The sequence below is a fragment of the Pseudophryne corroboree genome, chromosome 4 (genome assembly GCF_028390025.1).
Source record: "Pseudophryne corroboree isolate aPseCor3 chromosome 4, aPseCor3.hap2, whole genome shotgun sequence".
NCBI lineage: Eukaryota > Metazoa > Chordata > Amphibia > Anura > Myobatrachidae > Pseudophryne > Pseudophryne corroboree.
In genome coordinates, this window is record NC_086447.1 from 379,955,157 (window position 1) to 380,077,052 (window position 121,896).

The 121,896-nt window shown below is 46.2% G+C and overlaps 1 protein-coding gene across 1 annotated transcript; it reads left to right on the forward strand.

The window, feature by feature from the left end:
• Window positions 1-33,776: 33,776 nt before the first annotated feature.
• On the forward strand, window positions 33,777-118,926 carry KBTBD11 (kelch repeat and BTB domain containing 11). Its single transcript, XM_063916674.1, has 2 exons — window positions 33,777-34,400; window positions 107,876-118,926. Exon 2 carries the CDS (start codon window positions 108,645-108,647, stop codon window positions 110,613-110,615), a length of 1,971 nt encoding a protein of 656 aa, XP_063772744.1. The 5' UTR covers window positions 33,777-34,400; window positions 107,876-108,644; the 3' UTR covers window positions 110,616-118,926.
• The last annotated feature ends 2,970 nt before the right edge of the window (window positions 118,927-121,896 follow it).

Sequence of the window (121,896 nt, forward strand, 5' to 3'; positions counted from 1 at the left end):
TATTACATCTGAGCATTCCTGACACTAGGGAGACACCCAATTCCTGGGCCTTTGGGCTTCTCCGTTCACTTTGTGTTTATTAGTTATTCCATCACCTCCTGTGTATGTTATGTTATACTGTCTGTGAGTTCATTTGCTTCGCTTCCCTCTCTGTTCATACACCGGTATACTCCTGTTAGCACTGGTGTGCGTAACACTGTTATACACATTATCCACACAATAGTGCCTCATATACATTACACCAAAAAATACTGTCACTTATAACACACAGTAGTGCCCCTAATACCCAATGCCATGGTAAACGGGAGTTTACCGCATTTTCCGTTTAGTACATCCCACCCACAATAGGACACACTGTACAAACTGTTAACTGGGGAGCAAGCTTTGCAAAGACAATGCCCAAAATTGCTTATAATTCTCAAACAGCAATTTAATATATATTCTTTATAAAACAATCAAATATAAATTCAGTACTGATTTTCTTGTAGCTGTGAAGATTATTACTTTAGAGATGATTTGGGCTATGTACAGAATCAATTCATAATTAGATTTACATTGAATTTGGCAGTCTGAGCTTGTCATCAGTTAAACTAACATAATACTTCAAGCACTATTCACGTCTTGGAGTATAAAATCCTTGTGTTTACTACTTATTTAAAGTAATACAACTTATTTTTAACAATCTCTCTGTGTCCTTGGATAAGCACTGAGTTCAGAAAGTATAAAAATATATGTTTTTTGTTTTTTTTTATTAATTGTGGCCAGAAATTTTTTTAAAAGCAGAATCAAGATTGCAAAGAGAAACATAGGAATTGTTTTTCCCACAATTTTATTATGAAAATAAATGCATGTTTAAGATATCAGAAACACAACAATATGGAATTTGAGCTGCACTCCAAAATAATTCTAAAAATACTGCAAGCCCAGTGATCAATGGGCTCGATTCAGTTCAGCACACTGTTATATCTTAAACATGGTGTTTAGTCGCGAGAACCGGCATCCTCCAGCTTAAGTGCCAGATGCGATGCTGTTTCTGTTAGATTTCTGCCAGGAGGCATAATATCACGTTGAATTGAATAGCTCCTGGAGCTCCTTCCTGGCGCTATTAAATTCACGCTGAATTTATTCAAGCCCAATGACCCAAATGTCTTTTTATGTCTGTTGTTTACAGATACAGAAGAATAAACTATGTTTTATTAGAAATTGCATGCATCACAGCTATTGTTATGTAGAGAGAGTTCTGATTTGACCTATAATTCATGGCCATGCACTCATGATGTGTTGTTATGCCTCATCTAATAAACAGTTGTCATGCTTAGCCCATCAGAAGAGTATGCAAATGATTTGAAAATTGAGTGTGGAACCAAAACTTGTATTACTCCATCCATGGATAGGTTATTATGCGTTTACTGGTGTTACCTACTTATTTATTGATATATTTATTTATTTATTTACTCATTTATTTATTGAATATCTATTGCTGAAATGTTAAGGTGCCCATACACTAGAATGACTGATCAGACGATGTATCATTTGATATATTTAATGTGCAAAAACACTAACGATTTAGTCAACATTGATCGATATGACACTAATAAATATTCCCTGCAGGAGGGAAGATCAGAGGATGAGACTAACAAGCAGCGGGACCATACATCAGATCATTATAGTTCAGGAACACTGAACGATATGCACTTTTCCAAACGTTTTATCATTAAGATGCGTCTAAATCGTTCCATTTTCCCTAACATTGTTGTAGTATGTGGGCACCTTGACAGTTAAGACACTGCTGAATGCAGACAACCTCAGGAGGGGATGCGGAGAAGTATCTGCAGTGATTTGTCAATAAATACTGCATCTTGTTTATCAGCACTAAACAACTTTTATTTTATGTGCTCTGTAAAGCGCTGCAGAATATGTGTGCGCTATATAAGTAACTGGTAATAATAATAAATAATGCTCTGCACCCATAACACAGCAGCAACTACTGGTAACATGGCTCTGTATATATTATAATAATTTTTTTTATATAGCGCTAATTTTTCAATAGGACTCAAGGCACTTAACAGATAGAATTAACATAATACAGTACAAAAACAATAAGGTACAGCAAAGCTATTCTTAAAATACAGAGAGCATGGAGGTACTAAAGGAACATTATGGAAATACTTAGTCTGTTTTTGAAGGATCTTAGAGTGGGGGCCTCTCAAAATGTGGGGGAAATGAGTTCCATAGAGTCGGAGCCGCATGGCTAAAAGCTTAACTCCCTCCCTGAACCATTTTCGCATTGCGTAGTGCCCAGCTACTACTCTTACCGGGCGGTGAAGAGGCACGGCTGGTCCCTGCTGTGGCCTCAGCTCCTGCTGCGTGTAGCATGTGGATTGTTGGCCTCATCTGGGATACTGCTGGGACTGCTGCCATATAGCCATGCGTCATGCTATATGGCTACTGAAAATGGGGCGTGCCAACAAGAATATCACCTACCCCATATGTCGCCTCTCAGCACACTATCCCTACTCCTTGTGTCGTCTCTCAGCACACCTTCATTAAATGTTTGCACATTATGGCAGTAGAGTTCCCTATTTACACAGTATGCAGGCAGAGTCCCCTTTTTACACAGTACGCAGGCAGAGTCCCCTTTTTACACAGTACGCAGGCAGAGTCCCCTTTTTACACAGTACGCAGGCAGAGTCCCCTTTTTACACAGTATGCAGGAAGAGTCCCCTTTTTACACAGTACACAGTGCCAGATACACATTGCCCCACAGTGCCAGATACACATTGCCCCACAGTGCCAGATACACATTGCCCCACACAGTAACAGATACACATTGCCCCACACAGTACAATCAGATACACATTGGCCCACACAGCGACAGATACACATTGCCCCACATAGTGAAAGATACACATAGCCCCAAGATACACATTGTTACCAGACCCCCCCCCCCCCCCCTGCTCTCAGCTGTCTCTGCTATGTGAGGGGAGGAGAGCGCAGCACCTCTCCTGCCCCTCAAAGCTGCTCCATGAAGTCCTGTCTCCGGCGACAGGTATCTTGGCGTCGGTTCGTTAGCCAATTAGAGCTCGCAGACCGACAGCCAATCAGGAGCCGGTCTGCGAACTCTGATTGGCTAAAAACCAAATGGAGACCAGACACAGCACATTGAGGGGCAGGAGAGGCGCTGCGTTCTCCTCCCCTCACATAGCAGCGGGATGGGTGATGGCCCGGGGGCGTGCAGAGCAATAGCGGGCATGATGCCCTGGCCGCCGGCGGAGCCCCCCTCTGTTGGGCCTGCTCGACCATCTGATAGGCAGCCAGCAGCAGCTGCGGAAAGCAGCAGAGTAGTAGAGCGGGGACAGCCCCTTTCAAGCTCAGCACCTTCCTGCTTTGCAGGCTCTGCTGAGCGGGTAGTGCCATCATTGCTTTTAACTGTACCAGTATATAACTATATACACGATCTGGCACCCATTCATGTCTCTATTCTACTCTCCACTATGAGGTATACTCTACCATATAGTGCATTTCAGTTGTTACATCACTGTCACATGTATGTACATATAAAACCACCCTCAATCAGCAAACTCCTATGTCACGTTTGCTCATAAGGTATAAAAACAAGACCTTACTATTCCCTGCCTTGTTTTTTGTAACATTCTTGACACATTTATGCTGCTTTCACATCGCAAAACCTGCTTTTGAAACGGTTCTTTAAACGGTTCTTAAAACGGGTCTGAGCAGTTAAACCCCCTTCACATCGCATGTTGTAACCAGTATATTACCATTTCATTACCGTTTTGGTACCTTTCACACTGAACCCGTTTCACCCATACAAAACAGTAATTGTCATTTTAAATGTTTATTTCCTGCTTCTGCCTGGTGAGATCACACATGGAGACAGCCTATCACCTTCTGGGGCTTTCAAATACCGTTTCAGACCCTTTCACACTGCACAATTAAACGGGTCTGAAACGGGTAGGACCCTGCTTTTTTACTGTTTCAAAATACCGGTATTTTGTAAACGGTAAATTGAAGGTGACCCTTTCACATCGCAGCTCAAACCGTTTAGGACGCCAGTAAAAACGGCAAATTACCGGGTACAAGCTGCGGTGTGAAAGGGGTATTACTAACAATAATATAAAATTAAGTAGAAATATTTTTTTCTTCATTATTTAGCACAATCAATCCAAATTCTCCTGTTACTCAGTTACTTCTACAAGTTTCACAGAGGTTTCAAATATCTCCAAAACAATTGTGGCAAAGAGGATACTGGGGCAGATGTATTAAGCCTGGAGAAGTGATAAAGCAGTGATAAGTGGAAGGTGATAACGCACCAGCCAAACAGCTCCAATATGTAAATTGACAGTTAGGCACTGATTGGCTGGTGCATTATCACCTTCCACTTATCACTGCTTTATCACTTCTCCAGGGCTTGATACATCTGCCCCAGTGCATGTTCTGATGCTTAGAACAGGGCTCATTGCCTAGAACAAGAGGCAAGAAGGGTTGAGAATCGTGCTCCTTGCTACAGCAAAGGTAATAAACACAGCTGCACTAGTGAGTGTGACTGATTAGTGTGAAGGTAAAAAGGTTTGTGGGAACCAGTGGGTTGAGCTCCAATGCTGGTTAGTGGCCGGCGGCAGAGAAGGCCGCTTTGGGCTTAGCTAGTGGTCAAGGAAGCCATGTTTGCTGAACAAATGTGATGTGAGAAATAATGGAGGTCATTCCGAGTTGTTCGCTCGGTAAAAATCTTCGCATCGCAGCGATTTTCCGCTTAATGCGCATGCACAATGTCCGCACTGCGACTGCGCCAAGTAAATTTGCTATGCAGTTAGGATTTTTACTCACGGCTTTTTCATCGTTCTGGCGATCGTAATGTGATTGACAGGAAATGGGTGTTACTGGGCGGAAACAGGCCGTTTTATGGGCGTGTGTTATGCACACCAGTGCCAGCAGGAAAGTACTGGTGTCAGGACTGTTATGCACTCCAGTGCCTGCAGGAATGTACTGGTGTTTGAACTGTTATGCAAAACAAATGGACTTACAGACAGACTGGGGAATATGACATAACGTACACAGAAGGTGATAGGTTAACAAAATACACACAAAGTGAACAGAGAAGCCCAGAGGCTAAGGAACTGGGTATCTCCCTTGTATTAGAACTGCTCAGATGGCAAAAGCAAGATGTTGTGTTTTAATACGTAGAGAACCCGAAATGCTGTTGCTAAGGGCAACAGCAAAACCCTAAAGGGTTACCAACGGGTGTGGCAGTAAACTCCTTGGTCAGAGATGGAATGATAGACACAAGGAGAGTCTCCACAATCCTAATTCTCACTTGCAGTGCACAGGTTCAGCTTACTGCCACTAAACTGACCCCTGACACCTAGCACAGTGAGACAGGATTAGACAGGCAAGTCTTAGAATACAGCCGCAAACTTGCTAAGTTCACAGAGTAGTAACAGAACCCCAGCAAGCTAAACGACTGACTCCAGTCTTACTGCTAGGTCTGGATTGGCAGAGTGTAATACCAAATCCCCAGGCCTATTTGCAGTAAGCAACAAACAAATACAAAGCTACACAGTACTGGCTAACTTTCAGAAACTGACTAACCAACAAAGATTCAGCAGCATCTGCTTACCCTGAGAAGAGGCCTTATAAAGCAGGTGCTGTCCATGCCCCACTCAGACCTCACAGACTGTGAGCACAAAAACCAGCACCGGATCCCCTGCCATGCACAGAGCCTATAACCACTGCATAGCAAAAGACCCGAACCGGAGTATCAGCTGCGCTCAGGTCACTCCGCTAGCACTTGTCTCCCGGTTGCCATGACGACGTGGCAGCACAGGGCAGGAGACCCTAACAGTACCCCCCCTCTGACGAGGGGTCAAAGAACCCCTACCACCGGGTTTATCGGGGAACTGCGAGAAGAAAGAGCGTATCAGTCTGGGGGCATGAAGATCACAACTGCGCACCCACGACCGCTCCTCCGGGCCATACCCCTTCCAGTGCACCAAAAATGACAGCCGACCCCGAACCACCTTGGAGTCAAGAATCCTTTCAACAACAAACTCCCTCTGGCCACGTATCAGAAGAGGGGAAGGTCTTCCACTGGAAGAAGGATTACTAACCGCCCGTTTTAAAAGGGAACAATGAAAGGTTTTATTGATACCCAAAGAACGGGGCAGATCTAACTGAAATGCCACCGGATTGATAACCCTGGTGATCTTATAAGGGCCGATGAACCGGGGGCCTAACTTATGAGATGGCTGTCTCAACTTCAAATTCTTGGTAGACAACCAGACGAAGTCTCCTAATTTGAAGCTGCAGGGTCTTTTCCGCTTATCAAAAACCCTTTTGGTCACTAATGACACAGACACAAGGGCTTTCTTCACTTTCCGCCAAATACCTCTAAGGACCGAAACCACAGAGGAACCACCAGGCGTGGAGTCCAGGGGGTCAAAAGAATTGGCCTTAGGATGATGCCCATACACACAAAGGAATGGAGAGATCCCTGTAGCAGAGTGAGCCGCGTTGTTATAGGCAAACTCCGCCATGGACAGATGAGCAACCCAGTCAGTCTGACACTTGGAGACATAACACCTGAGGAACTGCTCCAAGGACTGGTTCACCCTTTCAGTCTGCCCATTAGACTGCGGATGGTAGCCCGACGACAAGCTGACAGAAATCTGGAGATCGGAACAAAATGCCCTCCAGAATTTGGCCACAAACTGGGATCCGCGGTCAGAGACCACATCAAGTGGCAACCCGTGGAGACGCACAACATGCAGCATAAATAATTCAGACAGGCGTCTGGCCGATGGCAGCCCAACCAGTGGAACGAAGTGCGCCATCTTTGAAAACCTGTCAACGACAACCCAGATGGCTGTCATCCCCGAGGATTTGGGCAAGTCCACCACAAAATCCATTGAAATGTGGGTCCATGGCTTAGATGGGATAGAGAGTGGATGTAATGGGCCAACCGGAACCCCTCTAGGAGTCTTATTTCGGGCACAGATGTCACATGCCCGAACCCACTGATCCACATCCTTAGCCACCGAGGGCCACCACACCGCCCTAGATAGCAACTCCCGAGTTCTGGCAATACCCGGGTGACCTGCAGACTTCTTGGCATGGAATTCCAGGAACACTCGCTGTCTTAACCTAGGAGGCACAAACAAAAGACCTACGGGAAGGTCTGGAGGAGCCTGCTCCTGTGCTCTAAGGACTAATGATAAGAGGTCCTGGGTAATGCCCACTTTAATACATGATGGGGAAACAATGGGCAACGGCTCCTCGGTGGTCTCCTGGATTGGAGCAAAACTCCGCGAGAGCGCATCAGCCTTGATGTTTTTTGACCCAGGGCGATATGTTATCAAAAAATTAAAGCGAGCAAAAAACAAAGCCCATCGTGCCTGCCTGGCATTGAGACGCTTCGCTGACTCTAAATATGCCAGATTCTTATGGTCAGTGAGAATTGAGGCCACAAACTTAGCCCCCTCAAGCCAGTGTCTCCACTCCTCGAGTGCATCCTTAATAGCCAACAATTCCCGGTTACCCACGTCATAATTCATCTCGGCAGGCGAAAATTTACGGGAAAAGTAAGCACAGGGATGAAGGCGATTATCAGACACTCCCATCTGAGAAAGCACTGCCCCAATACCCATCTCAGAGGCATCCACCTCCACCACAAAAGGACGCTCTGGATCTGGGTGTCGCAGCACCTTAGCCGAAACAAATGCCCTTTTGAGACGGGCAAAAGCCGCTTTAGCCTCACAAGACCAGTGAGCAACATCCGCCCCTTTCTTAGTGAGTGCCACCAAGGGCGCCACTATAGACGAAAATCCAGCGATAAATCGTCTATAAAAATTCGCAAAGCCCAGGAAACACTGAAGCGCCTTCAAACTAGTGGGCTGCACCCAATCCAGGACTGCCTGTACCTTGGAACCCTCCATTTGGAAACCTTCTGGGGAGATAATATATCCTAGAAATGCGATTTGCTGAACTTCAAATTCGCACTTCTCCAGCTTCGCCCCAAGCCGGTGGTCTCTGAGTTTCTGGAGGACTAAGCGTACATGCTTCCGATGTTCCTCCAGGGAATGGGAGAAGATTAGGATGTCATCTAAGTATACAACTAAGAATCTATCCAAATATTCCCTGAGCACATCATTCATGAAATCCTGGAAGACTGCCGGGGCATTACAGAGCCCAAAAGGCATCACCAAATATTCATAATGCCCTGAGTGGGTATTAAAGGCAGTCTTCCATTCATCCCCCTCTCTTATTCGGATTAGATTGTACGCACCGCGTAGGTCAATCTTAGAAAAAATGGTGGCAGTACGAAGCTGGTCAAACAAGACCGAAATGAGAGGCAGTGGGTATGAGTTTTTAATCGTGATACGGTTCAATTCCCTGAAGTCGATGCAGGGTCGCAACGAACCGTCCTTTTTACCCACAAAGAAGAACCCCGACCCAACTGGAGACTGTGAAGGTCTGATAAATCCCTTAGCCAAGTTCTCCTGAATGTACTCTGCCATAGCCTGAGTCTCAGGACGTGACAGGGAGTACAACCTGCTCTTGGGAAGCTTAGCATTTGGCAACAAATCAATGGCACAGTCATAGGGGCGATGGGGAGGTAGTACCTCTGCAACTTTTTTGGAGAACACGTCCGCAAAATCTGCATAACACCCTGGCAATCCTGGCAAACTTAGCTGCGAGAGCCTGACTGGAAGGCTCAAGCAACTCCTGAAACAATCAGTACCCCAACTAAGAATCTCCCCAGAGACCCAGTCAAATTGAGGATTGTGGGCCCTTAACCAGGGTAACCCCAACACCAATGGGGCAAAAGTACAGACAGTCACATAAAAGGACAATTTTTCAGAGTGTGTGGCTCCAATAAACAAAGAAATCTGGCTAGTGCAAGAGGTAATTTTACCTTGGGATAATGGTTCCCCGTTTAACCCACAAATCTCAATTTCCGATGCCAAGGGTACTAAGGGAACAGAGTGTTTCAGGGCGAATTGGCGGTCCATAAAAACCCCGTCGGCCCCACTGTCCACAAAGGCCTCAGTCTTGACAGTTTGACCGAGGATCTTCAAGGTCACCGGAATGATAAAAGTCTTCTTGGGAAATTCTGACTTCTGGCCTGACAGGATATTTCCCATCACCCTCAGGCCCTGAAGTTTTCTGGCTTTTCTGGGCATGATACTACCACATGACCTTTATTCCCACAGTACAAACACAACCCCTGCTGTCTCCTCCGCGTCTTCTCACGCGAGGAGAGGCGGGTAGCCCCAATCTGCATAGGCTCCTCTGAAAATTCCTCAGAGTCTGAGGTTCCCTTGGGAAGGAAGGAAATCTCAGTCTCCCTTTCAAGCCTACGCTCTCTCAGCCGTCTATCCACCCAGATGGATAACTGCATGAGCTGATCCAAGCTATCAGGCAAGGGATATTGTACCAGTTGGTCCTTTATCTGGTTAGAAAGACCTCTTCGGTACTGGTGTCTCAGGGCTGGGTCATTCCACTGGGTATCATGGGCCAACCTCCGAAACTCCGTACAGTAAACCTCAACTGGCCTTCGCTTAAGGATCGAAATCTGAGCCTCGGCTGAGGCCGTCTTGTCAGGGTCATCATACAACATGCCCAGTGCCGTAAAAAAAGCATCAACACTTTTAAGCGACGGACAGTCAGGCTGCAACCCATATGCCCAGACCTGTGGGTCTCCTTGTAGCAAGGAAATCACTATGCCCACCCGCTGAATCTCCGACCCAGAAGACTGAGGCCTAAGCCGGAAGTATAGCTTGCAGCTCTCCTTGAAACAAAAGAACTGCGAGCGATCTCCAGAAAAACGATCCGGGAGATTTACTTTCGGCTCCTTAACCCCTGCAGGTGCTGCTGCTGCGGGAACTCCGCCAGCAGCCTGGGAGGTGTGCATTTTAATGGACAAATCATTAAATTGTCGAGTCAGGACCTGCACCTGATCGACCACCTGTTGCAACGTATTTTGAGGGGTATGCTCCATATTCCCACAAAATTTCAACAGGAGTATTAGGCTGCTGAATATGTTATGCACACCAGTGCCTGCAGGAAAGTACTGGTGTCAGGACTGTTATGCACTCCAGTGCCTGCAGGAATGTACTGGTGTTTGAACTGTTATGCAAAACAAATGGACTTACAGACAGACTGGGGAATATGACATAACGTACACAGAAGGTGATAGGTTAACAAAATACACACAAAGTGAACAGAGAAGCCCAGAGGCTAAGGAACTGGGTATCTCCCTTATATTAGAACTGCTCAGATGGGAAAAGCAAGATGTTGTGTTTTAATACGTAGAGAACCCGAAATGCTGTTGCTAAGGGCAACAGCAAAACCCTAAAGGGTTACCAACGGGTGTGGCAGTAAACTCCTTGGTCAGAGATGGAATGATAGACACAAGGAGAGTCTCCACAATCCTAATTCTCACTTGCAGTGCACAGGTTCAGCTTACTGCCACTAAACTGACCCCTGACACCTAGCACAGTGAGACAGGATTAGACAGGCAAGTCTTAGAATACAGCCGCAAACTTGCTAAGTTCACAGAGTAGTAACAGAACCCCAGCAAGCTAAACGACTGACTCCAGTCTTACTGCTAGGTCTGGATTGGCAGAGTGTAATACCAAATCCCCAGGCCTATTTGCAGTAAGCAACAAACAAATACAAAGCTACACAGTACTGGCTAACTTTCAGAAACTGACTAACCAACAAAGATTCAGCAGCATCTGCTTACCCTGAGAAGAGGCCTTATAAAGCAGGTGCTGTCCACGCCCCACTCAGACCTCACAGACTGTGAGCACAAAAACCAGCACCGGATCCCCTGCCATGCACAGAGCCTATAACCACTGCATAGCAAAAGACCCGAACCGGAGTATCAGCTGCGCTCAGGTCACTCCGCTAGCACTTGTCTCCCGGTTGCCATGACGACGTGGCAGCACAGGGCAGGAGACCCTAACAGCGTGTGGGAAAAAATGCTACCGTTTCCGGAAAAAACGTAGGAGTGGCCGGAGAAACGGAGGAGTGTCTGGGCGAACGCTGGGTGTGTTTGTGACGTCAAACCAGGAACGACAAGCACTGAACTGATCGCAGATGCCGAGTAAGTCTGGAGCTACTCAGAAACTGCTACGAGGTGTGTAATCGCAATATTGCAAATACATCGTTCGCATTTTTAAGATGCTAAGATTCACTCCCAGTAGGCGGCGGCTTAGCATGAGCAAATCTGCTAAAATCCGCTTGCGAGCGAACAACTCGGAATGAGGGCCAAAGAAGCCGCCTGACAGAGCAAGCAACCTGATTGTAGAGTCATTCTCTGTGAAGCAAACCTTTTACACAATCTAATTATAGATGTCCAGTAGATAAATCTTAATTTACATCTATAAACATAAACTAAACATTAACAAAGTAGTTGTTTTCATTATATTTAAAATGATTTAAACATTTAATTTAACAAGATGTTCACTTTAACATGAGCTCCCGCTGAAATGTTTACAGATGAAAGGCCTGGTAAAATCAATATTAAATCTAAATGAGGAATGATTTAGCCCTGCCAATTGCTGCAGGGATGTATCAGATGCTTAAATAAGAGCATGGAACGTTATTGCAAAATGTTTCTTGTAAAATACTGTAGGATTTGTCATTGCGCTGCAGAGAAGAAAACTAATAATAAAAAAGGGATGTGGAAGATATATTTAGGTTTATTATATCTCTAAGACATGATTGCATGTGCTGCTCATAGCACAGATCACAGTAAGGAGACATCCTCATATTGTACAGTAACTGTTTTATTATCCATTGTATAGCCTTTTGAGGGGATGCGGTTATGTGATTGCCGGTCACTATACCGACGCCAGAATCCATGCCGACTGACAGGAACTATACCCACTCGCGGGTGTAAACTACAAACATACAGTGAGAATAGAACCTGTGGAGAGCTCAGCGAGACTGCATCCCCTGCCCCCATGCTGGCAATCTAACACCAGTATTCCGGCGTCGGTATGGTGGTCACCCCATAGTACCCAACCCCCTTCTGAGAAGAACTAGAGTGATCAAAGTACTAATTAGTGGAGCTCTTTTGAGATCAGGGCATAGTCTGATAGACCTGTACTTATTACATGCACATATATGTTTCAATTGAGATGACAAAACACAATTTAAAGATGACTTGTCCATAACTGTATGTATAAGTAAAGTACTGTACGTATCAGTAGTGAACTGTATGCTTGTATAAACATGTAAGTATACAGACCTAACACAAGACATTAAACATCTAGATGTGATTAAGGAAAAAGAAAGACCAACACTCAGACAAAGCCAGTTGGCACATGGTAATTTTCACATCAATGCAGAGCCGGCCATAGGCATAGGCAAACTAGGCAATTGCGTAGGGCATTTGATATGCCTCGGGGCATCATCAGCTTCTGCTGATTAAAATGATATGTGACATGCCTATATTCTGTATGTAGCATTTCATATGCATATACAGCCACAGTCTCACACAGTATATAGGCATGCTGCATATCAGTTTAATCAGCAGAAGCTGCTTGTGCTTCCTAGCCACATAGCAATGCAAATAAGATGTATTTTCATTAAAAAAAAAGGTGCCCGACGTTAGCATTGATGCAAGATTTGTGAGGACACATCTGTATCCAAGCAGAGGCAGAGGTCACAGTGTTAGTGGCAGTGTGAGTGCTGTGTGCGGGTGGGTTGGTTGTGCAGTAGTGTTCAGAATATGTGTAAGGAGCATTATGTGTGTCATGTAAAAATGCATTAATAATGTGCAACATATGTGTAAAGGGCCACTATGTGTGTCATTATGTGTATAAGGGCATTAATAATGTGCGGCATATGTGTAACAGAGTACTACTGTATGTGTGTCATTATGTGTATAGGGGCACTAATAATGTGCAGAAAATGTGTAGGGGGCACTATGTGTGTCATTATGTGTATAAGGGCATTAATAATGTGCGGCATATGTGTAAGGGACATTATGTGTAAAAGGGCATTAATAAAGGTTGTCATAATGTGTAAGGTGCATTATGTTTATAAGGACATTAATGTGTCTCATATGTGTAAGGGGCATTACTGTGTAGCATTATATGTATAAGGTGCTCTACTATGTGTCGTTGCGTATAGAAAGGGCACTACTGTGTCGTCTAATGTGAATAAAGAGCAATAGGGTGTTGTGTAATGTGAATAAGGAGCAATTCAGTGTCATGTAATGTGAATAAGGGGCTCTACTGTGAGGAGTAACATTTATAAGGTAAAGTGATACTATTGTGGTATGTAATATGAATTATGGACACTATCACAAGATAAAATGTGAATAAAGTTGCAGTACTGTATGGCGTAATTGGAATTGGGGTTACTATTGTGTGGCCATGTCCCTTCCCAGCAAGAAGATGCCCCTTTTTGGGCTGTGCGTCAAATGTGCGAACTGTTCCTATTTAAAATATAGGGGGTACAAGGACTGCTATGGGTGAGGGGTGATGGTGCTGGGAAAGAGGTGCAAGGTCAGAGGCAGAACCAGCGGTGGTGCTAGGGGGCACCAGCCAAAATCTTGCCTAGGGCATTATATTGGTTAGGGCCGGCTCTGCATCAATGCCTGGGCTATGTATGGGGTTACACCAAGCAGTAATGGGAGTTCTTTTAACCAGGTCCCAGGAAACATGATGAATGTTCAAGAACATGGAAAAAAACATAACTAAAAAAAATAAGTTAGATGGCCTCCTGCAGAGCTACAGTCCTTTGTTGTACAAGTTTGTTAGCTTCTTACAAAATCTCTTTTTTGTGTTAAAGCCTGTGAGCAAGCACATCGATCCCTGTGGAAGGTCAGTCAGTGCATGTGTGCTGTATTATTTACATATGTCAGTGCATGTGTCAGTGCATTATTTACATATTTAAGTGTTGAAGCTGCCACAACCACCACAAGTGTTCCACCTGCAAGTCGGATCCAGATATGGACTTTTAAATCTGCCATTTGGAACTCTGAGGAATTGCACATGTACAGCATCGATGGGAGAGACCCAGGTTGTTTCATTGCCACAGCTTGCTTGCTGAAATAATCTCCTTAAAACCTTTGGAAGTCTCCATCAACAAGGGTAATACCAGCTGTACTTTTTTCCTCTTACCAGAGAACTTTGCACAAGGCACTTAGTCCGGGATCCATTTGTGGACACTGCAAGCAGCCACCTATAAATATATCATAGCTCCATATATGCCTCAATTTTATATTTGCTATATATGTTCAGGATGTTTTTTAGTTTTTATTTGTGATGTATAGGGAATAAATTATATGTTATTTTTATTCAAATTGATCCACAGTCGTTCATTATTATTGGAGAAACACAGTAGCGCCAGTTCTTATTTCCTCATTATTTACATATGTCAGCCATATAAAATCTTGATTTGTATATAATTTATTTGATGTACTTTGGATTAAATGTTAAATAAATAACACCTTTGGAATTCAGGTAAGTACTTGTATACAGTGAGCATGCTTACCATTAGTCACAGGGGCTGATTTGAGGTCACATACACTACAGATGTCAGGCACAGTTCAGCACCATTTCCTTCTGCACACTGTGACTGAAGTGGTTGCCAACTCAAAAGCACAATCGGTGACACTGGAGGCCATACTGTGACAGAGTATCTGCATTAGCTTGTGGCTACTTTTATGTTTATGGTTGTGCATAAAGAGGCACCAAGTGGGGTTACAGCTTCTAAATATGCTCAAAGTGAGTGTCTCAGTCCTTGCACATTCAGAGACACAACTGTATACCAGGGAGAGCTTGCCTAACATTGCAGATGCATACCTCACAACTGTCCCGATTCCAGCGGGACAGTCCCGCTATTCGGACACTGTCCCAACATCCCATCTGCGGGTCGCAGTGTCCCGCGCACGTGGGAAGGGGGGGGGGGGATTTGGGAGATCCCCTGATCGCCAGTTCTTATGCAGAGCCGCAGTGATCACTGAATTATATGCAGTGCGCATGGCATCTAAACAGTGCAGGGAGTGAGATGGGTACTCCCCCAGCAGCTCAGGTAGCGCTGGGCAGCATGCCCCCAAGATGAAGAAAAATGGGGGTAGTGCGACAAGGCCCTGCCCCTTCTGATGAAGCCCCGCCCTTCTGATGAAGCCATGTCCCCTTTCCAAGCGCAGCCCCGCCTTTTCTAATTGAATAGTTGGGAGGTATGCAGATGTGTGACTGGTAGAACACAGATGCTGCTGCTGCCTGTGATTCAGAATGCATGCCTTGTCTCAGATGACATTTTAATATAGGTGGCAAATAACACTTTATATTATACTAATACAAGTTTCCCAATCTTATGCTAGGTACACACCTGAATGATGTGCCCAATCAGCAATATGGCGATGCAATGTTACAATATATTGCATCACCGTACACACTACATGATCCGCGTACGATGATTCAATATATCATACATGCTTAATGTAATAACACCACGTCATCCAATTGGGTGGTTTTGGGGGTAAACACCATATGATAGGCCAATATATTGCATAGTGTGTATCACCTGTACACTGATTCTGCTAGCTCCCTGTAGCAGTGCTTGTGATATTAGGCAGGATGTACTAAGGTGTGGCGGAGTATTCCTCCACACTTCGCCTACATACTAATCGCATATGTACTAACATATGTGATTAGTATAACTAAGGACAGCTATCCACGATAAGAGCTGTCCTTTGCTATGCCAGCTGCTGCTGCTGGAGGAAAGGAGGGTGCTTACCCGCGCCGTGACTCCAGGGGAAAGATGGACAGAGACGACGGTTCCACCAATCAGCGCAGCCTGGGGCCAGGAAAGGAGGTGCCTGTATGGCATAAAGAATGGCTGCCAGGCGGGGCCGGAAGAGGAGGTCGGCTGTGGCAGGACATCCCGCCAGCGGTGCCCGGAGCTGGACGGAGCTCCTCTGTCCAGAGGTACACAAAGAGGGGAGCGGGGTTGATCCAATTGGATCCGTCAGGATAGTTGCGGAAGGAAGCCCATAGGCTTCTATAGGGTAACACCAGCAAAAGCTGGCATTACTCTATGCACTGAAAACCCAGTGGCCAGGCAGTAATATATATGAAAATGCGGTAAAACCTCCGGTTTTACCGCATTTTCCCCTTAGTATATAATGCCCATTGACAGATATTGGCAGGAGACACTGTGCAGGGGCTCTTTATGAACACAGGGGCTGATTTAGAGCTGGACGCTAAAAGCACAGCTGCTGCATATTTGTACGTAGCAGCTGTGCGAATGTATGCAAAAGACGCAAGAAAGGCGACTTTAGCAAAAAAACGCCCACTGCCTGATGATGCTGCTTCTGTTTTATGAAACGCTCCCTGTCGCCGCCTCCAAATGGCAGCAGCATGTCAACCATGCTGTGGCTTGTGCAGCAAGGCAATTTATGTCACTGGACCAGATCCACATATACGCATGTGCAGATCATTAAACATCAGAGATTTACAAAAATATCAGATTTACGTTACTCTCTGAATCAGGCCCTTAGTTGGCCCGGGGGGAAATGGTTGATCTCTCTACACACTACTCATCTGAAAAAAGTAAAAAAAAAAAATTCTATGGAAATGTTTAATGAGATGTGTGATTCACAGCATCAGATCACTCTACATAAACCTCGGCCATCTGAGTAACCCTTGTTTTAGTCAGGATTACCGAGGAATTCATGCTGCTGAGGACAGTAAATCTACATTGGAAGGTGCAGACATTGGCCTCGGCACTTACACAAAACGACATGTGACATGCAACATGCCTACCTCTCCCTGCACCCAAACACCTGCAGCCAGTCAGTCAGGCTGCAGCTTGGGGGCACTGCATTCAAATGACCCATATTGTAGTTCCATGCAATATCCTCGGGTCTACACCTAGTTGATCATGGGTTCATGTTATACAGCAAGATAATGACCCAAAACACCTCCAGTCTATGTCAAAACTACCTTCCAGGAAAATGACAAAACGGTAGGCTACAAATCATGGAATAATCTCTAGACCAGGGCTGGCCAAACCAGTCCTCGAGATCTACCAACGGTTCACATTTTCCAGCCCACCTTGCAAGAGCATAGGTGTAATCATTACTAATTAAGATGTGCTGCATTCATTCCTAACTGACAATTCTACAGATCTCCAGGTGGCCTGGAAAACATGAACTGTTGGTAGATCTCGAGGACCGGTTTGGCCAGCCCTGCTCTAGACGTTAACACCATTGAGGTGGTTTGGATGAACTGGACAGTTGGGTGAAAGCAAACCAAACTACAAGTACCACACATTTGTGAAAACTTCTGCAATAGTGTTGGGGAGAACTTCCTAAATATTATTTGATTTCCACTGTAGAAAGAATCTCGCTAGTGTGTCTGCAAAAACTGGATACTTTTATTAGTCAAAAATGTGAAAATATTCACTGTAGATGACAAATGGGGCTTGTCCACTAGAAATACAGCTATACTGTGCAGAACTGAATAAAAAAAAAAAAAAAAAATATATATATATATATATATAGTTCCCTCACTTGTCCTAACGACTGGTGGGGTGTCCGGTAAAATTCTGGCTTTAGAATGTAATTGAATATTGTCTCACTCCTAGTGTTTTAGAAGTACATGTATAGAAATCCTGGATCTACTAACTATCAGATTCTGAAATCAATCTAAACTGACATAAACGAGGTCAAAATTGGACAAAATGATTGACTAGCAACTGAGACGTGGGGTTGTGTCCAAAAATTAAATCTGTTGGACTAAACATCAATATGATGCCTATAAAAGGAATATAAATATGTGGTGCACTTTGGCTGTCAGATATTCAAGGCTATTCTATGCTCACCACTTAAAAAAGATATGCAACACTCCACCCCTGACAAGGAGGATCCAAGAGGCAGAAACAGAGGATCAACAGCAGCTTCATGAGGTATTGCAGAGACTGTGCAGACAAATATTCTTCTGTGGGTGATTGAACCTTAATACTGTCTCTGATGGCAAAGTTATACACATGTTCCGGCTCAATCGCTCCAACTTAATGAGTCTGTATGACCTCACCAAGGATCAGCTTGAGCCAGACAGGGCATGGTCACAAGCCACATAAGGTCTGCACAAGCTGCTGTGTGCTCTGCATTTTTTTTGCAACTGGTCACTTGCCTTTTGGGTGGTGGGCATATCACAGCCAACTTTCCTCTGGCATCTCACCCAGGTCATAGCATCCCTGAAGACACTCTACTATAATTCAATCTGCGTCCCAAGCCAGGACTCACAGTGGTATAAACTAAGGGTAGTTCTTTATAGTATTTCAGGCACACCTAATGTCCTGAGAGCTATAGACTGCACACGCATTGGGCTGAGACCACTTAAGACAGTCATTCCGCTATGCTATTTTTGGGGGAAATAAATGCCTGAGGAATAGCTGCTGGGTAGGTTACATCTTATATGTTAAAGTAAAAAAAAAATGTGATTGCTCTAATTATTTTACTTTCTATTTAATTACATAGGTGATTCTGGCTATCCACTGTAGCTCCTGGCTTCTGACTCTATTGTCACTTTTTCAGACTCCTGCTGAGTATAATAATAATAATAATAATAATAATAATAATAATAACAACGAGGCCCCTATATACACTAGATACAATATACTTTAGTACTATTGTATTCAAATCTAGTTTCTTGATACACCTGGTAGAGCATTGTTATATAGTTTATCAAAGATCTCAGATATTGTGCTTTACTGCTGCCTATTGCATCATCTGGCATTACTTCAACTTTCTCCATCTGATTATGCAATAGACAGTGAGCTGGTAGGGGTCTTGTTACCCTCAGAGCACAGGAAGTGGGAGGTACCGTACATAGGGGGTCATTCCGAGTTGTTCGCTCGGTAAATTTTTTCGCATAGCAGCGATTTTCCGCTTAGTGCGCATGCGCAATGTCCGCAGTGCGACTGCGCCAAGTAAATTTGCTATGCAGTTAGGTTTTTTACTCACGTTTTTTTCTTCGTTCTGGTGATCATAATGTGATTGACAGGAAGTGGGTGTTTCTGGGCGGAAACTGGCCGTTTTATGGGTGTGTGCGAAAAAACGCTACCATTTCTGGGAAAAACGCGGGAGTGGCTGGAGAAACGGAGGAGTGTCTGGGCGAACGCTGGGTGTGTTTATGACATCAAACCAGGAACGACAAGCACTGAACTGATCGCAGATGCCGAGTAAGTCTCGAGCTACTCAGAAACTGCACAGAGATGTCTTTTCGCTATATTGCGAATCTTTCGTTCGCAATTTTAAGAAGCTAAGATTCACTCCCAGTAGGCGGCGGCTTAGCGTGTGTAAAGCTGCTAAAAGCAGCTTGCGAGCCAACAACTCGGAATGAGGGCCCTAGGTCAGGCAATCCTTTATTATCAACTTCTTCACACATAAGTATACATTTCTGTTGTCATTTTGTACTTTTACCAAACTAATTGCAACCATAACTTGCAATTAGTGTTGTACAGTAGTGTGCTGCACCAGAACATAACCAGAGTTTTAACAGAATATCAACTTGAAGATAATATTTTAGTAAATTATTTACTTTGCATGTTTAAATGTATTTATGTAAACAGAATAGAAAATCAAAATGAGTAATTTTGTTAGGTTCAGCATTTGTAAAGGTGCATACACACGGAGAGATTTTGACTATAAGGTGCATACACACGGAGCGATATAACTGAGCGATTTTGACTATATAGTCAAAATCGCTCAGAAAGTTAGTGCAGATCGCTCCGTGTGTACACAGCCAGCGATAGCGATGCGCGTCCCCGCTAGGTCGCTATCGCTGGGAAAAATAGTCAGTGCAGGCAAGTCAATTTTGGCTATGTCGCTGCAAAAGTTAGTCAAAATCGCTAACACTTTAAGAGGCCAGCGATTTTTCCCAGCGATAGCGATGTGCAGGCGGCGGTGGGTTGTGGCGGCGGGTTGTGGCGGCGGTGCGGGTGGCGGCGGGTTGCGGTGGCGGTGTGGGCGACGGCGGGTTGCGGCGGCGGTGGGTTGCGGTGGCGGTGCGGCGGGTTGCGGCAGCGGTGCGGGCGGGGGAAATTTACCTTTCTATTGCAGAGTTTGGCAGCGGAGCGGTACCAGTTTCAAAAATGGCGCCTCAGCGTCATTTTTGAAATTCAAGATGGCCGCCGCGAGCCAATCACGGCTCGCCGCGTCATCGCCCCGCCCCCTCCCGCTGACTTATATAAGTCAGCGCGAGGCAGCGGCTGTCAGTCCGACGGCGGAGGAGGAGCGGAGAAGAGCTCCTGAAGACGCCGTGGAAGTCCTGGATGGGCGGCGGCTATGCAAAAGAGCTTAGCAGCCGCCGCCCACCAGGTGAAGATGCTGGAAGTCCTGGGAAGGCGGCGGCCATGCAAAAGAGCTTAAAGGCCGCGCCTCCCAGGTGAAGACGTCGTGGAAGTCCTGGATGGGCGGCGGCTATGCAAAAGAGCTTAGCAGCCGCCGCCCACCAGGTGAAGACGCCGGAGCAAGACACCAGAAGCCCTGGGGAGGTGGCGCCCCCCCAGGTGAAGACGCCGGAAGCCCTGGGAAGGCGGCGGCCATGCAAAAGAGCTTAAAGGCCGCCGCCCCCAGGTGAAGACCCAGTTTAATAAAGGATTTTTAAAAGAATGTGTTGTGTTTTTTTTTTATATTTTCTTTACAGGTGGACTACAGGTGCCAGCGGGCCCTTTATGTCCGGGCATGCTGGCACTTGTGGTTCTCCAAGTGCCAACATGCTGGGGCAGGCTTGCTGGGACCTGTAGGCCTCCTGTAAAGAACAATATTACTATTGAAAGGCTATCAGCCTCCCATCCACCGGGCCACGGATGGGGGGGACAGCCTCGGGCTTCACCCCTGGCCCTTGGGTGGCTGGAGGGGGGGACTCCTTGATTTAAGGGGTCCTCACTCCTCCAGTGTACCCCGGCCAGGGGTGACTAGTTGGGGGGGTAATGGCACGGCCGCAGGGACCAATATAAAAGTGTCCCCCGGCTGTGGCATTATCTCCCTGGCTAGTGGAGCCCGGTGCTGGTTTGGAAAATACGGGGGACCCCTATGTCTTTTGTCCCCCGTATTTTTTAAACCAGGACCGGACGCAGAGCCCGGTGCTGGTTGTCTAAATATGGGGGAACCCTACTCATTTTTTCCTCTGTATTTTAACAACCAGGACTGGCTCAAAGAGCCCGAGGCTGGTTTTACATAGGAGGGGGGACCCCACGCAAACATTTTTTTTAACTTTCAGCTATTTAAATACCAGCCACCCTGTAAAATCGTCCTATATATGACACTCATCCCCTTATTTAAATGAGATAGTCAAAATCTCCCATAGCCAAAATCTCCCATAGCCAAAATCTCTTGCATAGTTAGACAAAATCTCTGGTAAAGTTAGTCAAAATCTCCTACTGCCAGTTCAAGGGAGACTAACTTTACCAGAGATTTTGACTAACTATGCAAGAGATTTTGGCTATGGGAGATTTTGACTATCTCATTTAAATAAGGGGATGTGTCATATATAGGACGATTTTACAGGGTGGCTGGTATTTAAATAGCTAAAAGTAAAAAAATTTTTTTTGCGTGGGGTCCCCCCTCCTATGTAAAACCAGCCTCGGGCTCTTTGAGCCAGTCCTGGTTGTTAAAATACAGAGGAAAAAATGAGTAGGGTTCCCCTATATTTAGACAACCAGCACCGGGCTCTGCGTCCGGTCCTGGTTTAAAAAATACGGGGGACAAAAGACATAGGGGTCCCCCGTATTTTTCAAACCAGCACCGGGCTCCACTAGCCAGGGAGATAATGCCACAGCCGGGGGACACTTTTATATTGGTCCCTGCGGCCGTGCCATTACCCCCCCAACTAGTCACCCCTGGCCGGGGTACACTGGAGGAGTGAGGACCCCTTAAATCAAGGGGTCCCCCCCTCCAGCCACCCAAGGGCCAGGGGTGAAGCCCGAGGCTGTCCCCCCCATCCGTGGGCGGTGGATGGGAGGCTGATAGCCTTTCAATAGTAATATTGTTCTTTACAGGTGGCCTACAGGTCCCAGCAAGCCTGCCCCAGCATGCTGGCACTTGGAGAACCACAAGTGCCAGCATGCCCGGACATAAAGGGCCCGCTGGCACCTGTAGTCCACCTGTAAAGAAAATATTGAAAAAAAAACACGACACATTCTTTAAAAAATCCTTTATTAAACTGGGTCTTCACCTGGGGGCGGCGGCCTTTAAGCTCTTTTGCATGGCCGCCGCCTTCCCAGGGCTTCCGACGTCTTCACCTGGGGGGGCGCCACCTCCCCAGGGCTTCTGGAGTCTTGCTTCGGCGTCTTCACCTGGTGGGCGGCGGCTGCTAAGCTCTTTTGCATAGCCGTCGCCCATCCAGGACTTCCACGGCGTCTCAGTCTTCAGGAGCTCTTCTCCGCTCCTCCTCCGCCGTCGGACTGAAAGCCGCTGCCTCGCGCTGACTTATATAAGTCAGCGGGAGGGGGCGGGGCGATGACGCGGCGAGCCGTGATTGGCTCGCGGCGGCCATCTTGAATTTCAAAAATGACGCTGAGGCGCCATTTTTGAAACTGGTACCGCTCCGCTGCCAAACTCTGCAAGATAAAGGTAAATTTCCCCCGCCCGCACCGCTGCCGCAACCCGCCGCCGCCCGCACCGCCGCCGCCCACACCGCCACCGCAACCCACCGCCGCCCATACCGCAACCCGCCGCCGCCCGCACCGCCGCCGCAACCCGCCGTCGCCCACACCGCCACCGCAACCCGCCGCCGCCCGCACCGCCGCCACAACCCGCCGCCGCCCGCACCACCGTCGCCTGCAACATCGCTATCGCTGGGAAAAATCGCTGGCCTCTTAAAGTATTAGCGATTTTGACTTAAGGGGGGTACACACGGAGAGATCCGTACTTAAAATCTAAGCAATCTTGCTAGATTGCTTAGATTTTAAGCACGGATCTGCCGTGTGTATGCCCTCCAGCGATAGCGATGCGCGGCCCCGCGCATCGCTATCGCCGATGCTAGATTGAGCTGCATGCAGGCTCAATCTAGCGGGTCGCTCACTTCACCGTTGTGTGAAGTGAGCGGCCCCCCCCGTCGGCTTTCCCCCTCGCTCAGCACATCGCGCTGTGCTGAGCGGGGTGAGAGATGTGTGCTGAGCGGTCTGTGTTAAGATCGCTCAGCACACATCTCTCCCGTGAGTACCCCCCTTTACTTTTGCAGCGACATAGCCAAAATTGACTTGCCTGCACTGACTATTTTTCCCAGCGATAGCGACCTAGCGGGGACGCGCATCGCTATCGCTGCCTGTATACACACGGAGCGATCTGCACTAACTTTCTGAGCGATTTTGACTATATAGTCAAAATCGCTCAGTTATATCGCTCCGTGTGTATGCACCTTAAGCATATGACTATATAAACATATTTAAAAAAAAACACAGTTATAAGGTAAGTGTAACGGGTGGTATTCATGTGACCGCCGGTCAGCTGACCGACAGTCACATGACCTCCTCCACCAGCCCGACGGGTCACTTTCCCGATGGTCGGCATGCCGACCAACAGGGACTATTTCCAGTCGTGGGTGTCCACGACACCCATAGAGTGGGAATAGAACCCGTGGCGACCGCAGGTCGCCACAGAGCCCGCAGTGTGGCGAGCGCAGCGAGCCCGCAAGGGGCATGCTGCACTCGCCCCTCCCCGCCGGGATCCCGGCGTCGGTATGCTGCCGGGATCCCGGCGTCGGTAAGCTGACCGCCGGTCAGCCGTACTACACCCAGTGTAACAAACATTAATGTAATGTAATAAGTAGCAAATCATTTTCCTATTAGATGATCATCAGAGGGTCTCCTTGCATAACCACTGTGCATGTAGAGACCACACCTGGGCAGAGATGATGTTGCTGAGCTTTTTGATGGTGTGCTGCTAATTATCCAGGCTCAGGCTTGCTCTGGCAAGCATGTCTCTCCTCTGGGTGATGCCATCTTTCCAGTGACATCTTCAGGAAGGATGGCACTTTCCCCTGTAGTGCACATCCGCCAATTTCCTGAAAATTATTGGGAAGATGGCATTCCTGGATAGGAGGGTACCACTTACCAGAGTCAGGTAAGATCGCCCCCCTGAAAATATGCCTCTGGCTTAGGGGCAAACGGTGACCTGCCTGTGCAGTTTTATATGTATATATGAATCATTTAAAAGAGGGTTCTCCCCTCTTTCTAAAATGGGTGCTTGTTTATTTTTGGAAACCAGGTTATATTTCTGCAATGATCACAGACACTAGCTGTTTGAAAGAGGGGACTCCTATCTCTCTAGGTGCCGGGATTGGGGGGATAGAGGGACTTTTCTGGCAATACTTTTTTATCTATTTTACTTTAAACTGACATCAATTTAAGGTATACACAGATGACGAGCTCCAAACTTACTCCTAAGTGAAGGGATTAATCCACAATTCATAGAGTTATCAGGTAGGACTGTAAACCAAGCTAGGGGTTGTTGTGGTAGCAAATTCACATTTCACCTGGTTTGTCATTCGTTTTGTGGCTCCTTGTGACACAGTTGCTCTTAAATTGTTACTATTTTTTCATGTTGATACCAAAATTTCTTTATGGCTATTTCATAGTTATGCTTTAATTGTTACATTTTTATGTATAACTAAATGTATGCACCTATTACACATGGTGAAAATATTTTTTGATTGACTACTGTACATTTCTATCACTCACCTCCACCTCTTCACTGTTCTATTTTTTTAAATTCTTCTTGTTAAGTCAGCATGCTCGGAGAATCTTTTTATTCCCAGGAATAGGGAATACCCTTGGATTTAGGTATGTACTGTAACAACTTGGTAGAAGAGAGTGTGTATAGGAGTGTTTATTTTGGAATTGGTAACAATGTTGGCAATTACTATAAGGACAGCATAACGCAGAGTTCCCGATGCCAGTTGTGGCACTAGTGCTAGATAAAGATTTAACCATGTCTGCATTATAGCGGTACAGATGCTGGTAAAGCTTCACACATAAAGCTATAATGCAGACACAATTAAAATTCTTTAATTAGCATTACACTGTCTACATAGTAATTATCGACTCTGTTATCATCTGCAAAGTACTTCCCATTTATTTTAACAAAACTGTTATCTGTGTCAGTGTTTTATTTAAAATCTTATTTCTACAAGTGCCAGGATGCTCTGACAGACGTGGATATGCTGGAACCTATAGTTCTTCATTATTGGTTCATACATCAGGCCCTTGCCTACCATTATGGTAGTGCAACCCCCCCCCTCCCCCTTGTCTAGCAGCGGCAACTGAAGTTTTTCTCAGCCCAGCACCAGGGCCGGCGACAGGGGGTTCAACGGGGACAACTGTACTGGGCCCCAAGGATCAGAGGGGCCGCAAGTATATGCTGTTAAGTACCCGACAGGGATGTGAGCCGTCTTGTCCAAATAGGGCAGCGAGCTGTAGGCATCATGGCCACAGCCTTGGAGTGACAGGAGCCTCTCACACAAAGTGACTGCGGAGCAAGTGTGTATCCGCTCTTACAGGTTCTGCTCTGTTGCAGGCAGGTACGGGACATGGCAGCAGCTCCGCTGGTCAGGATTCCTGTGCCCTGCATTGGCCTCTTCTGATAGGGTCTGCTGTTCTGGTCTGGGCTGAGCAGCACAGGCGAGTCTCTCCCCGGGGTAAGAGTGGCTTGGTGAGGCTTTGGGATGGACTGGGGGGGGGGGGGGGGGGGGGCTTGGAATGCAGCATGGAGTCATTGGGGAGAGACAGACTGTCGGGTGTGTCATGTGTGGGAGGAAGGAGAGAGGGAGAGACAGACTGTGCTGTGTGGGGGGGAGGAAGGAGAGATATACATATTTATATATTTATATAAATATATATATATATATATATATATATAGAAATAATTTTTTAACAGTTTCTTATATAGCGCAAATTCTGTTGCGCTTTAATAAATAAATACACACATATATATATATATATATCATCTTAGGGGGCCCCAGAGATATCACTGTATGGGGCCCCAAGATTTCTGTTGCCGGCTCTGCCCAGCACACACTGCTGTGTGTTGAGCTGCAGTGTGGCCATGGAGGCGCTAAAAGTACTATTTCTCTTACGTCCTAGAGGATGCTGGGGACTCCCTAAGGACCATGGGGTATAGACGGGCTCCGCAGGAGATAGGGCACCTAAAAAGAACTTTGACTATGGGTGTGCACTGGCTCCTCCCTCTATGCCCCTCCTCCAGACCTCAGTTAGATCTTGTGCCCAGAGGAGAATGGGTGCACTGCAGAGAGCTCTCCAGAGTTTTCTGTGGGAAAAGAATTTTGTTAGGTTTTTTATTTTCAGGGAGTCCTGTTGGCAACAGGCTCCCTGCATTGTGGGACCGAGGAGAGAGAAGCAGAGCTGGCTTGTAAAGTTGGGCACTGTTTCTAGGCTACTGGACACCATTAGCTCCAGAGGGAGTCGGAACACAGGTCTCACCTGGGGTTCGTCCCGGAGCCGCGCCGCCGTCCTCCTCACAGATGCCGAAGATAGAAGCCGGGTGAGTATTGAGGAAAAGACTTCAGGCGGAAGAAGACATCAGATCTTCATGAGGTAAGTGTGCAGCGGTAAGCTGCGTGCCATTGCTCCCAGTCACACACACACACAAGCAGGCACTGAAGGGTGCAGGGCGCACGGGGGGGGGTGCCCTGGGCAGCAATAAACCTCAATTTGGCCATAAATACGATGGATTAGGCTGTGGGACAGTAAATGATGATGGGACCGAAGCTCGCCGTCGGGTGGGCGGGGCTTGATCCTCAGCACTAACTAGCGCCATTTTCTCCACAGAGGCTGCATGATAAAACGCTGGCTCCCTGTTCTCTCTCCTGCTGAGCTTCACAGGTTGGAAAAAGGAGGAGGGGGGCACTTTGGCGACGCAGTGAGTGGAGATTACAATTATAAACATATAACAGCGCTATCTGGTCATATATTCCAGTGTTTTTAAGCGCTGGGTGTGTGCTGGCATACTCTATCTCTCTGTCTCTCCTAAGGGCCTGGTTGGGGTTTTGTCCCCTTATAGGTAACTCCCTGTGTGTGTGGGGTTTCGGTACGTGTGTGTCGACATGTCTGAGGCGGAAGGCTTCTCCAAGGAGGAGGTGGAGCAAATGAGTGGTGTGTCCCCGTCGGTTGTGCCGACTCCAGATTTGATGGACATGTGGCATACGTTGCATGCAAGTGTGACATCTTTACATAAAAGGCTTGATAAGGCTGGTTTAGGGGGGACATCAGGCGGTCAGTCCTCAGATTGGACCGACTCACAGGGCCCGTCGGGGTCTCAAAAGCGTCCCTTAACACAAGACACTACTACCGACACGGATTCTGATTCCAGTGTCGACTATGATGAAGTAAAATTGCACCCTAGGGTGACTAAAACTATTCAGTGTATGATTGTGACAATAAGGGATTGTTGCATATTGTGGATGAACCCTTGGTCCCCGACACAAGGGTACACATGTTTAAGGAAAAGAAACAGATTATTAATTTTCCAACATCTCATGAATTAAATGAGTTCTTTGGAAAAGCTTGGGAGACTCCGGATAAAAGGCCGCAGATCCCCAAAATAATTTTTATGGCATACCCTTTCCCTAAGCAGGACAGGGAGATTTGGGAATTACCCCCCCACTGTGGACAAGGCCCTGACGCGCTTGTCCAAGAAAGTGGCGCTACCGTCTCCTGACACAGCGGCCCTTAAGGACCCTGCAGATCGCAGGCAAGAAACTACCTTAAAGGGCATTTATTCTCATACGGGTGCTGTGCTAAGACCGACGATTGCGTCGGCATGGGTGTGTAGCGCAATTGCAGCTTGGATAGATGAGCTGACAGATCAATTTGATACTATGGATAAGGATACTATATTCCTAACTCTAGCACATATAAAAGACGCAGTCTTGTTTATGAGGGATGCTCAAAGGGACATTGGATTGCTAGCTTCTAGGGCCAATGCCATGTCTATCTCCGTGAGAAGATCCTTATGGACTCGCCAATGGACGGGTGATGCGGATTCCAAAAAACATATGGAAGTACTACCCTATAAGGGTGATGTATTGTTTGGGGATGGGCTGACGGACCTGGTTTCCACAGCTACAGCAGGTAAATCAAATTTTTGACCATATATTCCCCAACAGCAAAAGAAAGCAACACCTTTTCAGGTGCAGTCCTTTCGGTCGCACAAGTCCAAAAGAGGTCGGGGATCCTCTTTCCTCGCCAGAGGTAAGGGCAGAGGCAAGAGAGCACCTGCTTCGGCAGGTGCCCAGGAACAAAAGTCCTCCCCGGCTGCTCCAAAACCCACAGCATGACGCTGGGGCTCCCCTGAGGGAGTCCGCACCAGTGGGGGCACGTCTTCGACTTTTCAGTCAGGCCTGGGTCAGATCGGACCTGAATCCCTGGGTGTTGGAAATAGTTTCACAGGGTTACAAACTGGAATTCGAGAAGGTGCCCCCGCGCCGATTTTTCAAGTCGGCCCTACCAGCTTCCACATCGGAATGGGATGTAGTGTTAGCTGCAATTCAAACGCTGTGTATACAGCAAGTGATAATCAAGGTTCCCCTGCACCAGCAGGGAAGAGGTTACTACTCAATCCTTGTCATGATCCGGGTATCTGGACGCCATTTCTTACCCATCAGATGCCTCCTAAGGCTGGCTCAGCGCTCCAGGACCGGATCCCATCTGTTATCCTGATGTGTACATTCCTGTATCCTCTCCTGTCACTCTGGGACGCTGTCACAGTAAACGCCATATTACACCTGGCATGGCGTCTCCCGCGGCCTCCGCCGCCGTCCCTGAACTTCTGCATGCAGAGTGTCTGAGTGGCGATTACGTCAGCCGCGGCCTCCGCTGTGTCCGCGTGGTTGGATGTGCATCTGTCAGCCTGGCGCCTCCTGTCTCCGGTGGCCGGCGCCGCCATTACTGTTTTCATTACCACATGGATTACAAACCAAACTTCCCTCCAAGTGTCTGCATGGGCGCAGCCATCTTGGATTCTGTCAGCTGATCATTTCCACCAATCTGTTCTTAGTATTGATAATCTGCATAATTGCCTAGCCAATCCCTTCCTTGCTGCAGGTATAAATACACTGTGCCTGAGCAAGGAAGGCGTCAGTGCTTTGGTTGTCAAACCTAGTTCCTGTTTGTCTCTCTCCTGTGATTGTCTTCCAGGTTCCAGCTCCTGTCTCAAGACTTCCACCATAGAGACCCGCACCAGCATTCCACCTGCGGTGTAGCCTGACTCTCCAATCCATTGTGGATTCATCTGTTTCCAGCTACAACATTACCTGCTTCCAGCTCAGCTTCCAGCAGAGTACAGCTTCCCTTAAAGGGCCGGTGTCCTTTCTACACTTTACCACTCTCCACCGGTATTATTATTTCTCCGCTCTCAAGTTCTACATTTCAGTTCATATTTCATCGCTCCCAAGTTCATTTATTATTTAACTGGTTCCAGCCAGTATCCACTCCGTGCTAACAACAGTCTGGTTCCAGCCAGTATCCACAGCAGCTGTTTTATCTTCAGCAACCCAGCTTTTCCTGGAACACCAGCTGGCACAATCCTGGGTTATCTCCATTGCTACAGTCGGGCCTGGTAAGGACTTTCCATCTAGAAGATCATAAGAACTATCTCACACTACCAGTGCCCTGTGGCTCCTGCCATCCTGTAGTACCCAGGAACTGTATTTATTCTTTGCTGACTTTTACGTTTTCTTTTACTGCTGCTGTGTTGCGGAGTTGTCATAATAAACATCATTGACTTTTATCCAAGTTGTCGTGGTCACGCCTTCGGGCAGTTATTATTCATGTTACTTACATGTCCAGGGGTCTGATACAACCTCCCAGGTTCCGGTACATCTCAGCCCCTACAACTGAGGCTGCCTCCCGTCAGCTCAGGCCCTCAGTTGTGACAGTAAGCACTGACCTAATGAATCCAGCCGGAGACCAGGATCAAGCGGCCAGGCCGATGCAAGAACTGGCAGCCCGACTAGAACATCAGGAGGCTGCACAGGGCCACATCATCCGCTGTCTCCAGGATCTCTCTACTCGGCTGGATGGGATTCAGACAACTCTCCGTGGATCAGGCGCGTCTGGTGCGTCAACCAGAGTGATTCCAGCTATAACCCCACCCACCTTACCCATTTCTGCTCCACGTCTTCATCTTCCAACGCCAGCAAAATTTGACGGATCTCCAAGATTCTGAGGCTGCCTCCCGTCAGCTCAGGCCCTCAGTTGTGACAATCCTATTTGAGGTCCCGAAACCGGACGGTTCGGTCAGACCGATTTTGAATCTGAAATCCCTAAACCTGTACATAAAAAGATTCAAATTCAAAATGGAATCACTCAGAGCGATAATAGCCAACATGGAGGAGGGGGAGTTTATGGTGTCTCTGGACATAAAGGATGCGTACCTTCATGTCCCCATATATGCCCCCCATCAGGAATACCTGAGATTCGCTGTACAGGATTGTCATTACCAATTTCAGACGTTGCCGTTTGGACTTTCCACGGCCCCGAGGATTTTCACCAAGATAATGGCGGAAATGATGGTGGTCCTGCGCAAGCATGGAGTCACAATTATCCCATACTTGGACGATCTCATGATAAAAGCGAGATCAAGAGAGAAATTACTGAGCAGTGTGGCGCTCTCTCTGAGAGTGCTCCAGCAACACGGTTGGATTCTAAATCTACCGAAGTCACAGTTGATTCCGACAACTTGTCTACCGTTCCTAGGTATGATACTGGATACGGAACAAATGAAGGTTTTCCTCCCAATAGAGAAAGCCCAAGACATCCAGAACATGGTCAAAGACCTGCTAAAACCGAAAAGGGTGTCAGTTCACCAATGCACTCGAGTTCTGGGGAAAATGGTGGCGGCCTACGAGGCCATTCCCTTCGGAAGGTTCCATGCAAGGACTTTTCAATGGGACCTTCTGGACAAGTGGTCCGGGTCCCATCTGCATTTACATCGGAAAATAACTCTGTCCCCAGGAACCAGAGTGTCCCTCCTGTGGTGGTTGCAGAGTGCTCACCTGCTGGAGGGTCGCCGGTTCGGGATTCAGGACTGGATCCTGGTTACCACGGATGCGAGCCTCCGAGGATGGGGAGCGGTCACACAGGGAAAGACTTTTCAGGGTCTTTGGTCAGACCAGGAGTCCTGTCTACACATCAATGTGTTGGAACTCAGGGCTATTTACAACGGCCTTCGACAAGCGGAGAGTTTTCTTCGAAACCTTCCGGTTCTGATTCAATCAGACAATGTCACAGCAGTGGCTCATGTGAACCGCCAAGGCGGGACAAGAAGCAGAATCGCAATGGCGGAAGCCACAAGGATCCTTCGCTGGGCGGAAAATCATGTAAGCGCTCTGTCGGCTGTCTTCATTACGGGAGTGGACAACTGGGAAGCAGACTTCCTCAGCAGACACGATCTCCATCCAGGAGAGTGGGGACTTCATCAAGAAGTCTTTGCAGACGTAACACGTCTTTGGGGAACTCCTCAAATAGACATGATGGCGTCACGCCTCAACAAAAAACTTTGGAGGTATTGCGCCAGGTCTCGGGACCCTCAGGCAGTAGCAGTAGACGCACTGGTAACACCGTGGGTGGTCGAATCGGTCTACGTGTTCCCTCCTCTTCCTCTCATCACGAAAGTGTTGAGGATCATAAGACGAAGAAGAGTACAGACGATACTCGTTGTCCCAGACTGGCCTCGAAGGGCTTGGTACTCGGATCTACAAGAGATGCTCACAGGAGACCCCTGGCCTCTTCCTCTGAGGGAAGACCTGTTGCAGCAGGGGCCCTGTGTATTTCAAAACTTACCGCGGTTACGTTTGACGGCATGGCGGTTGAACGCCGAATCCTAGCAAAAAAGGGGATTCCGGAAGAGGTCATCCCTACTTTAATAAAGGCTAGGAAGGAGGTGACGATAAAACATTATCACCGTATCTGGCGAAAGTATGTGTCTTGGTGTGAGACCAAGAATGCACCTATGGAAGATTTTCATTTGGGTCGTCTTCTCCACTTCCTACAGACAGGAGTGGATATGGGCCTGAAATTAGGCTCGGTTAAGGTACAGATTTCGGCCCTCTCGATTTTCTTTCAGAAGGAATTGGCTTCTCTTCCAGAAGTCCAGACGTTTGTAAAGGGAGTGCTGCACATCCAGCCCCCTTTTGTGCCTCCAGTGGCACCATGGGACCTGAACGTGGTGTTGCAGTTCCTAAAATCACACTGGTTTGAACCGCTTAACAAGGTTGAATTGAAATTTCTTACCTGGAAGGTGGTAATGTTGTTGGCCTTAGCATCTGCAAGGCGAGTGTCAGAATTGGCGGCTCTATCACACAAGAGCCCCTACTTGATTTTTCATGTGGATCGAGCTGAATTGAGGACACGTCCGCAATTTTTGCCTAAAGTGGTTTCGTCGTTCCATATGAATCAACCTATTGTGGTGCCTGTGGCTACTGGTGACCTGGAGGATTCCAGATCCCTGGACGTAGTCAGGGCCTTAAAGATTTATGTAGCCAGGACGGCTAGAATTAGGAAAACAGAGGCTCTGTTTGTCATGTATGCGACCAATAAGATTGGCGCTCCTGCTTCAAAGCAGACTATTGCTCGCTGGATCTGTAATACGATTCAGCAGGCTCACTCTTCGGCTGGATTGCCGGTACCAAATTCGGTTAAGGCCCATTCCACTAGGAAGGTGGGCTCTTCTTGGGCGGCTGCCCGAGGCGTCTCGGCTTTACAACTTTGCCGAGCGGCGACGTGGTCGGGGTCAAACACTTTTGCTAAATTCTACAAGTTTGATACCCTGGCTGATGAGGACCTAGCGTTTGCTCAGTCGGTGCTGCAGAGTCATCTGCACTCTCCCGCCCGATTGGATGCTTTGGTATAAACCCCATGGTCCTTACGGAGTCCCCAGCATCCTCTAGGACGTAAGAGAAAATAAGATTTTAAACCTACCGGTAAATCTATTTCTCCTAGTCCGTAGAGGATGCTGGGCGCCCGTCCCAGTGCGGAAACTCTGTAAGACTTGTATATAGTTGTTGCTTACATAAGGGTTATGTTACAGTTGACATAGGTCTTGGACCGTTACTGTCGTTTGTTCATACTGTTAACTGGTTATGTTTGTTCCAGGTTACATGGTATGATTGGTGTGGGCTGGTATGAATCTTGCCCTTGGATTGCTAAATCCTGCCTTGTATTGTCCATCTCCTCTGGGCACAGTTCTCTAACTGAGGTCTGGAGGAGGGGCATAGAGGGAGGAGCCAGTGCACACCCATAGTCAAAGTTCTTTTTGGGTGCCCTATCTCCTGCGGAGCCCGTCTATACCCCATGGTCCTTACGGAGTCCCCAGCATCCTCTACGGACTAGGAGAAATAGATTTTCCGGTAGGTTTAAAATCTTATTTTTACTGTATTTTTTCCTTAGCCTGGTTGGCCATGCCTCCTGCGATTATACCAGGCACACACCCCTATTAGTACCTGGGCCCAGCCAGGCTCTCTGCTGCCCTGCATCAGACAACAATTGTACAGTAACTCTCAAACAGACTTTCCCTATACTATGATGTGTGGTTATTCCCTTTTCACATCTCCAGCATCTAATGCACTTGCACCAATCTCAGTGCTCATTAATCAGTTGGTGATGGCAATCATCATGCTGTGGTTGTAAATAGGTTGGATGTGTGCTGCATGCAGGAACAGACACTCTATTCTCTCCTCCCCACCTCCTATGACCTCACCAGTTTCCCTGCAGTTGCAGTTAGATAGGGGAGGATAGGAGCTTGCAGTGCCCAGCAGCAGCCACTGAATGGAAGAGAGAGGCTGGCACTTTCATCTCAATATCCTGCTCTCCCCTCACTCCACACGTCTACCTATTTACTTTAGCGTGTAGTGATAGTAGCAGGACAGTGTACTTATAATGCAAGACTAAGAAGAACCCCCAGGGGCACCTATATAGTGACATAATGTAGGTCAGTTTATTTGCATGCCATCATATGGCCAGCCCTGTGCACACATCAGTCAGTCTGCTTACTAGCAGCCTCCCAGACAGCGGGGCTGTTGTGGATAATCTAGCTCTGGATCTGTGCTGCTGGTGCATTATTCTGCATTGTTCCTAGCAGCCTGAAGACAAAGACAGAGGTTACGATTTGATGCTTTGGTGTAATCCCTTTGGAGGGGTGGGGAGCCTGTGTTCTGTACATCACTGCTGCTGAGGTGGCTTCGAAGACGGATCCGATCTGCTCTATCAAGGGGATTATTCGCCCAAATCACATCTGCTGGCTGGAAACGCATTGTACAAGTCCCCATGACAGCTCGGTGCCCCCGGATCCCCATCACTCTGTCCGGAGACTGCACTCTACACTGACTGACACACAGGTAATTATAACGCTCCATCCTGACCCTGCATTCATCACATGCAATGCTCACAGCGCGGTGTGTAGCTATTCATAGTTCATCCAATTACTGCACCCATTTGTTGCTTTCTCGCTGTGACCTGCGGTATCTGTATATATTACAAGTGATATGTTACCAGTCATACTGAAAGCAGCACTCTGTATACAACGTATTGGGGAATTGTTGCTGTGCTCTGCATAACTCCGGAGTGTGTACGCACCACTATGTTCTCTTCGCTGTTCGTTCTGATGGTATTAGTATATTACGTACAGTATACCCCATGCCCTAACCAAGCAGTAACATGGATATGATGAGCCCCTATGCTCCTTTTCCTGTCAGCTCCTAGTGATTCCTCTTCCTCACTGTTCCCTGCAGCATCCTTGTACAGTGCGGTATATACAGTATAGTGCGGGTGATGTCTGCCCAGCATAATCCAGTTACTCAGCTCTGGATACACGAACCTCAGGCATTCTGCGACATCAACACAAAGGAGCTTACACTAGCTTCTGACAAGCTATTGTCTATCCTTCTGTGTATACCCTTCTGTGGATAGATAGATAGATAGATAGATAGATAGATAGATAGATAGATAGATAGATAGATAGATAGATAGATAGATAGATAGATATTGATTTGGGACAGCATGGATGGTGTAGTGGTTAGTATTACTGCCTCACAGCACTGAGGTCTTAGGTTCAATTTCCACCGTGACCCTAACTGTGTGGAGTTTGGATATTCTCCCCATTCTTGGATAGGTTTAAAATGGTTTCCTCCCACAATCCAAAAATAGATAAAGTTAGGCACTCTGCATCATCCAATATACAAACCCAAGGTGCCAGAAGTCCATAACTGAGAAATAACCCCCAAAAAACCCTTGAGTAAATGGCAAGCGGTATGTCTGCTCCAAAAAAAACCCCTCTCTTTCCAGTGAAATATCTGTTCTGGGCAGAGGCGCTTTAAGAGAGGAGGGGGCTCGCGTGTAGTCTCTGATTGGGCCCCTTCCTTTCCGGTGGTGCAGTGGACTCGGGCATGGTGCGTTGCGCAGATCTCTGGGAATATGGCACCTGTTACACACTACCGAGTACATTTCTATTGCACATGTGCAAATCACCGGAAAATAGCCACGGCAGCCATTTTCTGAGTGATATCTGCAGCCAGCGCAGGGCTGATGGAGAGGTGTGTATAATGAAATGGGTGCAGGGTATGTGGTGTGTGGCCCCCCTGGACTGCACCCCTTGCACCCATTATAGATACACCAATGGTCCTGGGTGCACATGGGACCAATTGTCCTCTGTCCGCACACCCTGCAGCCTGGAGGGACTGGCCAGTATCCATTCAGCAGCCCCAAACTACTTGTCCCAGTGGCATGGCCGTTATCCAGCGATGTGTGAGGAAATATGTAAACACTGTACCAGAGTCTTTGATCTCCTTCGCGCACACCCCACATTTCCAGGTACATCACTGTAAATGTAGCTGCAAGTCCGGGAACATGTTACCACGAGTACATATATAAGGAGTGTGCAGATTTAGGGGTGAGGGCATCCCTAGGCACAACAGTAAGCCCCCCAACTAATTTTATTATTTCTCTATCGTCCTTGTGGATGCTGGGGTTCCTGAAAGGACCATGGGGAATAGCGGCTCCGCAGGAGACAGGGCACAAAAAGTAAAGCTTTCCGATCAGGTGGTGTGCACTGGCTCCTCCCCCTATGACCCTCCTCCAGACTCCAGTTAGATTTTTGTGCCCGGCCGAGAAGGGTGCAATATAGGTGGCTCTCCTAAAGAGCTGCTTAGAGAAAGTTTAGCTTAGGTTTTTTATTTTACAGTGAGTCCTGCTGGCAACAGGATCACTGCAACGAGGGACTTAGGGGAGAAGGAGTGAACTCACCTGCGTGCAGGATGGATTGGCTTCTTGGCTACTGGACATCAGCTCCAGAGGGACGATCACAGGTACAGCCTGGATGGTCACCGGAGCCGCGCCGCCGGCCCCCTTGCAGATGCTGAAGTAAGAAGAGGTCCAGAATCGGCGGCTGAAGACTCCTGCAGTCTTCTAAAGGTAGCGCACAGCACTGCAGCTGTGCGCCATTTTCCTCTCAGCACACTTCACACGGCAGTCACTGAGGGTGCAGGGCGCTGGGAGGGGGGCGCCCTGGGAGGCAAATGAAAACCTTTTTTGGCGAAAAATACCTCACATATAGCCCCCAGAGGCTATATGGAGATATTTAACCCCTGCCAAGATTCACTAAATAGCGGGAGACGAGCCCGCCGAAAAAGGGGCGGGGCCTATCTCCTCAGCACACAGCGCCATTTTCTCTCACAGAAAGCCTGGAGAGAAGGCTCCCAGGCTCTCCCCTGCACTGCACTACAGAAACAGGGTTAAAACAGAGAGGGGGGGCACTGATTTTGGCGATATTGAGATATATATATATATAAAGATGCTATAAGGGAAAACACTTATATAAGGTTGTCCCTATATAATTATAGCGTTTTGGTGTGTGCTGGCAAACTCTCCCTCTGTCTCCCCAAAGGGCTAGTGTGGGTCCTGTCCTCTGTCAGAGCATTCCCGGTGTGTGTGCTGTGTGTCGGTACGTGTGTGTCGACATGTATGAGGACGATGTTGGTGAGGAGGCGGAGAAATTGCCTGTAATGGTGATGTCACTCTCTAGGGAGTCGACACCGGAATGGATGGCTTATTTAGGGAATTACGTGAGAATGTCAACACGCTGCAAGGTCGGTTGACGACGTGAGACGGCCGACAAACTATTAGTACCGGTCCAGGCGTCTCAGAAACACCGTCAGGGGCGTTAAAAACGCCCATTTACCTCAGTCGGTCGACACAGACACAGACACGGACACTGAATCCAGTGTCGACGGTGAATAAACAAACGTATTTCTCATTAGGGCCACACGTTAAGGGCAATGAAGGAGGTGTTGCATATTTCTGATACTACACGTACCACAAAAAAGGGTATTATGTGGGAGTGAAAAAACTACCTGTAGTTTTTCCTGAATCAGATAAAATAAAATGAAGTGTGTGATGATGCGTGGGGTTACCCCGATAGCAAATATTGGCGTTATACCCTTTCCCGCCAGAAATTAGGGCGCGTTGGGAAACACCCCTTAGGGTGATAAGGCGCTCACACGCTTATCAAGTGGCGTTACCGTCTCCAGATACGGCCGCCCTCAAGGAGCCAGCTGATAGGAAGCTGGAAAGATATCCTAAAAAGTATATACACACATACGGTGGTTATACTGCGACCAGCGATCGCCATCAGCCTGGAGATGCAGTGCTGGGTTGGCTTGGTCGGATTCCCTGACTGAAAATATTTTATTCATATAGAGCATTTAATAGGATGCATTCTATATATATGTACGTGAGATGCACAGAGGGATATTTGCTCTCTGGCATCAAGATAAGTACGTTGTCCATATCACCCAGAAGATGTCATGGACACGACAGTGGTCAGGTGATACAGATCCCATACGGCACATGGAAGTATTGCCGTATAAAGGGAAGGAGTTAGTTGGGGTCGGTCCATCGGACCTGGGGACCACGGCAACAGCTGGGAAATCCAACCTTTTTACCCCAAGTTACATCTCAGCTGAAAAAGACACCGTCTTTTCAGCCTCAATCCTTCCTTTCCCATGAGGGCATGCAGGCAAAAGGCCAGTCATATCTGCCCAGACATAGAGGTAAGGGAAGTAGACTGCAGCAGGCAGCCCCTTCCCAGGAAAAGAAGCCCTCCACCGCGTCTGCCAAGTCCTCAGCATGACGCTGGGGCCGTGCAAGCGGACTCAAGGTGGGGGGGTAGTCTCAAGAGTCTCAGCGCGCAGTGGGATCACTCGCAGGTTGACCCCTAGATAGTACAAGTATTATCCCAGGGGTACAGATTGGAGAGTCGAGACATCTTCTCCTCGCAGGTTTCTGAAGTCTGCTTTACCAACGGCTCCCTCCGACAGGGAGGCAGCATTGGAAAAAATTCACAAGCTGTATATCCAGCAGGTGATAATCAAAGTACCCCTCCTACAACAAGGAAAAGGGTATTATTTTTCCACACTATATTGTGGTACTGAAGCCAGACGGCTTGGTGAGACATAGTCTAAACTGAAATCTTTGAACACTTACATAAAAGGTTCAAATCGAGATGGAGTCACTCAGAGCAGTGATAGCGAACCGGAAAAAAGGGGACTATATGGTGTCCCTGGACATCAAGGATTACCTCCATGTCCAAATTTGCCCTTCTCAACAAGGGTACCTCTGGTTCGTGGTACAGAACTGTCAATATCAGTTTCAGACGATGCCGTTTGAATTATCCACGGCACCCCGGGCCTTTTACCAAGGTAATGGCCGAAAAGATGTTTCTTCAAAGAAAAAAGGCATCTAAATTATCCCTTACTTGGACGATATCCTGAAAAGGGCAAGTTCCAGAGAACAGTTGGAGGTCGGAAGAGCACTATCTAAAGTAGTTCTACGACAGCACGACTGGATTCTAAATATTCCAAGAATCGCAGCTGTTTTCCGACGATACGTCTGCTGTTCCTAGGAATGATTCTGGGCATAGTCCAGAAAAAGGTGTTCCTCCGGGAGGAAAAAGCCAAGGAGTTATTCGACCTAGTCAGAAACCTCCTAAAACCAGGCCAAGTATCAGTGCATCAATGCACAGGAGTCCTGGAAAAATGGTGGCTTCTTACGAAGCGATTCCATTCGGCAGATCTCAGGGGATTTGCTGGACGAATGGTCCGGATCGCATTTTCAGATGCATCAGCGGATAATCCTGTCTCCAAGGACAAGGGTGTCTCTTCTGTGGGGGCTGCAGAGTGCTCATCTTTTAGAGGGCAGCACACTCAGCATTCAGGACTGTGTTCTGGGGACCACGGATACCAGCCTGAGAGGCTGGGGAGTAGTCACACAGGGAAAAAATTTCCAAGGAAGTGTGGTCAAGTCTGGAGACTTCTCTCCACATGAATATACTGGAGCTAAGGGCAATTTACAATGCTCTGAGCCTAGGAAGACTCCTGCTTCAAAGTCAACCGGTGCTGATCCAGTAGGACATCATCATGGCGGTCGCCCACGTTATCAGACGGGGCGACACAAGAAGCAGGAGGGCAATGACAGCAAGGATTCTTCGCTGGGCGGAAAATCATGTGATAACACTGTCAGCAGTGTTCATTCCGGGAGTGGGCAACTGGGAAGATTTCCTCAGCATAAATGAATTCCACCCGGAAAAGTGGAAACTTAATCTGGAAGTTTCCACATGATTGTAAACCGTTGGGAAAGACCAAAGGTGGTTATGATGGCGTCCCACCTGAAGCGCCAGGTCAAGAGACACTCAGGCAATAGCTGGGACGCTCTGGTAACACCGTCGGTGTACCAGTCGGTGTATGTGTTCCATCCTCTGCTTTTCATACCCAATGTATTGAAAATGATAGGAAGGAGAGGAGTAAGAACTATACTCGTGGCTCCGGTTTGGCCAAGAAGGACTTGGTTCCCGGAACTTCAAGAGATACTAAGAAGGGTCTTGATTCGGCAAGAACCGTGTCTGTTCCGGGACTTACCGCAGCTGCGTTGACGCCAAGGCGGGTGAACGCCGGATCCTAAGGGAAAGAGGCATTCCGGAAGAGGTCATCCCTACCCTGGTCAGAGCCAGGAAGGAGGTGACCGCACAACATTATCACCACTTAGGTGAAAATATGTGCCAGGGTGTGAGTCCAGGAAGGCTCCACGGAAGAATTTCAACTAGGTTAATTTCTACATTTCCTGCAAACAGGAGTGTCTATGGGTCTCAAATTGGGTCCATTAAGGTTCAAATTTCGGCCTGTTGATTTTCTTCCAGAAAGAAATTGGCTTCAGTTCCTGAAGTCCAGAAGTTGTTAAGGGAGTACTGCATATACAGCCCCTTTGATGTCTCCAGTGGCACTGGGCGATCTCAACGTAGTTTTGGGATTCCTAAAAAATCACATTGGTTTAAACAACTCAAATCTGTGGATTTGATATATCTCACATGGAAAATGACCATGCTGTTGGTCCTGGCCTCGGCCAGGCGAGTGTCAGAATTGGCGGCTTTATCTCACAAAGCCATATCTGATTGTCCATTCGGACAGAGCAAAGCTGCGGACTCGTCCCCAGTTTCTCCTTAAGGTGGTGTCAGCGTTTCACCTGAACCAGCTTATTGTGGTACCTGCGGCTACTAGGGACTTGGAGGACTCCAAGTTGCTGGATGTTATCAGGGCCCTGAAAATATAGTTTCCAGGTTGGCTGGAGTCAGGAAATCTGACTTGCTGTTTATCCTGTATGCACCCAACAATGCTGGGTGCTTCTGCTTCTAAGCAGTCGATTGCTCGTGGGATTGGTAGCACAATTCAACTTGCACATTCTGTGGCAGGCCTGCCACAGTCTAAATCTGTTAAGGCCCATTCCACAAGGAAGGTGGGCTCATCTTGGGCGGCTGCCCGAGGGGTCTCGGCATTACAACTTTGCCGAGCAGCTACGTGGTCGGGGGAGAACACGTTTGTAAAATTCTACAAATTTGATACCCTGGCAAAAGAGGACCTGGAGTTCTCTCATTCGGTGCTGCAGAGTCATCCGCACTCTCCCGCCCGTTTGGGAGCTTTGGTATAATCCCCATGGTCCTTTCAGGAACCCCAGCATCCACAAGGACGATAGAGAAAATAAGAATTTACTTACCGATAATTCTATTTCTCGGAGTCCGTAGTGGATGCTGGGCGCCCATCCCAAGTGCGGATTATCTGCAATACTTGTACATAGTTATTGCTAACTAAATCGGGTTATTGTTGTTGTGAGCCATCTTTTCAGAGGCTCCGCTGTTATCATACTGTTAACTGGGTTCAGATCACAGGTTGTACAGTGTGATTGGTGTGGCTGGTATGAGTCTTACCCGGGATTCAAAATTCCTCCCTTATTGTGTACGCTCGTCCGGGCACAGTACCTAACTGGAGTCTGGAGGAGGGTCATAGGGGGAGGAGCCAGTGCACACCACCTGATCGGAAAGCTTTACTTTTTGTGCCCTGTCTCCTGCGGAGCCGCTATTCCCCATGGTCCTTTCAGGAACCCCAGCATCCACTACGGACTCCGAGAAATAGAATTATCGGTAAGTAAATTCTTATTTTTCTTTGGCTATAAACCATCATTTGATGAAGACAAATTGAATATATATATTTTTTTTTTTAAAAGCCACAAACTATGAAGCTTTGTATTATTTATAATTTTACATAGATATTTACTAAGTAGGACAGCTGACATGGCCAGTATGGTGAGCAATGCACTTACTGCATTAAAAAACAACAAATACAGTCACTTACCTGAATAACACTGGATAATCTTTGGTGTTATTCTATTCTCATCTTTGTCATCAGGGAACAGGCCCAGGTATCTGGATTCATATATTTATAGTTTGCATCTCTGGTTTAAACATTATATAGTGTCAAATACTACACCTATTAGGTACTGATATAATATGCTTATTATGCCCATAGGGGGATCCAGGGGCTGGGGGGGGGGGGGGGGGGGCACTCGGGCCTGTGCCCCCCCCCCCCCCCCCCCCTGTCGTTTCTGACTTCTTTTTTTCAAAGGGAGAACAGCAGCAGCTACTGCTATTTCCGTCAGTCATATTTGATAAAAGAGGTGGCAGGCACTAGGACCCGCCGCGGCTCTAACAGTAAGTCCATGTGGTAACCAATAGGGAGGCTGGAGCTGCAGCTCCAGCCTCCCCCTGCTCACGCAGCAACCTACCTCCCCCACTGCCAGCTGGCCAGAGTCCAGCCCAGGTGCGGGGTTCAAATGCCAGCATCAAGTAAGACTATTACTTATGACGGCGCAGAAGGCTTCATTAGCCTTCACTGCACTGCACAGTTTCCCAGCACTTCCTCCTCCACTTCCTTTACCACCATGCTGGGTGCAGTCAAACTCAGCCTCGGCTTTGAGAAGGCGGCCCATGTGATTGTGACAGGACTATCCTGCAGATGTCTTATGCTGCTTGTTGGAGATCCAGCTAGCTACTTTTACTAATCAAAGATGGGCAGTTTGTGTCCTGCAGTCTGAGTCTCACTGCAGTGCCCAAAACAAGGTATGCTGCACCTGCCACCACCAACTAAAAACTTTAATAATTATATTGTGCTGGGGTGTCTTCCAGGCTCCCATACCTAATGGAACAGGTGACCAACATTTCAAGGCCCAATCAGCCTTTTCATCAGGGTGAAACATTGGCAATAAACCAGGATGCGCTCCTACAGCCAATCATTACCTGATGGCATATTATGTGAGGCCACACCCCCTGTGATACCACTCCTCTTATCTGGGAGCACACGTGCCTTAGGTGCATGTAAATATAACTATTACCGTTCCCCTATCATGGTGCCCCCCCCCCTTTCATTTTCTTCTGGATCCGCCCCTGATTATGCCAGTAATTTCCTATGAAATATAGTATGATTGGAAAACTAATGGGAAATAGGGATCCTAGTATTCATTTAGTTCTTATGTTATGAATATACATATTCAATTGTTATTTATGTTATATATGAGTTCTAGTGCCATTTTACAATCTGTCAGCCTCATTATAATCCACTATTCTCATCCCATGCCAACATGTCTTCATATGTCAACATAGCCACAATTTGTAATTTATGATTGCTTACAGTACACAGGGCCTAATTCAGACCTGATCGCTGCAGCAAACTTGTTCTCTAATGGGCAAAACCATGTGCAATGCAGGGGGGGAGGGGGGGGGGGGCAGATATAACGTGCAGAGAGAGTTAGATTTGGATGGGTGATTTTGTTTCTGTGCAAGGTAAATACTGGCTGCTTTATTTTTACACCCAAATCTAACTCTCTCTGCACATGTTATATCTGCCCCCCCTGCAGTGCACATTGGGTCTAATTCACACCTGATCGTAGCAGCAACTTTGTTAGCAGTTGGGCAAAACCATGTGCACTGCAGGGGGGCAGATATAACATTTGCAGAGAGAGTTAGATTTGGGTGTGTTATATTGTTTCTGTGCAGGGTAAATACTGGCTGCTTTATTTTTACACTGCAATGTAAATTTCAGTCTGAACACACCCCACCCAAATCTAACTCTCTCTGCATATGTTTTATCTGTCCCCCTGCAGTGCACATGGGGGGTAATTCTGAGTTGATCGCAGCAGGAACTGTGTTAGCAGTTGGGCAAAACCATGTGCACTGCAGGGGGGGGGGGGCAGATATAACATGTGCAGAGAGAGTTAGATTTGGGTGTGGCGAGTTCAATCTGCAATCAAAATTGCAGTGTAAAAATAAAGCAGCCAGTATTTACCCTGCACGGAAACAAAATAACCCACCCAAATCTAACTCTCTCTGCACATGTTATATCTGCCCCCCCCCCCCCCTGCAGTGCACATGGTTTTGCCCAACTGCTAAAAAATTTCCTGCTGTGATCAACTTGGAATTACCCCCATGGTTTTGCCCAGCTGCTAACAAATTTGCTGCTGTGATCAACTCTGTGCACTGCAGGGCATACTTACCGACATCTGAAATATCCTCTCCGGGAGATGCCCGGAGAGGAGAAGCAGGTGGGCGGCGACGAGGGCGGGGCTGAGATAATTACATCATTAAGCCCCACCTACTCACCAGGAAAAGCCCATAGTAGGTTAATATTTGCATAGGGGGTGGAGCTAAATGACGCGATTAGCATATAACCGCGTCATTAGGCCCCGCCCCCCTCCACCAGTCCGCAATTTTCCTCTGTCTTTCTCCACATTCTGCCCACTTCACTAGGAAGTGGGCACAATGCGGGAGGTGTGCCCACTCTGCCGGGGCTGCGGGGGACTACTCGAAAAACCGGGTGTCTCCCGCAGAATCCGGGAGAGTAGGTAAGTATGCTGCAGGGGGGACAGATAAAACATGTACAGAGAGAGTTAGATTTGGGTGGGGTGTGTTCAAACTGAAATCTAAATTGCAGTGTAAAAATCTAAATTGCAGTGTAAAAATAAAGCAGCCAGTATTTACCCTGCACAGAAACAATGTAACCCACCCAAATCTAACTCTCTCTGCAAATGTTATATCTGCCCCCCCTGCAGTGCACATGGTTTTGCCCATTAGAGAACAAATTTGCTGCTGCAATCAGGTCTGAATTAGGCCCATAGGCCATTTATATCTGGACAGGTGAGCACAATTTGCATCTAAACACAAATGTAAAATACACCCGGGTAAAAAAATGCATGTTGTTACCTTAATATAATATAACATGAATAACGTCTACACTAAGAAACGGGATTGTGGGCCTACTTCAGACCTGATCACTGTTGTACTAAATCACACAGCGGGTGATTATCGAATGACTGTGCAAGTGTATGCACTGCAATGCACAGACGCGAGCCCAAACATTTGACAAAATGGTGCAAAAATGTTGATCGCTAGGTATATGCAAGCTGATTGACAGGAAGAGGCCATTTGTGGGTGGTAACTGTCCGTTTTCTAGTAGTGTCAGGAAAAATGCATGTGTTCCCAAGTGTTTCTGGGAGGGTGTGTGACGTCAGCTCTGGCCCTGATCAACCCGTTCTGATTGCACTGTAGGAGTAAGTCCTGGGCTACGCACAGAATGCACAGGCTGGAAAAACAATTTGACGTTGAGTGAGTTGAGAACGGATTTGCAGAAGTCCGCTGTCTGGCAAAGTTTTTGCACGGTGTACGCATGCATTCGCACACTTTCACGGAGCAGGTTTTCACTCTCTCTGGGCGGCGACTAGCTGATCACAGACCTCTGCAAATTTGGTCTGAATTAGGCCCTGTATGAGGATCCTGGCATTTAGGATGCCAGTGGTCAGAATACAGACAGTGGCTTCCCAACGCACAGACTCCAGACACCTGATAGCTAAGTGTTGCAAAACTAATCCCCTAACCCTAGTCCTCCCTTCCCGCAGCCTGACCTTGCAGCCTAGCCATAATCCTCTCCATTTAGTGCCTAACGCTAACCCTCCCGCCCTGCAGCCTAACCCTAACCCAAACGGCATACTTATGACTGTGATGCCAGCAGAAACATGTCAGCAGCCCTCCCCTTCCCAAACACAGGAGGAAAGAGTAGTCTCTTTAGAAAATAAATTCTTTAGAAAAACATTCACTGAAGGGAACCTAAAAACCAAATACCACAATTTACTTATAAAGAAAATGTATTTATAGATATTTTTGTTTCTGTATCATACTGTATTATAGACCCAGCTTTATACAATACTGGAGATCCATCACATGTGGTAGAAAACAAGCTTCACTATTTTCCAATTACACTTTAGAGAGGGAGCATAGGTTTGTTCAATGAGGAATACACAAGTGAAGCAATGTGGGTAATTTGACATGTTAATGTGTTTATAATGAATTTACTGTATATTTACAGACTATTTATTTATTTCTTAAAAATTAAGATTAGCAAGATAATATTTGAAGGTTGTAGCAAATAAATAGCGAATAAATAAATGAATTGAAAACCAACTTCATACTGAAACAAAGGTAAAGGTCACTCCAGTGTTTATTAGGCCAGGCATTGCTGGTCACTCCAGTCAGTGGCATTTTATTAGGGTCTCACTAAAGTAAGAGCAGGAATTAGGGCTGTGGATTTTCTAAGCACTGTAGAGCATTAGCAGGGAATGTACATTTATAAGGTAGAAGCAGTCATTTCCATAGTAATGTGATGCCTCTTCAACTGACACCGACTCTTCTAGCAATAGCTGTATACCACCGAGTTGGGGGTGGGTTGCCATGGTTACCACAGACTTTTGAACAGATCCATTTAAAGTAGAGTATAAAGAATCTCAGGGGTGCTTAGTAAATACCAAATATTTACATTGAGCCACGCAACATGTTAACTTTCTTAACACATTACAAATGCTAGTGGTTTTGTGTTTATGTTGCTCTAGTTTACATTTGTTTAAGAATAGGAGTGTAGACAGATACTGTAGTATTTCTTTCTAATAATCCCTTACTCTCTAATAAAACCTTACAAGGTTAAAACACTGACAGGTTTGTTTTACACTTAGATGTCATGTATGTATATGTCATTTATTCTATGTCTGTTGAGGAAGTATCACACACAACATTTTTTTGGGTGTGAGTTGGCCAGAAAACTGCTTTATCCTTTGGAAACAAACATTACTAAGAAAAACCTCAAATTCATGTTTGTTGCAGTGAATCAGTATTTCAAAGAAACATTATCTGACTTCTAATTAAAAATCAGCATTATTTGTTTTTTATAAACAGCTGTCACAAACAGAATACACAGTATGTCTGTCTGTAAATTTCCCCAATTGTTTGTACTATGGACCTACAGTAATTCAGAGATGGATGCAGATCGTTGTATACGCAGCTAGATCTGAGTCCATCTCCTCATATGCTGGGGGCCGCCCAGCACAGTGCAAGGTCTCCCAGCATGTGTGATGGGCCGCCTCCTGATGCGTCCACAATTAGATTGCGGAAACATTGGACTAAGGTTGACTTTCAGGCGGCCCAACGCCATTTTTTTATTTGGAGCGGCTGCGTGTGACATCACGCAGCTGCCTGAAAATGCTCCCAGAATGCTCCTTTTCTGCCCGTCACACCCCTCCAACACCACGTCCCCTGCGAACGCGGGCCGCTGTCAATCACATGCGGCCAGAATATGTAAGGTCAGGCTGCACGTGCACCTCAGTCAGTGCGTGTGCGCAGACCACCCGAATGCAGCAGCTGCATACAGACGCGAAGCTGCATTCGGGTCTGAATGACCCCCAATATCAGTACATTTCTATCCATCATGTGATCTACAAATTTAAATAAATCACTGATCCTAGAACCTTGAATAATTAGTTCTATAATATTCATTGGCTTTACTTTAGGATTTCTTTGTGTGCAGTAGTGGCTCTTGCCACGGGCAAGCAGGCTTTTGGCCGTGGGTGCCACTGTCCTGAGGGCGCCGCTGCCGTGGCAAGAACAGCAACTACCGGTGCCATGCGGTGCGCCTGACTTCATCGCGCACCGCACAGCATTGTGGGAGCAGACACTAGAGATCATAATTGACCTCTAGTATCTGTGCAGTGTGCGGCGCTATGGGAGAGACGTCGAGACGTCTCTCCCATAGATCCGCGGAGCAGCGGCCGGAGATGGAGGACAGCAGCAGCGGTGGGGAAGCAGGATCGGGGCTAGTGAGTATTTTTTTTTTCAAGCGACGCTACTAGGGGCACAGCAACAGGGGGCAAAACTACAGGGCACAACTACTGAGGGCACAGCAACAGGGGGCACAACTACTGAGGGCACAGCAACAGGGGGCAAAACTACAGGGGCACAACTACTGAAGGCACAGCAACAGGGGGCAAAACTACAGGGCACAACTTCAGGGGGCAAAACTACAGGGGCACAACTACTGAGGGCACAGCAACAGGGGGCAAAACTACAGGGCACAACTACTGAGGGCACTGCAACAGGGGGCACAACTACTGAGGGCACAGCAACAGGGGGCAAAACTACAGGGGCACAACTACTGAGGGCACAGCAACAGGGGCAAAACTACAGGGGCACAACTACTGAGGGCACAGCAACAGGGGCAAAACTACAGGGGCACAACTACTGAGGGCACAGCAACAGGGGGCAAAACTACAGGGGCACAACTACTGAGGGCACAGCAACAGGGGGCAAAACTACAGGGGCACAACTACTGAGGGCACAGCAACAGGGGGCAAAACTACAGGGGCACAACTACTGAGGGCACAGCAACAGGGGGCACAACTACTGAGGGAACAGCAACAGGGGGCAAAACTACAGGGGCACAACTACTGAGGGCACAGCAACAGAGGGCAAAACTACAGGGGCACAACTACTGAGGGCACAGCAACAGGGGGCACAACTACTGAGGGAACAGCAACAGGGGGCAAAACTACAGGGGCACAACTACTGAGGGCACAGCAACAGAGGGCAAAACTACAGGGGCACAACTACTGAGGGCACAGCAACAGGGGGCAAAACTACAGGGGCACAACTACTGAGGGCACAGCAACAGAGGGCAAAACTACAGGGGCACAACTACTGAGGGCAAAACTACAGGGGCACAACTACTGAGGGCACAGCAACAGGGGGCAAAACTACAGGGGCACAACTACTGAGGGCACAGCAACAGGGGGCAAAACTACAGGGGCACAACTACTGAGGGCACAGCAACAGGGGGCAAAACTACAGGGGCACAACTACTGAGGGCACAGCAACAGGGGGGCAAAACTACAGGGGCACAACTACTGAGGGCACAGCTACAGGGGGCAAATCTACTGGGGGCACAACTACAAGGGGCATAACTGCGACCACGGCCCATTCCTATGAAGCCACACCCCTATTTTTTGCCGGGCATCTGCATCGCGCACTAGCCCATTTTTAAATTTTTTTGGGGGGGAGGTGGGGGGGTTTGGTGGGGCAAAGGAAAATTTCGCCCTGGGTGCCACAAGGTCTAGAACCGGCCCTGTTTGTGTGCAACATCTTGTTGTTCCTTATGTATATCTACATTCCATAACTGGTTACATGCCATATTCATATAGCTTTTAACAAATACACTTATACCAGGCAAGTCCAAACTGCGGCCCTCCAGCTGTTGTGAAACTACATATCCCAGCATGCCCTGACACAGTTTTGCTGTCAGAGAATACTAAAGCTGGGTCAGGGCATGCTGGGATGTGTAGTTTCACAACAGCTGGAGGGCCGCAGTTTGGACATGCCTGACTTATACTGTCAATGTGAACTCACGGTTCCATTTTGGCTCTCAGTTCCCTTGCTGATTTATCACATCTCTAAGGCTCTTCTCATTTGAATATTTCTAGTGGCTCTAACCTGTTTAGATTATTTTAGGGCATACATTAACGTTACTTCCCTTGGCGTATTGGTAGTGGTTTGTTCCCTCTCTTTTCAACCTCAATATAGGGAGATGCCAGTACATGCAAAACCAAAATAGAAAACACACAAAGATCCTCGTGTATTACTATAAAACCTTTGGGACTAAGGGGTCTATTTACTAAGCCTTGGATGGAGATAAAGTTGCTGGAAATAAAGTACCAGCCAATCGGCTCCTGTCATTTTTCAAACACAGCCTGCGGCATAGCAGTTAGGAGCCGATTGGCTGGTACTTTATCTCCAGCGACTTTATCTCCATCCAAGGCTTAGTAAATACACCCCTAAATACTGATAAAACACCCTTAAGGTGGTGATTTATTTTTTGTTCTGGGGATACCCCCCAACCAGATCACTCACAGATTAATAATGAGAGCATGGCCCATTCCAGTATAATCTTGCTTCTGTTCAGATATATCACCATCACCCAGGAATGCCCCGGCAGCACTGCACTCACAAACTGAGTGGTAGTAATAAGCACATCTAGAGGGTCTTTTGTCTCTGGGCAGCTTTCTCCCCTCTTTCTTATTCAGTCTAGTTTTGTATTCCCTAATAATAATATGGAGCACAGCAGCCAATTCTAATTGCAGATGATAGCCTATTTTCACATGAACATTTTTCCCTGTTCGTGAAAAGTGAGTATCATCAAATTTAATTGCAGGTAACATGAGATAAATCTCTTAACACAGTTTTCTTCATCACCTCATGAGCAGGTGAAAACTTTGGAAAATTCCTATTTTAAGGTAAAAAAATGTCAGGACTTTGTTCAGAACCACAGGGACAGCCCCCTAATGATTAATTAGCCATGTAGACTGTTTTAATTATTTTAATTTGACGAATAATGACATGTCCTTATTGGGGTGAAGATGTGCAAAATGCAATAAAATGGGATAATTGATGTGGGACAGGTATATGGGGGTGCTGTATGAATGGGGTAGATGTTTTTAAGGTTGTATGTGGGTGTTAGAGGTGTTTTTAAAAGTGGCTTAAAATGACACACTTATATACCATACTTACCTACTTTGCTGCCCCCTCCTCTGGGAGGAGGCAGCGTTGTAGGTGCATGGAGGCGTGTCTGGCAGCAGGATGGGTGTTCCGGGGGCATGGCCAACAGGGTAGTGGACAGTCTGGGGGGCGTGGCATCAGGATCGCGTCATTGTGGCTCCGCCCTCCGCTATGCAGTGCCGAGAAAAGAGGCGCTGTATAGCGGGGGCAGAGCTACGATGGACCCCCTCTGACCGCCCACTTGTTCTCTGCTGCGGGTGGCCGAGGAGGGTCGTGGAGGGGCAGCACAGTAAGCAGGAGGCTTGGCCACCTTTCCGGGGGGCTGGGTGGGCCACCTGATTTTCGGGAGGGTAGGCAAGTATGTTATATACTTATAGGCATTTTTGACTTCTAATTTAAGAAGAGCATTTGTTTTTTGCAGAAAATGCTTTGTATGCTTTTTCACTGTTTAAGGAAAATGCTTCTTTTTTTGGGTTGAAGGCCAGTCTTAATTTTGACAAGGATTTACAATTTAGGGTGAATTCAATTATAAGAGAATAAACATCGGGAGGGAAAAACTGCCTTTTTTTGTGATTTTTCAGATGTTTATCCTGTATTTCTCTGACGTCCTAGTGGATGCTGGGGACTCCGTAAGGACCATGGGGAATAGACGGCTCCGCAGGAGACTGGGCACATCTAAGAAAGATTTAGGACTATCTGGTGTGCACTGGCTCCTCCCCCTATGACCCTCCTCCAAGCCTCAGTTAGATTTCTGTGCCCGGCTGAGCTGGATGCACACTAGGGGCTCTCCTGAGCTCCTAGAAGAAAGTATAGTTTAGGTTTTTTATTTTCAGTGAGACCTGCTGGCAACAGGCTCACTGCAACGAGGGACTAAGGGGAGAAGAAGCGAACCTACCTAAGTGGTGGTAGCTTGGGCTTCTTAGGCTACTGGACACCATTAGCTCCAGAGGGATCGAACACAGGACCCGACCTCGTCGTTCGTTCCCGGAGCCGCGCCGCCGTCCCCCTTACAGAGCCAGAAACAAGAAGGTGGTCCGGAAAATCGGCGGCTGAAGACTTCTGTCTTCTCCAAGGTAGCGCACAGCACTGCAGCTGTGCGCCATTGCTCCTCATGCACACCACACACTGCGGTCACTGATGGGTGCAGGGCGCTGGGGGGGGGGCGCCCTGAGCAGCAATAATAACACCTTGGCTGGCAAAACTAACACCATATATAGCCCCAGAGGCTATATAGGTGTATATTAACCCCTGCCAGAAACGATAAAATAGCGGGAGAAAGCCCGCCGAAAAAGGGGCGGAGCCAACTCCCTCAGCACACTCGCGCCATTATTTCCTCACAGCTTCGCTGGAAGGAAGCTCCCTGGCTCTTCCCTGCAGTCCTGCACTACAGAAAGGGTAAAAAAGAGAGGGGGGGCACAATTTAGGCGCAGTATATATATATTATAGGCAGCTATAGGGGAAAACACTCTGTATAGTGATATCCCTGTGTTATATAGCGCCCTGGTGTGTGCTGGCATACTCTCCCTCTGTCTCCCCAAAGGGCTTTGTGGGGTCCTGTCCTCTGTAAGAGCATTCCCTGTGTGTCTGCTGTGTGTCGGTACTGCTGTGTCGACATGTATGATGAGGATAATGATGTGGAGGCGGAGCAAATGCCTGTGAATGTGATGTCACCCCCTGCGGGGTCGACACCAGTGTGGATGGACTTATGGAAGGAATTACGTGACAGTGTCAGCTCCTTACATAAAAGGTTTGACGACATAGGACAGCCGGCTACTCAGCTTGTGCCTGTCCAAGCGTCTCAAATGTCATCAGGGGCTATAAAACGCCCGCTACCTCAGATGACAAATACAGATGTCGACACGGATACCGACTCCAGTGTCGACGATGATGAGACGAGTGTACCCTCCAATAGATCCACCCGTTATATGATTGAGGCTATGAAAAATGTTTTACACATTTCTGATGATACCCCAGGTACCACAAAAAAGGGTATTATGTTTGGTGAGAAAAAACTACCAGTAGTTTTTCCTGCATCTGACGAATTAAATGAGGTGTGTGAGGAAGCGTGGACTTCCCCAAATAAGAAATTGATCATTTCTAAACGGTTAATGGCTGCGTACCCTTTCCCGCCAGAGGATAGGTCACGCTGGGAAACACCCCCTAGGGTAGATAAAGCATTGACGCGCTTATCAAAGAAGGTGGCACTACCGTCTCCGGATACGGCCGCCCTAAAAGAACCGGCTGATAGAAAGCTGGAAAGTACCCTAAAGGCTATATACAGACACACTGGCATTATATTGAGACCCGCTATTGCATCAGCTTGGATGTGCAGTGCTGCTGCTGCGTGGTCAGACTCCCTGTCGGAAAACATTGATACCATGGATAGGGACAATATTTTGCTAACGATTGACCATATAAAAGACGCGGTCTTATACATGCGTGATGCACAGAGGGATATTTGCCGGCTGGCATCAAAAATAAGCGCTATGTCCATTGCCGCCAGACGGGGGTTATGGACTAGGCAATGGTCAGGTGATGCCGACTCCAAGCGGCACATGGAAGTTTTACCCTATAAAGGGGCGGAACTTTTTGGGGAAGGTCTTTCAGACCTCGTTTCCACAGCTACTGCTGGGAAATTGACTTTTTTGCCACAGGCTACCCCACAGCAAAAGAAAGCATCGTATTATCAAGTACAGTCCTTTCGGCCCCAGAAAAATAAGCGGGCTAGAGGCTCATCCTTTCTGCCGAGGGGCAGAGGAAGGGGGAAAAAGCTGCAGCACACAGCTAGTTCCCAGGAGCAGAAGTCCTCCCCTGCGTCCGGTAAGTCCACAGCATGACGCTGGGGCTGCTCAGGCGGAATCGGGAACGGTGGGGGCACGTCTCAGGTTTTTCAGCACACAGTGGGCTCTCTCACAAGTGGATCCCTGGGTCCTTCAAGTAGTATCTCAGGGGTACAGGCTGGAATTCGAGACGTCTTCCCCCCGCCGTTTCCTAAAATCTGCCTTGCCGGCAACTCCCTCTGCCAGGGAGGCAGTGTTGGTGGCTATTCAAAAACTGTATTCACAGAAAGTGATCGTCAAGGTACCCCTCCTTCAGCAAGGAAAGGGTTACTACTCCACAATGTTTGTGGTACCGAAACCGGACGGTTCGGTGAGACCCATCTTAAATTTAAAAACCTTGAACACTTATATCAAAAGGTTCAAGTTCAAGATGGAATCGCTCAGGGCGGTTATTGCGAGCCTGGAGGAGGGGGATTACATGGTATCCCTGGACATCAAGGATGCGTACCTGCATGTCCCCATTTACCCTCCGCACCAGGAGTACCTCAGATTTGTGGTACAGGACTGTCACTATCAGTTCCAGACGCTGCCGTTCGGGTTATCCACGGCACCGAGGGTCTTTACCAAGGTAATGGCCGAAATGATGATACTCCTTCGCAAGAAGGGAGTTTTAATTATCCCGTACTTGGACGATCTCCTGATAAAGGCGAGGTCCAAAGAACAGTTGATAGTGGGGATGGCACTTTCTCAGGAAGTGCTACAACAGCACGGCTGGATTCTAAACATTCCAAAGTCACAGCTGGTCCCGACGACACGTCTTCTGTTCCTGGGAATGATTCTGGACACAGACCAGAAAAGAGTTTTTCTTCCACTGGAAAAAGCCGAGGAATTGTTATCTCTGGTCAGAGACATTCTAAAACCAGGAAAAGTGTCGGTACATCAATGCACACGAGTCCTGGGAAAAATGGTAGCTTCGTACGAAGCAATTCCATTCGGAAGGTTCCACGCAAGGACGTTCCAGTGGGACCTGTTGGACAAATGGTCCGGGTCCCATCTCAACAGCGGATAACCCTATCGGCCAGAACCAGGGTGTCGCTGCTGTGGTGGCTGCAGAGGGCTCATCTACTAGAGGGCCGCAGATTCGGAATACAGGACTGGGTCCTGGTGACCACGGATGCCAGCCTTCGGGGCTGGGGGGCAGTCACAAAGGGAAGAAATTTCCAAGGACTGTGGTCAAATCAGGAGATTTCTCTTCACATAAATATCCTGGAGCTAAGGGCCATTTACAATGCCCTAAGCCAGGCAAGACCCCTGCTTCAAAACCAGCCGGTACTGATCCAGTCAGACAACATCACGGCGGTCGCCCATATAAACAGACAGGGCGGCACGAGAAGCAGGATGGCGATGGCAGAAGCCACAAGGATTCTCAGATGGGCAGAGAATCATGTGTTAGCACTGACGGCAGTGTTCATTCCGGGAGTGGACAACTGGGAAGCAGACTTCCTCAGCAGGCACGACCTCCACCCGGGAGAATGGGGACTTCATCCAGAAGTCTTCCAAATGCTGGTCAACCGGTGGGAAAAACCACAGGTAGACATGATGGCGTCCCGCCTCAACAAGAAATTGAAAAGATATTGCGCCCGGTCAAGAGACCCTCAGGCGATAGCGGTGGACGCTCTAGTGACACCATGGGTGTACCAGTCGGTTTATGTGTTTCCTCCTCTACCTCTCATACCCAAGGTACTGAGAATAATAAGAAGGCGAGGAGTGAAAACCATACTCGTGGTTCCGGATTGGCCAAGAAGAGCTTGGTACCCGGAACTTCAAGAGATGCTTACAGAGGACCCTTGGCCTCTGCCGCTCAGACCAGACCTGCTGCAGCAGGGACCCTGTCTGTTCCAAGACTTACCGCGGCTGCGTTTGACGGCATGGCGGTTGAACACCGGATCCTGAAGGAAAAGGGTATTCCGGAGGAAGTCATCCCTACCCTGATCAAAGCCAGGAAGGATGTCACCGCAAGACATTATCACCGCATTTGGCGAAAATATGTTGCTTGGTGTGAGGCCATGAAGGCCCCAAAGGAGGAATTTCAACTGGGTCGATTCCTGCACTTCCTGCAAGCAGGGGTGACGTTGGGCCTCAAATTGGGGTCCATAAAGGTCCAGATTTCGGCTCTGTCGATTTTCTTCCAAAAAGAACTGGCTTCACTGCCCGAAGTTCAGACTTTTGTCAAAGGAGTACTGCATATTCAGCCTCCTTTTGTGCCCCCAGTGGCACCTTGGGATCTCAATGTGGTTTTGGCATTCCTGAAATCACATTGCTTCGAACCACTTAAGACTGTGGATTTAAAATATCTCACGTGGAAAGTGGTCATGCTGTTGGCCTTGGCGTCGGCCAGGCGGGTTTCAGAATTGGCGGCTTTGTCTTGTAAAAGCCCTTATCTGATTTTCCATATGGATAGGGCAGAATTGAGGACTCGTCCTCAGTTTCTCCCAAAGGTGGTCTCAGCGTTTCACTTGAACCAACCTATTGTGGTGCCTGCGGCTACTAGGGACTTGGAGGATTCCAAGTTGCTGGACGTAGTCAGGGCCCTAAAAATTTATATTTCCAGGACGGCTGGAGTCAGAAAGACTGACTCGCTGTTTATCCTGTATGCACCCACCAAGCTGGGTGCTCCTGCTTCTAAGCAGTCTATTGCGCGCTGGATTTGTAGCTATTCAGCTGGCGCATTCTGCGGGAAGGCTTACCGCAGCCTAAATCTGTAAAAGCCCATTCCACACGGAAGGTGGGCTCATCTTGGGCGGCTGCCCGAGGGGTCTCGGCTTTACAACTTTGCCGAGCAGCTACTTGGTCGGGGGCAAACACGTTTGCAAAATTCTACAAATTTGATACCCTGGCTGAGGAGGACCTGGAATTCTCTCATTCGGTGCTGCAGAGTCATCCGCACTCTCCCGCCCGTTTGGGAGCTTTGGTATAATCCCCATGGTCCTTACGGAGTCCCCAGCATCCACTAGGACGTCAGAGAAAATAAGATTTTACTCACCGGTAAATCTATTTCTCGTAGTCCGTAGTGAATGCTGGGCGCCCATCCCAAGTGCGGATTGTCTGCAATACCTGTACATAGTTATTGTTACAAAAATCGGGTTTTGTTGTGAGCCATCTCTTTAGAGGCTCCATTTTGTTATCATACTGTTAACCGGGGTTCCTATCACGTGTTATATGGTGTGATTGGTGTGGCTGGTATGAGTCTTACCCGGAATTCAAAAATCCTTCCTTATTGTGTCAGCTCTTCCGGGCACAGTTCCTAACTGAGGCTTGGAGGAGGGTCATAGGGGGAGGAGCCAGTGCACACCAGATAGTCCTAAATCTTTCTTAGATGTGCCCAGTCTCCTGCGGAGCCGTCTATTCCCCATGGTCCTTACGGAGTCCCCAGCATCCACTACGGACTACGAGAAATAGATTTACCGGTGAGTAAAATCTTATTTTTTGGGGGGGCTATCCAATTTGACCTGCCCCCCAAAAAATGCATTGTCTCCCGAAAGCAGTGACACCTGCGTGTTTTCAGGAGAAACAGACCCGTTTTCGTCTGAATATGGGGCTGTTTTCGGGGATTTGTTTTTCCTACCCGAGGCAAAAATCCATGCGGCACGGGGAAAGGCTTTTCAATTAAATAGCCTTTTTTCCCCACGCCTAAAAATTGGGATTCAGGCACAGACACCCACTGATTCTGTGTAAACTGTGGAATCAATGGATTTTGTGGATGTTACCTCGTGGCTAATTGAATACCCCCACCCCCCAACCCCCCTTTGAGGTCCATCCACTTATAGGCGATGTTCTCAGCTCTGCAAGTTAGTGCGGCAACAGCTGCACTTTACTGCAGCTCGTAAAAAATTGTGTGAATTGGGGGTGAGATTGGGCCATTATGATTAAGAAATGTGGTCCTGTTGCCAGCATTTCTACGTGTTGCAACGACAACTTGCACTCTTCACCCGCAATTGGATTGGCTCCCAAAAGTGACAGGTTATTAAACAGGAACAAACTGATGCAATGATGAGCTAAATATTTCCAACATATTACATATTGCAAACAATATTCAAGTGTCTTTAAAAAAAATAACAACAACAAATATCGGGGCTACTTCTTAGTGATAGTGAAAGTTAAAGAGTGTTTATATCTGTATACTAGCCTTGCTTGTGCTCTCAACACATTATCACTTTAGTCTGTACCTGCACCACAAATAGCAGGTGTTCTCCTTCTGCACATGTAAACTTTAACAAACAGGCTCCCATTGGCTAGTTTTCACAAGAGTCTGGGGGCAGGCTCTGAAGGAGAGTGGAGCCGAATGCAGTATCCCAGGTGCAGCGGCAGCTGTAGGACATGCAGTGATAGCGATCCCTGGGGACCTGCAGCCAGCACATATGTTACATACATCCCTGCATGTATGTTCATATGTGCTATACCGCTCCCCCCTGCACTATGTGGTGTAGCTGCAGCCGCCGCTGATAAGCACCAAGTACTGTATGGGCCCTTGTACTTGCCAGTAATTACTGCTATTGAGAAGTGTCCAAGGACAGTCTACAAGGGCATTAGTCTGTATGTAGTGCAGGAAACTACCAGTAATGAGAAATTATTATTTCTACATTTCAAAGAGGTTAATGGAATGGAAATCTGTCACTGGACTAATGAATTCAAAATAAGAAAGCAATGGAGATGTCAGTACCTTGTTATTCATAGGGGCTTATTTATGTATGATTGCATAAATGACCCATTAAGTATCTCTTATTATCACTATTCACAGTGATATATAATGAAGTAAGTGGCAATTTATCAATAATATCATGTCAGTATAGCACCTCTAAATCCCATCACCCCTTGCTTATAGCTTATTACAGAAGTGATAAAAATGTATTTCCGGGTAACCCAGTGTTTTTAGTGCACATGTGTGGCCATCAATCGAGGGATCTGAAGACTCGCTTCTGACAGTACTATCCCCATGGTATTACATTTGTAGTCCTCATTCAGAATAAAGGGTCTGTGGTTAGTAAGCATAATGCTGGAGATATCTATGGTATTGCCTACATTAGTCATTTATTGAATAGCTGTAGTACCTTAAACATGTGGAAACAGCTGTATCTGCATGATTTAAGGAGAGAACACATTTCCTAAGCAGGCCCCTTTGTCTAATCAATTTCTCACTATCATGCAGAGTTTTGCTTTGAATATAATGATCGCCCCAATCTCCCTTTACCAGCTTACTGCATCACTTTTGAATGAGTAGGAAATTGTGGAGCCCGGGGGTTAAAAAAAAAAGGCAGCCCCCCTATGATTGTGATCTGCTTAAATCTTATTTTCTACTTACTGTACCTTCTTCTGGTCATTTTGTCCTCTCCTTTACAATGCAATCTTTGCTCACTTGGAGCTCTAGGGCGTGGAATTGTGCTGTGCCATGGTGTTCCACCCCTATGTGACATCACATGCAGGAACGATTCACAGAGGGCCGAAGAGCAGAGAAGGCTAGTTTTTAAGAAGCCCTCCGTGCGTATCAGGCCGCTGCTGTTGTGTAGCCTGGTGACCCTCTTCAGGTATTGGAGGTAGGAGCCAGGGGTGGGACCTCTCTCTGTCCGAGCCTGGGACTCCAGTCCACACAGCACCCCCTGATGGTGTACCTTGTTTAATGTTTTATTGTGGGAAATCTGCCCTGAATACAACATGTATTTGCCTAAATGGATTTATTGTAGGCTTGAAGACTAGCTCCGCATAGCTTCACATAACCTCCAAGTTCATGTATCTCGTGTGCCCAGCATGCTGAAAATATTTGAAATAATCAACACTGCAATTATGTTTCGTTCTACTATGCAACAATAGGTTTCTGGCAGTAGACAGCTGTGAAAATCGTGTGCTGAACAATACTTCTTATGAAAATTATTATCATGACAGTTTATGACTTACTGAAATAAATACACCCTAGCATTTACTCAGTTGGAACAGTTTAGAGTTAAGCTATAGATTATAGGGCACAGCCTGGCAATCTGCGTGCAGAGAGTGACTGCTTCACACATGTACAAACGTGTAATGTGATATATGTACTCATAAGGCTTTAGTTATGTAAACCATAAGCAGTGCTTCATTTTCAACGTTAATCCCTAAGCTTCCACTGTACTGCGTTTGACGCCTCTCACGTCGTCTTTTTCTTACGGTTGTGTCGAGAAGTCCAATGTGGGTGTGCAGCATATTGCCTTGAAAAAAGCGCCCTGCGTGGCGCTGAAACGTTGGCCATAATATGCCATTTATTTGTTCACCATTTTGAATACAAGTTTGTTTTCACAAGACCCTTGGAGTGCCGCCTGTTCCTTTACTATTGGGAGTGGATGGATATATACCCCTCTCTATAAGGACATTTCTTTCTCTCTCTCTCTCTCTCTCTCTCTCTCTCTCTCTCTCTCTATATATATATATATATATATATATATATACATATACACACACACACACACACACACACACACACACACACATACTGTACACACACGGAAACCCCCCTGACTAAATCCTGCGTTTGCCACTGAGGTCTCAGCATATTTATAGTCCCCCTGTAAAATAAAAATTTAAAAAAACCCAGTACATTCACACCTTTAAAGTATAACTTTAATAAACACCCTTGCACACTCACAATTACACTAACACATACTCACACAATTACACTCACACATAAAGCGCCGGCTAAGTGTTTACTCCAATATTTTCTATGTTACTCACACATACTCACCTACAATCCCTGTAGTGATTCGTCCTCTTCTCCAGTAGCATCCGCGAAACATGTGAATTTTTTTTTCCATGCTCAGCTATTCCAAGTGCAGATCAGGTTCTCTTCATTCTAAATAGGCATCCAAGGCGAAACACCGATACCACACAGACATGTGGAAGTGTGTGTGTGCACACATACTCTTCTACTACGCGACCCGGGTGAATTCTATCATTTAAAGCCCCGGCAGTCAATTAGAGGGATCCACTGTACAAGTAGAAATGTGCACTTGAAATTTTTCGGGTTTTGTGTTTTGGTTTTGGGTTCGGTTCCGCGGCCGTGTTTTGGGTTCGACCGCGTTTTGGCAAAACCTCACCGAATTTTTTTTGTCGGATTCGGGTGTGTTTTGGATTCGGGTGTTTTTTTTAAAAAACACTAAAAAACAGCTTAAATCATAGAATTTGGGGGTCATTTTGATCCCAAAGTATTATTAACCTCAAAAACCATAATTTACACTCATTTTCAGTCTATTCTGAATACCTCACACCTCACAATATTATTTTTAGTCCTAAAATTTGCACCTAGGTCGCTGGATGACTAAGCTAAGCGACCCTAGTGGCCGACACAAACACCGGGCCCATCTAGGAGTGGCACTGCAGTGTCACGCAGGATGGCCCTTCCAAAAAAACCTCCCCAAACAGCACATGACGCAAAGAAAAAAAGAGGCGCAATGAGGTAGCTGTGTGAGTAAGATAAGCGACCCTAGTGGCCGACACAAACACCGGGCCCATCTAGGAGTGGCACTGCAGTGTCACGCAGGATGGCCCTTCCAAAAAACCCTCCCCAAACAGCACATGACGCAAAGAAAAAAAGAGGCGCAATGAGGTAGCTGTGTGAGTAAGATAAGCGACCCTAGTGGCCGACACAAACACCGGGCCCATCTAGGAGTGGCACTGCAGTGTCACGCAGGATGTCCCTTCCAAAAAACCCTCCCCAAACAGCACATGACGCAAAGAAAAAAAGAGGCGCAATGAGGTAGCTGTGTGAGTAAGATAAGCGACCCTAGTGGCCGACACAAACACCGGGCCCATCTAGGAGTGGCACTGCAGTGTCACGCAGGATGGCCCTTCCAAAAAACCCTCCCCAAACAGCACATGACGCAAAGAAAAAAAGAGGCGCAATGAGGTAGCTGTGTGAGTAAGATAAGCGACCCTAGTGGCCGACACAAACACCGGGCCCATCTAGGAGTGGCACTGCAGTGTCACGCAGGATGTCCCTTCCAAAAAACCCTCCCCAAACAGCACATGACGCAAAGAAAAAAAGAGGCGCAATGAGGTAGCTGTGTGAGTAAGATAAGCGACCCTAGTGGCCGACACAAACACCGGGCCCATCTAGGAGTGGCACTGCAGTGTCACGCAGGATGTCCCTTCTAAAAAACCCTCCCCAAACAGCACATGACGCAAAGAAAAAAAGAGGCGCAATGAGGTAGCTGTGTGAGTAAGATAAGCGACCCTAGTGGCCGACACAAACACCGGGCCCATCTAGGAGTGGCACTGCAGTGTCACGCAGGATGTCCCTTCCAAAAAACCCTCCCCAAACAGCACATGACGCAAAGAAAAAAAGAGGCGCAATGAGGTAGCTGTGTGAGTAAGATAAGCGACCCTAGTGGCCGACACAAACACCGGGCCCATCTAGGAGTGGCACTGCAGTGTCACGCAGGATGGCCCTTCCAAAAAACATTCCACAAACAGCACATGACGCAAAGAAAAATTAAAGAAAAAAGAGGTGCAAGATGGAATTGTCATTGGGCCCTCCCACCCACCCTTATGTTGTATAAACAGGACATGCACACTTTAACCAACCCATCATTTCAGTGACAGGGTCTGCCACACGACTGTGACTGAAATGACGGGTTGGTTTGGACCCCCACCAAAAAAGAAGCAATTAATCTCTCCTTGCACAAACTGGCTCTACAGAGGCAAGATGTCCACCTCATCATCATCCTCCGATATATCACCGTGTACATCCCCCTCCTCACAGATTATCAATTCGTCCCCACTGGAATCCACCATCTCAGCTCCCTGTGTACTTTGTGGAGGCAATTGCTGCTGGTCAATGTCTCCACGGAGGAATTGATTATAATTCATTTTAATGAACATCATCTTCTCCACATTTTCTGGATGTAACCTCGTACGCCGATTGCTGACAAGGTGAGCGGCGGCACTAAACACTCTTTCGGAGTACACACTTGTGGGAGGGCAACTTAGGTAGAATAAAGCCAGTTTGTGCAAGGGCCTCCAAATTGCCTCTTTTTCCTGCCAGTATAAGTACGGACTGTGTGACGTGCCTACTTGGATGCGGTCACTCATATAATCCTCCACCATTCTTTCAATGTTGAGAGAATCATATGCAGTGACAGTAGACGACATGTCCGTAATCGTTGTCAGGTCCTTCAGTCCGGACCAGATGTCAGCATCAGCAGTCGCTCCAGACTGCCCTGCATCACCGCCAGCGGGTGGGCTCGGAATTCTGAGCCTTTTCCTCGCACCCCCAGTTGCGGGAGAATGTGAAGGAGGAGATGTTGACAGGTCGCGTTCCGCTTGACTTGACAATTTTCTCACCAGCAGGTCTTTCAACCCCAGCAGACTTGTGTCTGCCGGAAAGAGAGATCCAAGGTAGGCTTTAAATCTAGGATCGAGCACGGTGGCCAAAATGTAGTGCTCTGATTTCAACAGATTGACCACCCGTGAATCCTTGTTAAGCGAATTAAGGGCTCCATCCACAAGTCCCACATGCCTAGCGGAATCGCTCCGTGTTAGCTCCTCCTTCAATGTCTCCAGCTTCTTCTGCAAAAGCCTGATGAGGGGAATGACCTGACTCAGGCTGGCAGTGTCTGAACTGACTTCACGTGTGGCAAGTTCAAAGGGCATCAGAACCTTGCACAACGTTGAAATCATTCTCCACTGCGCTTGAGACAGGTGCATTCCACCTCCTATATCGTGCTCAATTGTATAGGCTTGAATGGCCTTTTGCTGCTCCTCCAACCTCTGAAGCATATAGAGGGTTGAATTCCACCTCGTTACCACTTCTTGCTTCAGATGATGGCAGGGCAGGTTCAGTAGTTTTTGGTGGTGCTCCAGTCTTCTGTACGTGGTGCCTGTACGCCGAAAGTGTCCCGCAATTCTTCTGGCCACCGACAGCATCTCTTGCACGCCCCTGTCGTTTTTTAAATAATTCTGCACCACCAAATTCAAGGTATGTGCAAAACATGGGACGTGCTGGAATTTGCCCATATTTAATGCACACACAATATTGCTGGCGTTGTCCGATGCCACAAATCCACAGGAGAGTCCAATTGGGGTAAGCCATTCCGCGATGATCTTCCTCAGTTGCCGTAAGAGGTTTTCAGCTGTGTGCGTATTCTGGAAACCGGTGATACAAAGCGTAGCCTGCCTAGGAAAGAGTTGGCGTTTGCGAGATGCTGCTACTGGTGCCGCCGCTGCTGTTCTTGCGGCGGGAGTCCATACATCTACCCAGTGGGCTGTCACAGTCATATAGTCCTGACCCTGCCCTGCTCCACTTGTCCACATGTCCGTGGTTAAGTGGACATTGGGTACAGCTGCATTTTTTAGGACACTGGTGACTCTTTTTCTGAGGTCTGTGTACATTTTCGGTATCGCCTGCCTAGAGAAATGGAACCTAGATGGTATTTGGTACCGGGGACACAGTACCTCCAACAAGTCTCTAGTTGGCTCTGCAGTAATGATGGATACCGGAACCACGTTTCTCACCACCCAGGATGCCAAGGCCTCAGTTATCCGCTTTGCAGTAGGATGACTGCTGTGATATTTCATCCTCCTCGCAAAGGACTGTTGGACAGTCAATTGCTTGGTGGAAGTAGTAAAAGTGGTCTTACGACTTCCCCTCTGGGATGACCATCGACTCCCAGCAGCAACAACAGCAGCGCCAGCAGCAGTAGGCGTTACACGCAAGGATGCATCGGAGGAATCCCAGGCAGGAGAGGAATCGTCAGAATTGCCAGTGACATGGCCTGCAGGACTATTGGCATTCCTGGGGATGGAGGAAATTGACACTGAGGGAGTTGGTGGGGTGGTTTGCGTGAGCTTGGTTACAAGAGGAAGGGATTTACTGGTCAGTGGACTGCTTCCGCTGTCACCCAAAGTTTTTGAACTTGTCACTGACTTATTATGAATGCGCTGCAGGTGACGTATAAGGGAGGATGTTCCGAGGTGGTTAACGTCCTTACCCCTACTTATTACAGCTTGACAAAGGCAACACACGGCTTGACACCTGTTGTCCGCATTTCTGTTGAAATACTTCCACACCGAAGAGCTGATTTTTTTGGTATTTTCACCAGGCATGTCAGTGGCCATATTCCTCCCACGGACAACAGGTGTCTCCCCGGGTGCCTGACTTAAACAAACCACCTCACCATCAGAATCCTCCTGGTCAATTTCCTCCCCAGCGCCAGCAACACCCATATCCTCCTCAACCTGGTGTACTTCAACACTGACATCTTCAATCTGACTATCAGGAACTGGACTGCGGGTGCTCCTTCCAGCACTTGCAGGGGGCGTGCAAATGGTGGAAGGCGCATGCTCTTCACGTCCAGTGTTGGGAAGGTCAGGCATCGCAACCGACACAATTGGAGTCGGACTCTCCTTGTGGATTTGGGATTTCGAAGAACGCACAGTTCTTTGCGGTGCTACTGCTTTTGTCAGCTTGAGTCTTTTCATTTTTCTAGCGAGAGGCTGAGTGCTTCCATCCTCATGTGAAGCTGAACCACTAGCCATGAACATAGGCCAGGGCCTCAGCCGTTCCTTGCCACTCCGTGTGGTAAATGGCATATTGGCAAGTTTACGCTTCTCCGACGACAATTTTATTTTAGGTTTTGGAGTCCTTTTTTTACTGATATTTGGTGTTTTGGATTTGACATGCTCTGTACTATGACATTGGGCATCGGCCTTGGCAGACGACGTTGCTGGCATTTCATCGTCTCGGCCATGACTAGTGGCAGCAGCTTTAGCACGAGGTGGAAGTGGATCTTGATCTTTCCCTAATTTTGGAACCTCAACATTTTTGTTCTCCATATTTTAATAGGCACAACTAAAAGGCACCTCAGGTAAACAATGGAGATGGATGGATACTAGTATACTTATGGATGGACTGCCAAGTGCCGACACAGAGGTAGCTACAGCCGTGGACTACCGTACTGTGTCTGCTGCTAATATAGACTGGATGATAATGAGATGAAATCAATATATATGTATATATAATATCACTAGTACTGCAGCCGGACAGGTATATATTATATATTTATTATGTAATGACTGATGACGGACCTGCTGGACACTGTCAGCTCAGCAGCACCGCAGACTGCTACAGTAAGCTACTATAGTAGTATGTATAAAGAAGAAAGAAAAAAAAAACAACCACGGTTAGGTGGTATACAATTATGGATGGACTGCCGAGTGCCGACACAGAGGTAGCTACAGCCGTGGACTAACGTACTGTGTCTGCTGCTAATATAGACTGGATGATAATGATATGAAATCAATATATATATGTATGTATATATAATATCACTAGTACTGCAGCCGGACAGGTAGATAATATATTTATTAGGTAATGATGACTGATGACGGACCTGCTGGACACTGTCAGCTCAGCAGCACCGCAGACTGCTACAGTAAGCTACTATACTATAGTAGTATGTACAAAGAAGAAAGAAAAAAAAAAAACCACGGGTAGGTGGTATACAATTATGGATGGACTGCCGAGTGCCGACACAGAGGTAGCTACAGCCGTGGACTAACGTACTGTGTCTGCTGCTAATATAGACTGGATGATAATGATATGAAATCAATATATATATGTATGTATATATAATATCACTAGTACTGCAGCCGGACAGGTAGATAATATATTTATTAGGTAATGATGACTGATGACGGACCTGCTGGACACTGTCAGCTCAGCAGCACCGCAGACTGCTACAGTAAGCTACTATACTATAGTAGTATGTACAAAGAAGAAAAAAAAAAAAACCACGGGTAGGTGGTATACAATTATGGATGGACTGCCGAGTGCCGACACAGAGGTAGCTACAGCCGTGGACTACCGTACTGTGTCTGCTGCTAATATAGACTGGATGATAATGATATGAAATCAATATATATATGTATGTATATATAATATCACTAGTACTGCAGCTGGACAGGTAGATAATATATTTATTAGGTAATGATGACTGATGACGGACCTGCTGGACACTGTCAGCTCAGCAGCACCACAGACTGCTACAGTAAGCTACTATACTATAGTAGTATGCACAAAGAAGAAAGAAAAAAAAAAACCACGGGTAGGTGGTATACAATTATGGATGGACTGCCGAGTGCCGACACAGAGGTAGCTACAGCCGTGGACTAACGTACTGTGTCTGCTGCTAATATAGACTGGATGATAATGATATGAAATCAATATATATATATGTATGTATATATAATATCACTAGTACTGCAGCCGGACAGGTAGATAATATATTTATTAGGTAATGATGACTGATGACGGACCTGCTGGACACTGTCAGCTCAGCAGCACCGCAGACTGCTACAGTAAGCTACTATACTATAGTAGTATGTACAAAGAAGAAAAAAAAAAAAAAAACACGGGTAGGTGGTATACAATTATGGATGGACTGCCGAGTGCCGACACAGAGGTAGCTACAGCCGTGGACTACCGTACTGTGTCTGCTGCTAATATAGACTGGATGATAATGATATGAAATCAATATATATATGTATGTATATATAATATCACTAGTACTGCAGCCGGACAGGTAGATAATATATTTATTAGGTAATGATGACTGATGACGGACCTGCTGGACACTGTCAGCTCAGCAGCACCGCAGACTGCTACAGTAAGCTACTATACTATAGTAGTATGTACAAAGAAGAAAGAAAAAAAAAAAACCACGGGTAGGTGGTATACAATTATGGATGGACTGCCGAGTGCCGACACAGAGGTAGCTACAGCCGTGGACTAACGTACTGTGTCTGCTGCTAATATAGACTGGATGATAATGATATGAAATCAATATATATATGTATGTATATATAATATCACTAGTACTGCAGCCGGACAGGTAGATAATATATTTATTAGGTAATGATGACTGATGACGGACCTGCTGGACACTGTCAGCTCAGCAGCACCGCAGACTGCTACAGTAAGCTACTATACTATAGTAGTATGTACAAAGAAGAAAGAAAAAAAAAAAACCACGGGTAGGTGGTATACAATTATGGATGGACTGCCGAGTGCCGACACAGAGGTAGCTACAGCCGTGGACTAACGTACTGTGTCTGCTGCTAATATAGAGTCTAGACTGGATGATAAATTATTGATAATGAGATGAAATCAATATAATATCACTAGTACTGCAGCCGGACAGGTACTATATATATTTATTATGTAATGACTGATGACGGACCTGCTGGACACTGTCAGGTCAGCAGCACCGCAGACTGCTACAGTAAGCTACTATAGTAGTATGTATAAAGAAGAATGAAAAAAAAAAAAACCACGGGTAGGTGGTATACAATATTATATATATATATATATATATATATATATATATATACAATTATATATATATATATATATTAAACTGGTGGTGATTGATTATTAAACTGGTGGTCAGGTCACTCACGTTGCAACTTGCAACTAGTACTCCGAGTCCTAAGCAGACAATCACAAAATATATTATTATACTGGTGGTCAGTGTGGTCACAACAATGGCAGTGTGGCACTGACTCTGGCAGCAAAAGTGTGCACTGTACGTTATATGTACTCCTGAGTCCTGCTCTCAGACTCTAACTGCTCCCCACTGTCAGTGTCTCCCCCACAAGTCAGATAATACAATACACTTACAGTCACACTATCTAATCTATAATTCTATATCACTTCAGCAAGTAGTATAGTAGTATAGTAGTACTCCTCCTAATAATGCTCCCCAAAATTACTACTACTGTGTCTCTCTCGTCTCTACTGTGTCTCTCTCTTCTCTAAACGGAGAGGACGCCAGCCACGTCCTCTCCCTATGACTCTCAATGCACGTGTGAAAATGGCGGCGACGCGCGGCTCCTTATATAGAATCCGAGTCTCGCGATAGAATCCGAGCCTCGCGAGAATCCGACAGCGGGATGATGACGTTCGGGCGCGCTCGGGTTAACCGAGCAAGGCGGGTAGATCCGAGTCGCTCGGACCCGTGAAAAAAAACATGAAGTTCGGGCGGGTTCGGATTCAGAGGAACCGAACCCGCTCATCTCTATGTACAAGCTGCCCTGTGATTGGCTGTGAATGGCTGGGCTGTCAGTCACACACATCCTCACAGATTTTAATGGTGGGAAAGCTCTATTGAAGCCTATGGTGAGAACTACTACATTGTATCCTATGTAAACCACAAGTTTCACCTCTATTAACCACGTGGCTACGTCTTTTTACCCCTGTATTTTTGGAACCAGGACCGGCCCGAGAACCCAGTGCTGGTTTTTAAGATACAGGGGGACCTCACACATTTTTTCCCCTGAACCAGGACAGGCTCAAAGACCTCACGGCTTGTTATGCTTATGGAAGGGGGAAGGATGTCGTTTCATTTTTTTAACCATTTCAGCACATTGATCTGCACTGATCTGTGCAGGCTTCTCTAAATATGCTGCTGAGAGGGAAGTCTATTTGAAAAGTACATTTAGATCTGAGTTTTAACACTTCACGGGTGTGTTTGCAAAAAAAAAAAAAAAAAAAAGGAAATTCCCATGTTTTAGTGTTGTCCATGGAAATTACATCTGAGTTTAGCCAATGATGTATTTAATCGTCTGTTCATATCCACCCTTGTTTTGTACTTATATTTGAACAAACACTCCTATGTTTGTTCTTTAGTACATTTCCGTGTTTTAAAAAAATCCCCTAACACTCCTGTGTTTACCATTTTGGGCAAACATGGAGCTTAGTAAATTTACCCCTTAGTGTGCCTTGAGGACCGAATTTGTAAATGCCTGCCATAAGGGGTATATTTATAGAAGTGGAGATGTTGCCCATAGCAACCAGATTCTACTTATAATTTACATAGCGCCTTCTAGAAGATAATAGCTAGAATACTGTTAATATGGCAGGGCAACTAGGATTTTGTCACCCAGGGCAAGGCATTAATTTGACCCCCCATGTTGACATTCATAATGTTGACACCAGAATGTCAATATGATTCAACGTGTTGACTTGGTTCACCATGTCAACAGGCACCATGCCAACATTCTCAGAAAGCCAATGGTTAGACAAGACTGTGAGGGTCATGGTTAGGCTGCAGGGGTGGTTAGGATTAGGCTGTGGGGGGGGTGTTAAGTTATGTGACTGCTTGACCATTAGGGACATTAAGTTGACATTCTCTAATGTCAACATGCCATCCTGGTAGTCATGATCAAATCCATCAAATTATATTGGAATGTTCACAATGTCCAGAATTACTAAATGTGTGTAAATAAATTACATCACAGTAACTGGAAACTTGACATTCTATTATGCTTAATAAAATGTGAAATATTCAAGGAAATTTCTTTAAAACAATCTTAAAACTTTTCTTGGTAGTGAAACTATTCTGACTAATGGTTAATTCACACTTGCTGATGTCAGGCAGATGTTGACAGTACTCTAACCAAGAGCGTCTGCTAGTACAGATTGTATAGATATACCCTACTGGCAGTGACACAGAGAGGGGTAGGATCCTCACTGTTAGCCTGGGTAGTCATAACAATGACCCAAAAATAGTACAGTCATGCCCATGTGCCCCTTGGCCAACCCCCCAATATCTGGGCCTAACCACTCTCTCTGCAGCCATGCCTGTTAGAGAGTACAGTGCATTTAACCACTTGCAATAGATCTACAAATTTCCCTTTCCATATATTATCACACCTCCCAACTTCTGAGAGTCCGAAGCAGGACCTGGCACTCCCACGGCCAAAAAGGAGGTGAGCGTCGGGAGAAGGAACGGTGCCTCGGGAGGAGTGGACGGGACCTTGCCGCACAACCCCCATTTTCATAATTTTGGGGGCGTGCCAAGCTCTCCCCGTGCAGCTGGGCAGCCCCCGGCTCACCTGCCCGCACTGTTTAGCCTGTGCACGGTATCTATTCAGTGATCACCAACTGTTTTGCAAAGCATAGCAGCGGTGATTACAGGCTCTCCCTACCTGCCCCCCTGTGGGTGGGACACTGCGGCCCATGGGTGGGACAGCGGGACAGAGTCTGAGTAGCGGGACTGTCACGCTGGAATCGGGACACTCGGGAGATATGTATTATGCCTATTTTAGTAACAACAAATGACATGTTAAATACATAGATGGTTAAATCGTCTTGGGTACGGGTTACCGGCGCCGGGTATCCCGGCAGGCAGTATACCGACCGCGGGATCCCAGCAGCAGATTGCTGGGGGGTGGGCAAGCGGAACGAAGCCTCTTGTGGGCTCGGTGGTGAGCTGCGCTTGCCACAGGTTCTATTCCCACTCAATGGGTGTCATGGACACCCACGAGTGGGAATAGTCCCTGCTAGTCGGCATGACGCCAGTCGGGATTTCGCCCCTACGGGATGCAGGGGTCGGTATTGTGACCGGCGGTCCCCTGACCACTGGTCACATAACTACATACCGTTAAATCCATAGACGGACATCTTTTCACTTAAGTAGCAATGTAAGGTGCACATGCTAGACACCTGGCCTTCTTTCCTCTGTATTAAAACAATTTAAACAACCAATTTGAAAATGATAACATGGGTCCAAAACAGTGCTGAGCAAATGCCAGATGCCAAATGCCCAATAAGCCACCAAACATTTTGGAATCACTTTCAGTGAGCTCAATGTCTACATGTGTTCCCAGATGGACTATTTATTGAGAAATGCAATAACTGTTATCTGCAATAGCATTTTACTCACTGTCTGACACTACAGCAGGTCATCCTGTAGGCAGTGAGATATACAGAACAGCCTGGCAGATCTCAGAGTGCAGGCAGGCTCATTAGCAGCTCGGCACTCAATAGAGACTGTCAGAGACATCATAATCAATCTAAGATCTGTGATCCCGGCAAAGCACTGCGGCAGGGCCGTAACTACATATGTGCCGAGTGTGCACTGCCCACAACGCATAGGCACTGTAGGCGCAACTGGCACACTCTCTCTGTCCCCCGACGCAGTCGCCCGCATCCAGCGCAAAGCAGCCGTGGCGGCCCCCACCCGCTTGAATCCATCTGACCACCGCTGCCCACCCTCTTGCCCGCAGCTCGCCTGTCCTTTTCTGTCAGATTTCCTGTCAGGCACCGGAGCTCTCCCCCCCTCCGCTTCCTATTGTACCATTCAGAGCTCCGGAGCACTGGGCAGCGAAGTACACATGACTTTAGGAGCCGGAGGAAGATATATAGCGCAGGAGCGGACCGAAGCGGTCAGCTTAGCTGTCAGATTTCCTGTCAGGCACAGGAGCTCTACCCCCCTCCGCTTCCTGTTGTACACATGACTTTAGGAGCCGGAGCCGAGCTAAGGAGATCTCTGTTAGCTGCACTGTCGCGGCTTTTGCTGAGACGGAGACACAGCTGTCTCCATCTCAAATAAAAATATTGGGTCTTCAGGGGGGGTTTCCAGGTACTCGGACCCCCCCTTCCTGCGTGCACCACTGTCGGAGGAAGATCTACAGTGCAGGAGAGGACCGAAGCGGTGTGGGGTGAGTTACAGAGGTGGGGGTAGGTTACAACTGGCAGCGGCTCCACACTGATGTGCCTCACTGTTCTCTACATGCTATCTACACCCACTCTCTCTGCTCCCCTCACTCTCCCACCCTTACTGCTTCCTACACTCACAATCACTGCTCCCTATACCCACTCTCTCTGCTCCCTGCACTCACCCTCACTGCTCCCTACACCCACTCTCACTGCTTCCTACACTCACCATCACTGCTTCCTACACTCACCGTCACTGCTACCCACACTCACCATCACTGCTCCCTACACCCACTCTCTCTGCTCCCTAAACTCACCCTCACTGCTCCCTACACCCACTCTCTCTGCTCCCCGCGCTGCTTCCTACACTCACCCTCCTGCTCCCTACACCCACCCTCGCTACTTCCTACACTCACCGTCACTGCTCTCTACACCCACCATCACTGCTTCCTACACTCACCGTCACTGCTCCCTACACCCACTCTTACTGCTCGCTACACCCACTCTCTCTGCTCCCTACTCTCACCCTCACTGCTCCCTACACCCACTCTCTCTGCTCCCCTCACTGCTTCCTACACTCACCCTCAATGCTCCCTACACACACTCTCACTACTCCCTGCACTCACCATCACTGCTCCCTACACCCACCCTCACTGCTTCCTACACTCACCATCACTGCTTCCTACACTCACCATCACTGCTCCCTACACTCACCCTCACTGCTCCCTACACCCACTCTCTCTGCTCCCTACACTCACCCTCACTGCTCCCTCCACCCACCCTCACTGCTTCCTACACTCACCCTCACTGCTCTCTACACCCACCTTCACTGCTTCCTACACTCACCGTCACTGCTCCCTACACCCACCCTCACTGCTTCCTACACTCACCCTCACTGCTCCCTACACCCACTCTCTCTACTTCCCTCACTCACAGCTCCCTACAACCTTGCTCACTGCTCCCTACACTCTTCCTCACTGCTCCCTATACCCACTCTGCTTCGGTCACTCACTGCTCGCTATACCCACTCTCTCTGCTTCAGTCACTCACTGCTCCCTGCACTCAACCACTCTCACTGCTCCCTACACCCACCCTCAATGCTTTATAACCTCACCCTCACTGTTCCCTACACTCAACCTTACTCACTGCTCTCCACAACGACCAGGGCCGTAACTAGGTGTGCGCATTTTCTCTATGGGTGCACCATCTATAGACACCCCGACCGGCCGCCCATTCCCTCATGTGGTCCGCTGACGGCCGCTCTTCCCGCTCCCCTGTGCGCTCTGTCTGCAGCAGAGCATGTGCCGTCTATCGCCCTCATCCCCAAGCTCTCACATTTATGCCCCTATATTTTTGTTGCATGCCTACGGCGCGCACTGGCCCAATTTTTAATATGGGGGGGGGGGGGCGCCGATGCAGTTTCTTGCACACAGCGCAAAAATATCTAGTTACAGCACTGCGGCATAAAGGCATTGCAAACAGTGGGGGACAGAGTGATTACAGGCACTTGCCCCCACCCCCCAGTTGCGGCCCTGGCTATGGGCAACATCTCCACATCTATAAATCCGCACTTTAGTAATTATTTAACCCTAAGCGTCATATTGTGTATACTCTTTGCTCTACAGTGTCATGCTGTGTGAAACTCTACTCTACACTTCTAAAAATATAACTATTCCAAATCTAAAGCACTGTTTCATGTTGGAACCTGAGAGAAACATTTACCAAAGCAAGTTATTTTAAGAATTCCATAATTGTAACTATAAATGTCCCTCACGCTGATCCTGTGCCAAATTTAGTCCTTTAGTACACAGTGTGTTGCTTTACAACAATTCACGTCAGCCTGTGATTGGCCAGCTGAGAACAGCAGAAGTGCAGAAGCAGCTGAACGTTTGGAAGTTGTGTCCCTTCTAGAAAATATTTAGCATTTTCTTGATATTTAATGAAGTATGTTTCTGGGTTGTTCCCAAGGCTATTGTGATACTTAGTCAAATTGACTGCTATACAGTGTATTTCCATTGAAGTTGTGAGTAAAACTGCCTTGGATCACACCATAGGAGAGAGTCTTTCATCTGTAGACACGAAGAAGATTATTTAGGTTGCAAAATTTATTGTTTTAGTCACAGTTTAATCTATTTGTACATGAGAAGAATTTTAACTCTCTGCCCATTTATTCACTGACAAAAGGTGGTACAACTCTGCTATCAATAACCAATGGACAAAAGACCACGACAGCCTATTCTAAATGTCTTTGATGCAACACTAATGTATTGACCACGTCTCATTAAATCAAATGATCAAACTCTTTATCTCTCTATTATAACTATTCTTCCAATTATCAATTCAATACTTTGTGAGAATTTGATATTTTGATGACATTTCTATCTCCTCCACCAGCAGGGTCATTTTAGTGAATCCAGGACAAATATATATACTATCAGATCTGAATTCTCCTTTGCAAAATAAGTATAAAATGAATACTGGGTTGGTTTTCCTAAGAGAGCAGTAATAGACAACAAAATATTTTCTTATTACTTCAACTGGAGTAAATGAATCAGTTTTTGGAGTTTTTACTGAGAAAAGACAGCACGTTTAGATAGTTTCAGTAGTTTTATAACACGACAGACAGTGGCGCCAAGAGGGGGGATTTACTAATTACCGGGGCCTAGTGGAGGGGCCCAGTGGAGGCCCAGATACACTGCCACCCCTCCTCTTACCTGGCATCAGCAGCAGATCTTCAAATGTTACTGGTGCCGGGCTTCAGTGTGGCTGGGGAGGCCGCTGTCACTGAGCAGCAGCAGCAGCAGCAGACTCCTCTGCCTGCTCAGGTGGTGGTAGTGATCACACTGATTGCGTGACCCCCTTCTGGATTTAACCTGGCTAAGGAGCTTACTGCACCCCCCAGTCGCTTAAAGTTCTGTTTTTTCTTTTTTCTTTTTCTAAGGGGACATGGCCACGGCTCCCACGATTAGGCCACACCCTCAAAAAAGTACCTGGGCCCGACCAGGCTCTCTGCTGCCCTGGCTACAGGTTTACAGTTACGACACAACCTGAGATTAGTAGTTTCATATTAAGACTCGGATGATTCTAGGTTACAGGGTCTTGGATTAGGGTAAACTTGAGAAAGGACATTTTAGGATTAATTCACATCACAGAAGAAAATCCCTTGTCATAAACCTTCCCTAAGTAAAGGACCTCTTTTGTTCCTAGGGCAAGTTATGGGCTAAGAAGCATAATCTTTTGAGAGTTAATGAAAGAAGTGTTGGCAGAGTGTATTGGAATTGCCTGGTGCAGTGATGTCAGTCCACACACTTAATGACTTAAACAGTAATGCAGGTTTATTCAGTGAAGACAGGTGACTCAGATGTAATACTGATATAGGCAATTAGGGGCCCTTATATCAAACAAGGTAACAGCAGTGATAGCGGTACTTATCAGGAGTTGTCTCCGGTGGTGAGGGACGGAGAACTGCACAGCCGTGCAGTTTGACTCCTGCTGTAGAGACGATGCAGCGCCCATCTCAGCCTCAGCTCAAGAGCCGTGATACATGCAATGGAACGCTGTGAGTCTCTGTAGCTGAGATCTGCTCCCGGTCTCAGCTCTGCACGCTTGCACACACCAGGACTCAGTCTCTCTTACTCTAAAATGAAAGAGCAGGGATCAGCAGGGATCACATAGCTCCGCCTTTGAGTGACTCTTGGAACTAGGAAATGAACACTAGGGGATGCGCCCATAGACTACTGTGTAGAAGGAGACAGGCACAGAGCACACCATATCCTAACACTCCCCGTCGCTTAAGACTGTCTCCGGTCACAAATTTAGAGAACATGATATTTTATCAAGCAAATCAATAAGGTCATTCCTGTAACCGAAAACATAATGTGAAGCAAAACAGTAAGAATAAATCAACATTAACCATATTCTAGTCCACATTCCATCGGGAATGCATGTAACAAGTGTGATGACAGTCCTTTTGTCAACATGTTGGCAATATTTTGTTCACTTGCAACATATTCCACATTGACGGACTTGTTTTCCATCAACTCACGGATGTAGTGGTGTCTTATAGCAATGTGCTTAGACCATCCATAATGCTTTCTGCTACAAGAAAGATCAATTGCTCCCTTGTTATCACACATTATGTTGATGATCTCACTGTGGTAAAGAAGACCTAATTCACATTAACAGGGATATTCAGTTAGTCCCGAGGGTGCCGGGTGATAAGTATCAGCGCCGGGGGCTATTTAGTTGGCCCTGATAAGCCGGCGCGTGCCGCGGTTTATCAGGGGTTTTGCTTCGCCTGCCTCCGGCAGGTGAAGCAAAATGGTCGATTACAGCCCCGTTTTCATCCGAAAACGGGGCTATTTCACCCGAAAACACACAAGTTTCACTGAACCTGTGTGTTTACGGATGAAAAAGCAGGTATTACCGGCCGAGCAAATTAAATAGCCCAACCGCAGCACCCGAAGAAACATCGGGGGTTTTTACTCCCGATGTCTCTTTGGGTCAAATTGAATATCCCCCAAAGTCTCTCTTATCCAAAGCGCTTCTTTTGAAGTTTCTGTGAGCGCCATGTACTCTGCATCTGTTGTAGAAAGAGCAACTGTGGGTTGTTTCCTACTTGCCCAGTTTACGGCTGCACCTGCCAGTGCAAACAGGTATCCAGTATAACAATGTCTAGCATCCTCATCTGACCCTCAGTTGGCATCACAGAATACTTTTAAGCTGGTATCTGTTGATCTTGTAAATCTCAGCTTTAGTGAACTTGTACCTTTGAGGTACCTTAGTATTCTCTTTACTGCAATCCAGTGTTGTTTCCCAGGATTATTTGTGAACTGGCCTGCTCGACTCACTGCATGTGTGATGTCAGGTCGTGTCACAATACTTGCATACATCAAACAACCCATAGCATTTTGATAAGGGATTTCTTGCATTTCCTCTATCTTCCCCTTGCTACTTGATGACATGACCTTGACCATCTTTGTACCTTTATCAATGGGATTACTGGTTTTGCATCTGTCATTCCGTATTTGGAAATTATTGCCTCAATATATGTTTGTTGGTCAATTGTGACAGTTCCCTCTTGCAGGTTTTGAACAATTGTCATACCTAATAGATGATTTGCAGGGCCTAGTTCTTTCAACTTGAATCTTTGTTTAAGCTGATGCTTTACATCAGTGATGTGATCTTCTTGACCTGCCAAAAGTAAATCATCCACATAGCTATGATAAACAACTTTTCTTTGATAGTTTTTTGGTATAGGCAGTGATCAGTCTCTGACCTAACAAAGTTATTTTCTAGTTATGCTGCATCCAACTTTACATACCAGCAATGACCACTTTGCTTGAGGCCATATAGTGACTTCTTTAAGAGACAAGCTTTCCCATTTTGGAATATGTCCATATCATAGTGTTCAGGTGGCTCCATGTCAATTTCCTCAACTAACTCTCCATTCAGGAATGCAGAATCAAAGTCTAGTTGATATAACAGTAGATCATGTAGTGTAGCAATAGCAATCACTAACCTTAAGGTGCTATACCTTGCGACTGGTGAGTAGATCTATCCGTAATCAATTCCATACTCCTGGGTATATCCCTTGGCAACAAGGCGGGCTTTATAACGAGCTACTGTCTCGTCTGCATTCAACTTCTTGCAGAAAACCCACTTGTTTTTAATCGTTTTATGATCACTTGGTCTATCAACTATAGTCCATGTACTGTTATCATTTAGTGCTGACAGTTCTGTATCAATTGCTGACTTCCACTGCTTGACTTTGCTTCCTGTATGTTTTGAGGTTCACAGTAAGCTATGTTTGTATACTCCTCACTATATTTCTTGGCTGGATCACCTTTGTTGTTCCTCATGGAACTTCTCTTCCCTGACGTGTTGTCCACTTTGACACACTCAGATTCAGACACACTCTTCTGCCTGTACATCTAATGATACATTTTCTTGTTGCTCCACTGCTCCAGTTAGTGGTGCTGTCTCATAGAATACCACATCTCTGGATTTAAGAACACGTTTACTTGTAACATCCCAAAGTCTGTATCTTTTGCTTCTTCGCAGTATCCAAGCATTATACATTCTATGGGTTTTGGATCTAGCTTTCTCCTTTTCTCCTTTGGTATATGGGCAAAAGCTTTGCTCCCGAAAACATGAAGATGACTGACACTTGGCTTTTTCCTGGACCACACCTCCAGTGGAGTTTTACCTTTGACGGACACTGTAGGTGCTTGATTCTTTAGGTATTCTGCAGTAGATACTGCTTCTGGCCAAAACTTATTTTCCAGGCCAGCATCACTTAGCATAGTTCGTGCTCTTTCAACAGTTGTGTGGTTTGCCCGCTCACTCACGCCATTCTGATCCAGTGTGTAAGCAATTGTTAGCTGATGCTTTATACCATATTTCGTAAGGAATGCGGCTATGACTTTGTTATCATACTCTCCACCGTTGTCTGATCTCAGGATCTTTAGTTTCAGTTTTGTATTCCACAATTTTTTTGACCACTTCACTCTTTTGTTTAAGGAAGTACACATGTGTCACTCTTGTGGCGTCATCAATGAGAGTCATGAAATACCTGTAGCCACTGATTGATTCTTCCTCCATTGGACCACACACGTCTGTATGCACTAGAGCTAACGGTGTCTCAGCTCTACTAACTGACTTTTGGAAATGGGTTGCAAGTTTTCTTGCAATTTATGCAACTCTCACACATGGGTCTTTCAGCGTTGCTCGCGGTGATCCTTGTTACCATTCCATCTAGCTGTTTGTGGACTTTGTCATATCCCAGATGACCCAAGTGTTTGTGCTACAGCTCCAATGACTGTTTTTCATCAGTAGCCATCATTGCAGTAGACTCCTCAGTGTCGAGGACATATAGTTGGTTGCACCGTATTGCTGAAGCAATAACAGTCCCTCTTTTATTCTGCACCATACATTTGCCCTTCTGAAATTAGACTCTGTAGCCTTTCTTCTCTAGGACGATGATAGCAATGAGATTACTTCCTAAATCAAGCACGTACAACACATCTTGGATATCTGTAACAACTGTTTCTCCTTCAATTCTTAAACGTACTGTGATTGTCCCAGCTTTTAACGCAATAAGGACCTTATTAAGGACCTCATTTCCAATCCTTGTAACTGTAGTGGGTACACACGGTGTTAAAGAATTGAACCAATGCTTATTGCAACTGAAATGTGTAGTGGCCCCCGAGTCCATGTACCAGCAATCCATCCTGTGACTGTCTGCTACATTCAGTGCTGACTCATTTGGCTTGTCACACTGCTTCTGTGCACCACTGGAATTTCTCATTCTGCAATCTGAAGCTTTATGTTCTGTCTTGTGACATACAAAACATTTACATTTGTGCTTTTTGGACTTTGTGCCTTTTGTGATCAAGGCAGAACCCTCAACTATGGTTTCGACAAGAAAACATTCTTGGAACTGCAGCAACTTGGCCCTAACAATCTCCGTTGTCAGATTAGTGTCATTTGACTCTAAAGCAACCACCAAAAAATCTAATTCTGGCGTCAGATTCTGTAACATAGGCCCTCATTCCGAGTTGATCGCTCGCAAGGCGATTTTAGCAGAGTTACACACGCTAAGCCGCCGCCTACTGGGAGTGAATCTTAGCTTCTTAAAATTGCGAACGATGTATTCGCAATATTGCGATTACAAACTACTTAGCAGTTTCAGAGTAGCTTCAGACTTACTCGGCATCTGCGATCAGTTCAGTGCTTGTCGTTCCTGGTTTGACGTCATAAACACACCCAGCGTTCGCCCAGACACTCCTCCGTTTCTCCGGCCACTCCTGCGTTTTTTCCGGAAACGGTAGCGTTTTTAACCACACGCCCCTGAAACGCCGTGTTTCCGCCCAGTAACACCCATTTCCTGTCAATCACATTACGATCGCCGGAGCGACGAAAAAGCCGTGAGTAAAAATACTTTCTTCATTGTAAAATTACTTGGCGCAGTCGCAGTGCGAATATTGCGCATGCGTACTAAGCGGAATTTCACTGCGATGCAATGAAATATACCGAGCGAACGACTCGGAATGAGGGCCATAGCCATTGCCACTTCTTCCTCATCCACCTGTGCCCCCACAGATGCAAACTGCTGAGCTACTGACAATAACTTATCAATGTAATCATTCATGTCCTTGCAGGCACTCAGTTTCGTTCCATATAGCATGCATCTCAAACTTATCCTTCTCACTAGACCTCTCTTCATATGCATTTTGCAGGGCTATCCACATGTCCTTAGCTGACACTTTCCCACTGACTATTGAATAGACATGCTGCTCCACAGCTAAACCTATCATCCCGATGGCTCTGTCTACGTCATCTGGGTTTGGACTTGCTCCTGGGTCTATAATAACTTTTCCTGCTTAAGCTGCATCTCCATGGCAAACTTCCATGTACTGTAGCATAGTTCTCTGAACCTTTCAGCTTAGCAAAGGTCATGCTGTGTCCTATGCTATATATCCTTTTTGCACTTGTATAAAATGTCACTTTAAACTTTGTCAGTGTGATTACTCAAGAGCACTCGGGGGTTAATCTTCAGGCACACGCGGATCTGGGGCGCGGGACTGGGCCCATAACCTGTTGGCAGAGTGTTTTGAAATTGCCTGGTGCAGTAACGCCAGTCCACACACTTAATGACTTAAACAGTAATGCAGGTTTATTTAGTGAAAACAGGTGACTCAAATGTAATACTGATATAGGCAATTAGGGGCCCTTATATCATACAAGGTAACAGCAGTGATAGCGGTACTTATCAGAAGTTGTCTCCGGTGGTGAGGGACGGAGGACTGCACAGCCGTGCAGTCTGACTCCCGCTGTAGAGAAGATACGGCGCCCGGCTCAGCATCAGCTCTGGAGCCGAGATACATGCAATGGAACGCTGTGAGTCTCTGTAGCTGAGATCCGCTCCCGGTCTCAGCTCTGCACGCTTGCACACACCAGGACTCAGTCTCTCTTACTCACTCTAAGATGGAGGAGCAGGGATTACATCACATAGCTCCGCCTTCGAGTGACTCTTGGCACTAAGGAATTAACACTAGGGGATGCGCCCATAGACTGCTGTGTAGAAGGAGACAGGCACGGGTATGGGTCGTTGGGTCGACACAACCTAGGTCAACAGTCATTAGGTCGACCACTATTGGTCGACATGCATTAGGTCGACAGGGTCACTAGGTTGACATGGTCATTAGGTCGACATGTACTAGGTCGACAGGTCATAAGGTCGACATGAGTTTTTTCCGTTTTTTTGGTGTTGTTTTCTTTGTAAACTGACGGGGAACCCCAATTAATGCACCGTGTCCCCTCGCATGGCTCGCTTCGCTTGCCATGCTTCGGGCAAGGTTACCATTCCCAATTGTAGTCCACGTGGATCGCAAAGTCTGAAACAGTTCAAAAATGTAACATTTAAAAAAACAACTCATGTCGACCTTTTGAACTGTCGACCTAGTACACGTCGACCTAATGACCATGTCGACCTAGTGACCCTGTCGACCTGATGCATATCGACCAATAGTGGTCGACCTAATGACTGTCAACCTAAGTGGTGTCGACCTAATGACCGTATCCCGACAAGCACAGAGCGCACCATATCCTAACAAGAATGATTTCAAAATAATTGTGATTGTTTCCAATAATCATCGCAAAGACGACAGTCAGTCTGCAGGAATGTATTAATATAGCCTTGTCGGGACAGCTTCCCTGGTAAATTGCTATCCTAATCAAGCATTTACTTCATGGTTTCGGACTCAACAGATGTAATGTGCATGTCACTATCTGTCAGGGTTTCCTATTCATGCATTTGCTAAAGACTATGCTCCAGATTTATCAAGCCTTGGAGAGTGGACATTTTCAGAAAATGGCAGGTTTCGGAGGATTTACTACAAATCTGTGATACAGCTGCCCCTCATTGCCAAATTTTTCCTTTTATTTGAACCCTGACCTCATGTCAAGAATATCACCCACTGAATATTTTGGGGTGGGTCTGGGCTTTATCTGGTTGATTTGGCTTTTATTCTCTGCTCTTGTGGCCGGAGTATCTGATAATTGCTTTATCTCTCCCTCCTTTCCTGTTTTGCAGAATGAGGCAGGGATGCCCTCTATCGTTTGCTCTTTTTGTGATTGGAATAGAGCCTTAAGATTGATTCATTTTATCCCATCATGGTATCCGGGGTATTACATCAAGTCACAGAGTGGATAAAGTGGCACACTATGCTAATAACTTACTGCTCTGCCTTTCTGATTACCACATCTACTTGCCCAATATCCTTCAGCCGATAAATCATTTTGTCACTTCCTCAGGACTGACTATTAGTTGTGACAAGTCCTAGGAACCGCTGGGCTGCCTTGTCTGCAGTGGCGGTTCCTACACTGTTACAGGAGTCGAGTGCTGCACATAGGGCGGATGCATCAATCATCCCATTTTTAATGCATGAGGCATACCGCCACTCACCACATGCATATCGGCATTTACTAACGCCGTATGCATGAATAAAATCACAAAGGCTATTGCGGTAAGAGCTGATCTTTGCGATGATAGGAGTCCTATCTGCGCATGTGTCAACTGATGCACATGCCACGGCGGGTGCTGGGAGAGATCCGATTGGATCCCTGTCAGAGGAGAAGTGCTATAGAAGACCATAGGCTTCTACAGGGCAATACCTTCTGAACATGGTATTGTCCACTGTATCCAAGCCCCAGCATCTATCGCATTTTGGGGCTTGGTGCATACAAGGTAAGCAGCCAAACATCCAGAAATGGCATTTTCGGAGGGTTGGACAGATTTTTAGGCTTGCCGCATCCCGCCCAGTGCAGCAGTTGGCTCCTGCCACTGAAGAGGAGCCGCCATTTTGGTGTTACCCCTCGGCTGGTGATACCCAGGAGCAGCCTGCTTCCCCGCACCCCCATTAGATGCCACTGGTTGGGATGCAGATGTGGGATCCCTGCAGAATGAAGTGTGGAGAGCGGCACTGGGGAATTCTCAGGTCTCTGCTACCTCAGTATGCTTTCAATACATCCAACTATTCCTTATGGACAGAATTTAGCAACACATGTACATTACGTAGATTTGGAGGCCAGGCCACATCCATATGCTCAGTGCTTAAAGTGGTCCCAGAAAGGTGGTGGAACTCACCCCCACCCCCGCCCCCCACCCGGAGCCCATGTTATAAAGGGGGCGTGGTCTCAAAAGGAAATGGGCTTGGTCACACAATAGTATCCCCAATTAAAATTATGCCACACAGTAGCACAATCTTATTCACATTACACCACATAGTAGTGTCCCTTATTCATGTTATGACACACATTAGTGCCCCTTATACACAAAGCCCACAGTAGTAGCACCCCTAATACACATAAAGCCCACAGTAGTAGCACCCCTAATACACATAATGCCCATAGTAGTAGCACTCCTAATACACATACTGCCCACACTAGTAGCACCCCGTAATACACTTAATGCCCATTGCAGTACCACCCCTTATACAATGCCCACAGTAGTAGTGCCCCTTATGCAATGTCCACTGTACTGGTAGTGCCTGCAGTGGTAGTGCCACTTATATAGAGCACATAGTAGTGGTGCCCCTTATGCAATGCCCCCAGTAGTAGTGCCCCTTATGTCCCCAGGAGTGATGCCCCTTATGAAGTGCCCCCTTTACAATGTCCTCATTAGTAGTGCCCCTGTGTAGTATTGCCCCCAGTAGTAATGTCACCTGTAGTAATGCCCCCAGTCGTTTAGCCCCCTGTAGTTTAGCCCCCTGTAGTTTAGCCCCATTAGTTATGCCCCTGTAGTTATGCCCCTTGTAGTTTAGACCCCAGTGGTAATGCCCCTGCAGTTATGAACCCAGTAGTTTAGCCCCCTTTAGTTTAGCACCTGTAGTTAGCCCCCCAGTAGTAATGCCCCTATGTAGTTTAGCCCCTGTAGTTTAGCCCCCCAGTAGTAATGCCCCCAGTAGTTAGCCCCTATGTAGTTTGCCCCCAGTAGTTTAGCCCCCCTGTAGTAATGCCCCCTGTAGTTAGCCCCCAGTAGTAATGCCCCTATGTAGTTTAGCCCCTGTAGTTAGCCCCCCAGTAGTAATGCCCCCATTAGTAATGCCCCTATGTAGTTTTGCCCCTGTAGTTAGCCCCCCCCAGTAGTATTGCCCCCAGTAGTTTAGACCCTGTAGTTAGCCCCCCAGTAGTTATGCCCCTATGTAGTTTAGCCCCTGTAGTTGGCCCCCCAGTAGTAATGCCCCTGTAGTTAGCCCCCCAGTAGTAATGCCCCCAGTAGTTTAGACCTTGTAGTCAACCCCCCAGTAGTAATGCCCCCAGTAGTTTAGCCACTGTTGTCAGCCCCCAGTAGTAATGCTCCTATGTAGTTTGCCCCCAGTAGAAGCACCACTTACACTGAAACATATAAAAAAAACCACAATACTCACCAAGCCCCGCTCCCGCGCATGACCGCTGCAGTCCTTCCGGCGTCCGCTCTTCGGCACTATGGGAGAGCCATCATGATGTCTCTCCCATAGCGCACACTGACAAAGCCGGAGGCCAGTGATCAGTAGTGAGCTCTTGCCGCGGGCTTCCGCTGTGGAGAGAGAGCCAGGTGCCCGCTGGTAATACAATCTCAGCGGGCGCCCAGCATCTCCCTGTGGTGCCGGGCACACATAGGGTTAGGTGAGCCGGAGGAGGCGGAACTGTGTTCCGTCTCCAAGTGGAACTGATGAAACGCAGTTCCGCCCCATTCTGGCTCACTTTAACCCCTGTATTCTGGCTCACTTTAACCCCTGTATATACCCAAAATGTAGTGCTCCCCAGAGCACATTTTGGCACTTGCTATGTGACTGCACTGCTGTTCAGGAATTTGGTGTTAGGCAGTGTTGGACTGGCCCACAGGAGTCCTTAGGAAACCCCTGGTGGGCCCCACTTCCCCCTCTAGGAAATAGGTTCCGGACTGTGCACTTGAATTGTACATTGGCCCTCATTCCGAGTTGATCGGTCGCAAGGCGATTTTAGCAGAGTTACACACGCTAAGCCGCCGCCTACTGGGAGTGAATCTTAGCTTCTTAAAATTGCGACCGATGTATTCGCAATATTGCGATTACTAACTACTTAGCAGTTTCAGAGTAGCTCCAGACTTACTCTGCCTGTGCGATCATTTCAGTGCTTGTCGTTCCTGGTTGACGTCACAAACACACCCAGCGTTCGCCCAGGCACTCCCACCGTTTCCCCGGCCACTCCTGCGTTTTTTCCGGAAACGGTAGCGTTTTCAGCCACACGCCCCTGAAACGCCGTGTTTCCGCCCAGTAACACCCATTTCCTGTCAATCACATTACGATCGCCGGAGCGAAGAAAAAGCCGTGAGTAAAAATACTTTCTTCATAGTAAAGTTACTTGGCGCAGTCGCAGTGCGAACATTGCGCATGCGTACTAAGCGGATTTTCACTGCGATGCGATGAAAAATACCGAGCGAACAACTCGGAATGAGGGCCATTATACATATAGGGGGTAATTCCAAGTTGATCGCAGCAGGAAATTTTTTAGCAGTTGGGCAAAACCATGTGCACTGCAGGGGGGCAGATATAACATGTGCAGAGAGAGATAGATTTGGGTGTGGTGAGTTCAATCTGCAATCTAAATTGCAGTGTAAAAATAAAGCAGCCAGTATTTACCCTGCACAGAAACAAAATAACCCACCCAAATCTAACTCTCTCTGCAGATGTTATATCTGCCCCCCTGCAGTGCACATGGTTTTCCCCAACTGCTAAAAAATTTTCCTGCTGCGATCAACTTGGAATTACCCCCATGGCACCTTATACTGCACATGACTATGGTTTATTTTCTATAGTGCATTTCTGTTATTAATCTGGAACATTATCATGCATGCACTAGCAGTATTTACTATATAACTATATCAAGGGGCCCAGCCCAGCACTCTCTAATGGTTAGCCAAGCCTTTCTGAAGAGTGGCCACACCCCTAAACATGGGCCCCATTTACTGCATTTTCCCGGTGGGCCCCTTTATGCCCCAGTCCGACAGTGATGTTAGGAACTATTTTGTCTGTGGGAGTCTCTTTGGCTATATTGACGGGATGTATTCATGTGACCGGCGGTCAGGAGACCTACGGTCACATGACCTCCCCCAAAATCCTGCCCCCTCACTATCCCGACGGTCGGCAAGCCGACCAACAGGGACTATTCCCACTCGTGGATGTCCACGATACCCATAGGGTGGAATTCAAATGTTTGAAAAGTCGGTTGGGTGTCTGTTTTTTCCTATTAGATAGGAAAAAACAGACTCCCAACTGACTTTTCAAACATGTGAATCTCCCCCATAGAGTGGGAATAGAACTCGTGGCGACCGCGGGTCACCACCGAGCCCGCAGCATGATGCCCGAGCCCTCAAGGTGCTTGCTGCACTCGCCCCCGCCAGGATTCTGCTGCCGGGATCCTGGCGTCGGTATGCTGACCGCCGGTCAGCCATACCACATCCATATTGACCCCTGTTATTTACTCCTTGGGGTTTGTAGATGAGGCTCTTTAGACAAATATACTAGACATTTCCTCAATATTTGTATACTTGCTAAAGTCTGTAAACCTACCTGTGGATGATTTCTAAGGGCCCTGCTTATTTCCATATGCTAAGTGGATTTCCCTGGGTAATGCCAACATTGGTCATGAAAAATATGTTTACCTGGCTGGAATGCTGAATCCAAGTTTGGCCGCATTTGGTGTAAATGACAAGCTATGTTCACTTATGGGATTTCTATATCTTTCAATGGGCGGGATGTACTAAGCGGAAAATGCGGTAAACTCCCTGTTTACAGCATTTTCCTGATGTACTAACCCCTGGCCGGCAGGACAGCGCCGCGGCGGGGTACGTCAGCTGGCGTACGTCCATAGAAGCCTATGGGCTTCTCTCCGCGGTGCTGTGTGAAGGATCCGACCGGATCCCTCCCAGCATGCCCTGCGGCCACCCCCGTCACCCCGCGCATGCGCAGACTGACTTCTGGGGCCGAATCCCGGAAGTCAGGCTGCCGCTGCGCATCGCGGAGGACAGCTCTTATCGGAAGAGCTGTCCTCCGCAATGTTGATCGCATATGTTAGTACATATGCGATCAGCATCGTGGCGATGGGCGGCGATGTACAGTAGTACATCCCGCCCAATATGTGTCGTCTATAATGTATCATGTGATAATTCTCCCTTATGTAATGACATGCCTTTCTAATGAATGCTATTTTTTTAATTATGTGTTTGTTTATCTTTTTATGTTTACATGCAAAAATGTAATAAATAACATGCAAATGAAAAAAATAAAATAAAATGTCATATATGCAAATGCATTCTTTTAACACATATTTAATTATTAGTAATATGTAGTTAGCTACCCAGAGGTTATTTAAGCAGTGTTCTGTTTGTGGATTGAAGAAAGAATAGAAAATAAAAAACACTGTGTTTTTTTTGTTGTTGTACTTTTAATGATTCATTTTGTAAAGTCAATATTTTGTTGCTAGAGCGCTTGCCAATAGGAAAGTTTTTCTTCCTCTTTTAGTAGATTATGCAATTCTTCCTGACAAGGTGAAGATGTTATATACTTGAATGACAATGCAAAGCTGGCTCATGTTTGCTGCTATGGCAACAGTGGCATACAGCTTGATACAGGACGACAGTTCTGCCATCCTGCCGCAGTGCTCATTTCACTGCTATTGTCCCTTTAGTGGGAAGCCAAAGCTAACAATTCTAATTGTAGATAAATGCTAAATAAATATACCTATTAAAACATCGCTCCTCTGGTATTTAAGCCAATATAATAATTTATCTTCATTTGTTTTGCAGCTGTTTAGTATAGGAAAACTTAATAAACCAACAGCATAAAATACTAATTATCTGTGCCTGTATTACACTAATATACCACTGTCCTGCATTCTGTGACCTTGGTGGGGATTACAGCAAGTCAGGTGATGTGGTGGCAATGTGCCGCGTCTTGGCATTCACAGTTTTATTTGGTCTAACGTTATGTTACACAACTCTTACACTAGCAAGTCATTATTCATAACCCAGTCATATCTATTTTACAATGCAGTCACATTAAGATAATAATATGCAGTTCACAGCATATATTAGAAATACTACAGCAATTAAGTTTTAAAAGGATCGATGACTGTCAAAGATTACTAATAAAAACTCTGCATATGCTTATGTGCAGGTTCCATGTGGCCCCTTTTTCCTGGTGGTGCAGTAGACTGCACACGCACAGGTCTCTAGGAACATGGCGTCCGTGTCTTGTTCTCAGGAACTTCTCTACTGCGCATGTGCAAATTACCAGGAAAATGCCCATGGTGAGCATACTGTATTTGTCAGAGATGGTTTATGACAGGAAGGAGCCAGTGTGCAAATTTTATGTGGCCCCCTCCCTCTGAAGATATTCCACTGACACGTGCAGAAGATAGCATAGACACACAGGCACAGCATACCCTTGTATAGGTGGTCATTCTGAGTTGTTCGCTCGCTAGCTGCTTTTAGCAGCATTGCAAACGCTAGGCCGCCGCCCTCTGGGAGTGTATCTTAGCTTAGCAGAATAGCGAATGAAAGATTAGCAGAACTGCTACTAAATAATTCCCTGCAGTTTCTGAGTAGCTCCGGACCAACTCCTAGACTGCGATCACCTCAGTCCGTTTAGTTCCTGGTTTGACGTCACAAACACGCCCTGCATTCGGCCAGCCACTCCCCCGTTTCTCCAGGCACTCCCGCGTTTTTACCTGTGTGGTACCCTCAGGTTAGCCCCTTATGGCAATGGTGGTCATTCCGAGTTGTTCGCTCGTTAATTTTTTTTCGCAACGGAGCGATTAGTCGCTAATGCGCATGCGCAATGTCCGCAGTGCGACAGCGCCAAGTAAATTTGCTATGCAGTTAGGTATTTTACTCACGGCATTGCGAGGTTTTTTCTTCGTTCTGGTGATCGTAATGTGATTGACAGGAAGTGGGTGTTTCTGGGCGGAAACTGGCCGTTTTATGGGAGTGTGTAAAAAAACGCTACCGTTTCTGGGAAAAACGCGGGAGTGTCTGAAGAAACGGGGGAGTGTCTGGGCGAACGCTGGGTGTGTTTGTGACGTCAAACCAGGAACGAAACTGACTGAACTGATCGCAGATGCCGAGTAAGTGTGGAGCTACTCAGAAACTGCTAAGAAGTGTCTATTCGCAATTCTGCTAATCTTTCGTTCGCAATTTTGATAAGCTAAGATTCACTCCCAGTAGGCGGCGGCTTAGCGTGTGCAATGCTGCTAAAAGCAGCTTGCGAGCGAACAACTCGGAATGAGGGCCAATGTGCTTACCAGAACTCAGCTTCACGATGATATGCCTATTCTCTTCGCGGTGAGGTCTGAAGGTATGAGTAACACATTTTTGAATATGAAAAAAACAACGTTCATTAATAATGCAGGTGTATTTATTTCAAGAATCAGTGCATGCGATATAGTTTGTACTCTAGCACAGTAGGTACTCAGTATAATACATGGGATCACAACAATGACAACTTTAAGTACAAACTTTGCATATGATTACTTGTTGCCTGATACTGTCTTTCTTTCACCGTAATGACAACTTTATATAACTTACTAACCATTATCTGCATAAATCAGTAATAGGCACAACCACTCTAGGGTTATTACTTGAGTGACTCAGATTATTGGACCTTTAGGCAGGGCCCAACTCTGTGACCCTTTATCAAGCCTGTTAAGTGATTTTAACACCTTTCAACAATAGACTTCAAACAAGACACTAATCGATTATCACAACTATGCTTAATTACCGTATAAACATTAGCATCGGGTACCCGAACACACATAACCTGAATAGTATCCAAATGTTGATTTTATACCTGTGCACAGGATTTTAGGATTGCAATCCTTTGATAAAGCTTGATTTCCATATAATATGTAGGGACTGGCAAATATAGTGGAAATGTCACCAATTGCTGTATCTAGCAGGAGCCCCAACAGATCACTATTTAAAGTGGAGATCCCAAACTGGAAGTCTACTGGATTTCCTCTCTGTATGAGGGATATAGTCTTGTTAATTTCTATTTGTTCCCAGGTGGTGCCGCAGTGTGAAGGATCACTTCTAAATACTCAATGTCTAATCAATGTCAGTTTCACTGAGATAGCAGTGATTTAGCTTGTAAGGCAGTGTTCAGTCATTCGTGACCAGAGTCTCTCTCTTATATAGTCTGCCAGCCTTGTAGTCTATGGAGGGGCAGAGGGGGCCTTTATATTACTTCACTCTTCTTCAGAGGCTAATTATGGGTCTTTACACCCGGACGCAGCTGTTTAGTATAGTGTATGACACTGTCCCAGTCGTTAGGCTACTCCAGAAATCAGTGGCTAACTTAGCCAGACTCACGTATCCTATGACTGTAGTGATGATCTGTTTACTCAGGGGGCCACCACACACGAACTCCATTGTCTCACCGTGCAGCGCTGCTTCTCCTCTGTGCACAAGAGCTATTGCTGTCTCCGCCTGAGCTGCAGTAAATCACAGCATGTGGAATGTTTACTTCAAACCACGCTGATCACTGCTTGAATCTCACAGGCACTCTGTAACACCGCGGCAGATGCAGGCTTTCTCAGAACACATCCCACTGGCGTCTGACGTCACATCCCCCTCTGCAGCCTATAAATCCTCTCTCCTTTTTCCTGCGCTCCTCTCAGGCACAGTCAGATTCTCCTGGGTCTCAACACCCTCCGGATTGCTTGCGTTGTGCACAGCCTCGGTTGCCTAGCACCCAGGCTGCAATTGCAGAATCCCAGACTGTCACAGTTCATTAAGTTCACAAGTGACACAGCCAAGCCACAGCTTGTAACCCTTTCCTATGTTTACATAAAAGGGGTATCCCTCAGGACTGGGATGCCACAAATTTCCCCACTGAAATGAGGCGTGTCCTCACGTCTTATAACACAGAGACCTGACAAAAGTTAATGAATAAAAGTACACAAATATCTGTATCGGGCTGGCAGTTGGCCCCGCGTACAGCGGGTCGACCGTCTCTCTTCTGATGGGCCAATTACCTCACTTTGATCAGTTGACTCAGTTACATCAGGAACAGGCACATTCGGTACAAGGGGACAGACATCTACCACATTATCATTACCAATGTCAGACATAGGACAGGGTACAGTTTCAGACCTGATCGTAGGGTGTAACAGCCCCCACACTGGCCGAAACACATTCAACATTTCAGCAGTAGGATCGCTATTGCACGGGGACTCAGGTGTACTCGACCTCTCCGCCTCTGTGAACTGTGGTTCCACCATCTCTTGATAACTAGACAAGTATTTCTTTAGCTGGTTACGATGAACAACCATTGACTTCTCGTCACCACTTATGGTACTACACTCGTTAGCAGGGCCATACCTCTCTGGGTACAGATATGACATGGGATTTTCGCCCACACCTCTCTCTTCAGGCTGTGGAGGGACAGCGTTCCTTCTATCAGTGGCACTTTTGACTGCTCTCATCCTCTCTTCACCTTTGCAGTATTGGCCGTTTCTCTGACAGTTGTGTGGAGGACCTCCATAACGTGGATAGCACCAATGTTGATCGCGATCTGTCGCATACTTGTTGCCTTTTACTGGAACACCACTGGGACCAGTCACGTTAATGGCTTTGATGCCTTTCTTCCCATTCGCCAATTCAAACTCGACCATGTCGTTGCTTCTCAGGCTCCGGAAGCACTCTTTCGGGTTGGTCTTCTGAATTCCATCATAGTGCACGTATACTCTTTGTTTAGTGTCCACTCGCTTTATAAAACCATAGCCATGTGATACACTGAACCACATGACTTTGCCTGCAATTCCTCGTGCGCTGGCTTGCTGAACATCACCATCAGATAATATTCCGCACACGCTAACCTGGTTCTGCACTACTGTATTTGTACCAGTATCCCTTGGCTGTCTTTTCCTGGGCGGTCCTACTCTCTCCGCTCTTCTTGAAGGCTGTCGACAGTTCCATTCAATGTGCCCACTTCGTCTGCATCGTCGACATATCGGTCGTCCCAGTGAGTCAAATAGGTCGGTGAGGCGTCGGCCTGGCTCTCTCGGAAGGTCCCATCGCGACCTGTTTCTTCCTCCTTGATCTTGTCGCCGATCTTTGCACCCAGCTCCCAGTTGAATCTGCTGAAGGTCAGTCAACACCTGCCCCTGTAGGGTTCTTATCGTCACGCTGAGGGCCCTCTGTGTATCGGATGGTGCTGCGATAAGTTCTGTCTTTAAGGCTGAGATTAGCTCGGTTGGGCAACTTTGAAGTATATTCATCCCCACAATTATAGGAGGAATAGACGGATCATCCACATCAGTGATCAGGCACCCTTGATTAATCAGCTCGGCTTGTCCAATCTTGACGTGTAGTTCGCAGTAGCCCCTGCACTGGATATCAAACCCATTGCTGGCCATCAACCTCAGCCATGATGGGGGAGGAGGGATCATGTCCATCGTGCCCCAATGCTGGTAGTATGCCCCTGCCTGGATGGTGGTCACTTGTGAGCCTGTGTCGAGCATGGCTAGTACAGGGGTTCCATTAATCCAAATGGTGATGACAGGGCACCGGCCCACGTATTTGGGACACCAATCTTCTGGGGTTGGACCTACAGGGTTGATTCTCCCCGAGGGGTGGTCCCTGGCCTCGGGGAGTTGTCGTTTAACGGCTCCGACAGCCGGCAATTCCGTTCTATGTGGCCACTTCGGTTACATCTTCGGCATATAGGTCGGCCTAATGAGTCAAATTGGTCGATATCTCTTCTACCTCTCCCTGGAGGGGGTTCCCACCAATCGTTTCATCCTTCCCTCCGGCCTGCCCTCCAATTGGACTCATTCCTTTCTGGAGGCGCCCGTCTCCTTAACCTCTGTAGCTTCCGACTCATGGTATCCATCCCTACGGTTAATTATTCTATTTGACCTTTCAGGTCATTCACTGAATCAACTTGGGAATTCTGTCCCGTCTGTACAACTGCTCGTTTTGATTCAGGGGCCTCTTGCGTCGGCTTTTGGAGGACTTTATTATCCTTCTTCCCTTGGTAACCTGGCATCTCTTGGAAGGGAGCTTTATTGAGCCAGGGTAGGCCAATCACTTTAATAGCAGCCTCCTTGAAATCTAGAAACGAATCTCTAGGGCGTTGGATCCTCAGTAATCGCAGTTGGGCGCCGTTTCCTTCTCCGCTTGCGCCTTCCATGAACTGGTTGATTAGCGTCTCATCCTTCTCTTTGACTTCCGAAGGGTCCATCTCTTGTATTTTCTTCAGCGCCTCTTGTAAGCTCAGGGCAAAACCTCGTAGTGACTCCCCGGAGTGTTGCTTTCTGGCATAGAAGTCAGATTTTAATTCTGCCACCGTGCTTGTGTCGAATATTGTTGCTAAATGCTGGAATATTTGGTCTACATCTGTTTTCTCGGTGTCCGGCCACGATAATACCTCTCTTAGGGCTGAGTCTTTTAGTTGGCCGATCAATATTTTCACTTGTTGTTGGTTAGCCAGAGGATAGAGCCTAAACATAGATTGTAACTTGTTCTTGAATACTGTCCATGAACTTGAGTCTTTCTTATTCTTATCCCCTGAGTATGTAGGAAGCCATGGTGCTCCAAAGTAATATGGGAGTGTAATAGGATTCACATTGGCCATTGTTGGTGCTGTGGTTATTCTTGTTCCTGACGTACCCGGCTGTGGCGTTGCCGGTATCTCTTTGTTTTGGTCTGTCACGGACATGTTCTTTTCCCCGTTCGTAATCCTGTTCGTAGGACGCCAAATTCAACTTGTGGTACCCTCACGTTAGCCCCTTATGGCAATGTGCTTACCAGAACTCAGCTTCACGATGATACTCCTATTCTCTTCGCGGTGAGGTCTGAAGGTATGAGTAACACACTTTTGAATATGAAAAAAACAACGTTCATTAATAATGCAGGTGTATTTATTTCAAGAATCAGTGCATGCGATATAGTCTGTACACTAGCACAGTAGGTACTCAGTATAATACATGGGATCACAACAATGACAACTTTAAGCACAAACTTTGCAAATGATTACTTGTTGCCTGATACTGTCTTTCTTTCACCGTAATGACAACTTTATATAACTTACTAACCATTATCTGCATAAATCAGTAATAGGCACAACCACTCTAGGGTTATTACTTGAGTGACTCAGATTATTGGACCTTTAGGCAGGGCCCAACTCTGTGACCCTTTATCAAGCCTGTTAAGTGATTTTAACACCTTTCAACAATAGACTTCAAACAAGACACTAATCGATTATCACAACTATGCTTAATTACTGTATAAACATTAGCATCGGGTACCTGAACACACATAACCTGAATAGTGTCCAAATGTTGATTTTATACCTGTGCATAGGATTTTAGGATTACAATCCTTTGATAAAGCTTGATTTCCATATAATATGTAGGGACTGGCAAATATAGTGGAAATGTCACCAATTGCTGTATCTAGCAGGAGCCCCAACAGATCACTATTTAAAGTGGAGATCCCAAACTGGAAGTCTGCTGGATTTCCTCTCTGTATGAGGGATATAGTCTTGTTAATTTCTCTTACGTCCTAGAGGATGCTGGGGACTCTGTAAGGACCATGGGGATAGACGGGCTCCGCAGGAGACATGGGCACTTTAAGAAAGACTTTAGATCTGGGTGTGCACTGGCTCCTCCCTCTATGCCCCTCCTCCATACCTCAGTTTACTACTGTGCCCAGAGGAGACTGGGTGCATTTCAGGGAGCTCTCCTGAGTTTCCTGTCAGAAAGTATATTTGTTAGGTTTTTTATGTTCAGGGAGCACTGCTGGCAACAGACTCCCTGCATCGAGGGACTGAGGGGAGAGAAGCAGACCTACTTCTGTGAGTTTCAAGGCTCTGCTTCTTAGGCTACTGGACACCATTAGCTCCAGAGGGAGTCAGAACACAGGTCTCACCCTGGAGTTCGTCCCGGAGCCGCGCTGCCGTCCCCCTCGCAGAGCCGGAAGATAGAAGCCGGGTGAGTATGAGAAGAAAAGAAGACTTCAGAGGCGGCAGAAGACTTCATGATCTTCACTGAGGTAACGCACAGCAGTGCAACTGTGCGCCATTGCTCCCACACACCTCACACATGGCAGTCACTGTAAGGGTGCAGGGCGTAGGGGGGGGGGGGGGGCGCCCTGGGCAGCATGTAAACCTCTTTTCTGGCAAAATAGGATATATACAGCTAACCACTGTCAGGGCCGTTTCTTGGGGCAGGCGAGCAGTGCAACCGCACTGGGCCCCCGCCGCGGCACTAACTGTGGCTCCCTGCTTCCCCCTCCTATTTCTCCCAGAGTAACCCGCTCGGGGGGCGGAGTTTCACAAAATGACGCGGTTGCGTCGTTACGTCACAACGCAACCCCGTCACTCCGCGAAACTCCCCCCCCCCCCCCATTCGGAGTACAGAGGGGGATCCAAGTTAGGAAGAGGGAAAGGCCGGCGCGAGGAGCGACTGCTGAGGCGGGCCGAAGAGCGGTAATCGCCTCTGTAAGTATTCTCTCTCTCTCTCAATGTGTAAAATGGGGACACCTGCCGTAATGTGTGAAATGGGGACTCTTGCCTGCCGTAGTGTGGGGATTTAATGTATCAAGGGCATTGCGGTGTGTGGCATAATATGGTGCAGGGGGGCATTACTGTGTGGGGCTTAATATGGTAGAAATTTTTTTTCCTGTGGTGGTCGTGATCTGTTGGAGCAGAGTCAAAAACTGGATTGTGAGGTAGTCTTTTCAGACGAGGCCATGCCCATTTAAATGAGGCCACGCCCATTTAGATGAGACCACGCCCCCTTGTCGGGTGCGCGCACAAGTTTTTTTTTTTTTAATCTAGGTGTGTGGGGGGGCACATTTTTTTATGTCATGGGGGGGCGCATTTTTAAATCTCGCACTGGGAGCCAAATTGGCTAGAAACAGCCCTGACCACTGTATATATAAAGAGCCCCCACCAGTGTACAGTATATTTGAGCGGGACAGAAGCCTGCCGTCGAGGGGGCGGAGCTTCTCCCTCAGCACTCACCAGCGCCATTTTTTTCTCCACAGCACCGCTGAGAGGAAGCTCCCCGGTCTCTCCCCTGCTTATACCACGGTAGAAAAGAGGGTTTTAAAGAAGAGGGGGGGGCACATAATTTGGCGCAGATAATATATAACAGCGCTACTGGGTAAAACATTAAATTACTGTGTTTTTTTCCTGGGTCATATAGCGCTCGGGTGTGTGCTGGCATACTCTCTCTTTCTCTCCAAAGGGCCTTGTGGGGGAACTGTCTTCAGATAAGAGGGTTCCCTGAGTGTGTGGTGTGTCGGTACGCGTGTGTCGACATGTCTGAAGTAAAAGGCTCTCCTAAGAAGGAGATGGAGCAAATGTGTGTGTGTGGTGTCTCCGTCGACAACGCCGACCCCTGACTGGATATGTGGAATTAAGTGCTCAGGTAAATTTATTGCACAAAAGATTAGAGAACAGACAGGGAATCTACCCATGTCTGTCCCTATGTCGCAGGGACCTTCAGAGTCTCAAAACGCCCACTATCCAAAATAATAGACACTGATACCGACACGGAGTCTGACTCCAGTGTCGACTACGATAATGCAAAGTTACAGCCAAAACTGGTAGAAAAGTATTCAGTATATGATTATTGTAATAAAAGATGTTTTGCATATCACTGATGACTCATCTGTCCCTGACACGAGGGTACACATGTTTAAGGGGAAGAAAGCTGAGGTAAATTTCCCTCCTCTCATGAAGAAAAAGAGCGGGAATCTCCAGACAAGAAACTGCAGCTTCCTAAAAAGAATTCTCAGGGAGTATCCTTTCCCTACTAGGGCCAGGATACGATGGGAATCTTCCCCTAGGGTGTACAAGGCATTGACACGTTTACCCAAAAGGTAGCGCTGACTTAACAGCTATCCTCAGGGATCCTGCAGATAGCATGCAGTAAAAGTACTTTGAAGTCCATTTACACACATTCTGGTACACTACTCAGACCGGCGATTGTGTCGGCATGGGTTTATAGAGCTGTAGTAGCGTGGACAGATACCTTATCAGCGGAGATTGACACCCTAGATAAGGATACCATGTTATTGACCTTAGGATATATATATATGTGTATATATATATATAAAAGATGCTGTCTTATATATAAGACGTGCCCAAAGAGACATTGGTCTACTGGGTTCTAGAGTCAATGCTATGTCGATTTCTGCTAGACGTGTCCTGTGGAACATGCAATGGACAGGTGATGCCGACTAAAAGAGGCATATGGGGGTTTTACCTTACAAGGCTGAGGAATTATGTGGAGAAGGGCTCTCGGACCTGGTCTCCACAGCTATAGCTGGTAATTCTGATCTTTTGCCTTATATTCCCTCACAGCCTAAGAAAGAACGACATTATCAAATGCAGTGCTTTAGGTCGCAGAAAAACAAGAAAGTACCAGAGGTAAGGGCACAGGGCACAGCTAGTTCCCAGGAACAGAAGTTCTCCCCGGCCTCTACTAAATCCACCACATGACGCTGGGGCTCCGCTAAGGGAGTCCGCCCCAGTGGGAGCACGTCTTCGACTCTTCAGCCACATCTGAGTTCACTCACAGGTGGATCCCTGGGCAATAAAAATTGGTTCTCAGGGTTACGAGCTGGAATTCGAAGAGGTGCCTCCTCGCCGGTTTTACTTATCGGACCTACCGGCTTCTCCCCCAGAAAGGGAGATAATATTAAATACAATTCACACATTGTATCTCCAACAGGTGGTGCTCAAGGTTCCCCTCCTGCAACAAGGAAGGGGATATTACTCAACCTTGGCTGTAGTCCCGAAACCGGACGGTTCGGTCAGAGCTATTTAAAATTAAAATCTCTGAACCTATACTTGAAAAGATTCAAATTAAAAATGGAATCGCTCAGAGCGATCATCGCCAGCATGGAATGGGGAAATTTTATGGTGTGTCTAGACATAAAGGCTGCATACCTTCATGTTCCCATTTATCCACCCCATCAGGCGTACCTGAGAATTGCGGTACAGTATTGTCATTACCAATTTCAGGGTAATTGGCCGAAATGATGGTGCTCCTACGCAAGCAAGGAGTCACAATTATCCCATACTTGGACGATCTCCTAATAAGGGCGAGATCATAAGAGCAGTTGTTGAACAGCGTGTCACTTTCGCTGAAGGTGTCACAGCAACACGGCTGGATTCTCAATATCCTGAAGTCACAGTTGGTTCCTATGACTCGTCTGCCCTTCTTGGGTATGATTCTGGATACGGACCAGAAATGGGTTTACCTTCAAGATACAGAAGGCCCAGGTACTCATGACTCTGGTCAGGAACCTGTTGAAACCAAGACAGGTGTCAGTGCATCACTGCTCTCGAGTCCTGGGAAAGATGGTGGCATCATACGAGGCCATTCCCTTCGGCAGGTTCCATGCGAGGACTTTCCAATGGGACACTGGACAAGTGGTCCGGGTCACATCTACAGATTCATCAGTTGATCACCCTATCCCCCAGGGCCAGGGTATATCTCATGTGGTGGCTTCAGAGTGCTCACCTTCTAGAGGGCCGCAGATTCGGCATTCAGGACTGGATCCTGGTGACCACGGACGCGAGCCTCCGAGGTTGGGGAGCAGTCACACAGGGAAGAAATTGCCAAGCTCTTTGGTCAAGTCAAGAGACTTGTCTTCACATCAACATCTTGGAACTAAGGGCCATATACAATGCCCTACGTTAAGCGGAGACCTTACTTCGCGACCAACCGGTTCTGATCCAGTCAGACGTCACCGCAGTAGCTCATGTAAACCGCCAAGGCGGCAGAAGGAGCAGAGTGGCGATGGCTGAAGCCACCAGAATTCTTCGCTGGGCGGAGAATCATGTAAGCGCACTGTCAGCAGTGTTCATTCCGGGAGTGGACAACTGGGAAGCAGACTTCCTCAGCAGACACGACCTACATCCTGGAGAGTGGGGACTTCATCAGGAAGTCTTCGCACAGATTGCAAGTCGGTGGGGATTGCCACAGATAGAGATGATGGCGTCCCGCCTCAACAAAAAGCTACAGAGGTATTGCGCCAGGTCAAGAGACCCTCAGGCAGTAGCGGTAGACGCCCTAGTGACACCGTGGGTGTTCCAGTCAGTCTATGTATTTCCTCCTCTTCCTCTCATACCCAAGGTGTTGAAAATAATAAGAAAAAGAGGAGTGAGAACAATCCTCATTGTTCCAGATTGGCCACGAAGGACCTGGTATCCGGATCTGCAGGAAATGCTTACAGAAGATCCGTGGCCTCTTCCTCCAAGACAGGACCTGTTGCAACAGGGGCCATGTCTGTTCCAAGACTTACCACGGTTGCGTTTGACGGCATGGCGGTTGAACGCCGGATCCTAGCGGAAAAAGGCATTCCGGATGAGGTCATTCCTACGCTGATAAAGGCTAGGAAGAACGTGACATCTAAACATTATCACCGTATATGGCGAAAATATGTTTCTTGGTGTGAGAGCAGGAATGCTCCTAAGGAAGAATTCCATCCGGGCCGTTTCCTTCACTTCCTACAAACTGGAGTGAATTTAGGCCTAAAATTAGGCTCCATTAAAATTCAGATTTTGTCCCTATCCATTTTCTTTCAAAAAAAATTGGCTTCTCTCCCAGAAGTTCAGACTTTTGTGAAGGGAGTGCTGCATTTTCAGCCTCCTTTTTGTACCTCCGGTGGAGCCTTGGGACCTTAACGTGGTGTTAAGTTTCCTTAAGTCACACTGGTTTGAACCACTTCAAACGGTAGAGTTAAAATATCTCACTTGGAAGGTGGTCATGTTATTAGCCTTGGCTTCGGCTAGGCGAGTGTCGGAATTGGCGGCTTTGTCACATAAAAGCCCCTATCTGGTTTTCCATATGGATAGAGCAGAATTGCGGACCCGTCCTCAATTCCTGCCAAAAGTGGTTTCATCCTTTCATATGAACCAACCTATTGTGGTGCCTGTGGCTACGCGTGACTTGGAGGATTCCGAGTCCCTTGATGTGGTCAGGGCTTTGAAAATTTACGTGGCCAGAGCGGCTAGAGTCAGAGAAACAGAAGCACTGTTTATCCTGTATGCAACCAACAAGATTGGTGCCCCTGCTTCAAAGCAGATTATTGCTCGCTGGATCTGTAACACGATTCTGCAAGCGCATTCTACGGCTGGAATGCCGTTACCAAAATCGGTCAAGGCCCATTCCACTAGGAAAGTGGGCTCTTCTTGGGCGGCTGCCCGAGGGGTCTCGGCACTACAGCTGTGCCGAGCTACTACTTGGTCGGGGTCAAACTCCTTTGCAAAGTTCTATAAGTTTGATACCCTGGCTGAGGAGGACCTCCTGTTTGCTCAGTCGGTGCTGCAGAGTCATCCGCACTCTCCCGCCCGTTTGGGACCTTTGGTATAATCCCCATGGTCCTTAGAGTCCCCAGCATCCTCTAGGATGTAAGAGAAAATAAGATTTTAAACCTACTGGTAAATCTTTTTCTCGTAGTCCGTAGAGGATGCTGGGCGCCCGTCCCAAGTGCGGACTACTTCTGCAATACTTGTATATAGTTATTGCTTAAATGAGGGTTATGTTTTAGTTGCATCAGATTGAACTGATGCTATGTTGTTTCATACTGTTAACTGGTTAGTTTATCACAAGTTATACGGTGTGATTGGTGTGGCTGGTATGAATCTTGCCCTTGGATTAACAAAAATCCTTCCCTAGTACTGTCCGTCTCCTCTGGGCACAGTTTCTCTAACTGAGGTCTGGAGGAGGGGCATAGAGGGAGGAGCCAGTGCACACCCAGATCTAAAGTCTTTTTTAAAGTGCCCATGTCTCATGCGGAGCCCGTCTATCCCCATGGTCCTTACGGAGTCCCCAGCATCCTCTACGGACTACGAGAAAAAGATTTACCGGTAGGTTTAAAATCTTATTTTCTATTTGTTCCCAGGTGGTGCCGCAGTGTGAAGGATCACTTCTAAATGCTCAATGTCTAATTAATGTCAGTTTCACTGAGATAGCAGTGATTTAGCTTGTAAGGCAGTGTTCAGTCATTCGTGATCAGAGTCTCTCTCTTATATAGTCTGCCAGCCTTGTAGTCTATGGAGGGGCAGAGGGGGCCTTTATATTACTTCACTCTTCTTCAGAGGCTAATTATGGGTCTTTACACCCGGACGTAGCTGTTTAGTATAGTGTATGAGACTGTCCCAGTCGTTAGGCTACTCCAGAACTCAGTGGCTAACTTAGCCAGACTCACGTGTCCTATGACTGTAGTGATGATCTGTTTACTCAGGGGGCCACCACACACGAACTCCGTTGTCTCACCGTGCAGCGCTGCTTCTCCTCTGTGCACAAGAGCTATTGCTGTCTCCGTCTGAGCTGCAGTAAATCACAGCATGTGGAATGTTTACTTCAAACCACACTGATCACTGCTTGAATCTCACAGGCACTCTGTAACACCGCGGCAGATGCAGGCTTTCTCAGCACACATCCCACTGGCGTCTGACGTCACATCCCCCTCTGCAGCCTATAAATCCTCTCTCCTTTTTCCTGCGCTCCTCTCAGGCACAGTCAGATTCTCCTGGGTCTCAACACCCTCCTGATTGCTTCCATTGTGCACAGCCTCGGTTGCCTAGCACACAGGCTGGAACTGCAGAATCCCAGACTGTCACAGTTCATTAAGTTCACAAGTGACACAGCCAAGCCACAGCTTATAACCCTTTCCTATGTTTACATAAAAGGGGTATCCCTCAGGACTGGGATGCCACACCTGACATGCCTGCGTTTTTTAGCACACTCCCGGAAAACGCTCAGTTACCACCCAGAAACTCCCCTTTCCTGTCAATCATTCACCGATCAGCAGTGCGACTGAAAAGCGCCGCACGAACACCAGCAAATCTACTAAGTTTTGTGTAAAATAACTTAGAGCATGAGCACTGCATACCATGCTCATGCGCATTTAGCAACAAATCGCAGCATAGCGAAAATCGGCAACGAGCGAACAACTCGGAATGACCACCATAGTTCACTGTGTGGTTTACATGAAATTACCATTCAGTATCCAAATGCAAATGCTAGTACTCTATGCATGTAGAAATTTATTTATATTGGGGCGTAAGCATAGTGCTTTTTAAAAAGGGATTCTAATACGGTACAGGGAGTAAAACTAATAACAGGAAATAATATGTATATTGGCCCTGATTCAGAGATGGACGCAAACCCGATATTTTCACATTTGGGCAACTATCGGTGGCCTGCGCATGTGTATGAATTGCACTGTGCACGCATCAAGTCACATTACCGTCGTTGGTCACAGTAAGTATTTTCTGCAGAGTAAGTGACAGGCAGGGGATAGCGGGGAAGTGGTGGGATAAATGTAGGCGTGTCCTGACAATTTTAGTGGCACAGGCTGCGAATGCAATCCCAAACACAGGCACAGTGGCTCTGGTGTCTCCGTTTTGGCAGCCATTCTGAGTCCATGGGGTTACTTAGAACTCTGATAATGTTGATCTCTGTCTAATGCTGCCTCTTTGCATTTAATCGCCTGGATTTGGGAAGCATCCAGTGGGTGTGACATATTTCTGCGCAGTCCTTCGTACACATTGGCATCAGCGTACATCTCTGAATCAGGCCCATTGACAGGCAGCTGAACACACATGTGGAAAAGGTGCTTGCCCCAAGGAGCAAACAATCAAGGTCAGAGTATATTTGTGGTGATCAGATTGCATCACTTAGCAAATGTGAGGAGGGGCAGGAGGGAGGATGCTAGGTAAGGAGCCCAGTGATGTGGCACTGCACAGAAAAAGGGTATTATGCACATTGGCGGAACTAGCGAGTGGTGGGCCCAGTTGCAACAATATGCATTGGGCCCCCCATGAATTTTAATTATATAAACAGATAGCGTACCCACTAAGTTGTTTCAGCGGGGTGATGCACCCTGCCCAATTTAAAACACTAAAATGCTCCCTGCCCTTATGGAGGTGTCCAGTTGATAATATACTAACCTTGGCAGGCCTTAGCTGGTGCGCATATACAATATTGCCCGCATACACAGTAGCGCCCACAATTCACATTACACCACACAGTAGTGCCCAAAATCACATTACATCACACAGTGGTGCCCCTAATTCATGTTACATTAAACAGTGGTGCTCACAATTCACATTACACCACACAGTATTGCCCACAATCACGTTACGCCACACAGTGGTGCCGCTTATTCACACTTCACATCAGACTGGAAAGGAGTTGCAGTGAGGACAGAAGTGACACTGAGGGCTGGCTGGCTGGCAGGGGCCTGGATATGATGGAGGACAAAGAAATGCAGAAGACCCCTTCCTATCCCCTGGAGGTCCCGGTCTTTACCTTTACAACAGGATGGCTCAGCTGAAGCATCATCTCCTCAAGAGCATGGTTCCTAGTCAGGGTGCATTCAGGCAGCAGTAGGCAGGACGGCTCCTCTCCTCCCTTCTGTTTTTCACGCCGCGGGCGCCTGGGACATCAGTAGACTAGCAGCGGCAACAGCAGGAAAACCACATCAGGGAGAAGGAGCCAATAGGGAGAGAAGGGGCCCCTCTTTCCTCCAGCAGGACCACCTCCTTCCTCTACTATGTCCATGACACGGCGTGACCTAGGTCGCGAGGCAGCCGCCGGTGTGCAATAATGAGTCAGCTTGAACATGACAGTCTGCTGGTAATGCTGTATGCATTGGGCCCTTTAACTGCGGCGGGCCTTGGTGCACTGCACAGCCTGCACCACCGCAAGTTCCACCACTGGTTAAGCATAATAAATCATTTAAAAATCCTCATTGTATTTTTGTCTATAGTATAAATACTTAGGGCCTGATACTGAATCATATGTAGCCGCGTTCATGTCTGCCTCTTTTACTGTAGTTATGCCTGTATTTTTATGTAAAAACCCTTACCTGGCGTACATCCGGACTGAGACTCCACTTTGAGCATCCTCAGATGTGACAATCGTACTTGGTGCGCCATTGGTCACACCATCGAAACTTGCATCCATCATCGTCACTGCGTCCGACTCTAATCAGGCACTTAGTGGTATTTTCCTTTAGCTGCTCCTATAAGTGCATATATTTTAAACTGAATATAAAAGTATTTGTGTCTGACATCTACTGCTAAGTGTACATGTTTCTTGCTTCAAATGGAGCACAAATAGCCTAAGTCATTGAAAACAATTTTCCCCTATTCCTAACAAAAGTAATTTCAATTCTTGGTTTCTTCATAATTCAGCAACCTGTTGAGCGCTGCATTGGCCTCTGCTTGCTCCCTGGGTTGCTAGAGGGTGTCCTCTCCAGTTGCAGGCAGCGCTACATATGGGCCGTGTAACCTGACCTCACTGATGAGTCATTTACTCAGTGTCAGAAATCTAGAAATCTAGCTAAGCAGGAGCTATTACATTGTAACTACTGATACTGTAATGAGGACACTAATACCCCTTTCAGACTGACAAAAATTTTCCGAGTTATTGCATGTGAATGCTCATCAATCCGTGAAATTGCTCAGTGTGAAAGGGTACAGGAACAAATTTCATCCCAGGTCTCGACCAGGGTTGAATCCGGGATCGTCCCGAGATGCAGTGTAGTGTAAATGGGCCCTACCCGGTATTCAGTACCCAGGACTGTTAAAAGGCCTCTCATTGGCTTCCCCAGGCTCAGAAAAGATGATGTCATCATCCAGAGCCGGGGGAAGTGTCCAGGAAGCGGAGGAGGCAGTCATGGCGATCTGGACAGATCAAGAGGTGAAAGAGCTGCTCAGCATAAGGGGTGAGGAGGAGTTTAAAAAACAGATCACAGGCACAGTGAAGAATGCAGTCATTTATAAAAAATATTGCAAAGCTGCTTGAAGCAAGAGTTATTATACGTACACAACAGCAAGTTGTAAATAAAATGAAGACTCTAAAGAAGCAGTTCTTGAAGGTGCATGACAACAACCATAAAAAGAGTGGGGCTGGCCAGAAAAATGTCCATTTCTAATGACATACCAGGGGCGGAACTACCGCCAGTGCAGGCAGTGCCTTGCACTGGGGCCCGCCACTGTGCAGGGGCCCAAAGCATGTAATGAGTCAAACTGACTCATTACATGCCGCTGTGTGCTGCGGGCAACCTCCGCCCACAGAACACAGCCGCCTGCTGAGAAGAGGAGAAGAGCGCAGCGGCACGGGGGAGTAGGAGGAGGAGGGAGGTGGAGGAGGGAGCCGAAACAGCGCTGTGTAATTGGTAGAGGCGCTGCTGCTGCTGTCCCTCTGCTTCACCATAGGCTGCCCTCCGCCGCTGTGAATGCTGGGACGCGCATCCCAGCATTCACAGCGGCGGAGAACAGCCTATGGTGAAGCAGAGGAACAGCAGCAGCAGCGCCTCTACCAATCACACAGCGCTGCTGCGGCTTCCTCCTCCACCTCCCTCCCCCCCTTCTTCCCTGCCCGGGATCTCTGCAGAAGCTGCACAGAGGAGCCTGAGCCAGCGGAGAGAGTAAGTACAATTCTTTCTTTCTTTCTTTCTTGTCTGCCTTAATGTGTAAAAAGGGGGACGCTGTCTGCCGTAATGTGTAAAAAGGGGACGCTGTCTGCCTTAATGTGTAAAAAGGGGACGCTGTCTGCCGTAATGTGTAAAAAGGGGACGCTGTCTGCCTTAATGTGTAAAAAGGGGACGCTGTCTGCCGTAATGTGTAAAAAGGGGACGCTGTCTGCCGTAATGTGTAAAAAGGGGACGCTGTCTGCCGTTATGTGTAAAAAGGGGAATCTGTCCGCCATAAGGTGTAAAAGGGGCTCTACCTGGTGTAGTGGTGCTACTGTGCGGTATAATTTGAATAATGGAGACTACTGTGCACCGTTATATGAATTATTATTATTTTGTAGCCACGCACCTATATTTTTTGCGCGCGCCTAAGGCGTGTACTGCCCCTGTTTTACATGTATGGGTGGGGCTCCGATGCCGTTTCTTGCACACAGTGCTAAAATGTCTAGTTACGGCACTGTTGCTAGGCATCCATTTCTCTGGCCCTGAGAAAGTCCCCCTCACCAGATCCTCTCCAGGGGTGAGGGGGTGGACTTGGGGGGTGGGGGGGCAAAGCATTTTGTCGCACCTGGGCCCACCGCTCGCTAGTTCCGTCACTGTGACATACATATGCATTTGCAGGGGTGTGAATGGGGTGTGAATGGGGCTGTCCCGGGTCGATCCCAGATCTAAGTGCAGTCTGAAAGGGGTCAATCCCGGGATGCGTCCTGGAACACATTCCCATGTGTGACTCGGCTCTGTCATTCTGAAAGGGATATAAATGGACTGCTAGGGGCTTGTACTGTGAAAAATAGATTTAAATTCATAGAAATAAAAAGGGGTACTTGTATACGATGAATCATTTGAAAGTTTCACTGTTTGGAGATTTTATTGTTGGAGCATATGGTAAAGTACTGTACTTTTCAGTTAGCGCTTCTATTGTTGTGTTGTATGGAGGTGTGTGTTACACGTTACATAAAATACTCTATATGATTAAATATATTCCTGTGGGGTACCAGGTTCCAGACACTGGATTGACAGTGTCTAGTTAGACAGTCAATAAGTCAACCCCATATGGTCGAAATGCAATGGATCAACATGGTCAAAAATCACCAAATAAAAGGTCGACTGTCTAAGGTCGACAGGTTCAAAAGGTCGACATGACAATGGTCGACAAGTTGTTGTTTTTTGTTCAACTTTTCCTTCATTTACCATCCACATAGACTACGAGTGGAAACAGTAACCTGTGATGAGCGCTGGTAGTGGAGTGAGGCACCTTGCCTGAAGAGTGGCAAGCGAAGTGAGCCTTGTGAGGGTACATGGTACACCAATTGGGGTCACATATGATGAAACATATGAAATGGCACCTCAAAAACAAACAATAAAGTGTCGACTTTGTTCGTATCGACCATTTGCATGTCGTCTTTTTACTTTACTTTTGACCCTGTCAACCTTTTGTATGTCGACCATATGGGGTTGACCTATTGACTGCCTATTTACTGTAGATCTATTGAACCACACCTGCGTCTGACAATTATATTTGTTATTGGAACAGTCAGTATTTTCCTTATGTGTATCATGTGCATTGTGGTTACAATGTTATACAGACTCGAATGTCATATTATATTGGTGATTTACAAATGTGCGTGTGATTATATAATAAAAAATACACTTGTCTTTGTAATAATAGCTGAGCAGGGTCTGGCTGATTAGATAGGGTGCAATTTCCTATCAGCTCTATACTTCTCCTTTTTTGCATACATTCCGCAACATGCACCAAGATGACTTGTATGCCACAGGTTACAGCCAATTGCAGCAGTGAAATGTTGTACAAAATATTCATTAACCTGTCACTTTATTCAAGAGCGATTTTGATTGAATAGCTTTCTGATGTGCTTAGTATGGGTGTCAGGGCCGGCAACAGGGGGGTACAAAGGGGACAACTGTACCGGGCCCCAAGGATCAGAGGGGCCCCAAGTATATGCTGATAAGTACCCAACAGGGATGTGAGCCGTCTTGTCCAAATAGGGCAGCGAGCTGTAGGCGGTGTGGGCACAGCCTTAGAGTGACAAGAGCCTCTCACACAAAGTGACTGCGGAGCGAGTGTGCATCCGCTGTTCTGGGTTCTGCTCTGTTGCAGGCAGTTATGGGACATGGGAGCATCTCTGCTGGCCAGGATTCCCGTGCCTTGCATTGGCCTCTTCTGATAGGGTCTGCTGTGCGGTGTTTTGATATGGGGAGTGCAGCACAGGTGAGTCTCTCCCCGGGGTAAGAGTGGATTGGTGAGGGGATACAGGGCTTTAAGATGGGCTGGGGGGGCTGAGAATGCAGCTTGGATTCATTGGAGAGACACAGACTATGCTGTGTGGGGGAGGAAAGAGAGATATACATATTTATATATTTGTATAAATATATATATATATATATACATATATATACAGTATATTTATATATATATATATATATATATATATATATTTTAACAGTTTCTTATATAGCGCAAATTCTGTTGCGCTTTAATAAATAAATACACATATTTTTATATATATATATATATATATATCTCATCTGAGGGGGCCCCACAGATATCACTGTATGGGTCCACAAGATTTCTGTTGCCGACCCTGATGGGTGTGCAGTACAGTGATGGCCTGATATTTTTATGAGGAAGATTTATTGCTAGCACAGATTGTCCCTGAACCTCACTGATATGTTATAGGTTTATAGATTTTTTAACCCTCTAATACTTGTTTGTGTCTATCTTGCAGGGCAGAGTGAACAGCAGAAGACCAACAGAATAAAAGAAAAGAATCTAAGGTCTTCAGTACGAGAGGAGCCATTATTACAGTGTCGATCCCCTGTTACATGGCAAGGAATGTGAGCTCGGAGCCCTTACAGTTATCACTGAAAGCTGATTAACTTCTGAAGAGATTTATACATTCATCCTGCAGTGTCACCTTAAAGATAATCATTGTCATTAATTCTCATAACAGTTCTGCTGCTAAAACTGTACATGTAAAGCAGTCATTAAACATAAGATAACCCCAGGAAAACTGGAAAATAGTGGATCACAAATTCCTCCTGTATAAGTCATATGGATAAAAGCTGACTCACTTCTCTATCATTACACTACGTGTCCTAGCGTGAATAGTAAGCTACAAAACACTGTATGTAGTTTTCCTTTTTCTTTTAAAATAAATTTTCTGCCTGTGAACTCTGCTCCAGTGAAAGGCCTAACAAAGTGCAGATCTTAGCTGTGCTAATTGGAAACAGGTAATGATGTAAATAAAACAATCCTTTCTGGGCAAACATTAGAGGGCTGAAAATCTTGTAAAGTTCAAAAGATCAGTATTATGTGTAACTGCTGCAGCCCTGACACACCCCTCTGCTCCCAGCAGCGAGATCAGCAGTCTGTGAAAGGCGCAGTGTTGAAACAAACCCTATCTGGTTGTATGCCAAAGACACAGAAGTGAGAAAAAGAGAACGCACAGTAAAACACAGTGGATATGTGATTGCAGCTTCACAAAACTGCAGGACATGGAGAACTCGGTGTCTATTGCATGTTATCCAGGTGATCTGAATGTAAATGATGGAAAAACAGGGACTTCTGCAAAGGGGACATGTGAGTACAGCACAGTGCCTGGAGATGGGACGGAGGCAAGTGGCAGCTCTGTACAGCTTATACACAGTGAGATAGACAGTATACACCATTCTGAGACTAATGGTGGCTACAGTCATCAATCTGACCCTGTTGGGAAGCCCCTGCTTAACCTGGAGACTTCTGGGCAAGTATCTTACAATGATGCTGATGACATATCAGTTTCTGAACCACTGAGTGATGGGAGCATATTGACTGGAGGGAGCCAGTGGGACATGAGCAATGCTGAATCAGAAGAAGATGGTGAGGAAAGAAGTTTATCTGAGTCTGTCTCAATAAGTGATAGTCTCCAAGAACATGGGAAACAATGGGGAAACCAACAGAGGGAAGACTGTGCTATCCGTAAATCTGGTGAATCAAGTGACAAGCAGGAAAGGGATATCCAACTTGGTATCATTGATCCTCCCGGAGAACCAGACCTGGTGATTGAAGTGACTGGTGGACAAAGGATCAAAGCACATAAGTCTATTTTAGCTGAGAAAAGTGATTACTTTAGGGCACGATCATCAAGAGACATGCTTAAGATCAAAGGTATAAGTTACCAGACTTTGCAATTACTTGTGGATTATATTTATAGCTTAAAACTGGAGGTGAAGCAGGACAATGTAGTGGAGGTAATCAGTGGCGCAAAGTTCCTGCAGATCCCTTGTGCTGTGCAGTGTGCCATGGATAGCATGAAATCCCAGATATCACTCAAGAACTGCTATCAGGTACTCTACATTGCAAAGAAGCAAAGACTGAATGAGCTTAAGGAGGCTGCCTACAAATTCATGAGTGACCACTTCCTACAGGTTCTGAGAGACCCAGCAGTCTATGGCAGGCTGACAGGGGCAGAGAGAGACCTTATTCTTAAACGCAGAATGGATGGAAAACAGCACTTGGCTGTGGCAGACATCAATGATGCATTTGAACGCTTGAGCAGTTGTAGTAGACCCCAAAGTCGAGAGAGCAGTAGACCACAGAGCCCTTCATCAATTATATCACTGGAGGATGATGCAAACACCTATCAGGTACATTGCTACAATGAATCCACTAGGAGATGGAGGTCTCTGACTAAATTGCCAGAGGAGGCAAACACCAAAGGTTGTGGGGTATGTGTATTCTATAACTATCTGTTCATTGCTGGTGGCATTAAAGGTAGTGGTGAAAAGGCAAAACTTTCTGACCAGGTCTTTTGCTACAACCCATTAACTGACTCTTGGGATAAGGTTCGCCCACTCTCTCAGCCCCGTTCTCAGCTGAAACTCTTGGCACTTGATGGCTACCTGTATGCTATCGGAGGTGAGTGCCTCTTTACGGTGGAAAAGTATGATCCTCGCCTGGATCGTTGGAGCTCAGTAGCTTCATTACCTAAGGGTGCATTTGCTGTTGCCCATGAAGCTACAACCTGTAATGGAGAGATTTATGTATCTGGTGGGACTCTTTTTTACCGTCTACTCAAGTATGATCCCAAACTAAATGAGTGGCAGGAGTGTCCTTTTAACAACAGCCGTCGGCGCTCTGCTGGCATGGTATCCCACAAAGGCTGCATCTACCGATTTGATATTAGCCGTGATCATGGCCTTAGCGTTTTTACCTACAATTCAATGGCCAGGCACTGGAGTCAGGGGGTCAACCTGCGTCCTGGTCCAGGACCACCTCCTCCCAGTTTGCCATTTCGATGCACAGTGATGGGAAATAACATCTATTGCTTGAATCGAGCTATAACACTGAGAGTACCGCTGCCTGCAGAAGGAACTGGGGGAGAAATGAGTGTTTGTGAGCCAGAGTACTTTCCATCACCAGAAGAGGCTAAGGGGGTCTTATTTTCATTTGTTCTCTCTTTGCCTGAGACCAAATCAGTACATTAAGACCAAGGTCTGTACATGCATAATTAATTCGTCATTGGCATGTTTTATACGTTCATTAATTTAGATGACCAAATACATGTATGCCAACTGCACAAGCTCACATAAAACTGCATGTCAGTCACTGTACAGATATCATAAATATGTGAGTATACAGCTCTTATAACTGTTTATTTATTGGGAAATGTCCTTGTAAAGCAAAGCCAGCATACAGACCCTAATCAAGAGAGATGTTGCATGTATTAGTCATATTGCTATGTGTTTAATATTAACCATGCTGTGGGGACAGGAAGGGGTCAACACTTGTAATAAGAAAGCAGTAGGAAGTAATGCAGGTAAATGGAATTATATCTGAGAAACGCTGCTAACCTTTGGAGCTGTGCATTAACACATCCTATTACTGTATATTACACATTACCCTTCTGTTATTGAAATGATCCTTACATCACATGTAAAGATAGTGCACCCACATTTACAGTAGGTAAGAAAGCTGAAACCATTTATTATGGAAGCAGAGTGCCACTGAATTGCAAAACATGCTTTGCTTGCCTTGCCAAGTAATTTTGGTACATGCAGCTTACAGTACCTGTGATACTGTATAGGATAAATGAATCCATATGTTGCTTAACCTTTACCTTTCTGCATGTTATTCAGTGAGCATATTCATCTTAATTATATGGAAATAGTCATTCCAACATTTTTACTACTGAAACATTCATGGATATTGGAAGTTACATTCGAAACTAATGACCAAGTTATGCACGGTAATTCATATGATCATTTGACCATTTCAGTGTAATTTGGTGTAAAGAGACATCATATTATTATAGATGCTATAGTATTCACATGGGAGTTCACTGAACATATATTGCATTTTGAACTAAACTGACATTTTAATTTGATTTATACTTTGACATTTATATTTGTTTCTTCCTCGGAAATGCTGCATCTTAATGACACTAGCATAGCCTGTATAACCCCAATGGGAAGCATTTGTGTGCTGTGTTATTCCAGGAAAGAAATGCATTGGGAACTTCCCACCCCACTACAGAAACTTTGCTGGAAAATGAATCTAACAATCCATAATAATTAACTTTGTTCCTGATTTACATTACAAAAACTGCATTAGTTTATTGATATAATGCATAAGTAATATGCATAGACTCCTGTAAATAATAGATGTATAAACAGTGTCATCACTGCATTGTTCATTATAAAAACTTGTGTATTAAATGGAATAATGAATATTGGATATTATATATATACAAATATATATATATATATATATATATATATATATATATATATATATATATATATATATATATATATATACCCTTACGGATATTGGAATCATGGAAGATTTATCTGACATGCCCAGAAACATGTGGCTTACAGCTGTGAGCTTTTATAAGATCACAAAACTCTATAATTTGAAGTAGTGCACTATCCTATATAAAAATAGCAGATGAATGCAATAGATGGTAAAACAGTTGAAAACTAGAAAAACTGTTATGTTCCTTTTGGAAGTTTGTTATACTGTCTTATAGTGACAAAAACTGTTTCTCTTTAAGATTTTATACACAGTTGTTAATTTTACACATTCTTAATGACTAGCTCTTTAAATGCGCTATACGCTGCTTACTAAAAGAATAAAGTCTGTGCAATATATAGGAGTTCATTGGAGAGAATGTAAAGTACAGTACAAAATGAACTATGCTGTAGTGAACCTTTGGAATACTCTGTTAAAAGCTATCACTGAGGCATTGTTTTGCAATGCTCCTGTGTGCATGGTGGATTTACTGTATATTGACCCAGATCTAACTACATAACCTGTTTGTGTTGAACAAAGTTGCTTTTCTTATGCAAACTTAAACCATTCTTGCTGGAAAATGAGCTTCCAGTGATTAAAAACAAGCAGAAATGGATTCATCATGCCTGTGTGCACTGCGTGATACAGCTTTCATAGTAGATTGACAGGTACTGTTTGCACTTTAGCAATCCTGAGCTTTGGAAAATGTTTTTTCCATGTAAACTATACTTTCCATTTTTCTTTGCTGTAAGCAATCCACAGTTTGTGTAAAATGAAACCTAATGGCTTAGCGCACCCATCGCTCAATCGTTAAGCGATTAAAGTTCAAAAACTGCAATCAGAGACATAGCTGGAAAAACAAAGCTGCAGTAATATATATTTTATACTGTCCACAGACACTCTGTAGGAGCATTTATCTAGATGACTCTTACTCATATAGGCATGATGCGCCGCTACTGCTCAGTTTAATGTAACCTACTGTTCCCGATCCACAGTGATGGTCCAGGGAATTGTATAGTTGATAGATGGATTATTTTTAGTCTACTGACAGGAGTAACATTTCTTTATGACTAATCTCTGATGATAGGACATCACAATTTATATGCCTTCTACTGACAGGAGCAATATTTTGTATTTCTGACACCAAATGTATTATTGACAAGAATGTATAGCAAAGACTGTGTATAGTAACCTGAAATAACTTGCATGTTTAGAATTAGCTAAATAAATCTACAGTACCATGTTCTCCTGCCATTTTAGTGGTGATTCTCTTTGAATTGAACGGCAGAAATACTATATTGGCTGGCTGACTCATATACAGAGGTGGTAAGGCCAGTGATGTTGCAGTAGCTCAAATCATGGGAGTATTCAATTAGTGCTGTTTTTTTACACTTTTTGCTATTTTTTACGGCGAATGGGGATTCGCCCTATGCAATAGCAGGGCCTTTTTTGGCCTAGATGAAACATTCGGTAGGAGCGAAAAACATGTGGATCGGCGAATCCGCATGTTTTCGCACCTGCGCCGGTGAAAACGCTGGTTGTTTTCACTAATTTTGAGGCATTTTTCGCCAAAAAAAAGAAAGAAGTGAAAAGGCATTGGTGAAAAATACCTTAAAAACAGGCGAAAATGGTCCGCAATTGAATACTCAGGGGGGTAAATGCGATAGCTCCGAAATTGCTGGGGCTAATTCAATACCCCCCTTTGTATCAAATCCCTTTTTGACACTTTGGCAGATGTATCTGTCTGTAGTAGTGATAGAATACTTTAACGGAGCATAAGTCGAATATCAAGCCAGCAATGTTACCAGTATGATTCATATCTAATATTGTAAATGTTGGGGTTTAGTTGTCCCTTAACCACGGGGTGCAGTATAGGGAGGTACTGGTACCTAAAACTGGGGGGGTAAACACTATGATTCACGAGCAAGTTAGTAGTCATTGGCTATGAACTGGAAGTCATGTCTTTACTTAGTATGGCCAATAAACTGTTATGAGAGATACAGAAAAAATAATTTTATATATATATATATATATATATATATATACTGTAGTATGCACCAAAGGCAGTCTATTCCCAAGAAAGTGCTTTAAAAGGCTTTCTTTCACAACTTGTAGCTTAAAGCGACATAAGTATTACTAGTTGTTTTTTGTTGTCTGTACAGAATTGCAATGTTTCACTTTATATGCATGAGGGACATGTACATTTTATCTGTAGCTATGAATGGGCCATAAATCAGCAATCATAAAAAACAATTCACAGATTCTGTGATTTCCCCCCACCCAATTTGAAGATTCCCCAGTTCACCAACCTGTGCCCCCTAATTACAGTACATTACAGATAGTTTTCAGTGATTTGCAGATCATTTTCAGCAAATACAGAGATCTGCCAACCTTTAAAGGCTCATCATTTTACTAGTAACGGTCTGCAAATCTGCTGAAATGTCACCTCCTTATCTTGAAACCTTCCCATTCCTTTGTGTACCACCACCTCATATGTACTAACAAGAGTGTCCCATGGGAGCTATTGCCTTCTTTCTTTCCTTTTTTCCATTGCAGTAAAGGGGCATTACATCTCTTTTAGAACAATCCATGTTTTGAAGAGTTTTCCTTCTTGAATAAGGCAACTGTGCTCTTAGGGAGCTTTACTGTCACCCAGAGACACCCCTGGGTGCTGATAATGAGTTTGTCTTCTCATTCATACAGGTGCTTCGGGCACTGTATGAGGCTGTCCTCAAAGAGGAGACGTTTGTCTTGTTCAGAAAACAGCAGGACAGACCAATTGTGTGCAGCCTAGTGTGTCCTCCATGTTATCAAGGGGCTCCCATCACACAGCCCAGGGTGGGGGGAACTCCCCTTAGGCGAGTCTGTAAATGTTTACAGGTGAAATAGGGTGAGCACTGTGTGTCTATCTTACAAGTCAGTGTGTGTCTGTGTGACCTGTGAACCTTTATTCTAGCACTGTCATTGTGACTGCCCCTCAATGCAGCATGTGATTCTGTCCTGTCCTGTAAGTGTATCTGTCTGACTTGTGAGTCTGTCTTCTAGCACTGTCAGTGTGTCTGTCCATTAGTCCTGCTTGTGGTTCTGTTTGTCCTGTCAATGAGTCTCAGTTTTGTCTGGCTGTTCTCCAATACTCTCAGTTGGCACTGCACAAGTTAGTTTGTGTTATGATGCTATATGGCCATCCACCACCAAGCATGGGAAATATTGACTGTGATGATTATTTGACATTTTACAGTTGTTATTATAAGAGATTAAACACATTAAGTAAAGTGACATAGACCATGTAGTTGATGCAGCAAGATGCAGACCTGAAGGCACCTGAAACTTACACTGTGTGGTGAATGCAGATAACTTCACTGCAGGTGTGGGGAAAAAACACCACATTACCCTTTTAAATATAGTATTAATCTCATTAGTTAAGACTGTGTGAATATGCAGCACCTTTAGACTAAGCCATAAATATGAGATCATTTATCTACAGAAAGTGTCTGCTTTAGGATTACTGCTGCAGTTTTTCTTGACTTTGTTCCTTATTCAAGTATTTAATAACATCCCCCCCCCCCCCCCCCCCCCTTCCCCTTCCTGGTAGAAATCCTGCCCTTGCATATTTAACATATGCTGTGTTCTGTAGCTACTACTGTATTTCTGAAATGTAACTTTTCTGGCCTCTGGCATACCTGGTCTTTTACAACATACTGTATGTAATATTATTTTCGAACTCTGATAAGAAAGCAGAAAGTTACTGTTCTGTAGTTCACGTTTATGAATGCAAAATGTGCTCTTGCATAGAATAACATGTTAATACATTTTACCAAACATTTATGGCAGTGGTTCCCAAACTTTCTTGAATCACGGCACCCTAATGTAACAGCATTTTTGTTATGGCACTCGTAGAATAAAAGTTTTTTTTATTGGCAAATTTTGAAAAAAAAGATGAAATTAATTAAATTGTTCCAATCACTTAGGTTCAATTACAAGGTTATGGATCAATGGGTCGACAGTCAGAAGGCCAACAATGTCTACATGCACAAGATCAACATGGTGAAAATGTCGACATGGAAATGGTCGACACATGAAAAGGTCGACGGTAGTTTTTAGTGTTTGGATTTTTTGGTCAAAAATGTCCCTTACAGCACATGGACCCCAAATTAGTGCACCGTGTCCCCTCGCGTACTTAGCTCAATTGCCATACTTTGGGGGAGGTTACTATTCCCAATTGTAGTACACATGGATAGTAAAGTATGAAAAAGTCCTAAAAATGGAAACAATTATACCAAAAACTCATGTCAACCTTTTCATGTGTTGACCATCGTCATGTCAACCTTCTGTCCATGTTGACCTTTTGACAATGTCGGCCATATGCATGTTGACCATTTGATGTCAACCTACTGGCTGTCAACCTTTTCACTGTTGACCTATCATCCAGATACCCAGTTACGTGGTGGTGTACAGTTGTGCTTCTGATTGTTCACATGTTTTATGATTGGCAGTTATTAGCACTGGTTTTGCCTATCAATTTGCCCACCATCCCAAGGTACCCCTGCAAGAGGCTTGCGGCACACTAGGTTGCCTAGCCACACAGTTTGGGAACCATTGACCTATGGAATAGCAGTACAACAGTGAGCTCTCCATATAAATATGGTACCCAATGGAGCAACTTTCACACTATTGTTTCCAAAAAACAGAGTGCATATCATGGTTTGGATGCCGCTTCTTTTTTATGTTATTTCCAGAATGCTAAAGGGCTATAAGTATAAAGCCGCTGAGACAAGTTGTTCTCAGCCACCAATATAGGGAGCATTGCAGGTGGTGGATCGGTTACACAGACCATGGAGTACTAGGTCATTTTCACAGTTATTTTATGTGCTCCTAGTTCTACATGCCCCTGACCTGACAATTTTCATGTGTTGTGTTCATCTTTCCACCCCCAGCACAAAGACAATGTATCATACTCTTAGCACTTATTTTCTAGTCCCATTGAGCAATGGACTGGTGATGGTACATATCCCAGCAGAGAGACACAGACCCACTTTGAGTAATTTACATCTGAATGGTACAGAGCTCAGGACAACAAAACATCGCCCTCTGTGACACAAAACAACACAAAATGTAACTATTAAAGTTATTGCCAATTTGAAGGTTCCATTACCATCTATTCTAGATTCCTGTGTGTTTCCTAGGAGCTCATAGTAAACTAAACCAAGGCTTATTGCACATCTGGGTGTAAAAGAGGACCAACCAGCACTAAACAAGACACGCTTATTTATGTTTATGTGGTTGTAAAAGCTTACCACTTAATGATAAATCCCACTAAGAAATACATACATTTAGAGGAAACAATAGCTCAAGATCCCCCCATCACACACATTGTTAATGGAAGGCCATACATTCTTCAGCCCACTAACCTGTGCAACAAAGCAAATTACTGTGACTTCCACATGCAAATCATCCTCACTTCTTCATCAATGGGGTTGCTCTTCCCCAGTCCTCCATAAAACTGCTATGTTGTAGTTAATTTCAACCCTGCAGTTCCTATGCTCTGTATTGTTAGTGTTTTATAAGTAGCAATGTTATCAAAAGGTAAGGTACAGTATTAACTCAGAAAACGTATTTTATGTGTAGACCAGTGTTCCTGAAACTTTGGTCCTGACGCACTCAAAAGATGGTCAATAAACAGGAATAGGCGGATTTGAATGGAGAGTATAACAACAATGGCACAGTTGCTAATTTGATTATATACGTCGGTGGTATTTGTAGAAGATTGTTTTCTCTCCCAACAAGTCCTGAGTTTGTGGGAGTTGCCTGAGCAAAATGTGTGGTGACACTCTATGATACAGGCTAGAGTTAATTCTTCACAAGTTATTAACACACATAGGAGGTAATTGCTGTTCCATGTGATATGAGCAGAAGTCAACAACAGTGATTATAGAATGGTAACATGACTTTAGGCAGGATAGGCAGAATTATGCAAATTAGGCTCAGCTCATCATTCAATTTCTGATTTAAACTAATACAGCAAGCATTGAGCACATATTTAGAAGTGAGAAACAGGTTACCAGTATGTGCTATACATTTTATAGGGTTTATACTACTACATTCATTTTACTTCTTGGTCCTTGTAGGCAGAAAACAGTCTAACTGATAAATATTCTGACCACTTCTGGATCACAGGTTTGATATTTGTTCCTTTATGTACAGACTTTTGACTAGATTAGCATAACTCAATACAAAACTGCCATAGATATGACATACGTATCATTTAAAACAGTTCCATTTCATCCTTACTGCGATCTATGAATTGTACAGATACTATACCATGTAAATACGCACGACTCTAAGTGTTTTTTGCAAAGTGTCCATCCAGTAATCATTTCATCATTATGAGGCTCTTGTTTACAGCAATGCATTTCAAATTGTTCAACAAAAGAAAGTTTATATGATATAATGTAACTTTTTATAAAACTAATATTGTAGGTCTAACTTAATGTAACTGGAAATAGAGAACCATTCTGGGGTAATTTCCTTTACTTTAGCCATTTCTTGGCATGTTTTGGTATTTCTACTGTTCTGTGAATCTGTACAATGCTATGCATTTAATAATAGTTGAGCATTTTAATATGCATTGTATTTCCTCTTTGTACCTGCTTTCGCACTTAAAAATGTTTCATTGGAATAATTGCAGTCTGTTTCAAACCTTCAGGGTTAAAAAAAAATTATTCCAGTGTGTCTTTTCTTATCTGACAGCTAAACTGTTGTTGCCATTACAGAAGCTGCCATTGCACATTTATTTTACATTCCAGGAATTGCTGAACTGAGTATTGTTTTACTACGTGGATTATAGTAATGAATATCGGAGGAACATGAGTAATAGAAACTCTCAGATACCCTTATTTCTGCTTTTTCCTCTGTATGCATTTGTTTAATTTCAATGTTATGTTAATTGTTATTACAGATTAAAGATGATCTTGTACTATTAAAATAGCAGTGTTCTAAAGAAAATCTCTGTAGTGTCTTTTTGTATCCTATTTACCACACTGTAATACATACATACATACATACATACATACATGAATAAAAAAAAAACCTTGTGCATATTGCCACACTTTATCCAGGTTTATAACAACAATATATTGGTCTTTGGGGGAGATTTATGATTTCTGTGGGTCAGCCCGAGTTGATCGTAGCTGAGCTAAATTTAGCACAGCTACAATCAGGCACTCAGACATGCGGGGGGATGCCCAGCACTAGTCTGCCCCGCATGTCAGTGCCGCACCCCCCCCCCCCCCCCCCCCCCGCAGAAGTGCAAAAGCATCGCACAGCAGCAAAGCTTTTGCATTTGAGGAGTAACCTCTTCGCTGCCCCTGGTCGCAGCGGCTGCATGTGACATCACGCAGCCGCTGCGGCCCGCCCCCCGCACGGTCCGGCCACGCCTGCGTTGGCCGAACCGCACCCCCAAAATGGTGGCCAAACACTGCTGTGCCGCCCCCTCCCACCCAGCAACCGCCTCTGCCTGTCAATCAGGCAGAGGCGATCGCCAGGGAATGACGGCCTTCGGCCGTCCGGCATGCTCTGGCGCATGCGCAGTTCCGACCCGATCGCTGCGCTGTGATAAACTGCAGTGAGCAATCGGGTCGGAATGACCCCCTATGTTTCTAGCCCGAGGCTGCACTTATCCTGAGGCATAAGCAGAAATCTGCGTGAAGTAGGGCCCGGGGTTAGCCATATTAAGAGGCAGCTCCCAGGATAAGTGTTGGATGCAATGCTCTGCACAAGCATGCACTGCATGGCCAGCTTTAGACAACTGGTTATATACAGGGCCATCTTAACAGCATAGTAGGCCATTGCCAAAGCAATGCAATGGGGCATCTTTACACTCATTCACAGGAATCAATAAAAAAACTAAAACCTGCCCCTCCTGTGGTTCTGTGCTATCTCTTTACATGTTTTTATAGTGAATGGCTGTCATTACTTTTTTACAATCAGCATGCTGACAGCCATTCACTGGCTGCAGGCTGGGAGGCAGGTAGAGAATGCTGCCTGGCGGCTCTGATTGCGTGACCACTACCTGCCCCTGCTCGAAGGCACTTAGAATTGTGGGGCCATGGCCAGATGCCCAGTGTGCCTATACGTTAAGATGGCCCTGCTAATATAGACGAACACCCTACATACAATCATCTCTGCAATATCTACAGTTCTGAAATGTTTCTGCAACAGTAACACTTTCTGAAATAGTGTTTTACTTTAAAATGGTCTAATAAATCTGAAGAATGAATTGCCTCTAAAGTGTTAAGGTTAGGTTTCCTATATACCTAAAAATTCTACAAATAAGTATGCCTTAGGTCTCTTCTGTATAGGAATTGAGCATTTGATTAAATGGTTGCTTTCCAGAGTAGAAGAAAAGGTAAAAGTACTATGCTGTTCATATGGGCATGGCTTACTGTGACCCTCATTCCGAGTTGTTCGCTCGCTAGCTGCTTTTAGCAGCATTGCAAACGCTAGGCCGCAGCCCTCTGGGAGTGTATCTTAGCTTAGCAGAATAGCGAACGAAAGATTAGCAGAATTGCTACTAAATATTTTCTTGCAGTTTCTGAGTAGCTCCAGACCTACTCCTAGATTGCGATCAGCTCGGTCCGTTTAGTTCCTGGTTTGACGTCACAAACACGCCCTGCGTTCGGCCAGACACTCCCGCATTTTTCCCTGACACGCCTGCGTTTTTTAGCACAGTCCCGGAAAACGCTCAGTTACCACCCAGAAACGCCCCTTTCCTGTCAATCACTCACCGATCAGCAGTGCGACTGAAAAGCGCTGCAGGATCAACAGCAAATCTAAGTTTTGTGTAAAATAACTTAGCGCATGCGCTCTGAGTACCATGCGCATGCGCATTTAGCAACAAATCGCAGCATAGCGAAAATCGGCAACGAACGAACAACTCGGAATGACCACCTGTGTGTGGTGAGTTGATCTGTAGAATTGCAAAGTGTAACATGTATCTGATGGTGATTAGTGGTAGATGTGGCCTCTGTAGTTGTGCACTTTGCAATGTAGTTCCTGCAATCACAGTCTCAACAAATGTAATCGCTGCAATAAATGGGGCTGATTCTAAGTCAGATGCAAAGTGGCTAGGTTTTCGTGATGTTTTAGAAGCCGGATTTGACAACCTATACTAATGCAAGTTTGAATAGGGATAATGAGCGGATACGTGCGGCTTCTAGCCCATTATTTTTCCATCCATAAGTATCGGCATTCGGCACTTGAACCAGTTCCATGCTAGATGCAAGAGATCTAGCTGATACAGCCTCCTGTTCTCCATATGCATTATTATTATTATCCTTTATTTATATGATGCCACATGGGATCCACAGCACCCAATTTCAGAGTTAACAAATAAACAAAACATGAAAACAATGATTTACAGTTCAATACAATATAGGACAAGTACAGGGTATATAAACATAGCTGCGTCAGTAAACAGCACTGAAATAAGTATCAGGGTAACAGAAAACTGAAGGATTTGTTGCCATCAAAGGGAGTATTTAAAAGATGATAGGATAAGTAAGAGACATAAAAACACATGAAGGAAGAGGACCCTGCTCGTGAGAGCTTACATTCTAGAGCAGAGGGGCACACAGACGGGGTGACACAAATGGGGTAGAAAGTGAGCATGGGACACAGAAGACTTAGGATGAGAGATGGCTGGGTTTGGTGAAGAAGGGTGTCTTGAGAGCCCGTTTGAAGTTTTGCAGAGAGGTGGAGAGTCTAAGGGGGAGAGGTAGAGAATTCCAGAAAAAGGGAGCAGCACGTGCAAAATCTTGGAGGTAGGAGTGGGAGGAGGTAATCAGAAGGCAGGAGAGGCGGCGTGCATTAGCAGAGCGAAGAGGACAGGCAGGAGTGTAAAGGAAGATAAGGTCAAAGATGTAACTGGGAGAGGAGTGGGTGAGGGCTTTGTAAGTGAGTGTGAGAACCTTGAAA

Excerpts from the sequence above, each read along its gene's own strand:
- KBTBD11 (XM_063916674.1), top strand. The coding sequence starts at position 108,645 with ATGGAGAACTCGGTGTCTATTGCATGTTATCCAGGTGATCTGAATGTA.